The sequence below is a fragment of the Pongo pygmaeus genome, chromosome 18, assembly GCF_028885625.2.
Source record: "Pongo pygmaeus isolate AG05252 chromosome 18, NHGRI_mPonPyg2-v2.0_pri, whole genome shotgun sequence".
Taxonomy (NCBI): Eukaryota; Metazoa; Chordata; class Mammalia; order Primates; family Hominidae; genus Pongo; species Pongo pygmaeus.
In genome coordinates this window covers 54543486-54652863 of record NC_072391.2, presented here as the reverse complement: position 1 = coordinate 54652863, position 109378 = coordinate 54543486, and the positions used below count along the sequence as shown (strand labels likewise).

Here is a 109378-nt window from a genome sequence, read left to right as displayed (position 1 = left end):
TTAATTTCTACACCTTCTATAACTAGCAGATTTATGTTAAATATGATGGAAACAGTGATTAGAAACACGGTAGCAGGCTGGGCATGGTGGCTCATGCCTGTAATCCTAGCACTTTGGGAGGCTGAGGCAGGCGGATCACCTGAGGTCAGGAGTTCAAGACCAGCCTGGCCAACATGGTGAAACCGTATCCCTACTAGAAATACAAAAATTAGCCGGGCCTGGTGGCAGGCGCCTGTAATCCCAGCTACTTGGGAGGCTGAGGCAGAAGAATCGCTTGAACTCGGGAGGCAGAGTTTGCAGTGAACCGAAATTGCACCACTGCACTCCAGCCTGGGCGACAGAGCAAGACTCCATCTCAAAAAAAAAGAAAGAAAGAAAGAAACACGATAGCATACTCTTGATCTTTCACAGTCAAAGTGTCTTTCGGGGCATCTGCTCTTTTGATGGGACCCTTTAGGTAAATTCTCAGTACCCGGGCCTGCTTTCTGCAGAAGGAAGCATTGCCAGGATTATTCTAGCATAAAGAAGGTAGTGAGCTCCCTGTGTTTAGGGCTGTGCAAGGAGAGGCTAGGGCTCCAGCCTGGCACCAAAGAGCATTTAAATTCAGTTGACAAAGGGGCTGCCTGCTAGGGGTGGGAGAGCTGCGCTAAATGACTTTCTCTCTTGGTGTGGCCTAGTTAAGAGGGAGCCCTGAGGCCACAATGCTCAGAGCTGTCCCAGGGACACCAGGGACACCTGGTGCTGGGTCTCAGGGTCACCAGGAGCCCTGGGGATTGTGAAGAGGAGAGAAGCAGACCCAGGAGCCCAGCTGGGCGCTAATAAATACGGGCACTGAAAAGTTTTCTGTTGCCAGCACTAAGTTAATGATGTTAGCGAGGTGGGTTTGCTGCCATGGCAAAGCCCTTGGGCTCTGAGGGGGATGGAGAGGCTGAGTGAGACAACCATGGGGACTCCCGCTTTGTGGCCAGTGGAAAGTCAGCACTAGTGGAAAACAGGGCTTTAGGAAGAAGGTCATTTCCTGCCAGGGATCTGTCTGCTTTCTCTCCCAAATAAGAAGTTGGTCCCAGAAAAGGCTGAAAGTGCTGCCCTTTGACCCTGAAGAGCTAGGAGGCAGGAGCCAGGCCCTCACTGACACTAGCTCTAAGAGCCACCTCCAGCTGGACCTGCCAGACCTGCATTCCCAGACACAGAGCAGACCCCGTCTGGCGCAGCCAGGCTCCCCCAGACTCCCTGGCACCACCTGTGAGATAGCACTGAGCAGGGCCCTCATTACAGCCCCTATCTCCCAGGCAGACTGCTCCTAAGAATGTCAGTAAGGAGAGGGTCTGGCTTCCCACCTCCATGGTACACAAGAAAACAGGCCTCGGGAGGGGAGGGACGGTTGCAGATAGGGCTTGGAGATGGTCCCAGCCTGGAATGCGTGCTGCTTCTGCTCACAGCCCTTCTGTGGCTCCCCAGCTTACCTGCAGAGAAAGTCACCTAGTGGTCATGGCGGCCACTGCCAAAAGAAGCATTCGCTTTGCCGCACGTGATACTTTAAAAAAATATTTAATGCGTTGCTAACATTAGTAATGGGAGGTTTTCCCACAAAGGCGTGGGTTTCCCTCTCTTGAGAAGTTAGCGTCTCTGACCAGCCTGGACTCACTCCCACATGGCTACAGCTGCTGGGCTGAGAGGAGGCTGCTCCCGGGGGTGGGACACAGGCACCCTGGGCACTGCAGTCCCCATCACTCCCTGCAGCCTTCCCCTGCACCGCCCTCACTCATTTAAATTACTGCCCCACTCCTGGAGGCATTCGAAGATTTTTCCTCGGGCTTAGTCCAGTTTCTCTATGAGCAAGTGAGGAAACAGGGAGAGGGGAGGTGCTGAGCCCGCCAGCATGAGATGTAGTCGGGCCAAGGGCACATGTCACTCGTGGGCTCTGATCCCCTGCAGGCTCCTGGTCACTCCAGGGGTGACTGCCGAGAACAGCTAGAATGTGTTGAGCCCCCCTTCCACCCCCTGTGCCGATGATCACAGGCATCGTCTCACTGATCATTCCCAACAGCCACACGCAGTAGGTGTCACCATCATCATCCTATTTTATGCTGAGGATCCAGGGGCTCAGAGAGATGGAGTGATTGTTGCCAGGCCACACAGCTGATTAGACATGAAACTGGGATCCCAGGCCAGAGCCCACACTCCTTTATTGTTTTTATTTATTATTATTATTTTTTGAGACAATGTCTGTCTGTGTCGCCCAGGCTGGAGTGCAGTGGCACAATCTCGGCTCACTGCAGCCTCTGTCTCCCAGGTTCAAGAGATTCTCCTGCCTCAGCCTTCCATGTAGCTGGGATTACAAACATATGCCACCACGCCCAGCTGTTTGTTGTTGTTGTTGTTGTTGTTGTTTGTTTGTTTTTAGTAGAGATGGGGTTTCACCATGTTGGCCAGGCTGGTCTCAAACTCCTGACCTCAAGTGATCCACCTGCCTTGGCCTCTCAAAGTGCTGGGATTACAGACATGAGCTACCGCACCTGGCCCACACTCCTGATCATGGGTCGCCACCCCACCCTCCAAAGCAAGGCCCCATGTGGCCCCTGCCCTCTGCCGCAGCACCACACTCTACTCTGCAGACGCTGCAGCTCCAGCCATGCCGACCTCCTTACTGCCCCGAGTACTGCCCTGCACTCATCAAAGTCCCACCAGGCCTTCAGAACTCGGTCTACTGGGTTCATTCTTAGCGTGTTAGAGGGGCTGTTTATGTGTCTGCTGCTTCTGCCTCCCTGGCTGCTCCTGGAGGGCAGAGAATCCTCTAGCAACCAGCACATGCCTTGGGCCTAGTGGGCATCTTTAAGTGTTAGAGGGGAGGCAGGAGGGAAAGCGTGATGGATGCATGGAAGGGTGGATGGAGGAAGGACGGATGGGTGGGATGGTAGAAGCTGAAACCAGAACCCCACCCCACCCCCAGCTCCACTGCAATAACTGCCAGGCCAGTTCTAGGAGGGTCTTGCTGCTGCCCAGCTAAGTCTTCCTCCTAGAGGGGGGCGTGGAAGTCCCCCAAGCCCAGGTACCGAAAGCCACAGCAGCCCAGGGGCAGCAGTGCCAGGGACTCTCCTCACAGGCCAGAGTGCCCAGACGGGCTGGAGAACCGGCTAAGCCAGACACTACCCCACCACCCGGCCCCTCCTCTCCCGTAGTGGGAGGGCTGGGGGCCCTGGGCCTGTCCTTCCTCTCCAGCCAAGGCCATTTCATCCAGCCTGACTCTATCAGGCAGCCCCTAGGGGTTCCTGCCTAGAAATCCATGTCCAGCAGTGAGCCCTCTGCACTCCAGCCCTGCAGACAAACCTGGCTTCTGGCCCCGGCCTGCTCTCTGATTGGCTGTGTCTTCCGGTGAGCTCCTGCCTCTCTCCCAGCTTTGGTTTCCCTATCTGTCAAATGGGGACAGGAATAAATGGGCTATCCAAACCTGCCTTCACTGACATGACTGTGCCGTTCTATTCCCTCTCTGACTCTCTCTGCTGCCCTGTATTTCCTCCCAAGCCCACACTGCCTTGTCTTCCTGGGGCCCTCCAGGCACTCCAGGCAGCCTTTCTGGGCCAGTGGAGGGGGGCTGGAGGCAGCGGCAGCATCCAGAAGCCAGCTGCAGCTCTCAGCCGGCCACCTCCCACCCCCACCACCACTGGCTCCCCTGCCTATTTTACTAATTGCGGGGTTGCAAGATGCCATCTGCCTCCCAGGCCCCAGGCAGGCGCCTCCCAATGGAGCAGGGCCCCCCTGGAAAGCCTCCCAGTCTTCCTCAAGCCCCACAGACCCAGCTGCACTGGGGGTAGTCTCCAGAGTGCTCAGACTCCCTCCCCATCCCAGGGAGGGGGCCTGAAAAGGTGGAAGCGTGAAGCCTTCCTCCGAGGCTTTCCCATTCCCAGGCTTCCCCTACGTCAGAGAGGAGCAGCCTGGCCTTCCCCTCCCCTGCTGAAGGCCTAGCAGGGCTGGCCACATCCTGGCTCCTGGGGTGCCCCATACTCTCACCCTTGAGCACATTCTCCAAGTGGGCTCAGCTCCCTGTTGCTCTAGGAAAAAGTCCAGATGGGCCCCTTGCTGCGGCCTCTGCTCCTCACCAACTGCCTTCCCCAGCAATGCCACTGCACCTGCCTTGCAACCTGAGCACCAATGACCTGGTCTCATTGCATGCCAGAGAACACAGGGATTTGGGACCACACTCCATCAGCCCACCCCTGGACCCTGAGCTCCAAGCTCTGAGGGCAGGAATCCTGCCTGCAGGAATCTGAGTGTGTCCCCAGGAAAGGAAGGAGAGTGTCATTCGGGGCTCATGTTCCTTCTCTATTTTGCTGTTTAATTTTTACCTTCATAACCCCCTGGGAGGTGAAAAATGGCAAATGAGAAAACTGAGGCCCAGAGAGGGAAGGACCTAGCCAGGAAGTGGCAGGATCAGGATTCGAACCAAGGTAGCTCCAAAGGCTGGGCATTTGCAGCTACAGCACTGAGCCAGTGATGAGCTGACAGCTGTCACCAAGCCGTCTCCCTTCAGATCATTCTGCAAAGCCCTTTCTCACCCAGAGTCTCACCTGATCCCCTAACTTAGAAGGGTTGCAGTTGGGAATCTCATTACCTAGATGAGTAAACTGAGGTCCCGAGAGCAAAGTGGCTTGTCCCAGCGTACCCAGCATCTGTGTCCTGAGAATCCCCAGATCATCTTAATTGGGTCATAATCCATCACTCCTTTATTCCCCACCCATTCTTTTTTTTTTTTCGTAGTTAAGGAAATAATGACCCCTTCATTATCATAAATTCAGAGAGTGTAACCAGACAGATGTGGATTTGCCTCCACCCCTAACCACACAAGCCACACAAGCCACACAACCTCTCAGAGCCTCAGTTTCCACCTGTGTAACACGAGATGTGCTGTGGGGCTTAGAAAGGACCTTTGTCATGCCCCTTGCAGAGGGTCCAGCACCAGCAGTATTGTTGTGTGCCCACCTTTGTCCCAGGGCACTTGTCAGGTCTGTGTGGGAGACCAGTTGTTCAGGCAAAAAAAGCACACTTGTCTACACTGGGGCAGGATCCTTGTCCAGGATCTGCCTCTGCCTGCACGGCCTGCCCCACCCAGCCACACGTGGCTCCCCCTGCTCTCAGTCCCCTCTCAGAAACCTCCACCCAATCACTCACCTAGGTATCTTTTTTTTTTTTTTTTTTTTGAGATGGAGTCTCGCTCTGTCACCCAGGCTGGAGTGCAATGGTGTGATCTCGGTTTACTGCAACCTCCGCCTCCCAGATTCAAGCAATTCTCCTGCCTCAGCCTCCCAAGTAGCTGGGACTACAGGCGTGCACCACCACACCCAGCTAATTTTTGTATTTTAGTAGAGACAGGGTTTCACCATGTTGGCCAGGCTGGTCTTGAACTCCTGACCTCGTGATCCACCCGCTGTGGCCTCCCAAAGTGCTGGGATTACAGGCGTGAGCAACCGCTACTGGCCCGCCTAGGTATCTTAATGCCGAGCTGTCTCAATTCCGGGATAGGATGGGATTGGGAAGTGGTGATGCTTGGAGAGCAGTGACACCTTTGTCTGTGCCTGGACCACCACCCTGTCCCCACCACCCCTGCCCTGATGGCTGATAAACTGGACTCAGGTGTAGAACAAAATCCTGTAGGAATCAGTCTGGTAGAAATCCTTTATCAGATGAAGCTTATCTGGTCCCCCAATCCCTGAAGTGTAAACTGAAGAAGCTGCCAATCTAAGAAAGGTAGGGGAAGAGAGAAACCCCACAATTATCCCCTGTAAGGGGATAATAATTAATTATCTTACAGGTGAGAAAACCGAGGTTGAGATCTTCAGCAGCTTCCCAGGGTCTCAGAGCAACTAAGAGGCAGGGCTCGAACCAGGGCTGGTAACCCCACTGCATCTGCTGCCCATGGCACACTCTAAATATAACACACAGCTCTTCCCGGGCCTCCCGGGGCCCTGAGGTCTGGATGGTGTCTCTTTTCACAGCTTCATCTCCCCACAGCGCCCCCTCCCTGACTATATTCCAGTCCACTGGCCTGTTTTCCACTCCTCCAACACCCCAATCCCACTCCTGCCTCGGGGCCTCCAGCTGTGCTGTTCCTCCTGCCTAGAACCACTTTTCCCTCCTTCACATCCTTCCAGTCTCATTTTAAAGGTCACTTCCAGGCTGAGTGCAGTGACTCACACCTGTAATCCCAGCACTTTGGGAGGCTGAGGCGGTGGATCACTTGAGGTCTGGAGTTCGAGACCAGCCTGGACAACATGGCAAAACCCCATCTCTACTAAAAATACAAAAATTAGCCAAGCATGGTGGTGCATGCCTGTAAACCTAGCTACTTGGCAGGAGAATCACTTGATCTGGGAGGTGGAGGCTGCAGTGAGCAGAGATCGTGCCACCACATTCCAGCCTGGGTGCAGAGTGAGACTCTGTCTCAAAAAAAAAAAAAAAAAAAAAAGTTAAAGGTCATTTCCCAAGGGCAAGGAAGTGGTAAGGGCTTCCCTGACTCCTCTAGCTAAAAGGATACACCCTCTCCTGTGCCCCTATTAACCTTCATTTCAGTCCCTTGACATTGATTTTTCCAGATGGCTTCACTTTCCTCATTGCCAATGTTTTCATCTGGCTGGTGCTGCCCTCTCGTGCCCTTGCCAGCCAGCGAGTTCCTCCTTTTTGCTCACCTTGGTGCCCCCACCACCTATGCCTGCCACATAGCGGGAGCTCATTAAGCGTTGGATGGATGGATGGATGGATGGATGGTTGGTTGGATAACCTCCCATGCTCCCTCTCAGGCCCCTGTTCTGGGCACTCGAAGGCAGCAAGAGCTGGAGAGAGAAACCAAGTCAGGCAAATGCACTGTGCAAAGTTTTTTGAGAGGAAACTCAAAGATGCAGTGCTATTAAAAATTGATATTTCAATGAGATAATCCCTCTCCTAGGCTTTTAATTGATTGTCTAAAAAGCCTTCCTCTGTTGTTGTGCTTCTTTATTTGCAGGGACCATTAATTTTTTTATGGACGATCAAACCCGGATAGGGTGGAGAGGCTACCGCACGGCTGATTCAAAAACAGCAACAGAGGCGCCAGGGAGGAACATCTGGGGTCCGGCCACGGAGCTAGCCTTGGCCGTGGGTCCTGGCAGCGGGGGGGCTGACTCCCTTGAGGAAGGAGGGGAAGCTCCTATGCATCCAGGACACACACACACACACACACACACACACACCCCTCTGCCCTCAGTCCCAAAGGACAGGCTTCGTAAAGGGAGGAGAAGGTGGAGGCTCAACAAGGGACTGGAGCAACAGGCCCCCCAACATCGAGGCAAAGCCCCATTCTGGGAGGTAGGACTCCTGGGTTTCTCCCTTGCCACTGGTGGCCAGTTCCCCATCCACTCCAGGCGTTGGTCCCTTGCAGGACAGGGCTGGAGGTGGACAAGGAAGAATAGAGAAGGGGACTCAGGATTTCTAGACGCTGCCACTTCTCCCCTCTGGGCCTCTTTCCTCTTCTATTCAGTGGGGGTAACAGTGGCTCCAGTCTCAAGGGATGGCTCTTCAGGCCAAGCACAGCACCTGGCACCCATGAGTGTGCAGGAAGAGCTTCTGTTGCTCTCACTGTTGTTAATCTCAGCTTTCTTCTCCCGCTCTGCAGGCAGCCCTCAAATCCTTGCCACGCCACTCCCTCCCGCATGCTGGGCTTGCACGGCTTTGTGGCTGCAGAGGTGTTACGCGAGCACCTGTCTGCCAGGTCACCGGCCCCATCTGCTTCTACCGCATCTATCCACTCCGTCAGCCTGACAGGCAGCCTCAAGGAGGCCCCAGAGGCTCTCCAGCTACCCGGCAGTGAGCCAGGGCTGGGCTGGGCTGCTCCCCGAGCTGGCCTCCCACGCTTACCTCCTCTCTGCTGCTCCACGCCTGTAAGACCTCTTTTCTGGGAGGAAGAGACTTGCCAAGAAGGCCAGCTTCATGGTCGTGTGGGCATCCTGTGCTATCACTTGGGGCCCTACACTTCCGAGGGCCCAGGGCTTGGTTTAATGCTCTATTGTCACCCCTCGGCAATTTATTAATAATTTGTCGGCGGGGCACATATTCTTTTTGTACTGGGCCCCGAAAATGATGTGGCCGGTCTTGCTGCCAAGGGACAGTGCTGCTTCAGGAAATGACCACAGGGTGCATCCCCAGGGCAATGCCCATACCTTTAGGCCATGGACTGTCCCTGCGGAGGGTTGACCTAATCCCCACACCTTCCCTCTTCACCTTACTCGGGTCCTCCCAGCTGCTCCCTGCAGAGGCCCTTCAGGGGATGCGCAAGTTTGTGGGGAATGACTTCTCCACGCATCACTAAGTCTCAGACCCTGGGGAAGGGACTTAAGGGTATGGCAAGGGGGGTCCCCAAACCCATATGTTCACCAAGTCTCATCTGTGGACTGAGCAAATAATGTTTCACCCAAACAGGTATGACTCTTGTCAAGTGGAAGTTCGGAGTCCACATAGCAGAGGAGGAACAAATTAATTTAAATCATCTGGGGAATTCCTAATAGCCTTTGGTCAACATATTGGTCTTAGAAGGGTTTTTTGTTTTTTTTTTCAGGTACTGAATATTAAAGGTAAGACAGCTTTGACCTTATGGGCATCAGATGGTTTCCTCCATCGATGCCCGCCCTCAGATGGGAACAGGGCAGGCTGGCAAAATGCAGCAGAAACAGTTCACTTTGAGAAATCTCTCCTAAGGAAGTCTGTAAGCACACAACATCTATAAGTGCAGGCGCAAATATTTAGCCACACGAGTGCTCATTGTGGCATTGTTTACAAAAGCAAAAATAGAGACAGCTAAATGGCCGCAGTCAGGGGCTGGTTAAATAAATGACAGTGTGTTTCTCCAGGGGCATGTCGGAGACTTGGTAAAATTCACCTTGTCCTGCGAAACAAGAGGGAGTGAGTGAAAAATCAGTTTTGGAAAAAAGCGTCCAACGTGGGCTTGGTTTTCTGTCTATATCTGTGGAGGCACTGAGACCATAATGTTCGTCTCAGGGTCATTGTTTTTCTTCCTTCTTATCCTTGAGTGTCCTGGCTTCCAGTAGCCAATCACCAAGGAGTCAGGGACACTTGTCATTCTGAAGATCTCTCAGACCTCTTCAGAGCCACCAGCCCTCTCACTACTCACCACCTCTCTCCTTCGAGACTTGCTCTTGCTTCCTGTCTTGCTCCCCCAGTTCCACTCGGCCCCCTCCATATGCTCTCTAAGGACAGCCAGAGGGATTCTTTCTCAAAATATAAACTGGGGCCAGGTGCGGTGGCTCATGCCTGCAATCCCAGCACTTTGGGAGGCCGAGGCAGGTGGATCACTTGAGGTCAGGAGCTCAAGACCACCCTGGCCAACATGGTGAAACCCCATCTCTACTAAAAAAAAAAATTACAAATTAGCCAGGCATGGTGGCATGCGCCTATAATCCCAGCTACTCAGGAGGCTGAGGCAGAATTGCTTGAACCCGGGAGGCAGAGGTTGCAGTGACCCAAGGTCGTGCCACAGCACTCCAGCCTGGGCGACAGAGTGATACTCCATTAAAAAAAATAAAAAGTCAATTGGATCTTATCTCCTGCTTCGTGTAAAACCCTTGACTGGCTCCCTGTTGCTCTTAAGATAGAGATGGAATCCTGGGACTGTCCTTCAAGACCCTGTGTCTGGCCTCTCCAAGCACCATGCTTCCCCTCCTCACTGCACTCAGTCGCCCTGGCCTCCTCCCAAGCCCATCTCCAGGCCAGGTTCTCTTCTGCCAAGGGGCCTTTACACGTGCAGTTCCCTCTACCCAGAACACTCTCCCTCTCTTCTTCACCACGTTAACTAATCCTTTCGCTTTCACCTTAAGGGTCACTTCCTTAGGAAGCCTTCCCAGACAAATCAGGTCTCCCTGTATCTCTGTCTTTTGTTTTTTGTTTTTAGAGATAGGGTTTCCCTCTGTTGCCCAGGGTGGAGTGCAGTAGTATGATCTTGACTCACTGCAGCCTTGACTTCCTGGGCTCAGGTGATTTTCCTGCCTCAGCCTACCAAGTAGCTGGGGCTACAAGCACCTGCCACCAAGCCCGGTTAGTTTTTTTATATTTCCTTGTACAGACAGGGTCTCACTATGTTGCCCAGGCTGGTCTCAAACTCACGGCCTCAAGTGATCTTCCCACCTTGGCCTCCCAAAATGTTGGCATGAACCACTGTGCCTGGCCCCTGTATCTCTTCTAGCACCCTATAGCTGTTTCCACTCCCTCTGCCCTTCTCACAGTTGTACTTGCTGGTCACTTGCACTAGACCGTGAATTCCTCAAGGCCATGGGCTCTTCCTGTGGAACACTGTGCCCCCAGTGCCCAGTGCCTGGCACAGAGTAGGTGCTCAGGTGTTTGCTGAGTGAATCAATGAATCAGGGAGGGAGAGGAGGCTGGCCCAAGCACTTGGCCTTCCTTCACTGCTGCCTGTCGAGGGAGCAGCTTGTCAGACCTGCTATTAGCATCTCATGCGCACGTGCTCAGGAAGGCAGTCCAGGGAGAACCCTGTGCGGGGAGGTGGGGCTGGAATGTTGTCCCAAGCCTCCTTCCTGTGAGCTGCTCTCTGAGCCCATCAGAAATCGCCCTTCGCCCAGCCTCCTCAGGAGGAAGCTAAAGGAGCTAGGGGGCCCCTGTCTCCTTCCTCTCCATGCCCCTCCTGGTCAGTCCACTTTGATGTGAAGGTTCCTGGGGAGGCTGGTTTGTGTCACTGTCGAGTCGGGGAGGGAGACAGGAAGAGGTTTCATCTCTTCTTTTTTTTTTTTTTTTTTTTGAGATAAGGTCTCGTTCTGTCACCCAGGCTGAAATGCAGTGACATAGTCATGGCTCACTGCAGCCTCGACCTCCCGGGCTCAAGTGATCCTCCCACCACAGCCTCCTGAGTAGCTGGTACCACAGGCGTGCACCACCGCGCCTGGCTAATTTTTATTATTATTATTTTTTGTAGAGACAGGGTTTCACTTTGTTGTCTAGGCTGGTCTTGAAGTCCTGGGCTCAAGCAATTCTCCCACCTCAATCTCCCAAAGTGCTGGGATTACAGGCATGAGCCGCCGCACCCGGCCAAGGCCTCATCTTAACTGGCCAGCGGGGCCAGCTGTCAGTGCTCCTGTGTAGCTCTCGAAGACACCAGCCTCTCACCAATGTCATTTGAAAAGAATTCATGGCCAGGCGTGGTGGCTCACGCCTGCAATCTCAACACTTTGGGAGGCCAATGCGGGCAGATCACATGAGGTCAAGAGTTTGAGACCAGCTTGCCCAACGTAGTGAAACCCCATCTCTACTAAAAATACAAAAACTAGCCAGGCATGGTGGTGGGCGCCTGTAGTCCCAGATACTCTGGAGGCTGAGGCAAGAGAATCATTTGAACCCAAGAGGCAGAGGTTGCAGTGAGCCGAGATCACGCCACTGCACTCCAGCCTGGGCAACAGGGTAAGACTCCGTCTTAAAAAAAAAAAAAAAAAAAAAAAGAGAATTCACCAGTCTGATGCCTGCGGTGACATTGCCCAGGATTCAGGGGACTCCGGGTGTCTTCCTCTTCCCTGGGCCTGGCACCTGGCTCTGTGGAGCTTACCCTTTTCCCCAAGAGTAGACCTGGGGGTTGTGGGGGGAGCAAGGACCTTGCGAGAGGCCCCATAGAAGGCTGACATGAACAAGGACCCCCATCCTTCTAGGTTATGCCAAGGCCCCAAGCAACAGAGTCTCCAGAGTCACCAGTTCAAGTCCTGGCATGACTGCATCTTGGACAGATTCTTCTACTTCCTGGGCCTCAGTTTCTCTACCTGTGAAATGAGGATTGCTGCCATGAGGTTCAATAGGCTAGTAAGGTGTCTCCCCAGGTGTGGAGCACACCATGGTGATAAATACAGTGATGTGAGCCACACTCCACAAAATGGCCTTAACCAACACTGGGCTGAACTATGAGAAAGCAATTCCCTATTCGTTTTTCTTTTCCTTCTCTGACTATTGTCAAGGGGAAAGCCTCAGACAGGTGGTGGCATGGGTTTGGCCTCTCTCCGACATGTGCTGAACTCCTTTTAACAAAAGCCTTAGAGCTTTCCAGGCAGGCATTGTTTGCCAGCCCCGGTTGAATGTGTTTGTCTTATTTTCAAGGTATTTTATTTATACAGTTTGTTCTTGAGGCAAATAGAAAAATGTGAGGTGATTTAAAGGAAGGTCTTGAGCAAATAATAGTAGAGGAGATGCTTGAATCTGGCAAAAATCACAGAGTAGCTAGAAAGGCCGGGCTTGGGAAATGCTTTTATAGCGTGGGCAAAAATTCCCTGAAAACTTTCATGTGCGGTATAAACATGGTTTGAGGTCGAGGGCGTGGAAAGTCACGCCACAGAAGGGCTTTGCCTTTCCTGGGTGAAAACTTCAGGCTCGCGGGGCTAAGGTCCAGAGAAGATGATTAAAACAGTGGTTGGCTGGGCGTAGTGGTTCACACCTGTAATCCTAGCACTTTGGGAGGCTAAGGCTGGAGGACTCCTTGAGGCCAGCCTGGGCAACATAGAACCCTGTTTCTACAAAAAATATGAAAATTAGCCAAGCAGGCATGGTGGCGCACATCTGTAGTCCCAGCTACTCAGAAGGCTGAGGCACGAGGATCGCTGGAGCCCAAGAATTCGAGGTTGCAGTGAGCCATGATCGCACCACTGCAATCAAGCCTGGGCAACACAGTGAGACCTTATCTCAAAAAACAAAACCATACAGAAATTAGCTGGGTGTGGTGGTGTGCGCCTGTAGTCCCAGCTACTCGGGAGGCTGAGGCAGGAGAATTGCTTGAACCCGGGAGGCGGAGGTTGCAGTGAGCCAAGATCGCACCACTGCACTCCAGCCTGGCGACAGAGCAAGACTCCGTCTCAAAACAAAAACAAAAACAAAAAGCAAAAGCAAAAACAAAACCCTTCAGTACTTGCGACGACAGGCCTCCCTCCATTCCATGAACCAGGTGGATGCTTCCACAGGTCTTATTTCACTGAACTCTTAGTGTTCTCATTTCCAGAGGAGGAAATTGAGGCTTTTAATTGTGAAAGGACACAAGGTGGAGCTGGGATTGGCCCCAGATCCTTCCCTGCCTCCATTCTCAGTGTAGATTTCCAAGTGCCAGGGATGCCGCCTCCTTCCCATCCTCTCCCAGTGGATGCCTGGGTTAGGCCCTGAGGCGTGGGCTGCCATCTGTGCCCAGGAGGTAATCAGAGTCCAGTATGTAACGCCTCACAGAACACTGTCCACACACCACCTCCAAAACAGCCCATGGTGGGTGGGTAGAGGAGGTGCAATGACATCCCCACATGCCGGAGCCTGTTCCAACAGCTTTATATCTATTTCCTCACGATTCTAGAAGGAGAGACACTCTTATTATCACCCTCATCAACCCCACATTACAGACAGCAAAGCTGAGGCACAGAGAGGCAAGGTGAGTTGCCCAAGTGTGGAACCAGGGCTCGGACAGCGTGGTTTGGCTCTAGAACCTATGTACTTTAGCACCACCCTTCTCTGCCTGGAATCTTCTCATCCTTTGCAGCACAGCCTCTTGGGCAGGCCATGTGAGGTTCACCCACCCCCATTTCCAGGGGGAAACAGAAGTGCAGAACTGAGTCCACCTCATTCACTGTCCCTTACTCAATTGCCTCAGTTTCCCTAAGCATCACATTCTGACTGGAGGTCATGATTACCAGGGCCTTGGTGTTCCTTCCCGGCCGAGGAGTCGAGGGAAGCCCCAGGTCTGGGCGCCAACCTGGGGCTGCCATCACAACCCCAGGCTTCACCAGATACCGCCCAGGAGAGCATCCAGCTTGGTCCTGCCATCTCTCCTTCTCTCTCCTTCGTGGCTGCTCAAGCCCATTTCCTCCCAGACAAATTGGGGCAAAAGCCAGCACCCAGAGCCACCAAAAGCCCCAGTAATGCTCAGGTGAGGAGTAAAGCCAGTCTTCCCACCTGGAAAGAGTGTTGGCCGAGGAATGAAAATGTAAGACGATAAAATCCATCTGCCGAGTGGGGCTAAGGGGCCCTGGTGAAGGTCATTTGGGGCTGAATGGACTGCCAACCTCCCACAACAGTGACGGCAGCCTTTTGGCTCTGTAGGCTCGGCCCCAAAGGATCTAATAAGGCAAACACAGCTGGGACCAGCGTGCTGACCCCAGCCCCTCCTGGCCTCAGGCCCAGCATCAATGCTGGACTGAAACAGGCTGAGGCCCCTGGCCGTGAGCTAGAGGGGTGTGCCCAGTCATACCATCCTCATTTAACCTCTCCTAGGCAGTGCTGGGTGGTGAAGCGGAGACTGTCATCTATAAATTTCAGTGCAGCCCTGGGTCCTACCTAGGATTTTATTTAATTTATTTTTTGAGACAGGGTCTTGCTCTGTCACCCAGACGGAGTGCAGTGTCGCTATCATAGCTCACTGCAGCCCCCAACTCCTGGGCTCAAGTGATCCTCCTGCCTCAGCCTCTTGAGTAGCTAGGACTATAGGCATGCACACCTGGCTAATATTTAACAGTTTTTTTTAGAGATGAGGATCTCGTTATGTTGCCCAGGCTGTTCTCAAACTCCTGGCCTCAAGTGATCCTCCAGCCTCAGCCTCCCAAAGTACTGGGATTACAGGTGTGAGCCACCACACCCAGCCCCACTCATGACTGGGGGCCCTGAGGTTCCAGGAAGGAGAAGAACTTGCCAATGGCCTCACAACCAGAGGACATCAGGCCGCAGCTGAGACATACCCTTCAGTCTCCCCTCAATCAATTCTTGGTCATCCACAGTGCCCACAACCCCTGGCCCCGCCCACACCCAAGGGCGGCATGAATACCTACAGGGTGCAACTTCTAAGGTCAGATTTGGAAACTGGACCTTGGGAAGATTTTTCATAGTAATAGATTGCAAATACTCGATTCCAAGTAACACGTGAATGAGACAGTTTCAGATTTTGATATGTGATGGATGTATATATTGTATATGCTGTATTGTGATACATATCATATGCGTTGTGTGTATGCATATGTGTGCGTGTGCACACGCGTGTGTGTATGGAATCATACAGAATGTACTTGTCTGGCTTCCTTCACTCTTACTCAGCGTAATTATTTTTAGATTCATCTATGTTGTTGCAGTAGTAGCTCTTTCCTCTTATTGCTGAGCCGTATTCCAATGTATGTATATGTCTATTAAATTATTTTAAAATGCAAGCTGGCCAGGTGCAATGGCTCACATCTGTAAACCCAGCACTTTGGGAGGCTGAGGCAGGAGGGTGGTTTGAGCCCAGGAGTTCGAGACCAGCCTGGGTAACATAGTGAGACACTGTCTCTACAAAAAAAATTTTTTTTTATTAGCCAGGTGTGGTGGCACGTGCCAATAATCTGAGCTACTTGGGAGGCTGAGGCAGGAGGACTGCTTGAGCCCAGAAAGTTGAGGCTGCAGTGATCACGCCACTGCATTCCAGCCTGGGTGACAGAATGAGACCCTATATCTAATAAATAAATAAATAAATAAATAAATAAACATGTAAGCTAATAGATAGTGATTGAAGGTAAATCAATGGATGCCTGGGGACTGACAGGGGCAGGGAAATGATGAAGAAGGAATGTAAGGAAGAAAAAAACTATAAAATGATAGATATACGCACTAACTTAATTGTGCTGTTAGTTTCCTGTGTGTATATAACTATGTCAAAATTCATCAGATTGTACATTTTAAATACGTGAAGTTTACTGCATGTCATATACTTCAACAAAACTATTTATACATATGCATACACACACACGCACACACACACAAACTAGCACCATCGGACCTGTGATTTAATGGATATTATTGCTTATTGCCTAGTTCAAGGGCAGAGCAGAGCTGGTGCTTATTTCTTTATTTTTTTAAGTGAGTTGGTTCTTCTGCTTCTGGGATGATGGAGTAGGCCTACTTTTTCCTATTCTTCCCAGTAAGTACAACTAAAAACCCTGGAAGTTATATCCAAAACAAACACAAGAAGACTCTGAAAGATGGAGGGAATGCAGACAGACTAGGGAACGTGGGACTCAAGCAAAAACACAGTGGTGATTTTCCTGCGTTTTCCTTTTGCCTCATACATGGCACACTTGGAGCTGAAAAGGCCAGCAACCTAGAAATGTCAGTGGGCACAGAGCAAGAAACACCACCAAATGAGAAAAGCCTGCTCTCTCCAGCCAAAGGACCAAGAAAGGGACATCCTGGCTAGACATAAAATGTTTAGACAGTAAGCACTCAGCTCCAGCCCAAAATCACAAAAACAAAACAAAACAAAACAAAACAAAAACTGGTCTCACTTCCACCCATACCAGCAAAGCCTTAGTGGAGACTCTAGATTTCTTTTGAGACAGGGTCTCGCTCTGTCACCCAGGCTGGAGTGCAATGGCGTGATCTCAGCTCACTGCAGCCTCGACCTTCCTGGGCTCAGGTGATCCTCCTGCCTCAGCCTCCCGAATAGCTGGGAATACAGTCTTACACCACTACACCTGGCTACTTTTTTTCTTTTTTTGTAGAGATGGGGTTTTGCTATGTTGGCCAGGCTGGTCTCAAACTCCTGGGCTCAAGCAATCCTCCCACCTCAGCCTCCTAAAGTGTTGGGATTACAGGTGTGAGCCGCTGCGCCCAGTCCAGGACTCTAGATTTCTGCCCTCGTCAGTCTATAACAAGGCACCTTAACTTTCCCACCAGCCAAAATTGAGACTCTTCTGCTGCCGTGTCAGTGTAGGCCACATGGGAAGCCTGGACCTGCACCTGACCTGGTAGTAATGAAGTGTCCCTCTCCCTCCCTTCTGGAGTGGTGTCAGAGGTGAAGAGTCAAGTCTTTCACTACTGCCCAGTAGTAATGAAGCCACCTCCACAGTGTTATCAGTGGAAAACATGAGGATGCCGGAACTTCCATCCCTGCCCAATAGTAATGAGCGGGCAGCCTCCTGTAAGATATAAACAGAGGCCAAGTGGAGAATGTGGACTTCTATCTCCACCTAACTGTAACTAGGTGGTGTTCCCCTTCCCCTGCTGGAGCAGTAATCAGAGAAAGCCAGATAAAACAGGAGGCTTAAACAAACTCCAAAGTCTTATAACATAATATGAAAATATCCAGGTTTCCAAAAAGCACTCATCCCAAGAATCAGAAAAATCTCATACTGAATGAAAAAAAGGCAATCAATAGACTTCAACACTGAGATGACAGAGATGTTAGAATTATCTGACAAAGATTTTAAAGTGGCCATTATAAAATGCTTCAAGGACCAACTGTGAACATGCTTGAAACAAGTAAAAAATAAAACATAGAAAGTCTCAGCAAAGAAACAGAAGGTATAAAGAGATCCAGTGGGAATTTTCAAACTGAAAAACACAATAACTGAAATAAAAACCTCAGTGGGTGGGCTGAATAGCAGAATCGGGGAACAGGAAAGAATCAGTGCACTGGAAGAGAGAGCAATAGAAATTGCCCAGTTTGAACAACAGAGAGAAAATACACTGAAAAATACAGGACCTGTAGGACTATAACAAAAGATTTAATATTTGTGCCATCAGAGTCCCTGAAAGAGAGAAGAAGGAAGACAGGGCTAAAAAAAAGTACTCAAAGAAATAATGGCTGAGGCCAGGCACAGTTGTTCATGCCTATAATCCCAGCACTTTGGGAGGCCGAGGCGGGCAGATCACCTGAGGCCAGGATTCAAGACCAGCCTGGCCAACATGGTGAAACCCTGTCTCTACTAAAATTATAAAAATTAGCCAGGCTTGGTGGCACACGCCTGTAATTTCAGTTACCCAGAGGCTGAGGTGGGAGAATCGCTTGAACCCAGAGGCGGAGGTTGCAATGAGCCGAGATCACGCCACTGCACTCCAGCCTGGGCAACAGAGCGAGACTCCATCTAAAAAGAAAAGAAAAGAGGCCGAGCGCGGTGGCTCACGCCTGTAATCCCAGCACTTTGGGAGGCCAAGGCAGGCGGATCATGAGGTCAGGAGATCGAGACCATCCTGGCTAACACGGTGAAACCCCGTCTCTACTAAAAATACAAAAAATAAAATAAAATAAAATAAAAAATTAGCCGGGTGTGGTGGCGGGCGCCTGCAGTCCCAGCTACTCGGGAGGCTGAGGCGGGAGAATGGCGTGAACCTGGGAGGCGGAGCTTGCAGTGACCCGAGATCGCGCCACTGCACTCCAGCCTGGGAGACAGAGACTCTGTCTCAAAAAAAAATAAATTAACAAAAAATAAAAATAAAAAGAAGAAAGAAAGAAAATAAAATAAAAAAGAAATAATGCTTTTCCACCTATCTTGGTATCCCTTAACACAAAATTAACCATCACAGTAGACTCTAGAGCAAAGAAAACTACCAGAGACAGAGAGGGATGGTATATAATAGTAAAAGTGTCAATTTATCAAGAAGATATAGAAATCCTTAATACAGGGCCGGGCATGGTGGCTCACGCCTGTAATCCCAGCACTTTGGAAGTTCCAGGCAGGCAGATCACAAGGTCAGGACTTCGAGACTGGCCTGGCCAATATGGTGAAACCCCATCTCTACAAAAAATACAAAAATTAGCCAGTTGTGGTGGCGCACCCCTGTAGTACCAGCTACTCGGGAGGTTGAGGCAGAAGAATCGCTTGAACCCAGGAAGCGGAGATTGCAGTGAGCCGAGATCGCACCACTGCACTCCAGCCTAGGCGACAGAGCGAGATTCCATATCAAAAAAAAAAAAAAGAAGAAGAAGAAAAGAAAAGAAATCCTTAATACACATGCACCAAGGAAGAGAACTACAAAATATGCAAAACAAAAACTGATAGAAGTGAAAGGAGAAATGGACAAATCCACACTTATAGTTGGAGATAGCAACACCTCTCTCCAGTTATTGATAGTAAAACTAGATATAAAATCAGAAAAGATGCAGAACTTAACCACAGCATCAGCCAACAGGATCTAACTGATATTTTTAGAACACTCTACCTCAGAACAGCAGAACATACCGTGTTTTCTTTGTTTTCTTTTTTGAGACAGAGTCTTGCTCTGTTGCCCATGCTGGAGTGCAGTGGCACAATCTTGGCTCACTGAAACCTCCGCCTCCTGGGTTCAAGCAAGCGCATCTGGCTAATTTTTGTATTTTTAGTAGAGACGGAGTTTCACCGTACTGTCCAGGCTGGTCTCAAACTCCTGGCCTCAAGTGATCCACCCACCTCAGCCTCCCAAAGCACTGGAATTACAGGCGTGAGCCACCACGCCGGGCCCACACCTTGTTTTCAAGTGCCCATGAACATACACCAAGATAGACCATGTCCTGGCCATAAAACAAACTTTAACAAGTTTAAAATAATTGAAATCTTACAGAGTGTTTTTTCTGGCTACAATGGAATCAAACTAGAAATCAGTAACACAAAGAGAACAGGAAATTATCCAAATACTTAGAAATTAAACAGTACACTTCTGAATGATCCATGGATAAAGAGAAAGTTTCAAGAGAATTTTTTAAAAGATACATTGAACTGAATGACAGTGAAAGTAAAACATATCAAAATTTGTGGAATACACCTAAAGCAGCACTAATATGGAAATTTATTTCACATTAGAAAAGAGGAAAAGTCTTAAATCTGACATCTGAAATCTATATCATCTAAACTTGATAGATTGACACCTTAAAGACCTAGAAAAAAACAGCAAAATAAATTCAAAACCAGCAGAAGTAAGGGAATAATAAAGATAAGGGCAGAAATCAATGAAATCTAAAACGAGAGAGCGAGAAAGAGAGAGAGAGGGAGAGAGAGAGAGAGAATTAGTGGAACAAAGATTTGGTTTTTTGAACAGATCAATAAAATTGACAAACCTCTAGCAAGACTGACAGAGTAAAAAATGTCAGAGTAGACACAAATACTTACATCAGGAGTGAAATAAGGAATATTGCTATAAAACCTGAAGACATCAATAATAATAATAAGGTAATGTTTATTATTATTGTAAAGTTGACAACTTAGATGAAATAACTACTTCCCCCAAAGACACAAACTGTTACAATTCATTTAACATGAAATAGTTCATTTGAGTAGTCTTGTAACAATTAAGGAAATTAGATTTTAAATTTTAAAACTCCCAAAAAAGAAATCTCTTTGGGAAGCCAAGGCAGGAGGATCACTCAAACCTAGGAGTTTGAGATCAGCCTGGGCAACATTGCGAGAGCCCCCATTTCATTTTATTTAAAAAAATTATTATTATTATTATTTTAAAACTCCAGACTCAGATGTTTTTGTTGAAGAATTCTACCAAACATTTAAAAAAGTAATACTAATTCTACAAAATTGTTTTCAGAAAATAGGAGTGAATTCTGTTCAATTCATTCTATAAAATCAGTACCCTGATACTAAAACCAGATAAAGGTAGTACAAAAAGAAAGACAAGAAAACTGGCCGGGTGCAGCACAGTGGCTCACACCTGTAATCCCAGCATTTTGGGAGGCCGAGGCGGGTGGATCACCTGAGGTCAGGAGTTCAAGACCAGCCTGGCTAACATGGTGAAACCCTGTCTCTACTAAAAATACAAAAATTATCCAGGTGTGGTGGCAGGAACCTGTAATCCCAGCTACTTGGGAGGCTGAGGCAGGAGAATGGCTTGAACCCAGGAGGCAGAGGTTGCAGTGAGCCGAGATGGTGCCATTGCACTCCAGCCTGGGCAAGAGAGCAAGACTCTGTCACAAGGAAAAAAACAAACAAACAAACAAACAAACAAAAAACAAAAAAAAAAAACAGGCTAAAGATGAAAAATCATATATTATATTATATCAGTCAGTATAGAAAAGCATTTGACTAAATTAAACATTCATTAATAGTAAAAGCTCTCAAAAAATAAGAGAGGAGAACTTCCACAATTTGATAAAGAGCATCTACAAAAAACCTACAGCTAACGTTGGTCCTTAATGATGAAAAATTGAATGCTCTCTCTGAAGATCAGCAACAGGGCAAGGATGTCAGCTCATACTACAACATAGTGCTGAACATTTTAGCCAATGTGATAAACCACTAACAAATAGGTAGAGAAGGAGAAAAAAAACCTTTTCTACATGCAGATGACATGATTATCTATGTAGAAAATCTCAAAGAATCTACCAAAAAAAAAAAAAAAAGAAAAAAACCAGCAAGGTTGCAAAATATAATTATACAAAAATTATTTCCATATACCAGCAATGAACTCATTCATGGGTAGCAAAATTAAAAATGCAATACCATTTAAAATCACCAAAAATAAGTAAATAAAATAATTAGGTGGAAAGCTAACAAAATGTGTATAGAACCTGTATGCTGAGAACTCCATAATGCTGATGAAAGACATTAAAAATAAATAAATAAATGGAGAGACATACTGTGTTCTTGAATTGGAAGACTCAGCATAGTAAAAATGTCAATGCTCCCCAATTGATATACAGGTTTAATGTAATTTCTATCAGAATCCCAGCAAGATATTCTGTAGATACAGACAACATTATTCTAAAATTTACACAGAAAGATAGAGAATATTACTAGAACAGCTGAAACAATTTTGAAAAAGAGTAGGTTGGGGCTGGGCGCAGTGGCTCATCCCTGTAATCCCAACACTTGGGAGGCCAAGCTGGTAGGATCACTTAAGGCCAGGAGATTGAGACCAGCCTGGGCAACATAGCAAGAACTCCATCTCTACACAATAATTTTAAACATTAGCTGGGCATGGTGGTCTCAGCTACTCAGGAGGTTGAAGGTGGAAGATTCCTTGAGCCCAGGTGCTCAAGGCTGCAGTGAGCTATGATCATGCCACTGCACACCAGCTTGGGGGACAAAGTGAAACCTTGTGGTAAACAAACAAACAAACCAATAACTTGGGAGGAATTAATAACAATCTACCTCAGAGGTCCCCAACCCCTGGGCCACAGACCGGTACTGGTTGTGGTCTGTTAGGAACCTGGCTGCACACCAGGAGGTGAGCAGCTATGAATGAAGCCTCATCTGTATTTACAGCCGCTCCCCGTTGCTCACATTACCACCTGAGCTCCGCCTCTTGTCATACCAGCAGCGGCATTAGATTCTCATAGGAACAAAACCCTATTGTGAACTGTGCATGTGAGGGATCTAGGTTGTGTTCTCTTTATGAGAATCTAATGCCTGATGATCTGTCACTGTCTCCCATCACCCCCAGATGGGACTGTCTAGTTGCAGGAAAACAAGCTCAGGGCTCCTGCTGATTCTACATTATGGTGAGTTGTATAATTATTTCATTATATATTACAATATAATCATAATAAAAATAAAGTGCACAATAAAGGTATTGTGCTTGAATCATCCTGAAAACACCCCCACAACATCCATGGAAAAATTGTCTTCCATGAAACTGTCTGCGGTGCCAAAAAGTTGGGGACCACTGGTCTGCCTGATTTTAATACTTTTTTTTTTTTGAGACAGAGTTTTGCTCTTGTTGCCCAGGCTGGAGTGCAATGGCATGATCTTGGCTCACTGCAACCTCTGCCTCCCAGGTTCAAGCGATTCTCCTGCCTCAGCCTCCCGAATAGCTGGGATTACAGGCACACACCACTACACCCAGCTAATTTTGTATTTTTAGTAGAGACGGGGTTTCACCATGTTGGCCAGGCTGGTCTTGAACTCCTGACCTCCAGTAATCCACCCACCTCGGCCTCCCAAAGTGCTGGGTTTATAGGCATGAGTCACTGCTCCTGGCCTTAAGACTTACTATATAGGTATAGTAATCAAGACTGTTATTAGCAGAGAGATAGACATGCAGATCAATGAAATGGAACAGAGAATCCAGAAATATGTCCAACTGATTTTTTACAAAGTTGCGAAAGCAATTCAATGAGAGTCTTTTCAGCAAATAGAGCTAGAACAATCAGACATCCACAGGCCAAAAAAAAAATCAAATCTAAACCAAAAAAAGACATCAAAACCTCTATCAAATCTCACACCTCCTATAAAATTCAACTCAAAATGGATCACAGACTTTAATGTAAAATAAAATTATGGAACTTTCAGAATAAAACATAGGAGAAAATTCAGAGTTTTTAGACTGGGCAACAAAAGTGTGATCCATAAAAGGAAAAATGGATAATTCAGACTTTATTGAAATTTAAAACTTTGGTTTTGTGAAAGACTCTGTTAAGTGGATGAAAAGACAAGCTACAGACTGGGAGAAAATATTTGCAAACCACATATTCAACAAAGGACTAGTAGGTAGAATATACAACTCTCGAAATTCAACAGTAAAAAAGCAAATCATCACATGGGGTACAGTGGCTCATGCCTGTAATCGCAGCACCTTGGGAGGCCGAGGCAAGTGGATTGCTTGAGCTCAGGAGTTTGCCACCAGCCTGGGCAGCATGGTGAAACCCTGTCTCTACAAAAAAATCCAAAAAATTAGCTAGGCGTGGTGGTGCACGCCTGTAGACCCAGCTACTGAGGAGGCTGAGCAGGGAGGATCACTTAAGCCCTGAGGCAGAGGTTGCAGTGAGCTGAGATCACGCCACTGCACTCCAGCCTCAGTGACAAAAAAAGATGGCTTTTTATTGTGAAAATTCATTTGTGTTGTTGTTGTTGGCCAAAGCTCCCCTAGAGGTTTCTGGTATTGAAAAACAGTTTGCTATGATGAATCAAGTGCTGGGAGCTTTATGGGCTGTGGTTTGAAGCAAAGCAGGTGAGGTCAAGTTTGAAAGACGCATAGGGAGGTCAGGAGGTCGAGGCCCAGCTAGCTTGGCCATGGGCCTGGGGCTGGTTAGCTCAGGCTGATCACAGACACCACAATGACCATCAGGGAAATTTTCAGACATCCAGAGGCAGCCTCCTTTTAAGCTCCCTGGGCAAGGCTGAGGCCCAGGTGTCTCTGGGGCAGGGGCATGCATTCCATGGGTGGGTGTTGGGATCCTTGGTCCCTCACTGCTTTAGGCCTATTCCTCTGAGACACCTGGACAGTAGCTGGTTGTGGAGGTATTTTCATTTCTCAGGATTTTGGCTGTTCAGGTGGCCTATTGTTTTGTTTTGTATATATAGTCTAAAGCTGTGGTTCTCACACATTAGTGTGCATCAGAATCACCTAGCCTGTTAAAACACACATTTCTGCTGGAAACCCCCAGAAATTCTGATTTCATAGGTCTGAGGCAGGGCAGGGAATTTGCATTTCTAACAAGTTTCAAGATGATGGGAATCTTCTGGTCCAGGGACTACACTTTGAGAAGCCCTGGTGTAAAAAGGTACAGACGTGAAAACCAGAGGGGGGATAGCTCCTCCCCAGAGGAGGCACTGGGCAACTTATCTTGTCCTTGCCTGGCACAGCTGAGGCCTGTGATTGGGGATTCCGACAGATCAGTGACTCAAGCGCCGCACAGGCCCGAAGGGCATAGGTGAGGGGGTTGGGGGCTAGGTGGGGGGAGCAATGAAGGGGAATGAAGTTTGGGCTTGAGGGCAAAGTCTCAGGGGGACCTAGAATGGGAGAACTGGATGTTTTGAGGGTGGAGAGGAGACCAGGGAAGACAGAGGTGCTGGTGCGGCTACTTGAGGAGGGGTAGCAGAGGAGGTCACTGTGGGGCTGGGAGAGCTGGGCTGTGAGGGCCCAGAGAGTCATGATGGGGTTAGGGGAGCAATGGGTGTGTATGTGATTCCTGAAGAAGTGAAGGAATTGAGATGTGGGTGCTGGGAGCTGATGTGGAGTTCAGCTTTCAGGGGCTGAGAGGCGATGTGGGCTTTGGGGCCCAGGGAGGGGCGGTGGGAATGAGCCGGGGGTACCGGGGGCGACCTGAAGCGGGTGCCGGGGTGCCAGGGCGCCAGGGCAGAATCGCGTGTCCCGCGGATCGAAGGAATACGGCGGGGGCCGGCCGCCAGGGCGGGGCAGGGGGCGGGGCGCAGCGGCGAGACCAGGCGGAGTAGGGAGCGGAGCGGAGTCCCAGCCGCAGCCCCAGCCGGATCCCAATCCGGAGCCCAGCGGCCGCGCCTCCCTCGTCGTCCCCGCCTGGAGCCCGGCGCCGCCGCCGCCCTGCCGCCCCCGCCAGCCGCGCCGTGACGCGGGCATGAGCCTGCTCGGCGGCGCCGCTGAGCAGGCGCTCCTGGCCCGGGCCTCGGCGCCCAGGTAAATTGGGGGGCGTGAGGCAGGGAGGGGGACATAGGCCGCCCAGAGCCTGCGAGAGTCTCGGCGACTCCCACCCCTGAGGACCCTCAGTCACTTCCCGAACCTGAGGACGCTCCGTCCCATGGGACCTTCCTACTCTCGGGTGGGGGGCTTAGAGACCCGCCCCCCAAAAGCCAGTGCCTGGGCCCTGAAACTCCCTGCGCTCTCTCCACCCGCAGCTTTCCTCTCCGGGGGAGCCCAGGTCGCGAGCTGACCTCACCCGCACCCACACAAACCTCATCCGAGCAACCCATGCCCTGGGCTCCCGGGCCTGCCAGCCGGAAGGGGCATAACCCAGCCCCTGGCAGCTCCCAACCTTCTCTCTGCCTTCCTGCTCCTCCCCGGGGCCTCCTGTTCTCTCAACTCCTCCAAATTCCAAGAGATGATTTTCTGTACCCCAGCTGGCCCCCACTGCCGACCCCCTCCTGCCTATGGGGTTTCTCCCCACAGCCCAAACTCATGGCCGGCTGCCTCCTGTCCTTGAACCTTTCTCCGTTGGCCCCCAAGGTCCTGTCCACCTTCTCCCCCATGGCCCGCAAGGCCCTAGATCCAGTTACATGCTTTCTATTACTGAAAAGGGGCATGAGCCGAGGCTGGGCACCTGGGTGATGTGGCAGAGCAGGGGCTCTGTGCAGCCTGCCTGCCCCAAGCCATGGGGACACGTCAGTTGCTGGGGCGCTTCCGCTTGGATGGAGGGTGTGGGTTGGAGGGGTCTGATGGCCAGGGCAGCGAGGGGCCTGGCAGTATCTCTAGGAGACTCCACTTGGGCAGTGTGGGGTGGGCTTGCTTAGGGCAGGTTCTTTCCTGGACCCTTTCAGAGGGATGTGGCGCTGGTACAGGCTCTTCCTGCCCCCGCCCCCAACTCTGATCCCAGGAGCTGTGCCTCCTCTCCCCAGTTGCTTGCCTTGCTGTGCTGGTACTGGTTACTCCCAGCACTTCCCTCCTAGGCAGGGCAGCAGGGCTGGGCATGACCTCACCCCACAACCCTGGCCAAGGTGGGGCCGCCCAGCTAGGCCTGGCCTCCGTGTCAGCAGCACGCTCTTCCCTGAGGCAGTGCTGAACCAAACTGTGGGTCTTGGGCGCAGCTGGTTCTCCAGTAACAACAGCCTGCTGGCCATGCCAGTCAGCGCTGAGACCCAGGAGCTGGGAGCCCACTGTGGCTCACGCACCTCTGGAAGCTGAGCCAGGTCCAGCCAGATGGAGGCTGGTGGTGGTGGAAGAAAGGATGGGGAGGAGGACAAGTCCTGGAGAGAATTACGCGTTCAGCCCCCAAATATTGAGCATCTCCTCCCCACCGGGCACCATTCTGGGAGCTGGGATAGAGCTGTTAACTAGACAGACGAGGCCAAGCCACCAGGGAGCTGACATTCCAGATGTCTTTCTGTGGCCAGAAACAAATGGACAGATGTAAGAACAAGAAAATCCCATGGTGGTGTGCGATGAAGACAGCCGCACCTGATGTTGTGAGAGAGGCTGACTAGCGGGGGTCCTTTGGTGAGAGTAGTCAGGGAAGGCCTCCTGGAAGAGGTGGATGAAGCAGTGGAATGAACCCTGAGCATGTGAGGGAACAATGTTGTAGGTGGGAAACAGCTAGTGCAGTGGTCCCTCGAGGGAGGGGGTTTGACATGTTGAGGGGTGGGCAGGGGACCCAGGAGAACCAGAGTGGTACAGGGCCACAGCGTTACTCTCCCGGCTTAAGGGTCTGGGGGACCATGGCTATTCACATGTCCCCTCCTCCTGCCGTCCCTGTCTGCCTAGGTGGGTATTTGGTCTGTCTTTGCCATCCACCTTGATGGGACTCACCATGTTTCGGCTGGTGGCCCCTATGGGGATCTGTTGGGAGCACTCCCAGCCGGCCTCTGATAACAATCTAGGGGTGGGTGGGGTGGGGGCAGAGCAGCAGGTGATGGGAAATGGCCCTGGTGCTGGAGAGAATCCCACAGATCCGATCTTCGTCGTCAGGTGGAGACAGCCAGAGGACACTGAGATGGTGTCCAGGTAGGGCTGTTCCTGCAGCCCTGATAAGATCCGATCTGTCAGGGGTGGGGAGGCCCAGCCAGGCAGCCGCCCGCTCAGTCATTGGTTGCCAGCCTCAGCGAGTAGCGTTTGTTCTGGAGCCAAAGCCTCCAGGCAGAATCCAGGTGCCAGTGCTCAGCATGGCTGCCCCGTGGGACAGGTGGGCAGTGAGGGGCCTGGGAGTCTCCCTGCTCCCCGCCACCCCAGGACACCTGCCCTTCCTGGGGAGAGGAGCATTTTGGAGCTGGCTCTCCCTTCACGGAAGCCTGTGGTGGACTGGCACCAGGCAGGTACTGTCCCTGGGTAAGCAGCAGTGTTGGTACCAGGCTGGGAGGCGGGATGCGGGGGACCCTTGCTCCCCTCCTCCCTCACTGGAACCCTGAGAGGGGCTGCTGGACACCCTGCTTAGGTGGGAGCTTGGAGCTCACAGTGTTGGGGAAGGACCCAAGACCTCAGGTCCTCTCAAAGTAGCAAGCATTCTTCCTGCTGCAGGCCTGTGAGGCAGGTGGTGGCTCAGGAGTGATGGGGACAAGGGCCTGAGGGACAAACAGGGCAGGGGCTACTTCAACCCAATTCCTGGCCTGCCTAGCCTCAGCTGCCCTCCACTTTTTATATTTTTTTAATTGATTTTTTTGAAATTTTTTAGAAACAGAGTCTCACTGTATCACCCAGGCTGGAGTGCAATGGCTTGATCATAGCTCACTGCTACCTGGAATTCCTGAGCTCAAGTGATCCTCCCACCTCAGCCTCCCCAGTAGCTGTGACTACAGGCACATGCCACATGCCCAGCTTATTTTTTCATTTTTTGTAGAGACGGGGTCTCTCTGTATTGCCAGGGCTTTGGCCTCCCAAAGTGTTGGGATTACAGGTGTGAGCCACTGTGCCCGGCCTGCCTTCCACTTCTTGCTGTCCTATTGGACCTTCACAGGCTCAGCTTGGGGGCCGCCTTGCTTGCTTAACACAGTGCATTCCTTCTGGAGGATGGTGGGTTGGTTCTGGGGCCCCTCACCACTTGACCCCACTGCCTGTCAAATTTGTGGATCCACCTATTGGCCCTGACCTTTCCCTCCTCCCCTTCCCAACCCCTCTTTGCCACACCATTTTGGGTCCTAGGTTAGGTCTTGCTCTTGCAAACATCATTAGGGACTAAGTGTGGCCAGGGGTCCCTGTGACTCAGGGCCGGAGTGAGCTGGCAGGACTTTGGCACCCAGCCTTCCCTGTGAAGGTCACTCTTCCCGCTGGGGACCTGGGGTATGGGACAGGGTGGGGCCTAAGGACAGACGCAGCAGGAGCACTCCTGAGAGCTTGGGGCCACAGTCCCTGGTGGGGCAACACTGGGAAGGAGCAGGCTGGCTTCTGGTGGTTTCACCACCCTGTCTGGGCAGCAACTCTTGAAGAAAACTATATATATATATACACACACACAGCCCTTGGAGTTTTCAAGGCAGAAGCTCTGGCCAGGCGCAGTTGCTCACACCTGTAATCTCAGCACTTAGGGAGGCCAAGTCTTGTGGATCACTTGACCCCAGGAGTTCAAGACCAGCCTGGGCAACATGGTGAAAACCCATCTCTAGGGGCCGGGCGCAGTGGCTCACGCCTGTAATCCCAGCACTTTGGGAGGCCGAAGCGGGTGGATCACAAGGTCAGGAGATCGAGACCATCCTGGCTAACACGGTGAAATCCCATCTCTACTAAAAATATAAAACAATTAGCCGGGTATGGTGGCCGGCGCCTGTAGTCCCAGCTACTCGGGAGACTGAGGGAGGAGAATGGTGTGAACCCGGGAGGCGGAGCTTGCAGTGAGCCGAGATCTGGCCACTGCACTCCAGCCTGGGCAACAGAGCGAGACTCCATCTCAAAAAAACAAAACACACACACACACACACAAACAAAAAAACAAACAAAAACCCCATCTCTACAAACAAGTTTTTAAAAATTAGCTGGGCATGGTGGTATGTACCTGCGGTCCCAGCTATTCAGGAGGCTGAGGTGGGTGGATCACTTGAGCCTGGGTGGTTGAGGCTGCAGTAAGCCGTGATGGCACCCCTGCACTCCAGCCTGGGTGACAGAGCAGGACCCTGTCTCAAAAGAAGAAAAATAAGGCCGGGCACGGTGGCTCACGCCTGTAATCCCAGCACTTTGGGAGGCCGAGGCGGGCGGATCATGAGGTCAGGAGATCGAGACCATCCTGGCTAACACCGTGAAACCCCGTCTCTACTAACAATACAGAAAATTAGCCGGGCGTGGTGGTGGGAGCCTGTAGTCCCAGCTACTCAGGAAGCTGAGGCAAGAGAATGGCGTGAACCCAGGAGGCGGAGGTTGCAGTGAGCCGAGATCACACCACTGCACTGCACTCCAGCCTGGGCGACACAGGGAGACTCCGTCTCAAAAAAAAAAAAAAAAAAGAAAAGAAAAAGAAAAAGGGTAGAAGCTCTGTGTCCCAAGTGGGCAAGCAGGTGCCTCATGGATTCATTTCCTCATTTAAAGTAGGTAGATTTATTCTCATTTTTTTCCAATGGGGAAATTGAGGCGCAGGGTCTTAAGCAGCTTGCCCAGGACCACACAGCCAGCTGGATTCACACTCCGGGCTGTGCTATGTCTGGGCTATGTTGGATGAACTTGGGGGTCCAGTGGCTTCCTGTAGGCGTGTTCTGACTGGGGGCTTCCACACTGTGGACCCACAGCCATTGGTCAGCCTGCTAATCATCTTGGAGGGGAACTCCTGAGCTGGTCCTTGCTCTCGGGAGAAGGCAGCCCCAGAGGCAGGCGGTGAAGACAGAGCTGAGAAAATTGACCCATCTCTGGCTGCCAGAGCCCAGGTGTGGCAGAGCTGTTGGGGATCAATTGCCAGTGAGGGGACCCCAGACCAGACCTTATAGGAGGAAAGTAGACCGCCTAACTGTGGGAGGGTCTTGGACCCCAGGGAGCTGGAATAGAGGCAGTGAATGGGCAGGAGTGGAATTGAGGGGCTATCAGGGTGCAAGTGGGATAGGGGCGCATTACCCTCTCTGCCCCTCCCTTGTTTGCGTGTGCCCACTGGGGTAGTCCCATCTGTTCCTTGTTAGGCACTCAACAGACAGGCCTCCAGGACATTAATTAATGCCAAGCTGCTGGCACAACCAGCAGCATGCCTGTCCCAGGGCCCCATTCTGGCAGCACAGATACCCAGCTGACCCCAGAAATGCTGCTCCGTTCCCACCCGGTGATCCTGAAGACACAGGGGCCACATTGCTGGCATAACCCTGCCCCCGAGGCTGGATGGCAGGGAAGGCTTAGGTGGTGGCAGGCAGCCAGAGATGGCAGCAGGATGTTCCCCCCACAGACTGGTCTCCATCACCACCCTGGACCTTCTCCTTCATCCCTGGCTGTGCCCCAGGCCTGCTGTGTGACCTTAGTCCTGTAGCTTACCCTCTCTGGGCAACTTTTCTTTCTCCACCTATAAAATGAAGGGGTTAGACTGGGTCATCACTGGGTCTCCCTCTGAGTCTGAGTCTTTATTGTCTGTAGATCTGCCTGATTTGGGGTGGCTCTGCTGGTACCCCCATTTCCTGCTCCATATTTACCTCCCCTTGGTGTCCCACATGGTCTCCTGCATGTCTTGTTGCCCCAGGCCCTAGCTGGTTCTCCTATAATTAACTCCTGCCCATGCTCAGGATACGGAGGCCCTGCTTGGCTTGGCCAGACCCAGTGGCCTGTTGGGGCCCGGGCCCCACCCTCACAGACTGGCCAGCATTCCCAACCCCAGGGCCAGGGCAAGGCGTCTGCTCCCACAGTGGCTTCCTCCAGCAGGCCCAGCACATTCCTCAGGCTTATCTGGGGGCCCGCCCCACTGGACTCTGCCCTCCCACCCAGGAAGCAGCACCCAGAGCTGCGTGCGGAACAGGCCCTGCGTGAGCTCTGGGAACAGGCCCTGCATGAGCTCAAGGTAGTGATTCTTAGCCTGGGGCTGGAGAGAAACAGGTAGAGGACCAGGTGGGGCAGGAGGGCAGAGGGGTTTGTGGGGGCTGCTGAGCTGAACAGGCAAATTGTCTTTAACATTGCAGAGCATAGGGTTCACTCAGACACCCAGGGGTCATCTCCTGGGACCCTCCTCCTCCATCTCTGGGAAGCGCTTCCCTGCTACCCCTGGGAGCTCTTGTACCCAGGAAGGGGCTTTTGCTCTTGGCAAGTTGCCCTAAATTTGCACCAGAGTTATCACAGTTGATGGGGCCACGATCCCAAAATGCTGAGGGACAGCAGCTCCCTGCCACTTCCCTTCCTGGGTCCCCACCTCCACAGTAGGAGCCGGAGCCAGTCCTCCCAGGAAGGGGTTAACTGCCAGCCCCAGCCGTGAGGGAGGGGACTGGGCTGGACCATTTTCCTCACTGCTGCCTCCACCTCGGTTTTCCTGAATGGTTCTGTCGTCCTGGGGTGGGGAGGGAAGGGAAGGAAGAAGGGCGGGAGGAAGGAGGGAGGGAGGAGGGAGGGAGGAGGAGTGTGGGAAGAGGAAGGAAAAAAGAGAGCGAGACAGCGAGAGGAAGAGAAAGATGTCACTGTCTCTAATCTCCCTGTCATTTTTATTTCCAGCAGGCGCGGGGCGAAGGAGCTGCTAGAACAATGCTGAGGCGGGTGAGGTGAGGAGCAGCCCCTCGCGGCAGCCCCGACAGAGTGTCTGGAACAGGTGATTGGAGGAGCCGGAGACCCAGGCACCTGGGCATCCTTCCCCTCGCCTCTGCCAGGCCCCGCGCCCCTAAAAGGTGGGAAAACCATGGCGACCAATTTCAGTGACATCGTCAAGCAAGGCTACGTGAAGATGAAGAGCAGGAAGCTCGGGGTGAGTGACCCTGAGCTGCGGAGGGGCCCTGCCAAGGGATGGGGGCCCGAGGACTCGGTCCCAGGCTTGGAGGCATGGCGTGTGGGGCACGCGGCTGCCCTCCGGCTGCCGGGCATCGTGCATCTGTGGTCTCGGGCTCCTCGCCAGCGTGCTGCCTGGCATGTGCCTGGGCTGGGTTCTGCCTGCTGCAGCCCCCGCCCCAGAGAGCTGGCTGGCATCCCAACAGCTGGGCCAGCGGTGGTGGTGGTGGCAGCAATGGTGGCCACCAATGGGCAGGCGGCTCCCCTGCTATTGTTGAAGTTGTCACCACAGCAGCAGCAGGAGCGGCTGGCAAGGCCGGGCTGTGTCTGAGCTGAGAAGCAGTGTCTCACTTCCCCTGGCTTCCTCTCCCTTCCATTTGCCCCCCACCCCCGGCCTCCCCTCACCTCTCCTGGCCTCTTTTCTTTTAGGTCATCCTCTCCCCTTGCTTCTGACTGCTTTCCGTGAGCAGATATTTAGTAAATTTTTGGTTGTCGAGTTTAATGTTAAAGAAGTGTTTGGAAAGGGGAGTGGTTGGCTGGGGGAGATGGGGTGGTGTGAGGCACTGAAGCTGATATTTATGTGGTTTCCAAATGAGAACTTTGGGCAGAATGGTCCAGTGCTCTGGGACAGGCTGCTTCCCTCCAAGTTGTTGGCGGGTGACTCTGTGCTTGCTTGGTGCTTGGCCCTGAACTGGGGGCTTGGAGGGGCTACAGAGAAGAGGTCTTACTGGGCATGCATCCTGTCCTACCCCCTGTAGACCCCCAACTGGTGAAGACCCCCCGAAGACAGGAGCAGAGGGGATCAACTTCATGATCTCGGCAAGGCTGTCTGAGAGCTGCCTCTATTCCTCTGGCAGGCCCCCCTGCCAAAGACAGGTCTGGCAGTTGCCCCTTCCCCTGTAGGAAGGACAGCCCTGCTGACTGAGGTCACCCAAGTCTTGTGTTTGACCCAGGACTCCTGTCCCTCTCTCCTTTCTCTCTCCCATTGCCTTGAAGGGGGCGGGTCGGCTCAGGCTGCTCAAGGATCCCTGGCTCAGCCTGAGTGGGGTGCGGGGCATGCGGAATGGGAGAGGGATCTGCCACCCGGCTTCCCTACCTGGGTACCAGACAGAGCAGGGCTGGCCTTGGAGAAGGTGGTTCTGGCCCCACTTCCCCTCCTGTGCCTCCCTGCCCTGGGGCTCAACCTAGTTGAGACTGGGCCCTGGCAGCCATCGGCTACTTTGCTCTTCCTCTGAAAGGGGGATCAGCCCACTGACTTGGAACACAGAACAAAGAGAGAAGCTGAGGCTGAGGTAGGGAGGCCAAGGAAGCAGAGGCTTCGCTTCTAACGTCACCCCTCATTCCTATGGCCCCAGACTTAGCAGGTCCCCAGGGGCCAGCTGGGCTGAGGCCTTGCCCAGGGCAGAGCGTGCCAGGAAGGCACCAGCCACGAGGGCAGCCACTTGGGCTCAGTATCAAACCTGTTCCAGAGGGAGACTGAGCGGCTGACAGGTGGGCACAGTCCGGATGGGGAGGTGGGGTGTAGCCAGGCCCAATCCATGCAGGGAATTCTCTTCCCTCAAGCCAGGAGCCTCACTTTCCCTGGTGTGAGAGGCTGCGGTCCCTCCCCAGCAGCCATTCTCATCTCAGCCCACAGAGGTGAGTGGGGGAGGGGCTGAAAGAGATCAGGAGCCGGCTCTCCTACCTGCCAGGGCCTTTCTCCCGTGGCAGAGCTGTGGCAGAGTGTTTCTCAAGCACTGATCAAAGCCCTGTGCCAAGTGGGAAGGAGGGCTCTTGAGCGCGTGGCTCCCTGGGGCTGTGAATGTGTATCCTGTAACCAGGCAACCGACATGCTCAGGCCCCCAGGCCTTCTGCCCCTGATGCTGCGGGCTGCATGGAGCCCACCCTGGCAGGGTGTATCTGGGTCGGCAGCATCCATCCATTCATCCATCTGTTTATTCACGGTTCCTTCATGTGGTCATTCACTTGTTTAGCATGGCTGTTAATGAGGCTACCAGGATATGAGTGAGGATTCGGTGGATAAAATTCAGTGTCTGTCTTAAAGGAGCGCTGCAGCTGAGAGCTGAGGGCTGCTGTGGTTTAGGTGGGTAGAACAGGGGCCAAGCCAGGGTCAGGGGTGCAGGAGCAGATATGCCTCCTAGGGTCCCAGATAGGAGCCAGAAATGGCCTGGCTCTGAGTGGTATCTTGAAATGGGAGCTGCCTAGGGCCACTGCACTCTGGGACCCTGCCTGCCAAGGACCTAGTGTATGCATGGCACAGTAGGGCTGAGGAGGGGGTGGGGCCCAGAGGTCCCCTGGCCTCCTCTGCTGTGCTCTCAGCCACCACTCAGTCTCCCTACTGTTTCCAGTAAGAGGTACACCAGAGATGCCTGGGGAACAGGCTCTGTCCGGCTTTTGGAGTGCCCGCTGGAAGGAGTAGGTAAACCCCAGCCACAGACTTTGGGCAGAAAAAAGCCTAGGCAGGAGGGAGGGGTCATGCAAGGGCAGCTCTGGCTGGTGGCTGGGGCCAACCCCCTCTCCACCCCCCATGAATGATAGGCCGGTCTGTCCCTTCAATCCCAGAGTGGTCTCTCCCCTCCCCTCCCCACTCCCTTGGGGGAGTCCCTGAAGCTACAGAGAATGTAGGTGGTTTAAGGTACAGGGGCCTCAGCAGTGGCCAGGACCAGGAGGGAAGGCACCATGCGGTGGGAGGAGCCTCAGATTCCTAGCTCCGCCCCTTTACCTCAAACAGCTTTTGGTTCCCAGCTGGAACAGGGCCCCTTACACTTCAGGGCTGGTAAGAGAATGAAAAGAGAGGGTGAGTGAAAGCCCCAGGAGACAAGAGTGGGGGTTACCTACGTAAAGACCCTCACCTGACTCAGAGAACTAGGGGCACGGGGATGTACAGGTGGGCAGGGGGCAAGGGTCTAATCCCTATCCCCAGGAGACCCCTCTGTTGTGGCTGGCACTGCCCGAGCCCTGGCCAGATCTGCAGTGGGCTGTGAGGGTCTGCCCTGGATCTAGACAGCCTGCTGCAAATACCAGCATCACCATTCCTTAGTGTTTTGATGCCTCCCTTTCCCCATCTATAAAATGGGGATGATAACAGAACTGATCTCACGAGTGGCCCTGAGACTGTGCACAGTGCTAATAACAGGTGTGAGCAGGAAGCACTCAGGAACGTTGGCTACTCATACTAAACTCAGCGGTGCACACAGTACATGGTAGGTCAGGAGAGCACCTTTTGTGGAACAGCGTTTTGGAGCCAGCCAAGAAGTCAATGACTTTTCAATTTGGGGAGGAGGCTTCTCTCCCAGGGAGGTGACACTGCTGGTGACTCCCACCCCCGGTGTCCCCAGGCTGGGGCTCCAGGGAAGGCTGTGTGGCACCGCCCCCTGTGGCAGGCAGGGGTGGCTGCAGGGCCGTGCTGGTGGGGTGGGAGTGGTCCAGGGAGGCCTGAGCCCTGTCATCTCGCTCCACAGATCTACCGGAGGTGCTGGCTGGTGTTCCGGAAATCCTCCAGCAAGGGGCCCCAGCGGCTGGAGAAGTATCCAGATGAGAAGTCAGTGTGCCTCCGGGGCTGCCCCAAGGTTAGGAGGCCTGGGCCCTAGCTCCCCCAAGTGGCAGGGCTGTGGGGGATGGAGAGAGAGAGGGAGAGAGAGGGAGAGAGGGGAGAAAGGGGGAGAGAGGGAAAGAGGGGAGAAGGGGGGAGAGAGGGAGAGAGAGAGAGGGAGGGTGGGGAGAGAGAGAGAGAGAGAGAGATGCACTGGCCCAGCTAAGTCCCTTGTGGATGCTGTCCCAGGTGACCGAGATCAGCAACGTCAAGTGTGTCACGCGGCTCCCCAAGGAGACCAAGCGGCAGGCGGTGGCCATCATATTCACTGACGACTCGGCACGTACCTTCACCTGCGACTCAGGTGAGGCGCCTCCATCTGCCTCCCCTGGGGTGGTTGTGGTCAGAGATCCAGCTAGGAGCGGGCAGAGCAGGGCTAACCCTGGGTGGAGATGGTGGTGTGGTGTGTGTGGGGTTGGGGGTGCTTTCAGGGAGCAGGCCCTCAGGGTTGAAGCAGGACAGGCAGGCAGAACCCACTGTCCTTACCCTCCCTGCTGTGCATGGTGGCATAAGTCAGGCTGGGCAGATGGGGTGGGCTACCGGGCTCTGGAGCCGCATGATGAAGTAGCATTTTCTTCAGAGCTGGAGGCAGAGGAGTGGTACAAGACACTATCTGTGGAGTGTCTGGGGTCCCGCCTCAACGACATCAGTCTGGGAGAACCTGACCTCCTGGCCCCAGGGGTGCAGTGTGAACAGACAGGTGAGGCCGGGCCCTGGCCCTGGGGGTGGGGAGGGGGAGGAGGAAGAGGAGAGGAAGGGAGGGAGGAAGTCCCCATCTGGGGCAACTCTGGGCCCACCTGTCCACCCTCCCCCACTCCAGATCGTTTCAATGTCTTCCTGCTGCCCTGCCCCAACCTGGACGTGTATGGCGAGTGCAAGCTGCAGATCACCCACGAGAACATCTACCTCTGGGACATCCACAACCCCCGTGTGAAGCTCGTCTCGTGGCCCCTCTGCTCACTACGCCGCTATGGCCGGGATGCCACACGCTTTACCTTCGAGGCTGGCCGGTAGGACCCTCTCGCCTCCCAGCCCTGTCCCACCATGGTGTGATGGTGGCTGCCACTCACTCTGTGTTGGGCACTGTGCTAGGAGTTTGGTTTACTTATTGGCTTAGCAATCCCAAGGGGGAATGTAATGTTGCCATTTTACAGACGAAGAAATGAGATGGAGGCTCAGAGGAGTAACTTGCCCACAGCATGCAGGTCAAGTGAAGCTATTTACCAAAAGTCATATACGACTTTGGCTTAAGTCAAATGCGGGTTCAGGCACTTACTACTTCTGTGACTGTGGATCTGAGTCTGGGTTTTGGGGATAATAAAGTACCTAACCTCCTAGAATTATAGTGAAGACTGGGTATCCCCTCGCTTGAACTCTGGAGTCAGTCTGCCTAGACTGAAATTCCATATAATCCTCTGCAGAACCTTAGTTGAGTTACTTAGCTTCTGTATGCCTGAGTTTCCTCATCTATAAAATGGTTTGGGAAAATGCATTACGATGAGGAAACCATTAATGGTACAAAGACCAGAGGGAGGTGGTAGAGAAAACTGAATGGGTTAATTCTTATAATGCATTTCAAGCACCAGCTGGTATAGAATATGCTCAGCACATTTGCACCGTGTGGTCGGACCCCCAGACCACAGCCCTGCCTGTCCTCCCGGCCTGGAATGCAGCCACAGCTTGCAGTTGCAGGAGAGCCTAACTAATCACATGCATGTCTGTGGTGGGTCCCCACCATCTTGCCCTCTGTGTGCCCAGGATGTGTGATGCTGGAGAAGGACTCTATACCTTCCAGACACAAGAGGGGGAGCAGATTTACCAGCGCGTCCACAGTGCCACCCTGGCCATCGCAGAGCAGCACAAGCGGGTCCTGCTGGAAATGGAGAAGAACGTGAGGGTGAGGCAGTGGGCATCAGTCCAGGGTATGGGGGCAGGGGGTGGCAGGTGGGCAGGCAGGGCCAAGTGCCTGGGGTACACAGTGGAGGCAGGTAGGGTCTTGGGGTGACTGCTCAGGGATACTGTAAGCCACTAATGGAGTGACCCCTTCCTTTGCCCCACAGCTGCTGAACAAAGGCACAGAACATTACTCGTATCCCTGCACACCCACGACCATGCTACCGCGCAGTGCCTACTGGCACCACATCACGGGTTCCCAGAACATCGCCGAAGCCTCCAGCTATGCTGGTGAGTCGCTTCCATGCCCCACACCCACCTGCCAGGAGGCTCTGTGGAGGATGAGGCCTATTGGGCAGGGGTCTTTTGACCTAGCTCTGAGTTCTGACCCTGCTTCTGTGCCCACAGGTGAGGGGTACGGGGCAGCCCAGGCCAGCTCGGAAACAGACCTCCTCAACAGATTCATCCTGCTAAAGCCAAAGCCCAGCCAGGGGGACAGCAGCGAGGCCAAGACCCCATCCCAGTGACCACAGTGCTGGCGAGCACCGATGACTGCTGGGGGCTGCCTGCTGCGGGGCTGGCTGCAGTGTACTGTGGACAGCCTCAGGGGGCTGTCGGCCAAAAGCCTGGAGAAAGGGAGCAAGCTGCCCCCTCCTTGCCCCCAAGGATGAGGCTGGACTGAGGCAAAGGGCTGGCCACACCACCTGAGCATGTGTGAGGGGTTGGAGCTACCGTGGGACTATATACTGTTAATGATTTTAATATATATGGCTTATGACATACTCTGTATCAATGAGATCCCCTCACCCTCATCCCATCCTTCCCCACCAATACACACACATTTTTTAATCCCATGACCAGGCCACGGTCAAGGCTGTTTTTGAGTATGAGGGCAGTCGTGTCCATCCTCCATGGCACAGCCCTCCTGCTGCCAGGACTTGCTGGAACTACCAGGGCCAGAGGAGGGGGATAATCAGAGCTTGAGGCTGGCACTCTGACTGCTGGCTTTTCCCAAACAGCCCAAGGGCCGGAACAGCAGGTGGCTTCTCAGTTCCTCTGGGCCTGGAGTGACACAGGAAGGATCTGCGCTTCCACTGTGCTGCTTGCCAGCCTTGCAGTTGGAGTTTTAAGCAGAGGTGACATCTGGTTGACGCCTCAGGTGAAAATCTGGTTTTAAAATGTAACTTCTGCACAGGCTCCTTCCTGCTTTGTAGGCTGGGAAGATGCCCTCGGGGTATGGGTGCTGATTACCTCAGCCATGTGGAGGAAGGCTGGAGCTTGTTCCTGCCCCAGGGCCAGGCCAGGAGGGAAGGCCGCAGCAGGACTGCCGTGGGGAGCACCCCTGCTGCCTGCCTCTCACTGACCAGGGGTGGACAAGGCCCAAGCAGAGGGAGCCCCCTGGCCCTGTTTGGCCACCCTCTGGCCAGCCAAAAGCACTCTGAAGCCAAGACCTTCCCATTTCCTCCTCCCCACATGGTGCTGAGGCTCCCTGCTGTAACGCAATTACAGCAATTGATTTTCTAGTGCTGGTATTTGCTGACTACCATGCAGAAGGGCTATCTTTCTATTCACGTCAAACCTTTGGTTGTGTGGGGTTTTTTGTTGTTTTTGGGGTTTTGTTTTTTAATACTTTAGGGTCCTGATTTGTGGGAACAGACCTTCTTGTAAATAACCACTATTTGAGTTGTGGCAGGAGGATGATAAAGCACGCGGCCCCTCCCAAAGGAGCCCTTGAGCTAGGGAGGTGGGGCAGTCAGCCTCGCTCTCAACGTGACCCGGGGGGAATGACCACCCAGAGGGATGAGCTAGCCTGTAGAGGGGAACTGGGGTCCAAAGGTCTTTGGGGAGGGAGGCAGAGCTGGCTGGCTCAGCTAAGTGGCACGATGACGCATGAAGGAGATTATGTTGTGCTCTTTATTGCCAAAAATAAACACTTTTAAAAAGACAACTTCTGTTAATCAATAAATATCCTTTCCTTTCTGTACTGGATCTCTGGTTTTCTCCAGGCTGCCTAATTAACTGCTTTGTGCATGTTCCTATCTGGAGACAGTGCTGAGGGGTTAGGGCCAGAGCCTTCATTAAGGAGAAATGAAATACTCCTCCTGTGTATGTGGGAGGGGCCCTTGCTCCTGCGGCTGCTTCCACCCCCACCCCCACCACCACCAAACTAAATGATCAGGCCATTGGAGGTGAAGGGGTTCATAACTGCTGGACAGAGAATGAAATATCATGTTTATTTGGTGGGGAGGGGACAGCCAGGGTCTAATGCTATTCCAAAAGTTTACTTCTCAAATTAGGGACACCTGGGAATTTGAAGTGCTAGCAGGCCAGCCCTGGGGCAAGGACTGGAAGGGTTTATAGGCCCCTTGAATAAAGGCTATGGCACTTGATCCTAACACCAGACATCTAAGGTACAACTGAAAATGACTCATTTTGGACAGAAAGCGTTTAGAGTAAAGAGCTGGACTAACCAGGAGAGAAGTCTAGTTGGTTCCCTACAGGTGCGCTGGAAACAGTCCAGCAGGGACCTTCTGGGATCTGGGGAGCACTGCTGCCAATTATTAACAGCAGTCAGGGCCAGTAAAGACCTATCCTGCCTAAACACCACTGCATCCCTGGTAATCTGTCTATGACCCGCTTCTAGCTGGTACTGATGTCCTGCCAAGAAGCTCAACCAACAGTAGACTAGATTCTCAGAAACTAGAAGAGTCTGAAGAGAGACCCTCATATCCAGCTGCTGGCCTGAATCTCCGTTTTTGCTGAAGCAGGGAAGCTGCAGTTAATTTATGGTTAGCACATCACTCTGGATCTCGTGGCTTAATTGAGTTTGTAAATCACTCAGTTTCTTCTTCAATCCAGAGAGGGCTGACAGGACAATGGTTTCAGGACGCAGAGAGCCACAGGACTCCACGTTGTAATAAAACCTAGGAGGCAAGAGTCCAGTGAGCGCACTGCGAAGCAGGCTGGCCGACCCGAGCTCTGGCCATGGACAACCCTTCCTCCTTCTGGGTCTTGGCTCTGTTCCCACATGGAACTTGACCTTGGGCCAGGGCTAACTTCCTTTCATCTAAAACCTCTTACACAGGGTAGTTTCAACACACTTTGCACAATCTCAAGGAGGCTACAACTACCTCATAAAGTACCTGTGAAAATCCTAAAGTTCTGTATGTATGCATGCCCCCTGAGGAGAGAGTGGAAAACCAAGTGAGCAGTGACCAGTGACAGACCTTTCACAGTCACCCTGTGGAACTTGGGTCCAAATCTCTGCCTCTAGTGTTGACCTGAAGAATCTCTTCTTTGGGGGCTGAAAATCAGAATAGGAACCACCTGGATAACTGGAGGGTCCTCTTTGTCATAGTGACCAAAAGGGGGCTGACGACCTGCCCCTGGGATGTGCATATACCACAGGTCTAGTTTAGCAGTCAGCAGCCCCTCCTCAGCTTATGAGAACTGCAAGGTGGGGGAGAGGGACTGCCTAACTCACGGCCTGAACCAAAACCATCCCTTCCTACACACTTCACCTTCCCATGTCCGACCAGGCTCTTACCTTTCTGGCTTGCCGTTGGGGTCATAGGGAGCCTGCGACTCATCCTCATCCAGCTCCGAGTACTCGCTCTTTGGCCTGAGGTCAAACACAGGTCAGCACAAGGTTGCCACTGCTCCTTTTGGGGCACCCAAGTTCCTAGAGAGCCTGCCACATCTCAGTCAACAACACCCATTTCTATGCCACACCCACCCCAAATGCCTGCCATCACTCCTAAGGGGAACATACCATTCCTCGGGCTTGGGGTACACTGTGTGCCTCAGGGCATTGTCTGGATCGTATTCAAAAGCCACCCCTGCAGTAGGGTTCCACTTGGCATGCTCCTTGCCAAAGCCCTTTTTGGCATAGGCTCGAAGTCTCAGCTCCTGGCCCTTTCTCAACTTGACGATGAGGATGTCTGCAGGGAGAGGCACAAGTCAGTCAAGGGCCAGGAGAGACATGGTTCTCCAAATTCTGACTTGGAGTGCCAATGCAAGACCACACACATCTGGAAAAATGGTCTAAAGCCAATCTTCGAGGAGACCAGGCAGCACGAGAGGCTGTGTCTGGTCCCTCCTTCCCGCTGGCCCACACGGTGACAGGTCAGGAAGACTTACCATCCTGCTCCACGTAGTCATTGGGGTCATTATCTCGGTTCCGGGACGTCACCTGTAGGGAGTCCACCAGGCATTCATTAGCTGCTCACCTCCCCAGTCACCTCCTCTGGCATCCATATCCCAGCACCTCTAGACTGCAATCTGTCAACCAGGGAACGAACACCTGACGAGGTGGTGGCACAGATGCCCCCAGGACTCCAACCCCCACTTCAGGGTGTGGTGATAGCCTCAGGCAAAACAATTCCATGGCCTTTAAAAGAGTCCCTGGGTGACAGAGGGTGCACAGCACCAATGATGCTAACGATGCCCAAGAAGAATCCAGAATTAGCACTTCTAGGGATCAGATTAAGGCAGAGGGTAACAGGGAAAGCCAACATTTTCTAAGGATCAACCCCAGTCTGGCCCACTTGGAGCCAGCAAGAGAAGAGAAAAGATCCCAGGGAAAAGAGGATGCTCTCCCGCACTGACCGGAATGACCCGGGGGCTGTTGGAGATGAGGTCTCGAGATGTGACATGTCGCGTCTGGTCTTCATTGCACCGCACGTCGAGGGTGAACTCCACCGAGCACTCGGGGCAGAACTCCTCACATGTGCAGTCCTAAGACAGGAATGGAAGCAGGAATGAGTTAACAGGGAGATGGCAACTCCTGCCTTGGCTCCTTGTCTTGGCTTCCTGCATCTAATGCCCAGTTCCTTAAGTTTCTTCACTTGTAAAAAGGGGTTCATCAGTATCCAGGTTCTTGTGGACTGTGACAATCTGGTATACCATTCTCATGGACTGCCCAAGTTTAGAGACAACTTATACATACACTGGCACCCACATTTCCTTCCCACTCCCACCAGCTGCCAGGCCACCTCTGGGGACACACTGCTAACATCTCCCTCTGGCCCTTGAACTACTCTTCCTCAGAGAACCAAGGCTATGAGGCAGAGGAGGATGCTTTCACACTCTATAGTTCAGCTTCCCAAGAACTAAGAGGACCAGCTTGGGAATGTAACCATCATTTAAAATAAAACCACCAAGGAACAGGAGAAAGTGCCTTTCAAGTTCTAGACTACTCACCTTTTCTAAAGAATCCTTTCTATTATGGAAAATTTCATACATATACACAAATAGAGAAGCATGTAAGAAACTGCCATCCCATAACCATCAACCACCTTCCATAATTATTAACATTTTGCCATTCTTAAAACAACTGACTCATTCCCATGTTAGGGACTATTAATTGCAGTTTCACTTCAGGCAAGAAAACAGTTACTAGGATGCAATCAAGCAAGCTGTTCTCTCCCTCACACCAGTGAGGAAAACCCAACACTCTTTTGATGTTTGCATGATGAGGAAGCAGCAGCAGCTAGAGGTCCCACTGGGTCGTCTGCAGTCACACACAGGTGAGGTAGGAAGGCAACCCAGACCCTTGAGACAGAATCACTTTTAGAAATATGAAATGGGGCTGGGCACAGTGGCTCATGCCTGTAATCCCAGCACTTCGGGAGGCTGAGGTGGGAGGATCGCTTGAGCCCAAGAGTTCGAGACCAGCCTGGGCAATATGGCAAGACCCTGTCTCTACAAAAAGTACAAGAAAACTGTATTTTTTGGGTGTGGTGGTGCACAGCACCTGTAGTCCCAGCCACTTGGGAGGCTGAAACAGGAGAATCATTTGAGCCCAGAGGCTGAGGTCGCAGTGAGCCAAGATCATGCCACTGCACTCTAGCCTGGGTGACAGAGCGAGACCTGTCTGAAAAAATAGAAAAATAAAGAAATATGAAATGGGAGAATCAAAATGTAATGGAAGATAAAAATATGAAAAGGTATTTAACCTAAAAAAAATGTACTGAAAGGAGAGGAGTGTTTGAGATGAAAAGAGACTAAAGTGCTATGAGGACCAAATGAATCTTCACTGGATCAAGACTGACCCACAAACAAACAGAAAAACAATAAAGGATATTTGGGGAAAAACTAGGAAAATCTGAATATTGATATTTCAGATTAATGCTAACTTTCTTAGGCACAATAAAAGTGTGGTTATGTAGGAAACTATTCTTATTACGAAATGCATGCTGAAGTACTTGGAAGTGTTAGGATGTCTGCAGCTTTCACACAGTTCAGCAAAAATAACAACATGCATATGAAAAATAAAGCAAATGTAAAATATTAATTGGTAACTATAGGTGAAAAGTAAAAGGGTATTATTTTAGTTTTTCAACTTTTCTACAGATTTTCAGAAAAAGCCAGAGAGAGAGAGACCATGCCATCTTTGTGCAATAAATACTAGAAAAAATTTTAATGAAAGGAACTGCTCATGCGTATCTTTATGTAAGATATTGCCAAATTGCTCTTAATTGGTTGTACAACTGTCCCCACCAATATCTATGTTTCATTTATTAAAAAACAAAAATCTGGAGATCTGAAACAAACAGGGCAAAATGTTAAAATGTGACAATGTAGTATTAGGTGGAAGCATGAGTATTTATTACACTAGCTCCATGCTTTTCTGTGCTTGAATATTTCTTTTTTTTCTTTTCTTTTTTTTTTTTTTTTTTTGAGACGGAGTCTCGCTTTGTCGCCCAGACTGGAGTGCAGTGGCGCAATCTCAGCTCACTGCAAGCTCCACCTCCCGGGTTCATGCCATTCTCCTGCCTCAGCCTCCCAAGTAGCTGGGACTACTTGGGAACGGGACCACGCTCGGTTAATATTTTGAATTTTTAGTAGAGACAGGGTTTCACCGTGTTAGCCAGGATGGTCTCGATCTCCTGACCTCGTGATAAACCCGCCTCGGCCTCCCACAGTGCTGGTATTACAGGCGTGAGCCACCGCACCCAGCTGAATATTTCTTTTTTAAAAATACACACATATTTAAAAGATATATCAAATTAGCCATCACAAAAATGACATGGCCCTTGAGAATATTAGAAAATGGACTGATTCTGGATCACCCAAAGCCATCAAGAGGGAGTAGCCTTAAGCTGCTGTGTAATGCAGCCTAGTGAAAGGATGAAGGTAACCTACTCCTATCCCACTCTCTCCAAACTCTGAAGGCCTGTTAGCATGCCATCAGGGAGCAAACATGACCAGGAGGAAGGGGGTGAGACACTAAGAGTGTGGCCATGTTTAAGCAGCATCACCTGCGAAGGAGGGGACGGCATGAATCTGCAGACACCAGGACTAGTCCCCCAGCAGCTGCTCTTGTGAGACAGCTCCCATTCCCTCTGCTCCTTGCCTACCCCAACCTTCTGTTGACTCTTGTAGCATCCTAAGACCCCTGCTACTGGGAAGAGATGCTTTGGAAAGAAGAACCTCCACTCTAAGTATAAATGGGCATTGTGGTGGAGCTGCCTAACAACACTCCCTGATGTTCTGCGTGCTAATCAATCTGAAGCCCCATCAGAACCAAGGACCAAGGCCTGTCCAGGCTCTAGACAACATCTCCACATTGTTGTTCCAGAACTACAATACTATTCAAGCTGGATGCCAAATGTCAGGAAAAATCCCTTTGAGAACCAAAGCCTCCCCACCAAACTTCACATTCCACCCAATCACACAACATACCCGAGAGTACTGCAGCTTGTCCACAATGTCATCACTAATGAGGGGAATTAATCCTGTAAAAAACAGAAAAGCACTTTAAAGAAAACCAAACAGCCAAGCCAAAATGAGAACCCAGAAGCCTTCTGGGGGTGAGGCTGGAAGGAGGCTCCCTCCTGACACTAGGCACAATACCCTCCCTTTAACCTTCTAATAAAAGGAGTACTCACCAAGCCTGTGAGCGATGAATTCATCATGAAGGACTGAGGAATTGGCATCAATCTGAACCCAGTCAATGGCTAAAAAATGAAAGAAGCAGACGTGGAGTTTAGCCATCAAATTTACCTACAGACTTAATGCAGTGGTTCTCAAGATTTAGGAATCACCTGACACTAAACTGCAGATCGCTGGGCTGATTCCACAGCATTAGAGTGGGGCGCAGGAACTTGCATTTTAATAAGACCCACACACACCACACCTCACCTCCCTGCCCAGGTGAATTTAATGCAGGGGGCTCCCTGCTTCACAGAAAACACTGACTTATAGAATATCATAGGAGTGGAAACATGTTTATTTGAGCTGAGTATTTCCATGAAAAGCACTTAAATCTGCTACCTGTGCCACCACTAAATCCAAGAACATGAACTATTTGAGCACTTCAAAGTCAGGGAAAACCTCACAGAAGTAACACAGACTTATGGGCCATACCTCATTTTAGGATATAATGACTGGACTGCCCAACTTAGCACTTTTTAAACACTCAGCCAACAAATGTTTACTGAATTCTTTTAATGCGCAAAGTATACTAAATATAGAACCCAATCCCTAGCAGCAATGAGCTGGCAGGAGGGTAAAGACTGTATTATCGGTCACACATGCTTGACTTAAACACACATTTATTCATTCATAAACATTTGCATGGAACCAACTAAATCCAGGAATCAAATGGCACTGGAGCCTAACTGCCGAATGAGGGACACAGACACTAGGAACAGCGGTCGGAAGAGGACCTCCACCTGCTCTGTCCTGCTATGCTTCCCATTGCTTCCCCAGCCCAAGCCAACTGAGAGAACCCTGACCCAAGCTTTTCTGCCTCTTTAATCCCCCGGCCCTTCCCTCCAGCACACCCTTCCCCTCCTTGCTGTACAGGTTAAGATCCTCTGTGCCTCCTGAAAACTAAGCCTTGCCTGCCCTCTATGCTACAGGTGTGACACTCCCTCCCTTTCAACTCTTCTCTCACAAAACTCTGTTCAGACTTCCTTGAAGACACTTGTCATAGTGTGCCTTGTGTCATATTTGTGTATGTTATGACTATACCTCAAGCTTCAGAAATTCCTTCACGCAGGTCCTGGGATGTCTTTGTATTCCTAGCATGGGTGCTCAATATTATTTGTAGAACTGAATGTGTCGGGAAAGAGGCATTTAGACTCAGAATGGCAGGGCTGCATCACTAAGTACAACTCCCTCACCTGACTCCTGATGAAACTGAGGTCCAGAGGCATGAAGTGCTTAGGCAGGGGGAGGTCCAGCACTCCAAACTGAACTGAAGTGACTGTGGGGGGGTGGTGGGGTGGTGGTAGTGGATAAATTACCATGTTCTCTCGCCTGATCATTTGGCCTGCTTATCTCCTTAAAAGTCTAAATATTTGATAACACAGCTATGACTTATATTTATTTTGCCTAACCCAAACTCTCTGAGCTGACTCTCAGAAATGCTTGAAGTATTTCATACAAGTATAATCAATGCATTAAGCACCTGGAGCAGAGTGGCTGGAACCAGAACAGAAATTGATCTTCCCTCCTCTAACAGCCAACTGCACCATAGCTATGCTTCTCCTGAACTACTGACCAAAGTCTACCTTGCTTTAGTGTTGTCTGTGGATTCGTCTCTCCCCTGCAACCTCACTGTGGACTCCATGAGGGCAAAAACCCTGTTCTCTACAGCTTTGCATTCCCAGAGCTTACCACCATGCCTGCCACTTACATGTTCCATAAATGCTGTTGAAGGAATAGATTAATAAAAAAGCCATCTACCAGCACTGAGCACTCACTAAACACAAAGCACTTATATGGATTACCTCACTTAATCCTTAACATTACCCTGATAAGGATCATTAGTGGCCGAATGTTACAGAAGAGGAAACTGCAGCACACAGAAGTTTAATAACTTGCCCAAGTTCCACAAAAATAGTAAGTGATGCAGCCATAAGAATGAACGAAATCATGTCCTCTGCAGCAACATGGATGTGGCTGGAAGCCACTATCCTCTTTTTTATTTTCTTTTGTTTGAGAAGGAGTCTCACTCTATTGCCCAGGCTAGAGTGCAGAGGCATGATCTCGGCTCACTGCAACCTCCACCTTCTGGGTTCAATCAATTCTGCCTCAGGCTCCCCAGTAGCTGGCATTACAGGTGGGAGCCACCACACCCGGCTAATTTTTGTATTTTTAGTAGAGGCGGGATTTCCCCATGTTGGCCAGGCTGGTCTCAAACTCCTGGCCTCAGGTGTTCCTCAGTCTTGGCCTCCCAAAGTGCTGGGATTACAGGCCTGAGCCCGGCCTGGAAGCCCTTATCCTAAGAGAATTAACACAGGAACAGAAAACCAAACACCGCATGGGAGCTAAAACTGGGTACGCATGGGCATAAAGATGACAATAAACACACTGGTGACTACTAGAGCTGGGAGGGAGGCAGTGGGGCTAGGGGTGAAAAACTACCTATTGGGTACTATGCTCACTACCTGGGTGAAAGGATCATTTATACCCCAAACCTCAGCATCACGCACTATACCCAGGCAACAAACCTGCACCAATGTACCCCGACTCCAAAACAAAAGTTGAAAACATTTAAAAAACTTTTGTAACAATAGTAGTGAAAACAGTATTTGAACCCAAGTCTGCATACTGCTAAACCCATGCTTCTCAGCAATGCATACACAGGACAAGGATGGACCTAAGTGGCCCGTGGGCGCCAGGGAGTCGGCCACTGAGCCAAGGGCACAGGGTATGGTCAAGTCTCCAGCAATGCACTTTTCTCAGCACTACCACCCTCAGCCCGAACCAAGGACTGGAAGGAGCCCCAAGGAGTGTGGGTGGAGAGCGGGGCAGGAACCCGTGGGCCCGGGAACGAGGAAAGGGAATCGCTTACCTATTATGGGCACCTCAGCGATGAAGACCCTCCGAATCGAATTGGCCACCCTGAAAGATGAAAAGCCAAGGGGCGTGCGCTGCAGCCTCGACAGGCTGGGCCCGCGCCGCAGGCTCCCAAAGCTAAAGCCCTGGTGCAGGGGGGCAGCTCTGGAAGGACATCGCCCCCACCCCACCCCACTACACCCCCGCCCCCTGCCCCCGGGGCCCCGGCTTGGGCCTCCCGGCGCCCCAGAGCCGCCAGCCTCTTTCCTCGGCAGCCTTACGCCAGGTCGGTGTTCTCGATGATGAACTTGACATTCTCGTCAGTGAGCTCCGTGATCCGCACGGTAGGCTGGTTGGCGTACGGCATCGCTCCCAGCGCCCACCAGCCTCCGCGTCAGCTCCGCGATGACTGCGCGGCGCCACCGCCAACACCGGAAGTCAGTCAGCGAGGCCTCCGCGGCTTCCGCAGACGACGCACAGCGCCACCTGCTGCTCGGAGGCCAGAACCGCCGAGCGTCTTCTACCGCTTCCTGCTTTAAAATGTACCAGATTCAGCTATCTCGGAGGGTAGTTTGGCAAAACACGCATACGTCCTTGACTCAACAGTAACACTTCTAAGAATTCATACTGCAGAAACACTTGCAGTTGTAAACAAAGATACGAGTGCAGGGACGTTCGTGGTAGTACTGTTTGTACTGTACATTGATAAGAGACCTGGTGAAGTATACACACATGGAATACTATGAAGCCCTTAAAAAGAACTTGTACATCTATAGAAAAACAAAAGTATATTTTAATATGAATGTATATTTTAGCAAAGTATACCTGAATTATAAGTAAATACCCTTTCCCTTGCAGTCTCAAGTCTCAAGACCGTGCACTTCTGAAAACTTCAGGAAAAGATACAATGTTCTTTAACCTAATGCTTCCTCTACAGTCTGTGTAGCTGTGGTGGGTGAGTGGGAGCTCTTTGTCTCTGCATCCCCAGTGTCTGGCAGTGGGCACCATGTGGGGTGCATGCTCAACAAAGAACTACTTAAGTCCCCTAAACAGACTGGAGAGAGGTTTAAATGGGCCTCAAAAAAAGTGGCTGCTGCTCCAACAGAGAAAAGCTCTAAAATAGAACTTGGCAGGAGCTACATTTAAGAGTTGGGAGAAGAGTAATCAGATAAAGAGGAGTTTGCCTTTGCAAAGAGTGACACGTCTTCCTGAAACAGAGGGTGGGCACTGACGGAACCCTGCTCCATAACCTGTGTCATCTTGGTAAATTAAGAATTATGGTTGTCTGCTGAGTGTGAGATGAATGCTATGAAGGAAAAAGGAGAATGCAATGAAAACTGGAACAGCTACTGCAAAAACTTCACAGGATGTCAAGAGATACAAGGAATTGAGAGGTGCAAAAAAGATCCAGTGGAAGACCCACAAGAGATCTGAAATTCAATTAGTTGCTGACTTCCCCCATTAATATTCAGCTGACAGGCAGAAGAGAGCAAAGCAGAAAACAGAGCTAACCAGACGTGCAAAGGGAACCCAGCCAGTGTAGAGGCTGAGAAAATTACTGGGGCTAAAGAATGTACCACTAAAATCATCAGACAAGGGCAGCCAAGGGAGCTAATGGTCTGTGGGAAGGCTTCTGTTACCTGTATTTTACTGATGGGAAGACTTGAGCCCAGAGACACAGAGGTACCATAATCACCACTATGTATTAGGTAGTGGCAGCGCCAGAACACAGGTCTCCTGGCTGCCATAACTTAACCTGTCTCCCTCTGGGGTCCTGGATACCTATCATGATTGATAAGGAAACTAACTACACAATGGGAAACTACTTCAAACATATTTATTATTTTTACAGACTCAAAATACACTAATAATCCTGCAATGCATGCTGGTGTCATGTGACACCAGGCCTGGAATCACACCTCTGTCCAGCAGGCACTTGTCTCCGGTGAGGCAGTTTTCTGAGGGGGCTCCCAGGAGCAGCATCTCAGGACACCTGAGAGGGAGGGGGCTGCAAGGAACACCTCTGTGTGCACATGCCTGTGCTGTGCTGGAGATGAGCTGTCACCTTGAGGTGGCGTCAGACCTTGACTCTGGCTTGGGAGCCCCAAGGTTAAGGGGAGGTTAAGACATGATCAAGGTGCCCATGAGATTGTGACAGGGACATGCTAGGTTTCTGTGGCTTGACTGCTTGGATGAACATCTCATTTTTCAATCACACAGTTGCAGTGCAGAAAGGCATCAGGAGGCTTGGTCTGGTATTAGGAACTGAAGAAGCAGCCCAATCCCTGACCAGAACGGTAGCATCAAATGCCTTGTGGTTTCCAGGTGGCTGTGGTAGTGACTCAGGAGTCCTTTAGTGTGTTCTCATGAACACCAGGTTACATGGATGGCACCTTATACTTTTCAAAGCTCCTTCAATCTGTCCGCTCATTCTCTTCTAGGCATTGTAGCTTACACCCCTTCCTCTCACCGACGCTGGTTTAGACCTGTCAAGTTCTTGAGCTGACATGGGAATGGAAACAAAGAGAATAGTGAGGGCTTACCCTGCCTCTAGACTCTAATAGAAAAGACCTAGCTTTTCTTTTTCTTTCTTTTTTTTCTTTTTTGCATAGAGACAGGGTTTTGCTATGTTGCCCAGACTGTCCTCAAACTCCTGGGCTCAAGCGATCTTCCCAAATCACTGAGATGATATGCATGAGCCACTGCACCTGGCCAAGATCCAGGTTTGCAAGGTGGCAGGTGTGGCTATGATACAGAGACTTGATATACCAGGGTCCCAGGAGTCAGTGATATCTCCTGATGACAGGAAAAAATAAAGAAGTGGGGTTTTTGGAATCAAGACACTAGGGCTGAACCACCGTCAGCCTTATTATTATTGTTTCCAGGTTAGGGCTACAAAATGATGTGAAGTCAGTAACACATGTATCACAGGGCCGGAGTGGGAGAGAGGAGGGGCAGGGATGTACTGGGCAGTACTCACCGTCACTGCTGCACCCATGAGTCCTTGCACCAGTGCCTCTCCTGTGGACTTTACCTAGAAGGAGTCAGTGTCAGGTTCCCTTAGGCCACCAACACAAAGTTAAAGTTGAGACAGGCAGGACAAATCAGGAGGCCTATGAGCCTCAAAAGGTGGAGACAAAGGGGCCACGTTACTGGAAGGAGAGCTTTGGACAACACAATCACAAATGGGCAAAATGTGCCTCTTAGGGAAGGGCTGGCCTGAGGAAGAACCAGCCAGGCCCCCTGGGAAGGCCCTCAGGACTGTCAGCTGAGGCCAAAAGGAAGCAAGACCAGCTGTGACCTGAGGAGAATAGGTATGCCTTCTAAAGAGGGTTCCCCAATGGTTAGTCCCCAGCTACCTGCTTGGCAGTGTGGCCCATGTTCATTGCATCATTAACCCGGTTTTCCAGGAAGCGCCAAGTGTCCTCAAAGTCTGGAGAGGAGTCCTGCATCATCACCAGCTCTGTCGTGTTGTAGATGGCAGCCAGCATGGCTCGGCGGGTGTACCAGTTAAACTGCAAAGAAACCCACACTACCGCTGTGGGCTGGTGCAAGTCTGAGGCAGTTCCTACCCAAGGCCATGGGAACTCCTGGGTTCCCTCTTGACTACTTCTTTCTCTCACAGATACATCTGGCCCTCTGGACAACACTACCATCTCAAACTTGACTGAGCATCAGAATTACCTACTTGATTAAGAATGCAAGCTCCTGGGCCCAACCTCTTAAGAGCAGAGTTAATGGATCTAAATAAAGTGCCAGGAATCAGGAAACTTACTAAGTATCCCAGATGATTTGGCTACATCCAATCCATTTTGGAACTGCTAGTAGAAAGCCTACATCTTAGGACATCTGAGTCCCAGAAGACGCTGTAATCAGCCAGCTATGACCAAACCTTGGTGTGTTCATCAATAAAGTGAGGGCTGAGACAGGCTCATGGACAGATTACAATACCTGGGCAAAGCTGAGAGTTCAAGTCCCTCAGCAACTTCTGATTGTTCTGGCAAACTACTCTTCAGAGGACCAGCTCAGCTGCTTGGTGTTTTATTCCTTTAATTTCTTTGCTTTCTAATTTCATTTTCCTACCGTCTCTGTTGGCGTTATATTCCCACATGGAGGAAGTTTATTAAAACACTTTGTTATAACTATGGTGGGAGTATTTCTGTGCCTCCTCATCCACGATTCCACAAAGTATCATCACATTTTCTTTTATGAAGGTGTATTTTTTAAAATTTCCTACCAGAAATATGATAGCATTAACAAGTCAGATTCTTTCCTGGTGCTGTTTAAAGAGCCTTATTGATCTCTTAGCAAAGCAGGCCAAGATGGGCTGGGGAAGGGAATTTCTTTTTAAAGCAATGGGTGCCTCCATGGCATTTCTTTTTTTCAAAAGAAGAATTTTGCTGCAGAATCTACATCTTAGGAGAGAGGGAAATGATAATAAAATGGCAGCCCAATTAGCTTTTGCCAATGCTAAAGGCTCTCTGACACCTGGTGTCACCACAAGCTGGAAGAAATAATAACTGGTTTGTGGCTAGAATGCTGGTCCCTGAATGAAGATGACCTAGATCCCACTTTGGCTTCTTGATGGACCTTCCTCATACCTTAGATGGGAATGACACTGCAGCCCCCCTGCAGGGGCTTGTGATCAAAGAAATTTCACAAGCTTCTTGAAGAAATACTTAACACAAGCCTTTCCCAGCCTCCTGTGGGCCTGCAGAAAGCACTCACATCAGTGGACTGGTCCCCAGCGTAATGCCACATGTCATCCACCATGCTGGTGAGCAGGCTCAGGCTGGACGGGATGTTGTGAGGGAGCATGAGAACGCTGAGGGCCTAGGGAGAGAATGGCAGAGGAGTAAGCTCTGCTCACAGGTAATGGTGCATAGTTGACCAGCATCTACCTCTCCAAGAGGTGTATGAGGGGGCCTGCCAAGCTCTGGTTCTCTGAGACCAGCATCTTCACCCACTGGTGTGAGTTCTGGGCAGCTAGCAATGCTGACTACAGCTGAGGAGAGCCAGGGGCATAGCCCTGTCTTATGCAAGCCCAAGCACATTCTCCATCCCTAGCATTTGGAACTGGGAATGCAGAGGGCCAGAGGGTCTCGACTGGTCTAAGCAAGGATGGGCAAAGATGCCCCAGTCTGTCACACAAAGGAAGAAGCAGAGATAGGAGTCCATTCACACACATCAGCTCCTACTGACAAACAGAACAAGGTCCTGCCACTTTACCAATGCTACATCCACTGGGGAGGTGGTCAGAGAGGTCCTGGATTGGCTGTAAGGTTTTCTCTCAGTGAGGTAGCCCAGAAGAAAACACTATGCTGAATCAGGAGGCAGCTGAGGGCCTCATACATGCACTTCCACTGCTTTAACTGCAAGGTGGAGTGAGTCACACTTGGCCTGGGGTTAGGCACCACCATAAGACATTCAGTTCAAATGTCTATCAACTGAATGACTGAAACTACGTGCTTAGTAGTCTTCCAGTTGAGCAAAGGACACAAGATGTCTGAGTCCCTCTCACTTCGGGTGTACTTTCACTCTGTACTTTCTTCACTCAGAGAATGGCCCATACTGTGACATGCTTTAAAACAAAGGAAAAAGGAAGCTTCAAAAAAGGTGAAAAAACCCCTTGCAACGAATATGCCAGTCCCCAAGCATCACATTGACAACTGACAAATCCCAGTCCTTGAGATCTAAAATACCACAGGGCTGTTATTCAAGTGAAGACAGCCAATAAAATCTTGACTCTTCTAACCTCCTGCATGGATTCCTCCTCCCTGCAGAGCTGGTAGCACACTCAGGCCACTAGGAGAACCCCACCCAGGATGGGATCCAGTACCCGGACCACTCACATTTCCAAGAACTGAGACACAGATGGCTCAGAGTCACTCTCTTTGGTATACCCAAGTTTGAAACCCAGTTTCAAACTTCTACCAAGTGTACTAAGTATTCTCGGGTTTATAGAGATTGAGGAACTAAGTTCTGAACAGTGTACAAAGTCATCTGAGTGAAGGTGCTGAGAATGATAAATATTAGGATTATTGTTGCTCTGGGGCCTGGATATGGACTCAGTACCCGGGGCCAGTGCTCAATGTACGGGATCAGCATTCTCAGTCTGGTTTCCACTGCATCCCTCAGGAACTGGTCTGTCTTCCTCTTCCTGGAAGAGGGAAAAGAAAACAGTGTGTCTCTGAGTGAAAGGCAGGGGCTCAGTGCTCCACGGTTTACTCAGCCCTAGGGAGGAGGGTCCCACCAGCACCTGACGCTGGCCTGACTAAAGCTGTCAGAGACAGGCTGCCAGGTTTCAGTCCCATCACAGCAGCAGGGCTGCCCAATGCTGCTCTCTTTGGGTTCTGCTTGGATTGGCCTCCTGGGGATAGCTGGTAGGGCCCAAGTTCCCTGATCCTTAGCTGCCACCCTGAGTAGTAATGCCATGGGACTTACTCCGCCTGGCCCAACTGTACCAGCTTCTGCTCCTCTTCTAGCACATGTGTGAGCCGGGTATTGCACTGGGTCACAAAATGCAGTATTAGCTCACTGCCATCCTTCCCAAACATGCTGGCTGCTGCACTGGAGAGACCCAGAGACTACAAAAGGGGAGACAGAAAACAGAAAAGCGGTGCCCAAGTGTAGGGTACATTTGTTGCCTGTTCATCACTAGAGCCTCTTCCTAGTGACAGCAGCTTGATTTCTTCACTCTGGGTCCATGTGATTTTGGTGAAACTGACCACCACCGGTCCCTCCACCCCGCAAAGCCCCTTGGTGTGTGTGCAAGAGTGGGATCTAGGCTTGAATAACAAGTTCACAGAGACTAGCTCAAGGATGAACATATCAACAGGTCTTCTTTCTTTTTTAGAAACTAAGCCTGCAGCTGCTTTCTCCAACTTTGCACCTAACACATCTAAGGCCAGTCCTTCCATCTGTTGTCCAGATCCCACAATTCTTGCCTTCAAGGAACCTCATCCTCTTGATTTTGACTATTTTCTCTTGTAAATTCACCCTCACTCTTGTTTCTTTCCTTTTTCTTTTTCTTTTTTTTTTTTTTGAGACAGTGTCTTGCTCTGTCACTCAAGCAGTGGCATGACTGCAGCCTTGACCTCCTGGGCTCAAGCAATCATCCCATCTCAGCCTGGGACCACAGGCATGCGCCACCACATCTGGCTAATTTTTAAATGTTTTTGTAGAGATGGGGTCTCTCCATATTGCCCAGGTTGGCCTCAAACTCCTAGTGTTAAGCAATCCTCCCGCCTCAGCCTCCCCAAGTGCTGGGATTACACATATAAGCCTGGTCCACTCTTGTTTCTGTACTCCTCCCATTTGTGTTCAATCATGTGCAAACTTCCATCTGTTTCTGCTGCTTGGTGCACCCTAGTTCTCTTCTACCCCTCGCAGCCAAACGCCTTGCCACTTCCCCGCCTTCTATGCACACCTCGATCCACTCCAGTTGATTTCTGATCCAGTTCTCCACCCAAACAGTTGTTGCTCCAGTAACCAATGTCTAGCTGCTTAATCCACACTCTCCTGCTTTGCCTCCAACATCAGGATGCTCTGACTTAGACTTGATGGCCCACCCTATTCTACTCTCCCCTTAAATGTCCGCGTTCCTTGAGAGTCTGGACTCCCCTCTCATATGACATTATATTCTTGCCCTGGACAATCTCACTGACTTCCATAATTATTTTTTATATGTATATATATATATATATATATACAGTATATATATGCATGCTGATAATGCCCAAATGTGTATCTCTAGTCCAGCTGTTTCCTCCGGTTCCCGACCTGTATGCTTGATGCCTCCACTGGTTGACTCAAAAACTCCTCATACTCAACAAGGATCAAGACTGTACCCTTCCCCAAAGCTGGTCCTCTTCCAATGGCCTTCACCTTAGAAAACACCACCATTGGGTACCCACACATGCAAACTTGCAACTCTGGTGCCATCCTGTCACTCCCTCCCATGTCCAAGCTATTCTTGAACTTACCCACTGCCATTACTCTAAGCCAGACCACCTCATCTCTCCTGTATGTCTGGCAGCAGCCCCCAATGAGTCTCTCTCTGCCTCCAATCCACTTTTCATCCGGCAGCCAAAATGAGCATTTTGAAATGCCAAATTTAATCCAGTATCTTCAATTGTTCTTAGAAGAAAAGCCTGACTCCTCATCATGACCTTTAGGACCTTGCCTGATTTGACCTCAACTGACCTTTCCAGCCTTGTTCATCTCAAGTCTCTCTTCCTGCACTCTCTGCATGGTGGTTCTCTGTGGTTCTTCTAACGTACCATCCTTCTTTTTCTTTCCACCTTGCCTGTGCAGTTTCTGTATTTGGACTTGTCCATCTCCTACCCACAAAGTCAGGTAAAGCCTATTCATTCTTCAATTCTCAGCTCAAAAACCTTTCCTGACCACCCTGTTACCCACCCCATATATGGTGTGAGACAAGGTCTCACTCTGTTGCCCAGGCTGGAGTGCAATGGCATCATTATGGCTCACTGCAGCCTCGACCTACCAGGCTCAAGAGATCCTCCCACCCCAGCCTCCCAGGTAGCTGGGACCACAGGCAAGCACCACCATGCCTGGCTAATTTTTATATTTTTTGTAGAGATGGGGTCTCTCCCTAGGTTGCCCAGGCTGATCCCAAACTGCTGGGCTCAAGCAATCCCTCTGCCTTGGCCTCCCAAAGTGCTGGGATTATAGGCATGCGCGACTGTGCCCAGCCCTCCAACCCTTTAATAGGACAAATTAAACTATTTGTCATAGTTTAATAGGCAATATGTTTTCTTTTTTTACTGATACACTTAAAAATGGTGCTTCTTACAACCAATGGCATCTTAGAGTCAATGAAATATGGTAGTTTTGATCACAGACAATTCTTGCCAATAGGTTGCCTTTAGAACACAACTCTCAAGAACCAATTCCACGGTTCATTACTTTTATATCTACAAAATAAAGCCACTTCCACCCTATTGAGGGAAAAAAAACAGTCAATCTTGCAGCTGTGACCTGATCTAATGATCGGGTCCCTCCATTATACAGCCCAACAGCACCTTTCCTTGATAGCACTTACCACATCTTCTAAGTAAACATTTGTATATATTTTATTAATGTTGCTAGACTGGAAGCTCAACAAGGGCAAGAAGCAGGTCCATCTTGACCACCTTGACCCCTGTCATGTCCCTTGGACTAGCACACTGCCTAGGGCACATTATATGCTCAATAAACATTTAAAGAATGAATCATATAAAGGGTTTTAATTTGAAAGATCTAGGCATAAATGTTGATAGTATGATCTTTGGTGTGATTATAGGTGTTTTCTACATTCTTTTTTATATTTGTTTGTATTGTTCAGTTTTCACAATGAGCCTACAGTGGAGTCAGAGCACCTGCATTTCACTAATGAGACTTCTGTTACCAAATGTGCATTTGGGAGTTAGAGAAGACAAGGAAATAACAGTTAAATTTCAGTAAAGCAGCAACCTTGCCCATTGTCCATGGGTAGATGCCCTGCAGCAAGCCTGGGATGGAAGATGCAACTCTGTCATCCCCTCAGTCTCTTGGAGGATGGTATCTTGCTATGCTGGAGGATTCTCTACAGCACGGCCTGAACATGAGCCTACTGCCTAATCTAAAGCAGCAGTCTATACTAATGCAGGAAATGCTATTAGAGTTTCTGGGAAAATAAGATGTGTTGGTCTCCAAAGTGGTGCCTTCTTGGGGGTTTTCAAACACCATATGTCATTAATTCTAAGATGCAGATATATTTTTCATTTTAAAAAATCAGTGTGAATCATAGAAGTGCTCTGTCATAGTTCGAAGGGCAGTATGTTTTCTTTTTTACTGATGCATTTAAAAATGGTGCTTCTTACAACCAATGGCGTCTTAGAGTCAATGAAACATGGTAGTTTTGATCACAGACAATTCTTGCCTAATAGATTGTCTTTAGAACACAACTCCCAAGAACCAACTCCATGGTATGTTCTTTATAACTACAAAATAAAGCCAGTTCCACCCTATTGGGGGAAAAAACCCAGTCAATCTTGCAGCTGTGAGGGGCCCTGAGCTAGACTGGAAGAAGGTATGAGGCCCTCCGCTCTGCCTGGTGTGACTCCATCCTGGCTCATCTTAGTCAGGTGGCCCCACCCTCGCCTATACACACCTGGGCTCCTTCTGCAATTGCCTCTGCTGTCCACCCGTGGGCGGGCACAAACTCTAGGGCTGCCGTCAGGATGCGGTGCTGCAGCTGCTCCTCGCTTTCATAGTCCTCCTCCTCCTCGCCGCCCTGGTCTGTATACCTAAGACAAGAGGACACAGCCCAGCATACTTCATCTCCTGGCATGTACAATGGGCATGACCAGAAACTAGGGGCTCTGGATCTCCTCTAAGCACATGCTGGGAAGACATTTACTCTTGTGTCACTATCAATGTGGTTTTTTTGTTTGTTTTTTGTTTTTGAGACAGAGTCTCCCTCTGTCACCCAGGCTGGAGTGCAGTGGCGTGATCTCAGCTCACTACAACCTCCACCTCCTGGGTTCAAGCGAGTCTCCTGCCTCAGCCTCCTGAGTAGATGAGACTACAGGCGTGTGCCACCATGCCTGGCTAATTTTTGTATTTTTAGTAGAGACAGGGTTTCACCATGTTGGCCAAGCTGGTCTTGAACTCCTGACCTCAACTGATCCGCCTGTCTCGGCCTCCCAAAGCTCTGGGATTACAGGCGTGAGCCACCGCGCCCAGCCAGTATCAATGTTTTAATGCCAACAGAGTAAAAACTAGATCATCCTTCCCCTCCCCATAGGCACGGAGAGGAATCCAGCAAATGAGGCCATGTGGTATGAAGGCATTGCTTCACCCTGGAGTTCCCGGTCTTCAGCCCTTAGCACACTGTGCTCCGAGGGTTTCTTCATCTAAACTTACACCAGACTACCTCCCTTAGGGCAGGAGTAATGCTATATTACTCACAGGGCCTGGCATGATAGTAGGGCCTCAAAAAATATTTCTTGAATTGAAATGAAAAGTACTTTAGTTAGGAAATCAGAAAAATGAAAAGGAACACGCTAATTTCAGATACAGAGAAACTTTTCAATGGCAGGATTAGGAAAAAAAACACTAATGGAAATGTAAATTAGTGTTACCTTTCTGGAGGGCAACTGGCCCACATAAGTAACAAATCTTTAAATGTACATATCCTTTGACTCAGTGCTCCCACTTCTAAGGAGAGATTCACACACTTTATCACATTATTTCTTATACTAGTGAAGGAAATCTAAATATCCATCAATAAAAGACAGGTTAAATAAATTTCGGCACAGCTATTTGCTGGAATGTTATACAACTATTAAGCTATGAAAAGAAATTACAAATGTACTGTTGAGTGAAAAAACAGGTTCTAGAACAGCATGTAGAGTTTATACACATTATATCTATTCTATACAAAAATTTACATATGAAATAAGCTTAGAGAAACATCTAAAAGGATATTCACAAAAATGTTAGCAGGGTTATCTCTGTAATTTTGGATAAAACTGCTTTATTTTTGTGAACTTCTCTATACTGTTTAGGTGTTTTAGAACAAACAGGCACCAATTTTATAAAAACAATAGGTTCTTTCCTAAGACAGCCTTGGGGCTGGGTGCAGTGGCTCACACCTGTAATCCCAACACTTTGGGAGGTCTAGGCGGAGGACAGCTTGAAACCTAGGAGTTTGAGACCAGTCTGGGCAACGTAGCGACAAGCCATCACTATAAAAAATAAAAAATTCTAAAAAACAAAGATGGCCTTGGAAATTAAGGAAGGTACAAAAGGGGATGGAGAGGAGAGAGGAAGTGAAGGAGGAACAGACATACTGAAGCATGTGAAGTGGCCAGAAACAGGTGGATTGGTGCCTACCTGGGGGGTGAATGAGAAGACTCTGGATCAGGTTTTTCTGCCCCCCGTGTCTCAGAATGCTGCTGAGAAAATGAGTTGGGAGGCTGCTGCTTCTGCTCATCTGAAGACCTTAGCCCCACAGCTGAAGCATGGAAGGCACGTGGCACCAGGGCTTGTCGGCAACGGGCCACTGAAACAGAAACTGGTCAGTCAGGGACATTCAACAGAGAAGACCCGTTCAGACCCAGAGTGGTAACACAGATAAGGAGGAGGAAAAGCAGGCCAGAGACTCCTGTAGAACCACTTATCCAAGTGTTGGGTCCCACACAAAAATATTGGGTAAGTCGGGAACTTTGGGACATGAAGTGGTAGCAAAAGTGGTAAGCCAGGAAAAAAGATCTACTTAGCATCTTGACCTGTTTCTACCACTTGTTACCTGGCTGGTAACTGGCAAACAATTTCACCCCAATGTGCAGATTTTTAAATCTGCAAATTTAGAGTAATAATCTCTACTTGCTCAATGAGAGCACTGTGTGGCCCAAACAAAAAGTAAAAGTGGCTTGCAAATGTTACAGATTTATATATATTATGGCAAGAGCTCTGGAATAGTAATTTAATGTCTCAGTCCTACTCCCCCAGTGTTTATATGGTATCTTTGGACAAGTCACTAACCTCTATCTGCTTTCTCATCTGCAATATCTGCAACATCTCCATTTACTTTAAGAAAGATGAGAAGTATATTTCCTAAGCATAAACTCATAGTACTTTTTTATTTCCCAACATTTTTTATTCTAAAAATTTTGTTGTTTTTTTTTTTGTCAGAGTCTCACTCTGTCGGCGCAGCTGGAGTGCAGTGAGATTATCTCGGCTCACTGCAACCTCTGCCTCCCAGGCTCAAGTGATTCTCGTGCCTCAGTCTCCCGAATAGCTGGGATCACAGGCACCCGCCACCACTCTCAGGCTCATTTTTGTATTTTTAGTAGAGACGGGGTTTCGCCATGTTGGCCAGGCTGGTCTCAAACTCCTGACCTCAAGTGATCGCCCGTCTTCGCCTCCCAAAGTGCTAGGATTACAGGCGTGAGCCATCATGCCCAGCCTATTATAAAAATTTTCAAACATACAAATTGAAAGAATTATGGAAGGAACACCTGTATATCTGCCACTACGTTCAACACATCTGTCATCTTCTTCATTCATCCATCTTGATTTTCAGTGCATTTGTTGCAGATATCAGTATTATTCATCTCTAAACACTTTAGCATGGAAGACTTCTATGTTCACTGTTTTGTTTTTCAGATACCATTTACACACAATGAAATGCATTAATCTTAAGTGTACCATTCTATGAGTTTTGACAAATGTATACACTTGCACAACCTAAACCCAATCTAAACAGAGAACATTACTGTCACCCCAGAAAGTTCCCTTATGCCTTTTCAGTCATTCCCCATTCATACTGTTCTGAATTTTTCACTCTAGGTTAGTTTTTGCTTGTCTTAGTTTTGCCTAAGATTTCATCTACATGTACATGTTTCAGTAAAGTTTCTTTCACTTAGGACTATATACGTGTGTGTGTGTATATATATATTTATTTATTTTAAGTTTAAATAGAGACAGAGTCTTGCTATGTTGCCCAAGATGGTCTTGAACTCCCCGGCTCAAGCAACCCTCCCACCTCAGCCTCCCAAAGTGCTGGGATTACAGGTGTGAGCCACCACACCTGGCCCACTTAGTATATTTTTGAGATTGATCCATATTTTTATGCCTATCAGTAGATCTGGCAAAGATTCTCTCCTTGATCAGGCTCTAACCAGGCTCCTCTGAGCCCTCTTCTTATCTAGGCCTCAACCTTGGCCTATAAAGACTTGAACACACCCTAACATAAGCATCACTCAGGGCCACATCCCTTAAGATAACCCTACCCCCCTTTAAAGTGCCTGCCTGAGAAAACTCAAGGCTGTCAAAAAAAATTTTACTGTTTGTTCTGGCTAACACTTAAGAAGGATAGGGCTTGTCTCCCTGTGGGAAAACAGAATCCTAACTTTGTTAACTGCCAGCTAGCAGACCAATCTTATTTATAATTATTCACTTTCCTGACTCTACTGAGTCCCCACCTGCCTTCCTCCCTCCTCCCTCATTTTTTCTTTGAAACACCCAGTTACTTCTGCATGCACTAAACTCAAGGTTGGGCTGCGTTCACGCTAGACTCTTTTCCCTATTGCAATAGTTATTACTGATTAAAAAAGGTCCTTATCACTTTAGTGTCCAGCTTTCTCTTTGACTGATTTTTAGTTTTTATTGCAGAATAGTATTCCATAAAAAATACTATTCTGTTGCTAGACAACTGGACTGTTTCTGTGTTTGGCTACTATGAATAAAATTGCTATGAATATACTTGTACTAACTTTTTTGTAGACACATACCTTCATTTCTCTTGGTGGATTTGCGGGGTCACAGGCATTACTTTTACTACACATCTTTAGTTTGGAATTTTGTATAAATACAACAAAAGAGGGCTAGGCGGTGGCTCATACCTGTAATCCCAACACTTTGGGAGGCGGAGGCTGGTGGATAACTGGAGGTCAGGAGTTTTGGACTAGCCTGGCCAACATGGTGAAACCCCGTCTACTAAAAATAAAAAATTAGCTGGGCATGGTGGCACAACCCCAGCTACTAGGAAGGCTGAGGCAGGAGAATCACTTGAACCCAGGAGGTAGAGGTTGCAGTGAGCCGAGATTGTGCCACTGCACTCCAGCCTGGGTGACAGAGTGAGACTGTCTCAACAACAAAATTAGCCAAGTAGGGTGGCATGCACCTGTAGTCCCAGCTCCTTGGGAGGCTGAGGAGCCAGACCCTGTCTCAGAAAAAAAAAAAAAAAAAGAAAAAGAAAAAAAAGAAACAGAATAGTATGTAAAAATATCAATATTTTAATACATGTACTGAAAGATACGGCACAAATATCCATAAAGCTTTGAAAAGGAAGGATCAGATGCAAAGTATGACTGTAGTACCACTGAGTGTCATGAGAAGATTTTAGGTGAAATACAGGTGAACGTTTCATCAGTTACGTATGTATGCTAAAGTGTTAATGCATACTTTCTAGTTAAGGAAGGCGATATTAGTTTTCCATTTATGACAGTGATATAAAGTTTCCTCTTTAAGAACTCCAATTTAAAAATAAAAATACTGAGTACACAGTGGCAAAGGTGGTAAGAGAGTATCACAGAATTCGTGAAGTGGTGAGGAAACGACTGGCTTTCGGGAAACAACGGACTCTCTGTGGCCGTGTCCACCTGTCCTTCCAGTGGACCTGGCAATGGAGTTGAGAATGGGTCTGCGACTGCCAGTTCTGTAACCAACAGGCTCAGGCTGAGTGACCTTTGTACCCCCAGCCCTCTCTGAGGCTCTGCTAACTCCATGAAATGGGGGTGACAGGCCCTGCCCCGCTGCACCTGCCCCTCACAGGCAGCGGAGCAGGGCCGAAGCTAGCCAGGCCGCTCGCCCGAGCCCGCGCCGATGCCCTTCACCTCACCTTGCTCGCAGGCCGCCCCAACGGCCTCTTCCCCCCACCGTCGAACCCAGCTGAAGCCGGCCTCGCGCCCCCTCCGCGCTCCCCGCCTCTCCCCGGCTTGGCAGCCCTCTCACCGGGCAGGCATCGCAGCTGCAGGAGCCTCCAGCCCGCCCGGCCAAGCGCACCAGACACCGCTGCCGCCGCCATTTTGGAAGCGGGCACGTCGCCCACGGCGACGCGACAAGCAGCGTCGGGACCACGGCGCTAAGGAGGGCGGAAGTAGTCGCGCCGTGGAGCCTCCTCCTCTCGCGAGAGGCGCGAGGCGTGGAGTCGTCGGCTGGGGAGAAGCCGGGAGCGAGTCCAGGCGGCAGGTGAGAGTGGTGGGGGCCAGCTGAGCGCCAGAGCTCCCTCAAGTGTCCCCTCCCGGCCCACCCTCGTCCCCACATTCTCTCATTTCCTCTTCCCACCCCGTTCCTCGATGGGAACGCAGCCACGGCCGCCCCGCTGAAAGCCCCGGCTGGTTTATTCCTGAGAAGTCGGTGTGAGGGGCCAGGGCCGGCCCTAACCGCTCCGGGGTCCTGACCGGGAATTTCTGCCGTTCCCCGGCTGCCTTGTCCTTTGCGCAGCCGGCCCTACTCTGAGGCCCCGGGGACACCACGCTGAGGAGAAAGGGCTCCGAGCTCTGGGGTCCGGGAGACCTGGTTCTGAGACCCGGTCCTACCAGTAGCCAATGGTTGTGACCTTGGGCCTCAGTCCCCGTGACGTTTCGGTCCCTGGGGGTTCCTGGCAGCAAAACACGAAAGCCTTGGAGTCGGGGGGTTCCTGGCAATAAAGCACGAAAGCCTTGGAGTCGGGGGGTACCTGAGCTCACGATTGCAATTTCGAACCTGCAACTTGTCCGAACCCCCAGCGTGTTGAGTTGATATAATTAAGTATCCAGATCGGAAGGATGCTTGTTACTAGAACAGACAGCTAGGCCTTTGTCCAGAAGGATTGATTGAGTGGGTCTGGGTGTGGTCCAGGAATCTCATTTTAACCACTCCCTCGGGTGATTTGTAGGATCTGCAAGTTCGGGAAAGGCTGGTGCCCTTCATTCTGACATTACTGAGTGCCAAGCTCTGGATGGCTCAAGGAGGTCACGGTCCAGCCACTAACAGAGCACGTCACTGGGGTGTCATCAGAGAAGGCTTAGTAGGAAGAAGTAAATGGTTTTTGGGCTAAGAGTAACTGACGACAAGAGCATGTGATTCTGTCGATTTTGTGTTTGCAGTCAGACCCCATCTTTGTATCTGTTAAAGTTGTGCTTTGCACACCCCTTGTCAAATCTAGTCTTTTCAGAATATCTGGCTCCCCCCTGCACGGGTGTGGGGAAGATCTCCTAAGCCAAAACTTACCCCAAAGGTTAAAATTTTAGATCCATATTTCTGATTTTAGGTAAAACACTCCTCTCCATGAGGATTTGTTTCTGAGTTCTATCCATCCATCTTTGAATGAGCCTTTCCTGTGGAAACTAACATTTGGGTATCCTTTCTGAAACCCTAATTCCTGACACACGCCAAATGCCTGGAGACATTCCTGTTTCATTGTTGATTCTCACTTTTTAAAAAAAATTCTGGACCAGGCTCATGCCTGTAATCCCAGCACTTTGGGAGGCTGCGGCGGTTGCATCACTTGAGCTCAGGAGTTCGAGACCAACCTGGGCAACATGGCGAAACCGCATCTCTACAAAGAATACAAAAATTAGCTGGGTGTGGTGGTGGGTGCCTGTAATCCCAGCTACTTGGGAGGCTGAGGCAGGAGAATCGCTTGAACCCCGGCGTCGGAGGTTGCAGTGAGCCAAGATCGTGCCACTGCACTCTAGCCTCGGCAACAGAGCAAGACTCTGCCAAAAAAACAAACAAACAAAAACCTCTAAGGTCTTAGTCTAAGTGTCTAGACAGAGCGTTCTCTTGAGGGCAGGGAACAAGTGTCTTCTTGTCTGTCTCCCGTGTAGGGACAGGCACATAGTAGGTTTCTTAGGTCTCATTTGCAGGTTGTAATTGTGCCTTCCTACCATTCTGCTACAGCTGGTAGGGAAACTGAGGCCCAGAGAGGGGCAATGGCTGACTTGGATTGCACAGCAGGCTGGTTAGGCCCACTTGGTACTGGTCACCCAGAGGCCAGGCAGTGACATGTATATGCACAAGAGCTTCAGTTAGTTAATTTTATTCTTTTAATTTAATTTTTTTTTATTTTGAGATGGAGTCTCACTCTGTCTCCCTGGCTGGAGTGCAGTGGCAAGATCTTGGTCCACTACAACATCCGCCTCCTGAGTTCAAGCAATTCTCCCTACCTCAGCCTACCAAGTAGCTGGGATTACAGGTGCACGCCACCATGCCCAGCTAATCTTTGTATTTTTAGTAGAGATGGGGTTTCTCCATGTTGGCCAGGCTGGTCTTGAACTCCTGACCTCAGGTGATCCACCCGCTTCAGCCTCCCAAAGTGTAGGATTACAGGTGTGAGTCACTGCACCCAGCCCAGTTAGTTAATTTTAATTAGGATTTTCCTTTCTGATAACTGTCAGTATTCTTGGAACTCTTTTATGCACCCGAGTTAAAGAATTTTTTGAACTGAAGCCCAAACTTCAGTGTTATTTTTCACTTTTGTCCCCTTTCACCAGAAGCGAGACCAAATGCCTCAAGATTTGATGCTTACTGGGCACCTAAAAAACAGTCTGTTCTCAGACATCCACTTTTACTGCCTGCCAGTAACATTTTAGAAGGGCCATGCACATGTGTGTGCCTCAGTCAGAGTTGGAGAGGTCCCTAACAAGCTCAGTGACGTGACAATGATGCTACCTCTTATTATGAAACTGGGTCCTCACAGCTTCTAAGCATGTTGTCTTAGATACTGGACACTTTTTCCTTACGGGTTTTTTTTGTTTTAAAAGACAAATTCACAACAGCAACATAAAACTCTGATGATGAAAAGTATCACACTTTGGCTTTAGATATTTAAAAGAATATTATCTCCTATTTTATTTGAAAAATGCTGACTGAAAGTAGTGGCTATGCCTGTTTTTTGAGGGTTGATGTTTAATGAATGTAGTTCATAAGCTCCTCTTGCCATAAGATTAGTTTTGGGAGATACGGAACGCAAAGCATTTTACATTCTTCTAATTTACTGACACAGTCCCACTGGAGTACTGTCCAAAGATCATAAAGTGCAGCTCTTACACTAATTCTAACAATGAAAAAGCAGCTTCCCATCACCCCCTGGGGTGTCCTCCTATCAGGCATGGCTAAGGAGAAGCAGGGTTTTATAGGACTGTTTGAAGCAAAGGCAGGTAAACTAGCCACAGAGAAGTGGAAGCCCAGAGTTCTAGAACATTACTTTACAGAGCTCTGTGTGCCAGAGCCTGCCGAGTGCCTTGCATATTTTTATCTTCTCATTTGCTTCTTACAGCAGCCTCGCAAAATATGAGATTATTATCCCTACTTTACTGATGAGAAAACAAATTCAAAGAGTCTAGTAACTTATCCATGGTCATGTGCCCATAAGATCCAGTGGTAGATAGAACCCTAGGTCATCTGCACTCAAAACCTGTGCCCTATAAAAGCCTCTGTAAACGTTGCTGAAAAGGTCTAGACATTTGGCTTTTTGTTTTTCTCTAGCTAATAAGTAAGCTTTTGCCCCTCATTTCCTTTATGAGGGTTTTTCTGTAAGTACAGTGCAAAGTTGTAGTAGTCTAGTAGGTGGGGTCGTTTTCATCCTTTTCTATTGTCCCAAGGACCCTATTCCAACATCATTCTAGAAACAGGTCATTTTTTTTTCTTATAACTTAATGCCCAGCAATCCATACTCACATCTTGCCTGGCTGGTTCTTAAATGTGAGATTGATCCATATTGCACACCTTGAAGTTTGCAAGGGTTCTTCCTCGACGTCATGTGCCAGTTAAAAGTTTCAGTTCTTGATTGTGTGCTGTTTAGGGATTTAAAAACCAAAATTGGCCAGGCACGGTGACTCATGTCTTTAATCCCAGCACTTTGGGAGGCCAAGGTGGGCGGATCACTTGAGGTCAGGAGTTTGAGAATAGCCTGGCCAACAACTCTGTCGCTACTAAAAATACAAAAATTAGCCAGGTGTGGTGGTATCCACCTGTAATTCCAGCTACTTGGGAGGCTGAGGCATGAGAATTGCTTGAACACTGAAGGCGGAGGTTGCACTGAGTGGAGATTGTGCCACTGCATTCCAGCCTGGGTGACGGAGTGAGACTCTGTCTCAAAAAACAGAACAAACAAAAGCACCACAGAATTAGCTGGATGCCGTGGCTCACACCTGTAATCTCATCATTTTGGGAGGCTGAGGCGGGTGGATCACCTGAGGCTGAGAGTTCAAGACCAGCCTGACCAACATGGAGAAACCCCGTCTACTAAAAAAATACAAAAGTAGACGGGCATGGTGGTGCACGCCTGTAATCCCAGCTACTCGGGAGGCTGAGGCGTGAGAATCGCTTGAACCCGGGAGGCAGAGGTTGTGGTGAGCTAAGATTGCACTCCAGCCTGGACAACAAGAGTGAAGCTCCCTCCTCCCCACCCCACCCCCCCCCACAAAAAAAAAACAGAATTATTCTCTTTTTAATTCTTTTTTTCTTTTTTTCTTTTTTTCCATTTTTACTTGCCCTCCGTCGTTAACAAAAACAGAGTTAAATGACTAAAGAATCCTACTTGTCTGATAACACTTAGCATCCTTTTAGGGGTGCTTGCAGTTGGATCATATGGAAGGAGCTAGATAAAAGGCATGATGAAGGGAAAATGCAAGGGTTTTCATGGAATAAGGAGGGATCACTTTGGAGTGGTGGGAGATACAGGTAGAGCCAGATTATGGAGGCCGTGGATCCAGAAGGCTAATTGACATCACTCTAGCAAATAAAACCTTTAGTAACTCCTTTAGAAAAAGAGTGACAAATCAAAGTGCTACAGTATTTAATGCTTGAGTGTTAAATATTTAACATCCTGAGTATGTTTTGTAGGCAGAGGAGAGTTACTTGAAGTGAACTTTGGTTTTTTTGAGACAGGGTCTGGAATGTAGTGGCACAATCTTGGCTCACTGCAGCCTCAACCTCCTGGGCTCAAGCAGTCCTACCACCTCAGGCCCTCTCCTCCACCCCAGTAGCTGGGACCACATAAGACTACTATAGATTCTGCCACCACACCCAGCTAATTTTTGTATTTTTAGTAGAGATGGGGTTTTACCACATCGCCCAGGCTGGTCTTGAACTCCTGGACTCAAGGGATCCACCTGCCTCGCCTTCCCAAGGTGCTGGGATAATAGGCATGAGCCACCACGCCCAGCTATAATTTTTTATTTTTTATTTATTTATTTTTTTTGAGACGGAGTCTTGCTCTGTCACTGGGCTGGAGTGCAGCAGCATGATCTTGGCTCACACAACCTCCGCCTCCCAGGTTCAAGCGATTCTCCTGCCTCAGCCTCATGAGTAGCTGGGATTACAGGCATGCACCACCACGCCCAACTAATTTTTGTATTTTTAGTAGAGATGGGGTTTCACCATGTTGGCCAGGCTGGTCTCAAACTCCTGGGCTCAGGCAATTCGCCTGGCTCAGCTTCCTAAAGTGCTGAAATTACAGGTGTGAGCCACTGTGCCCAGCCGAAGTCAACATTTTAAAAGAAACAAGAGTGTAGCGACTTGGCTTGAATTCAGTCTATATCTGTGGTGGCATGATTGCCACTGAGTTGGCCACCTCTGCAGAAGTCTGAAGTGTTCAACATAAAACTAATCCATTTTGACCCCTCTACCACAAATTGTTTGTTTCATTTATTTGAGCTATTTTAAATTGGAAACTGGTGTCATTAATGTTTAAGAAAGAAAGGAGGAACTGAGTAGAGTACTATCAGTTGACCTAATTTCTTTGTGAGCATATTATATACTCACCTGAGTATCAAGTGGAAGAGAAAGTTGATCCATGGAGGGAAATTTCCATAGGTTAAAAGCATGGGATTTACAGTCAGATGAATTTGGGTTCAAATCCCAGCTCTCACTTTATCCATGTAGCACTCACTAGCTGTGTGACTTGGGCAATGTAAATTGCCTGAGTTTCCAGACTGTAAAATGGTAATGATAATATAGTTTAAGGGTGTTCTGAGATTCAGTTGAGATAATGTTTAGAAGATGCTTTGAACAGTCTGGCTAATATTAAATGGTACAGACATAGTAAGTATTCTTGATCACTGCAGATTCAGTGGAATTAAATTTTCATATTTTGATGAAAGGGAAAATACCAGTATTCAGTTTGCAAATTTTAAATGTGTTGTTTCTTTTTAAAAACATTGAATCTGTGGTTGGGTTATTTCTGTCAATTTATTTGCCTTCCTTGCTGAGTCACACTTTGCCTAATTGATGTCCTGTGTGTTTTCCATTCCGTTCATGCTGAATTATCTTAGGTCAAAGAGGAAATCGTCTTTCTGCCTCCAACCTTCTTACTTGCCTCTAATCCCCTTTCTTGACTCTTCCAAGTCAGGATTCTCACCAAGGAAGCTATCTGCCTTCTTTGGGAATGTTGGGATTATGAAGACTTGAGATAATGGGGTTCATGTATTCAGACTCTTTAGAATATACAGTAGGGTTTCTGATGTTGTCAGCATTCCCTAGTGGGCAGTTACAAGTTAGGTTGGGATTCTAATCATTTTTTATGATATCTCATGGATTAAATTGCACTTTGTCTCTGCCCAGTCTTGATTCTCTTTTGGCCAGCAGTTTTTAGGTCCGTCAGTACTGCACCGCAAGAATGGCAGATTTTGGGATCTCTGCTGGCCAGTTTGTGGCAGTGGTCTGGGATAAGTCATCCCCAGTGGAGGCTCTGAAAGGTCTGGTGGATAAGCTTCAAGTGTTAACTGGCAATGAGGGCCGCGTGTCTGTGGAAAACATCAACCAGCTGTTGCAATGTAAGTACCCACCCATGTTGTCTTTATGAGGCTTTCCGTGGGAGTGTTGCATTTCTGTGGTTCCTTGATATCTGAGTTTTCGTTTAGGGTGGCTTGTGATAGTGGTGGCTGGTCACCCTGTTGTTTTTCAGTTGAGATATATCGGAGGAACCACCCCCAGTAATTCAACATAGGTTCTTTTCTATTTTCCCTAAGTGTTGGCTGGTCTGAGAAATAAAGGGAAAGAGTACAAAAGAGAGAAATTTTAAAGTTGGGTGTCCAGGGGAGACATCACATGTCGGCGGGTTCCGTGATGCCCCCCAAGCCGCAAAACCAGCAAGTTTTTATTAGTGATTTTCAAAGGGGAGGGAGTGTACGAATAGGGTGTGGGTCACAGAGATCACGTGCTTCACAAGGCAATAAAATAAGGCAGATGGGGGCAGAGCAAGATCACAGGACTGGGGCGAAATTAAAATTGCTAATAAAGTTTCAGGCACGCATTGTCATTGATAACATCTTATCAGGAGACAGGGTTTGAGAGCAGACAGCTGGTCTGACTAAAATTTACTGGGTGGGAATTTCCTCGTTCTAATAGGCCTGGGGGTGCTACGGGAGACCAGGGCTTATTTCATCCCTTATCTGCAACCATATAAAACAGACATTCCCAGAGTGGCCATTTTAGAGACCTCCCGCTAGGAACACATTCTCTTTCTCAGGGCTGTTCCTTGCTGAGAAAAAGAATTCAGTGATCTTTCTCCTATTCGCTTTTGTAAGAAGAGAAATATGGCTCTGTTCCGCCCAGCTCTCAGGCAGTCAGACCTGATGGTTATCTCCCTTGTTCCCTGAACATTGCTGTTATCCTGTTCTTTTTTCAAGGTGCCCAGATGTCGTATTGTTTAAACACACATGCTTTACAAATAATTTGTGCAGTTAACACAATCATCACAGGGTCCTGAGTCAACATACATCCTCAGCTTATGAAGATGATGGGATTAAGAGATTAAAGTAAAGACAGGCATAGGAAATCACAAGAGTATTGATGGGGGAGGGGTAAATGTCCATGAAATCTTCACAATTTATATTCAGAGATTGCAGTAAAGACAGGCGTAAGAAATTATAAAAGTATTAATTTGGGGAACTAATAAATATTCACGAAATCTTCACAATTTATATACTTCTGCCATGGCTTCAGCCGGTCCCTCTGTTTGGGGTCCCTGACTTCCTGCAGCAGAGATACACTGAGCTTAGGAGTGTAGTTGATGATTTCCATAAGTATGTTCTTCTTTCTTGGTAGCTATTCCATGTTTTTTTAAAACACTTACTATTCATCCAGCTTCTTGGATGGATATCAAGTGGTGTCCATTGTCTCAGGGTGAGGTCTGTAGCTTTTGTTGGGGGTTGGAAGGGACCAGGAGATTGTCCCAGGCTCAGGAGATTGCTAATTAGAGTCCTCTTCTTTTCAGCTGCCCACAAAGAATCCAGCTTTGACATTATTTTGTCGGGTTTAGTCCCGGGAAGCACCACTCTGCACAGTGCTGAGATTTTGGCTGAAATCGCCCGGATCCTTCGGCCTGGTGGATGTCTTTTTCTGAAAGAGCCAGTAGAGACAGCTGTAGGTAAGGAGATCTTCACTTGAAAAACATGTTTGACAGGGTTGAGTCTTTGAGTATGTGTGCTGCATCTTCGTGAGCAGGAGGTAGCATTGGGAGATCAGTATTCCTGTAGCAAAACCTTTTCCTTGAGGATAAATTATTGTTAAAATCTGAAGCAACATATCTGAAGAAATTGTAATCTTTGGCTGACTCATTATGTAATAAAATAGAAGGAAACTGCCATCTAAAAATGGGTCCTTTTGCAGGTGAATAAACTTTGATATGTTCATAATATGGAAAGTGATGCAACAATAAAAAGGAACAAGCTAACTATGTGTACATCAGCTTGGATGGATATCAAGGGAAGTAGCTGAGTGAAAAAAGCCAATCTCAAAAGGCTCTGTGCTGTACAAATCCATTCATATTATTGAAATAACAAAATTATGGCAGTGGAGATCAGAGTTTGCCAGAGGTTAGAAGTGGGAGGAAAGGGATGTGTGGAGCTATAAAGGGGTAGTATGAGGGTTCCTGTGGTGATAGAACAATTCTATGTTCGGAATGTGGTGGTGGTTACACAAATCTACACATGTAATAAAATTACATAGAACTGTATAGCCGCCCTCTGCCAAACGAGTACATATAAAAGAAATGAAATCTGAAAAAGCTGTGTGGACCATCAATATCAATTTCCTGGTCTTCATATCATGCTATAATTTGGTAAGATGTTAACTGTGGGGAGAGACGAAGTGAAGACCTCCATAATATACAGAACTTTTTTTTTTTCTTTTTTCCAACTTACTGTGAATCTATAGTTATTTCAAAATAAAAAGTTTAAAAATAATGGCTGAACCCTGGGAATGATGTGGTAATTATTGATTCACGTGAAACTAATGACAGTGTTCATGAAGTAAAAACTTTTTTGATTGGTAGTATAGCTGTCAGAGTGATTCAAGTCTGGATTTTTAATATTTTTCACTAGACTTTCAGTCAAAACATAACAATTTCATCAAATAAAATAATAGAAATGAAAGTATTTTGAAATGTATAAAGGTGTTCATTGTTTATTTGGAAATAGAACTTTGTTTTATGTGTCGTATAAATCAGCATTCTTTGCTGGGAATTTAAACCTTACATGACTAAATGTAGTGTCTTAGTCAGAACTATACAGAGAGAAAAAAAGAACTATTCAGAAAGAATATTTGTATTTCTGTGCACTTTGCAGTTCATAAGCCTTTTTTCATAGTCATTATCTCACAACCTCTGGAAGGGGTTTCAAGAAGCAAAGAGTGATAAAAAACAATAATAATGGAATTGTAACATTTAAAAGCTTAGGTAAAAACACTTCGAACAACAAAAAGGATTTGTCAAATTAGAATAGTATCACTATGGCCAGGCACAGTGGCTCACACCTGTAATCCCAGCAGTTTGAGAGGCAGGGGCAGGCGGGTTGCTTGAGTCCAGGAGTTCGAAACCAGCCTGGGCAACATGGCAAAACCCTGTCTCTACAAAAAATACAAAAATTAGCCTGGTGTGGTGGTGCACACCTATAACCCCAGCTACTTGGTTGGGGCTGAGGCAGGAGGATTGCTTGAACCTGGGAGGTCGAGGCTGCAATGAGCCGAGATCATGCCACTGCACTCCAGCCTGGGTGACAAAGTGAGACCCTGTCTCAAAAATAGTATCACTAAAATATATATACAGATGTCCTCATCTTACAATGGAGTTATGTCCTGATAAATACTATTAAGATGAAAATGCATGTAATTCATCTAACCTACTAAACATAATTGCTTAGGTTAGCCTAGCCTACCTTAAACATGCTTAGGACACTTGCATTAGCCTACAGTTGGGCAGAATCATCTAACACAAATCCTATTTATAATAAAGTGCTTAGTATCTCATGTAATTTACTGAAAACTGAAGTGTACAGTTTCTACTGAATGAGTATTACTTTCACACCATCATAAAAGTTGAAAAATTGTAAGTAGAACCATCATTAAGTCAGGGACCATCTGTACGTTAAACAGAATAGGTTATTATTTTATTTTTGTTTTTTCTTTGAGATCAAGTCTCACTCTGTTGTGCAGGCCAGAGTGCAGTGGTGCAATCTCGGCTCACTGCAACCTCCGCCTCCCGGGTTCAAGCGATTCTCGTGCCTCAGCTTCCCAAGTAGGTGGGATTACAGGCATGTGCCACCACGCCTGGCTATTTTTGTGTGTGTATTTTTAGTAGAGATGGGATTTTGCTATGTTGGCCAGATTGGTCTTGAACTCCTGGCCTCAAGTGATCTGTCCACCTCAGCCTACCAAAGTGCTGGGATTACAGACATGAGCCACCACACCTGCCTGGTTATTATTGTTTGAATGCCTGCTAACCCATATAGGATTGAGCCTTCATTATTTTTCCTACTTTGACCTATAAAGCTATTAATTGGGATTTTCCTTTTGGCAGATAACAATAGCAAAGTGAAGACAGCATCTAAGCTGTGTTCAGGCCTGACTCTTTCTGGTCTTGTGGAAGTGAAAGAGGTATGTCTGTAGACAACTTTCTTTGCTGCCCTGCAGGTGAGGTAATCAGTATTGCTTAGAACTAGGAAACAAGAAATGCTGTGCATGTAAGATACATGATGCTTCAAAGGACAAAACTTGGGAGAATCGGCCGGGCGTGGTGGCTCACGTCTGTAATCCCAGCACTTTGGGAGGCCGAGGCGGGTAGATCACGAGGTCAGGAGATCGAGACCATCCTGGCTAACACAGTGAAACCCCGTCTCTACTAAAAATACAAAAAAATTAGCCGGGCCTGGTGGCAGGCGCCTGTAGTCCCAGCTACTCGGGAGGCTGAGGCAGGAGAATGGCGTCAACCTGAGAGGCGGAGCTTGCAGTGAGCCGAGATCACACCACTGCCCTCCAGCCTGGGCGACAGAGCGAGACTCTGTCTCAAAAAACAAACAAACAAACAAAAACTTGTGAGAATAATCAACTTCAAAGAGACTCAGCTTGGCCCATGTGGGCTGGGGTTTGTTCTTGTCTCCTTGGTACTAGTTTAGTGGTGGTGACAGCTGAGGGGCATGAGCAGCAGCTCTGCTGCTTCCAACACCCACCTCTCAGTACACCCGAATCCTAGGCCTGGGTGAACACTGCCACCTAGTTCAGCCTCACATTTTTGGTGGGAGGCTGGAATAGGTTAGGGGGCAAAGTTCCTTTTCTGACAATTCAGTGGAAATGTTTAAGCAGAAGTATTTATATTTCTACACTCTTTGATGTTAAAATTTTCTTGGACGTGGGAGAGGTAAATGTTACAGCGTGATAGCTGTTGTGCCTGTTATTTCTTACATGATGTAGGGCCTTAAATTCTTTTTTTTTTTTTAATTTTTTTCTTCTTTTTGGAGACAGTCTCGCTCTGTTGCCCAGGCTGGAGTGCAGTGACACGATGTCTGCTCACTGCATCATCCGCCTCCTGGGTTCAAGCAACTCTCCTGCCTCAGCCTCCCGAGTAGCTGGGATTACAGGCATGCGCCACCACACCTGGCTAATTTTTTGTATTTTTAGTACAGATGGGGTTTCGCTGTGTTGACCAGGCTGTTCTCGAACTCCTGACCTCAGGTGATCTACCCGCCTCGGCCTTCCAAAGTGCTGGTATTACAGGCGTGAGCCACTGTGTCCTGCCAGGCCTTAGATTCTTTATGCCAACCCTTTCTTATTTTTCCTTTTAGCTTAAGGTTTTGTGTGCTTGATTTTAAAATAAGGAATGTGTATTAGGCCATTCTTCTGTTCCTGTAAAGGAATACCTAAGACTGAATAATTTATAAAGACTAGAGGTTTAATTGGCTCGCTGTTCTGCAGACTGTACAGGAAGCACGGGCCTGCAACTGCTTGGCTTCTAGGGAGGCCTCAAGGAACTTTTTACTTGTGGCAGAAGGTGAAGCAGGAGCAGGCACATCACATGGCAAAGGCAGGATCAAGAAAGAGGGGAAGAGTCGGGGTGGGGAAGGTGCCACACTTTACAACAACCACATCTCATGAGAATTCAGATGGTGCTAAACCATTCATGAGAAATCTGCCCCCATGATCCAGTCACCTCTCACCAGGCCCCACCTCCAACATTGAGGATTAAAGTTCAACGTGAGATTTAGAGGGGACACATATCCAAACTACATCAGACTCCTCATAAAAATTCACTTTACACCAAAGCATACAGAATACAAAGTGACATCCCACTTCTTGCTCACACTTCCCTCCCCAGAGGAAGCCACCAATGCCTTTTCGTATGTCCATTCAGACCTTTTCCCATGTATTTACAAGAATCTACATGCACATACTTTTTTTAAAATTTAAATAAGATCATATGTATACATTGTTCAATCACCAGCTTTTTTCCCACCCTTAGATATCATAGACACTTACCTACTTCAGTGTATTTCCCTTCATTCGTATTAATGATGTAATAGTATTCCATTGCAATAGATGGACTATGATTTATGTAACCAGTCTATAATTATTGGACATAGAGGTGGCAACCTGACCCTTTTTTTCTACCTTTACTCTCTGCTACTTTATCCCAAGGAACATGGAAAGGATTTTCCTCCCCCTTTTTCTTTTGGGATATAAATTTCTGCTGTCTTCATTGTGGGCGTTCTTTCCTGTTACACAGTAGGACCACATCTGGTTCATTTTCATAATTATATTACATCCCAAATAACTAGCATATGCCTCATCCCTAATATTTTTTAAGTACTTTTACATTTTCCAAGGGGTAGGCTCCAAGTAAACATGCAGACAAAGGTTATACTCTAGGGTTCTGATCAGTGAGAAACTGAATGTGAGGCATAAAGTGATATCTGTTACCATCCACTGTTACATCCTTAATACAGAGAAATGAGTCTTTAACTCCTGTGTAGGTAGACATAGTAAACCATTTTATAGAGGAGGGTGGACTAATCCGTTTGATGTCTTGAATTCTAGCTGCAGCGGGAGCCCCTAACCCCTGAGGAAGTACGGTCTGTTCGAGAACACCTTGGTCATGAAAGTGACAACCTACTGTTTGTTCAGATCACAGGCAAAAAACCAAACTTTGAAGTGGGTTCTTCTAGGCAGCTTAAGCTTTCCATCACCAAGAAGTCTTCTCCTTCAGGTAAGGCTGGCCTAGGGACATTCTTCTGTTTGAATGGGCTTAGAGGGACATGTTAGAAATTGAGCCAGCAATAAATGAGATGGTGATATTTTTAGAGGATTAGTCCTTTGATTTCTCCCATTTCCACATAGAAGAATACTTAATGTACTATTATCATGGGCATATTAGGATCCAAAACTGAAATAATACATAGGTATTATCTAGTTTAGCTCCTTCTTCTGCACCAGAAGATACCGAGGCCTCCTAATTCTACAGGACTGAGTCACACAGTTTAATTAATGAGGTCCTTCCAGGTCCCAGAGTTAACATTTATCCTCAGAAGACCTCACAGTGTAGTGGTAGTGGTGGATGAGAGTGCCCTGTTCCTGTTCTCATGTGCTTTTTTCCCCATGCCAGGAAAATCAGCTGTTCTTACTTTGAGGATGCTAAGACACTTATAAAACTATGTTTCTTCTGTCTAGAAAATTGTGTACAAGCACACGCGCGCACGCACACACACACACATACACTGCCCCATCCTAATCCTTCCTATCACTATTTTTAAATGCCTGAATTGACCCAGCTGTGAGATATGCAGACATTTACAGATATTTACTGGTACATCCCCACTTGTACGGTTTTGACTGTCTAACCTAAATCTTCAAGAAATCCTTTGGAATCTAACCTTTTGATTCATGGTTCCAGAATGGGTAGGAATAGCTTAGAACAGTTGGCCCTGTGGAAGGTATGAGCATCCAGCTGTGACAATGATCACTAGAGAGTACTCTTACCCCAAGGGCCTGCGAGGATTTGCCCACACTGCATCCGAGCCTTAGCTCTCTGGCTCTTCCTTGCATTCTTCTGACTAGACAGAGAACCAGGAGGTGTGAGGTTTGTCTGCCACTGATGGTGTTACCTTGCCACCAGCAGCTCTAGAGCCTATTTTCTTGTATGTAGCAGGTTTACATGAGGCTAAACCTCTGCTATTTTTGAAGGTTTTGACACGTTTCTCATTTAATCCTCAAAACACCTGCAGTAACATAGGAAGTACGATTTAGCTTCATGTTATAGAATGGAAACTAAGGTATCGAGGAGGAAGCAATATGGAATGGAGGTTAAAAGCATCAGACAGGCTTTGCAGCCTGTGGAACCAGCCTAAGTGTCTAAACCTGTTTCCTCAGCGGTAAAACTAGGATGACAGATAGTTACCTCATAAGGTTGTCAGCAGAATTAAGTTAGATAATGTATATAAGTGCTTAATATGGTGCCTGGTACAAAGCAAGAGCTTAGCAAATGGTGACTTCTGTAACTATCAGAAAGTGGTTGGCCCAAGGTCAGACCTCTCAGAGGGGTAGAGCTGGACTTTGAACCCACATCTTCTGCCTCCCAGGCCAGTGTGTTGTCTTCTACACAGCAGAAAGGATTTACGTATGTTTGTAATTAATAGTTTCTGACTGTGTTTATGGAGTTTTTTCTTTTATTGCTTGGACTCAGTGAAGCCTGCTGTGGACCCTGCTGCTGCCAAGCTGTGGACCCTTTCAGCCAACGATATGGAGGATGACAGCATGGTGAGCTGGCAGCATTGTCACTTGATTGCTTTCTTTCAGGCCCCAGTTTGGGTGTGAACAGCTATAGTGACCTTTCTGGACTTGTAGGTGTGAACGTATTTAAAGCCCAAATTTGTGACTGTGCCTGTCACATCTTTGATTTAGAAGGAAACTCCATGTTGGTGGCTTTTTTTTTGGAGACAGTCTCGCTCTCTTGCCCAGGCTGGAGTGCAATGGCACGATCTCGGCTTACTGCAATCTCTGCTCCTGGGTTCAAGCGATTCTCGTGCTTCAGCCTCCCAAGTAGCTATGATTACAGGCATGTGCCACCACACCTGGCCAATTTTTGTGTTTTTAGTAGAGACGGGGTTTCACCGTGTTAGCCAGGATGGTCTCGATCTCCTGACCTCGTGATCCGCCCTCCTCGGCCTCCCAAAGTGCTGGGATTACAGGTGTGAGCCACTGCACTCGGCCATGTTGGTGGCATTTTAAATTTTTTAGCATCTCTTTTTCCCCACATAATTTCTTGTTCTCACTTCATATGATATGTTGAAAACTCTTGTGGGCATGTGTAAACCTGAAAAGATTTTGTCAGCTTAAATAGTTTTATTGGCACCTTTGGGCAAGTTGCTGACTGTTCTATGCTTTAAAAAGCACTATTTTCCATCTTTGATGGGCCGTGTCTGTAATAAAGTTCTTCGTTTCTACACCTCTACTATTGAAGTTAGAGTAGTGAGCAAAATAAGTGAAGTTCATGCTCTCATAGGGTTTACAGACTAAGTGTCTACACATTTGCAAAGAATTACATAAAGGTATATATAATTATTTGATTTTTATCTGGGATTATGTAAAAGATATTTTATTCCCTTTTTCGCATGACTCTTCATAAACACTTCTCTCTCTCTCTGTTCTGCCTGTTCCCTCCCTTCTCCCCACTCCTGCCCCCAACCCCCAACATGTGTATATTCTCTACACATTGCTGACCAGTCATACAGCTTTTTCTCATGTAAATTTGTTTCTAATTCCTTCGCATCCTAGTGCATCTTCTGTGGATGTAGTTTAACTCACCGTTGGCCTCTTGAGCATGTGGTCAGGTTGAATGTGATGATCAACCAAAAGGAGGACAGGGTGGACACCTTCTTTACCCTGGACTCTAAGTTTCCTCTGGAAGCCTGTGGTCACTTAACTTTTCATTAGCAGAGACCACGACTGTATCACTCATTGCTTTGAACACTCTCCAGGATCTCATTGACTCAGATGAGCTGCTGGATCCAGAAGATTTGAAGAAGCCAGATCCGGCTTCCCTGCGTGCTGCTTCTTGTGGGGAAGGGAAAAAGAGGAAGGCCTGTAAGAACTGGTGAGTGCTGGGGTGACTGAAGCCTGCCATGCTGCCTCCAGTGGCTTCATGCTCAAGTCATCGCGGTGCTGTATTATTTTTAAAATATACATTTTCCAGCCTGGGCAACACAGGGAGACCATCTCTGCAAATAATTTTAAAAAAAAAGAAAAATTAGCCAGGCATGGTGGTATGTGCCTGTGGTCCCAGCTACTTGGGAGGCAAAGGCAGGAGGATCACTTGAGCCTGGGAGGTCGAGGCTGCAGTGAGCCGTAATTGTGCCATGTATCTAATTTCACTCTCCCTCAAAACCGTACCAGTAAGCCACGATTGTGCCACTGCACTCCAGCCTGGGCATCAGAGCGAGACCTTGGTGTCTTCACATTTGTTTTTATAAATGGATGGGAAGGATTGTAGAAAGTTAATCAATGGTGTTCGTCATCAGTGTTAATCATCAGTGTTTTTTAAATGTAAAAGCTGCCAGCATTTACAAATCAAGAAATTTCAAGTGAAAAACACAGATTTTTTTCCCTTCTGTTCTTGAATTTGGAAAATATGGCAAACTGGGTCCACTTTCCCCAGCATGATAACTGGCTGAAGCTGAGTAGTGGCTGCCCTCTGTAGACAGAGCACACACGGTACTTCCCTCATCCTCCTCCCACTTCTGTCTCCCTCAGCAGCCTCTCACATTGCTGCTGTCTGCCTGGCCCATAGGCTTCTGAGTTACGACACTGGTGTGAAGAGAAAAGGCTTAAAGCACATTTTGGCACTGTTAGGATTTGGGATTTCTGGGTAGTGACAATTCTCGTTCATTAGTTAACTGATTTTCCCACAGCACCTGTGGCCTTGCTGAAGAACTGGAAAAACAGAAGTCAAGGGAACAGATGAGCTCCCAACCCAAGTCAGCTTGTGGAAACGTAAATATCAGGATCATTCCTCAGCATTCACAAACCCCCAGGGGGATTAGACCTCCTTCTAAACTAAACACAGACAAGCTCCACCTCAAATATTTTAGTAACAGACGAATGCGTGAGCACATGAACATAGGTAGTAATGGGGAGAGAGGCTGTTTCCTGAGAGTGAGAGTGGGTTAGCGTGCTTGTGCTGGTCGGGGAGGGTCTTGTTGCTCTTTATTTTTGGCCCATTTCTTTGTACTTTAGAGTGGGACCTGATGGTTAGACATTTAGCTAAAGTTGGTTGTGTTTTGAACTGCATAGAATATAGAACTATGGCCGGGCGCAGTGGCTCACGCCTGTAATTCCAGCTATTCCGGAGGCTGAGGCGGGAGAATCACTTGAACCTGGGAGGTGGAGTGAGCTGAGATCGCACCACTACACTCCAGCCTGGGTGACAGAGGGAGACTCCATCTCAAAAAAAAAAAAAAAAAGGCCGGGTGCAGTGGCTCACGCCTGTAATCCCAGCACTTTGGGAGGCCGAGGAGGGCGGATCACAAGGTCAGGAGATCGAGACCATCCTGGCTAACACGGTGAAACCCTGTCTCTACTAAAAATACAAAAAAATTAGCCGGGCATGGTGGTGGGCACCTGTAGTCCCAGCTACTCGGGAGGCTGAGGCAGGAGAATGGCGGGAACCCAGGAGGCGAAGCTTGCAGAGATCGCGCCACTGCACTCCAGCCTGGGTGACAGAGGGAGACTCCATCTCAAAAACAAAAAAAAAAGAACTATGGCCTCCTAGGGAACTTTTCATGACTATAGTTTTTCACGAAACCAGAAATCTTGAAAACTTAGTATTTTGTTCTCAATTGGACCTGCAAACACACTCAGCCGTTTCCTTCAGGCCACTGTGGCCACATTATGAAATTAGGCGTTTCTTTCTTCTGGCTGGTATGCCTGGGATAAGCTGACCCTTGGCTTCCCCATTCTCTCTCTCCAGTGCTACCTGGGCGATGCCTTCCGCTGTGCCAGCTGCCCCTACCTTGGGATGCCAGCCTTCAAACCTGGGGAAAAGGTGCTTCTGAGCGATAGCAATCTTCATGATGCCTAGGAGTTTCCTGACATGGGACCCATCTGCTCCTCCAGCCAACTCCTGTCCCTCACATCGCACCACGGTGGCTCCTCCCACCTCCTCTGGATTTGTTCACTCTGAGATCTATTTGCAGAGTGGGTGCTTAGCAGACAGAGTGAAGCTGGCTGGGGGGCGCAGTGGTGTGTAGTGCTGCTGTGTATCAAAAGACCAAGGTATTATGAGGCCCGGTTACTCAGAATGGGATGGGTTTCTTCACCTCATGTTAAGAGAAGGGAGCGTGTCCTGAAGAAGCCCTTCTTCTGATGTTAAAATGCTGACCAGAACGCTCTTGAGCCCAGGCATCCTTGAGCATTAACACTCTGTGACAGAGCTGCAGACCCCTGCCTCAAGTCTCATCTCAGCAATGCTGCCACCTGCCTGTCTTTCAGAGTTGTTAGTTTACTCCATTCTTTGTGACACGAGTCAAGTGTCTCACAACCTCCTCGGCACCAGAGGGCTCACTCACTGGTTGCTGTAATGATATCCAGTGTCCCTCTGCCTCCTTCCATCCCCAACCACATTTTACTGTAGCATTGCATCTGTGTCCTGTTGTCATTTATGTTAACCTTCAGGTATTAAACTTGCTGCATATCTTGACATATCTTGAGATTCTGCATGTCTTGTAAAGAGAGGGGATGTGCATTTGTGTGTGATGTTGGATAGTCATCCATGCTCAGTTTGGACCATTGGAGGAACTTAGTATCACACACAAATGGGGCTATTCCTACGCTTAGAATAGGGCCTGTCTGCCCACTTTAGAAGAGCCCAGGTTGGTGAGCATTTAGAGGGAAGCAGGGCAGAACTCTGAACGACAATACGTCTCTCTGAGCAGAGACCCCTTTGTTCTTGTTACCCACCCGTACGGACTTGGAATCAATCTTGCCCAATATTTGGAGAGATTGTGTGGATTTAAGAGACCTGGATTTTTATATTTTACCAGTAAATAAAAGTGTTCATTGGTATCTGTCCTTGAAACTTGATTTGATTCTCCCAAGTTTGCTTTGCTTATCCTAGTCCCTGCTGGTGGATTTTGGTTGTTTGTGTGGCTAATTGAAGTTTGGCTCCGAAGCGCCTTTAATACACAGGTCTAAGATGACCCTAGTGACTCATGCCCTTGTATAATAACCTCCCCTTGAGTTTCAGCAGGACCTGTGAATGTGATGGGATAATCCCTACTGCGATTAGGTTACATTCTGTGGCAAAAGTGAAGGGATTTTGCAGATGTAATTAAAGTCCCTAATGGACTTGAAGTTAATTAAAAGGGAGATTGTCCTGAGTAGGCTTGACCCAATCAGTTGATCCTTTAAAAGAACTAGAGAAGAATTTCTCTTGCTAGCCATGAAGAAGTAAGTGCTGTATTAGTCTGTTTTCATACTACTATAAAGAACTGCCCGAGACTGGGTAATTTTTAAAGGGAAGAGGTTTAATTGACTCACAGTTCTGCATGGCTGGGGAGGCCTCCGAAAACTTACAATCATGGCAGAAGGCAAAGGGGAAGCAAGACACCTTCTTCACAAGGCAGCAGGGAGGAGGCATGCCGAGCAAAGGAGGAAGAGCCCCTTATAAAACCATCAGATCTTGTGAGAACTCACTATCATCAGATCTTGTGAGGGGGAAACCGCCCTCATGATTCAGTTACCTCCACCCCTCTCGCTTGACACGTGGGGATTATGGGGATTACAATTCAAGATGAGATTTGGGTGGGGACACAAAGCCTAACCATATCAGTTGCCAAGTAGGGAGAGGACCATGGGCAAGGAACTGTGAGTGCAGGCTCCTCACATGCTAGCAGACAGTCGAGCAAAAGGGGACCTTAGTCCACAGCTGCAAGGAACCGTATTCTGCCAACAACCAGGTTAGCTTGGAGAGGACCCCAAGTTCCAGATGAGAATGCAGCCTAGCCTGCACCTTGTAAGATCCTGAGTAGAGGCCCCGGTCTTCTGTGCCAGGACTCCTGGCCCACAGAACTTGTGATAAGAAATGGATGTTTTAAGCAGCTAAATGTGAGGTCGTTGGTTACACAGCAGTAGGAAACTAATTCAGCCCCAGAATGGTTTGACAGTAAGAAAATTATTATTTTTTATTATTATTATTATTTTGAGATGGAGTCTCGCTCTGTCGCCCAGGCTGGAGTGCAGTGGCGTGATCTTGGTTCACTGCAAGCTCTGCCTCCCAGGTTCAAGCGATTCTCCTGCCTCAGCCTCCCGAGTAGCTGGGACTACAGGCAGGCACCGCCATGCCCAGCTAATTTTTTGTATTTTTAATAGAGACGGGGTTTTACCGTGTTAGCCAGGCTGGTCTCAAACTCCTGACCTTGTGATTCGCCTGCCTCGGCCTCCCAAAGTGCTGGGATTATAGGTGTGAGCCACCACGCCTGGCCCGATAGTAACATAATTATTAAGCTGCAGAGCCACTGTTGGTTGCTTCTGCTGCACTTGCCCAGATGAAGGACAAAAATCTCAACCTCCAGGTTGAGGACAAGAGATCCTGAGCCAGAGCTTCCTGGACGGGCCTAGCAAATGCCACAAGCCCTCGCCGATTCTTGTTCTGAGTCCCAGCTGCTGCTGGCAAAAAGGATGCTGCCACCTCCTGTCTGCTGCAGTTGGCATAGTTAATGATTTTACGCCAGCAATTGCTGTGTCACTCCACAGGGTCCAGGGCAAGCCAGCCAGCTCGGAGTCTGGGGCCCAGAGTGAGGGAAGAGTCCTTGCCAATCAGCAGCACACACCTGGGCCAGGGGCTCAGCCACACCTGCACCTACACCTGCACCCAGTGAGGCAACAACCAGACAGGCTAGAGGTTTCAGCGTTCAGCAAGCTCACAGTATTGGAGCCAACAGGGGCTCTTATAATCACTGAATGCAACCTCATCTTACATCTGAGGAAAGGGTGAGACCGGGAGGGTAACCTGCTGCCATCATTCACCTGAGCACCTCTTAAAAGTACTGAGGCCTGGCCGGGTGCGGTGGCTCACGCCTGTAATCCCAGCACTTTGGGAGAATGAGGTGGGCGGATCATGAGTTCAGGAGATTGAGACCATCCTGGCTAACACAGTGAAACCCCATCTCTACTAAAAAATACAAAAAATTAGCCGGGCGTGGTGGTGGGTGCCTGTAGTCCCAGCCACTCGGGAGGCTGAGGCAGGAGAATCGCTTGGACCCGGGAGGCGGAGCTGGCAGTGAGCTGAGATCACACCACTGCACTCCAGCCTGGGAGACACAGCGAGAATCTGTCTCAAAAAAATAAATAAATAAAAGTACTGAGGCCTGGCCCGGCACAGTGGCTCACACCTGTAATCCTAGCACTCTGGGAGGCTGAGGCAGGTGGATCACTTGAAGTCAGGAGTTCGAGACCAGCCTGGCCAACATGGTGAAACCCTGCCTCTACTAAAAATACAAAAATTAGCTAGGTGTGGTGGTGCATGCCTGTAATCCCAGCTACTTTGGAGGCTGAGGCAGTTGAATCGCTTGAACCCGGGAGGCAGAGGTTGCAGTAAGGCAAGATGGTGCCATTGCACTCCAGCCTGGGTGACAAGAGTGAAACTCCATCTCAAAAAAAAAAGTACTGAAGCCTGATGTCCTTGGACGTTCTGAGTCAGCCCAATGTGGACCGAGGTGGGGATGGGGGTATAATATGTCTTCTTAAGTTTTCTAAAGTGTCTAGCTTAAAACTTGGCAGTGTACATTTGGGACTTCCCCCTTCTGAAATCACTCAAAAGCAGTAAATAGAGGGGACAGCAGAGACAAACCACACCTTCCTTGGGGTTAGGAGGCAGCCAAAACAGAACCACAAAATACTTGGAAGGAGATGAGAGCAGAGGCTTTGGAGCCAGAGTTTGGACAGGAGAGAAGGGAGAGCAGATGAGGGTGCAAACCTGCTCCAGACGAAGATACCCGTGAGCTGCAGAATGGGCCCCCGTTTGTAACAATGGGGTCCAAGTGCATAGGCAGGTAGTGGGGCTGAAGGGAGAACCCCACAGCGGAGCCTGGCATGCTGGAAGCACTCTGGTCTCTGCACTGGAGAAGAGAGACTGTGAACAGCCCAGCTGCCTGTCCTCGTGGCAGGGAGAAGGCTAAACAGAAACCTTACCAAGTATTGGTGAAAATGTGGCCAGGTGAGAACTCACTGTTGGTAGGGATACTTTGGGCAATGTCACCCTCATGTCACTTTGAACACTGGCTGCATATTAGGATCACCTGGATAGCTTCCAAAAATAAACCAAACCAAAACAAAACAAAAGCCTGTTCCTGGGTTTCCTCTCCAAAACCCAATTCAGTCAGAATCCCTTGGAGTAGGACCCAGGTCATCAGCATTTTTGCAAAGCTCTCCCAGGTCATTGTAGAGTGCAACCAGGATTGAGAACCACTGCCCTAGAGAAATTCCTTGGCCCATGCACCAGGAGACAAGTATTCAAAGCAGCAGTACTTCTAAGAGACAATCCAAATGGCCATTAACAAGAGTGTGAATGAATGAGCTGTGTGTCCAAGCAGTGGAACACTGCACAGCAGTGATGAGCTATAGCTGTGCACTTCAACATGGAAGAATCACGAAGCAACAGAAACCACAAAAGCAAGTCACAGAAGTGTGTGTGTGTGTGTGTGTGTGTGAAATATTTCATTCACATAAAGTTCAAAAACATGCCAGATCCATCAGCCTGTCATTAAGGATATACACACACATATGTGCGTATACATGATGTATACGCACATGTATGTGTGTGACAAAACTAATACAGAAGCTCAAGGGGAATGATATAATTCAGGACCACAGTTGGCTCCAAAGGGAGACGGGAGAAAGAGGCAGGACTTCATCAGCAGGAAAGTTCTATTTCTTAGGCTGGACGGTGGGTATACAAGTGTTTATTTTTATTGGTTTGTATACCTGCCATATACATGATGGATTTGTATTTCTTCTTCTTTTTTTTTTTTTGAGACAGCGTCTCACTCTGTCACCCAGGCTGGAGTGCAGTGGTGTAATCTTGGCTCACAGGAACCTCCGCCTCCCAGGTTCAAGCGATTCTCCTGCCTCAGCCTCCCAAGTAGCTGGGATTACAGGCATGTGCCACCATGCTCAGCTAATTTTTGTGTTTTTAGTAGAGACAGGGTTTCACCATGTTAGCCGGGCTGGTCTCGAACTCCTGACCTCAGGTGATCCACTCACCTCAGCCTCCCAAAGTGCTGGGATTAACAGGTGTGAGCCACCACGCCCGACCGATGGATTTGTATTTCTAAGAAACTTCATTGAAAAAACCTGAAAACCTCTCACATAAAACCCTGGGTCTTAAGGAGAATACTGCTAGCCCAGGACAAAGTCCTGCATCTCCCCAACACGAACCTCCGTGGAACACTTGACCGCGTTATCATCTCATGCAAAATTTTTAAAGTGGAACTAGTATGGCATCTATATAAAGCTGCCTCAGAATAATAGTAACAGAGGGAGAAGGTTGTCACAGAGCAGGTGAATACTGTTTGTGACCAAAATTTTTGCTACAAATTACACAAATGTAAAAAATAGCTTTGTGCTGAGTAGGGGTGGGGATGGGGCAGCTCTTGGGTGGCTCTTACTTCACCCCTCTCAGGGAAAGCAGGGATAGAAGCCCCCACTCAGCCCTTAGTGACTTCGGTTCTCACCTTCAGTGGTCACTCCTGGTGGTCAAGCTGGTGGTCTGGTCATTGGTTACCTGTGGCCCACCATCCAGCATGAGGCTTTCACCTCTGCAAACCTCTGCTGATCTGGAGACTGCATTCAGACTCAGCTGGGTTAGAATGCTCCCTCCTTTCCTTCCTTCTTTCCTCCGTTCCTGCTTTCTTCCTTCCTCCCTTCCTTTCCCTCCCTCCCTCCTTCCTTCCCTTCCTTCCTTCCCCTCCTTCCCTCCCTCCCTCCCTCCTTCATTCCTTCCCCTCCCTCCCTTCCCTCCCACCATCCATCCCTCCTTCCTTCCTTCCTTCCCCTCTTCCCCTTCCTTCCTTCTCCTTTCTTCGTTTTCCTTCCTTCCTTCCCTTCCTTCCTTCCTCCCTCCATCCCTTCCCCTCCCTCCCTTCCCTCCTTCCTCCCTCCCTCCCTTCCTTCCTTCCTTCCTTTCTTTTTGATTTTCTATAATTACTTAAACATTTTTTCTCTTAAATCATGAAATATTTCAAATATGGAGAATTTCCAATAGATAACTAGCTTTGCTGTGTGTGATTCTGATCACTCCTTTTTATGTACACAAGTGTTACAGCAGTGGCAAAATCCCTTCGCTGCCCTCCCAGAGGACTCCTTTGTCCTGAACTGATATATGTCTCATCCAAGCCTGCTACTCTACAGAAAAGTGAATATTGAATATGTCTTTTTTATGAAATTCACATAACATAAAATGAACGATTTAAAATAAACAATTCAGCAGCATTTGGTACATTCACAGTGTGGTGCAACCACCAACTCTATCTAGTTCCAAAATGTTTTCATTACCCTAAAAGGAAACCCCATCCCCAGTAAGCAGTCCCTTCCCGTCTTCCTCTCCCACCATCTCTGGTCACCACCAGTGGGCGTTCTGACTCCATGGAGTTACTTCCGACGTTTCATATGAATGAAATTATACACTGTGTGACCTTCTGCGGTTGGCTTCTTTAGCTTAACAGAGTGTTTCGAGCTTCACCCATATCATAGGGCATATCCATGCAGAAAAATCTTCCTTGTATGGTTAGACCACTTTTGTTTATCCATTCATCTGTTGATAGGCCTTGGGCTGTTTCCAGCTTTGTGCTGTAGTAAATATCCCACCATGAACATGTATGTGCAAGGACTAAACAAGTCCTTTGAAAGCTGATTTTTGACTGTGACAGTTTCTCAGACTTTCCTTGTTTTGGATGAGCTTGATCATTTTGAGGAGTACTGGTCAGGGTTGGTTTGTTTGTTTTGAGACAGAGTCTCACTCTGTTGCCCAAGCTGGAGTGCAGTGGACTGATCTGGGCTCACTGCAACCTCTACCTCCCAGGTTCAAGCAATCCCCCTGCCTTGGCCTCCCAAGTAGCTGGGATTACAGGCATGCACCACCATGCCCAGCTAATTTTTTTTTTTTTAGTTCTGTCGGAGTTTCACCCTGTCGGCCAGGCTGGTCTCCAACTCCTGACCTCAAGTGATCCGCCTGCCTCGGCCTCCCAAAGTGCTGGGATTACAGGTGTGAGCCACCATGCTTGGCCGAAGGCTGACTTCTTAAAGCCCTGATCCCCTTGCTCGTCTGAGTATTTCACCCCTGTGGTTGCCATGCTGGCTTTGGGGAGGGGTACAGGGAATATCCAGGTGATGGCAGGTCAATTATGAGGAAATGGCAGGTTTTCTTTTTTTTCTTTTCTTTTCTTTTTTTGTTTTTTGAGACAGAGTCTCACTCTCACTCTCTCACCCAGGCTGGAGTGCAATGGCGTGATCTCGGCTCACTGCAACCTCTGCCTCCCGAGTTCAAGTGATTCTCCTGCCTCAGCCTCCTGAGTAGCTGGGATTACAGGCACGTGACACCACACCTGGCTAATTTTTGTATTTTTAGTAGAGACGGGGTTTCACCATGTTGGTCAGGCTGGTCTCAATCTCTTGACCTCATGATCGTGAGCCACTGCGCCCGACCAGAAATGGCAGGTTTTCTAAGACTGTGGTCCGCTAAGGGCAATGTGAGAGGTAGAGGAGTAGCCATATTGGCCCATCCCCAAACAGGTGAGAGAAAGTCCAGTTCCATTGCTTCATGGAGAAATAGGCTCAGGCAGGTGAGGCTCAGGCAGGTGAGGCGCATGTGTGCAGGTCCAACGGCCAGTCAGTGGCAAAGCAGAGACTCCAAACAGGTCCCTGACCCTTTGTGTTAAAATGTACTTTCGAAGATAAACTTTTTTTAGCTCCCACATATGAGTGAGAACATGAGATATTTGTCTTTCTGTGCCTGGCTTATTTCGCTTAACATGACTGTCCATCCATTTTGCTGCAAATGACAGGATTTCCTTCTTTTTTTTATGGTTGAATTGTACTCCGTTGTGTACATGTACCAAATTTCTTTATTCCTCCATTGATGGACATGGGTTGATTTCATATTTTGGCTATTGTGAATAGTGCTGCAATAAACATGGGGGTGCAGGTATCCCTTTGATATATTGATTTCCTTTCCTTTGGATAAATACCCAGTGGTAGGATTGCTGGATCATATGGTAGTTCTATTTAGGGGAGAGGGGGTGATGGGGAGAGATTGGTTAATGGGTACAAACAAACAGCTGGATAGAAGGAATAATTTCCAGTGTTTGATTGCACAGTAGAGTGACTACAGTAAACAATTCATTGTGTATTTCTTTTTTATTTATTTATTTATTTTTTTGAGACGGAGTTTCGCTCTTATTGCCCAGGCTGGAGTGCAATGGCGCAATCTTGGCTCACTGCAACCTCTCCCGGGTTCAAGCGATTCTCCTGCCTCAGCCACCTGAGTAGCTAGGATTACAGGTGCCCGCCACCACATCCAGCTAATTTTTTTGTATTTTTAGTAGAGATGGGGTTTCATCATGTTGGCCAAGCTGGTCTAGAACTCCTGACCTCAGGTGATCTACCCGCTTTGGCCTCCCAAAGTGCTAGGATTACAGGCGTGAGCCACCATGCCCAGCCTTTTTTTTCTTTTTGAGACAGGGTCTCCCTCTGTCATCCCGGCTGGAGTGCAGTGGTGCCATCACAGTTCACTGCAGCCTCGATGTGCTGTGCTCAAGTGATCCTCCCACCTCAGCCTCCTGAGTAGCTGGCAGCACAGGTGCATGCTACCATGCCTGGCTAATTTTTGCATTTCGTAAAGACTGAGTCTCACTATGTTGCCCAGACTGGTCTCAGACTCCTGGGCTCAAGTGATCCTCCCACCTTGGCCTCCCAGAGTGCTGGGATTACAGGTGTGAGCCACTGTGCCCGGCCTATTGTATATTTCAAAATAGCTAGAAGAGAAGATTTGAAACGTTCCCAACACAGTGAAATAATAAATGTTTGAGGTGATGGATATCCTGATTACCTTGATCTGATCACTATGCATCGTATGCTTGTGTCACAGTATCATATGTATCCCATAAATATGTACAATTACTATGCATCAATTTAAAAAATTTAAAATGTACCCACAGGATTTGAATTGATGGAGGTGACTGAGTGACAACAGAGCAACCAAGGCCACTGAAAGAAGAATTTATCACTTGCATCTCCCAGGAGAACAGGGCATGGCACACATGCAGGACCACCCACGGGGGCCACAGGGGGAGCACCAAGTTTGGTCAGGAGGCTGAAAGGAAGGATCAGAACAGCACAGGCCACAGCCTTTTGTGGGGTTTCCACCTGAAGGGCAAGGCAGGCCAGGGGAAGCAGCCCAGGTCTGGCTAGTTGGAATAATTCCAGAGGGCCTTGGGCTTAGGGGCCGTCCCTAGTTGTCTCTACCCGGCTCTGGGTGATTTAGGGCAGGGGAAATACTGGCTTGGTGTGAGAGTTAAATAGAGATGGTTGGGGGGTCTGTGATTGGGATTGGTTGGAGGGTTTGTAACTATTATTACTTTCAAACACTTGCAAAAACCAGCTCGCAGGGGAGGTATAAATGCTTTTGGCCCTGTGATTTGGCCCTGTGATAAATGGATGCCAAATAGACCAAATACAGTCGCTAAGAAAACACAGTGAAACACCCCGGCCCACAGCTCTTGGCACAACCCAGGTTGCGTCTGGAGTTAGTGACCCTGCTAGTCCCAGCAGCGTTTCTTCTTCCTCTTCATCCAGCAAACCCCAGACAGTGTAATTGGCGGTTTCTTTGCTTCTGTTCCCACAAGAGGAGAGCTGGCCAGCTACAGACACCTCTGCCCCAAGGCCTAGTGCAGCTACAACCAGATGTGGCTGATCCCAGCCCCTGGGGACAGCGATGGGGCTGGAGTCCGGCTGGTGGGGTCAGGGCCTCTGGCGCATCCGCATCAGAAACTTCCTCCTAAGAGCAGAGTGCCCTCTGGTGGGCAATTGGAAAACAACCCAATTCTAATTTCCACGTTTGGAGATGCAATATGCTTCAAGCCCGGTTATCAGGGCTCCCCAGGAAATTTCTCTTTCCCCACTAGTGCACCTTGTGGAATTCACCTGAGCAGCACTGATGAAAATGTGTAAATCAAATATACACTATGCACAAAGCTTTTTTCCCTCCTCATAAATGAGTCTGGTACTGTTTCCTGACCCAAATACCTGCTCAGTAAGTTTATTGGGTAAATCACCCAAGCAGCTCCAATTACAAGGGTTAGAGTGTGGTCAGGATTAGACTGAGGTGAGCGTTGGGTGCAGGTGGAGGATACACAGCTGAGGTTCAGTAGGCTGGCTGCGGCGGAGGCAGCACTGAGTTGAGCGTTGAAGAGAAACTGGATTTCAGAATAGTGGCTCACGCCTGTAATCCCAGCACTTTGGGAGGCCAAAGTGGGTGGATCACTTGAGCTCAGGAGTTTGAGACCAGCCTGGCCAACATGGTAAAACCCCGTCTCTTTTAAAAATACAAAAATCAGCCAGGTGTGGTGGCGCACACCTATAATCCCAGCTACTCAGGAAGCTGAGGCATGAGAATCGCTTGAACCCAGGAGACAGAGGTTGCAGTGAGCCAGATCACACCACTGCACTCCAGCCTGGGTCACAGAGCCAGACTCCATCTGAAAAAAAAAAAAAAAGCAGGGGTGGGGTGGGGGAGGAGGGGAGGCACCTACCTGGTGAAAGAAACAACGTAAGTCTGGCGCTCCTCCTCACTTTTCACCCCGAACCTGCCCATTCCTCTTTTTCCCTCCCAGCAGTCTTTCCAATCACAGCAGTCTCCAGGTCACACCTCCTTAAAATGCCCTAAGGTCACATGGCAGTTGTCCTATCTCTTGCATCTCACCATCCCCCAACTTGCACCGGATGCTGCTCATGAATACTTGGATTCTGAATCCTGCATTTTGTTGCCAGTCCTGGATCCATCTCTTCCCTGCCTTTATGCAACGCCCCCACCCTATCTCACTTTCAGGGACCCTCTGGCAACTCCCCACCTCCTCACAGGCCTCCACGGCAGCTCTACTTATCTAAGCTTACAATATGGGCTTCTGAGTAGGATTTCAGTAGGGAAAAAACAGAAAAGGTCTTGCTTTTTTAAACGAAGTTTGCTTGAGGCCAGGCGCGGTGGCTCATGCCTGTAATCTCAGCACTTTGGGAGGCCAAGGCGAGTGGATCACATAAGGCCAAGAGTTCAAGACCAGCCTGACCGACATGGTGAAACCCCATCTCTACTAAAAATACAAAAAAATTAGCCGGGTGTGGTGGCAGGCACCCGTAATCCCAGCTACTTAGGAGTCTGAGGCAGGAGAATCGCTTGAACCTGGGAGGCGGAGGTTGCAGTGAGCTGAGATGGAGCCATTGCACTCTGAGAGTCCTTCCAGCTCTCGCCTGCAGGGTGCAGGGGTCCAGACCCCGGCTGTCTCTGGCCTTTGCTGTCTTAGGAGCTTCTCCTTGCCTCCCTCCCTTTTTAGATCATCGTTCCTCCACCCGGTGGGTTCAGAGGACAGTTTTCCATGAAGAACTCAGACTGGGCCACCCCGAGGACTCTGGGTCTTAGGCAGTTGTTCAAGGGATCCTCCTCGGCATCAGGACAGGAGATGAGCCCACTTGCGACTGAAGAGACCCTAGAGTCACAGGCAAGCCAGTTCACTGGTTTTATCAACCTCGTTACCCCTGTGCCCCTACTGGAAAGTAAACTTGCGTTCTATCATCTGCCCTGCAATGAGCTGACTGGCCACAAGGGAGCAGCAGGAGGCAACAGCCGGGCCTGGAAATTGCCCTTCTAACCGCAGCCACACCAAACAATGCAACGCCACAAGGTCCTCGGAAGAGAAGGACCCGCGCCCCTGCCGCCAAACTGTGTTGAGAGAGAAGCCACGGCCCCATTGCTGGTTGGGAGAGTGAGAGAGAACTAGAAGGCGAAGGCCCCGACTCCTCTGTGCTCAGCCCTCAGCTGGGCATGGGCAGAGGGGTCTGGGGGTGGGGTATCCTCAGCCTCTAGTCCCCATCTTTTTGAGCACAGGGGCGCGGGGTCCCCGGAGTGGCTCACGGAGCTCTCAACCTAATGGAGGAGCTGGGACTGCCACACACACACACACACACACACACACACACACCCCCACACCAATGAGAGAACCACGCGGAGCAGGGGTCGGCTTCAGGGCAGTCCCTAAGAGCTGGGGGAGCGAGTCGGTGGGCGGTTGTGCTGGGCTGGCTTCCGGCAGGCTGGGCGCAGCTGAGCTAGCGGGGAGGTCAGCCCTGGCCGGGTGGGGATCACACTTCAGTCAGGAGGAACCACAGGGCCGCGTGGCGCCCGCCTGCCTGGGCCTGGAGGGGGCTAGGAAGGCAGCTGCAGGCAGAGGACCCAAGGTCCCCGTCAGGACCCAGGACCCACAGAGCCCCCTTGCCCTGGAGCTGGTCTGGAGTTTGAGCGGGGAGAGGGAGCCAGGGCCAGGAGGAGCCGGGCCAGCGGGACTGCAGTGAGTGCAGGGGGAAGCAAGGACAGGGCTGCAAGGTTCCCCACCCTCGGCCAGGGGGCTCCCCAGCACTGGGCAGAGCTGTGGCCTGCGTCAGGGTCCTGGCCAGTCTGTGAAATTGACTCCAGCACCTCGGGGAAGCTTGTCCTCAGCTCCACGTGGGGCAAGAACAGGAGCTGGGCTGGGGGAAACCGGAAGACCTTGGGGTGGGTAGGGAGAGAATCCAGCCGCTGCCTCCCAGAGCCCTGCCAACCCCGCCCCTGCCCGGGCCTCTCATCAGGGCCTCCCCTCACTGGTGCGTGGTCTGCGGAAGCCACGTGCCCTTCTCAGCCTCAGTTTTCCTTTCCGACCTGCACAGGGCAGGACCAGATGTTCTCTGAGGACCCTCCCAGAGTGACAGGCCGGAGTGGAAGCGCATCTTGCGCTGTGGGGACAGACACGCTGACACGGACTGAGGAGAAAGACTTTAATCTGGGCCCTTTGTGCCCATGGTCCAGTTAGACAAGGGGATGGGATCTCCCTCACTGTAGCTCTTCTTCGTCCTTGGAAGGCCTCTCCTGGACCCAGGCGCTCAGGGTGGGGGCGGTGAACACCGACAGTGGAGGTCTCAGGTGGTCCCGGGAGACAGTCAGGAGTCTGGGGTGAGGAGGCTTCAAGACCTCTCAAGCCTTTGCAGGTATTTAACTGCATTCTTCACTCTCTTGTTGTTGGGGTCCGAACAGATGACCCTGTCCTGGACAGTTACAAAACTACACAGAAGGAGGATGTTACCAGGAGTGGCAGAGGGGGAAGGGCCCCCAGAGTCCTTGGGACGGGCCCCGCCCTGTGCTGACCAGGATTCCAAGGCTCCAAGAGGGGCAGGAAGTTGCTGCCGTCACACAGGGCATTGGTGGCAGATCTGAGACTTCAGGCTCTGTCCCGAGTAATCTTGACCCTCCCAGGGAGCCAGGGCTGCAGGACCTTGTGCCCACCCCTCAGCCTGCCCATGCCCCCAGACAGCCTAGAGCCTGGGACATGGAGACTGCGGGCAGGGCTCAGGCCCAGGCCGGGGGAGGTGACCACATTGCCCCTGACCAGCTGTGTGACCTGGGAGTGTTCATCGCTCCTGGGGCCTCGATTTCACCACAAATCAAGGAATAGGTTAGACCTCATGGCCTGCGGCCCTTTTGGGTCCCACAGCGTGGGGAACATGAACTGCCCCAAGGAGCCTGCAGGGGTTGGGGAGGAAGGCCCCGCTGTCTCTTCCCTGCTTCCCAGTGGCCATCCTGGGAGCTCCAGGGTGCACTTGTCCCCATGCTTGGCCCTGAGGAGCAGGGGTGGAGCCTGGGGCACTTACACGATGGCATCCCTGGAGCAGTCCTCAGATGTCTGGTACCACGTCTTCAGCTTTCTAAGGGGAATGGCTCCCTTGAAGTACTCCAGGCAGCACTCCCGGCCCACATTGGTCCCTCGAGCTGCAGGGAGAGGAGCGGGGCAGGGGTGTCTGTGAGTGTCTGCGTGTGTGTTGCGGGGACCTCTGGGGGATGTTCGTGGAAGATCTGCATGTGCGTGTCCATGTGTGCATCTGTGTGTGATGACTGCCTGTGTATCACTGCCTATGTGTATGTGTGTGTGTCTGTGTGTTACCGTACACAGGTGTGTGTGAGGCTTCTGTGTATGTTGTGGGGTCCCGTGTGTTTGTGGGTGTGCATGTTTGTGTGTGTCTGTGGGGGATCCTGTGTGTCCTGTGAGTGCCTACGTGTGTGTCTCTGTGCGTCTGTGTGCATCCCTGTATGTCTATACCTGGCAACCTTATTTCATCTTTCCTTTCCCAACCTAATATAAGAATCTCTTTTTCAGTCTGGGCGCCGTGGCTCATGCCTGTAATCCCAGCACTTTGGGAGGCCGAGGTGGGTGGATGGCCTGAGGTCAGGAGTTCGAGATCAGCCTGACCAACATGGTGAAAACCCGTTGGTGGCGTGGTGGCCGGGCACCTATATTCCCAGCTACTCGGGAGGCTGAGGCAGGAGAATCGCTTGAACCCGGGAGGCAGAGGTTGCAGTGAGCCGAGATCGCATCATTGCACTCCAGCCTGGGCGACAAAGTGAACCTCCATCTCAAAAAAAAAAAAAAAAAAGGAATCCTTTTTTACATGTTCTTGGGAACAGTTCTTCTATCTTTATGCTGATTCCCTCATTGTGCATAAAACCTGTTAATAAAACAGAAGCTAATAAATAATTTTGAGAATTGTTCACTTTCCATTGCACAACTACAGCCACAGCCCCCACCTCACAGCCATTGCAGCCCAAGATGTGCTCGCCTTGGTCCTCACCAAGCCCACCTGCAAAAGCTGGGGCATCGTCATCATCAACATTTTTCTCTGCTTGTTTCCCTCAAAATCCTAGTGCTGTGGGCTTCTCATGTCTTTTGTGGGAGTAGGTGGGGTGTAAATAATACACAAATGTGTGTGTTGCTACGGTGGTCTTCATGCCTCCAACTCCTGTCCTCCCAGTGCCTGCCCCTGGCCACCTGTCCCCTGCTCTCACCTGCATGGATGTGCTGCAGAGAAGCCCCCAGGAGGAGGGTGACCAGGGCCAGCATCTTCAGTGGGGCCATGGTGCCAGGAGCCCAGGAGGGAGTCTCTGTGTGCGGGTCCCTCTGCTTAGGAGACACCCTGCTGAGAGTCGAGGGTGGCAGTGACCTATTTAACCTCTTTAGGGGTCTTGCCCCGCCTTCTGTCACCTCCTCACATCCTTCCCTAGACCAGTGAAGTTCAAAGAATTTGAGATGATTCAGGAGAAGTCCAGCTCTTGGAATGTTTGTGGATTTCCAGAGAATGGGCACTCAACTGGAGACAGAGGTGGGGTACATGTGTCTGGAGCCCATGGCAGTGACACACTTCTCCTTTCAAAGGGGACATTTCTTGGTTCCTCTATTAGAATTGAAAAGCCTCCATGCACAGCTGGGTTCATCTCTCTGTGGCTGGAGAGCATCCTTCATGCATGGTGGCTTGAATGGGGGGCAGACGGAAGTGTTGGGGAGTCAACCAGGCAGAAACCAAGCAGATCTCTTCTCCTGGACCATGAGTGAGCTTCAGGGTGGTGCCAGGGCCACCCTGGCTGCCGGGCATAGGCACATGGGCATCACTCTGCAGGGAGGTCCATGCTTTATCTGCCTCCGAGGCCCAGCCGGGGCACAGAGCAGCTTTGATTGGTGTCCCATCCCAGGTGAGGCCCTGACTGCAGGAGGCAAGAGCCCAATGGCACTTCGATCACCATTCAGTCCAAATAGCTCAGGAAACCACGTTCCCCTAAATGGGATGCCTTACACTAAGATACAGAACAGAACAAAGGGGTCAGTGGGAGACGCTGCTTCTCACTTCTAGCAGAGCTGTGGCCCGGAGTCAGTACTGGATGCCTGGTCATGGTCCAGCCTGAGCCAGGCCCTGAGCTGACTTTCCAGGCACCCCAGCTCATGGCAGGGCAGATGACAGAACGTAAGTCCACTTTCCAGTGGGGGCAGGAATAAAACAAGAATTGCAATAATAAGGAGGTTGATAAAGTTGGTGAACTGGCTTCTCTGTGACTCTAGCATCTCAGCCCCAGGCCATAGCATCACTGCATGCGGGTCAGGCCCTTGGCCACCCGAGGAAATTGCCGGTCGCCTTGTTGGGGCTCCCAGGAGCCAGAGCACGGGCATCCCTACAGTAGGATGGGAGTCCCATGGCCTTCAGGTGGGCGGCACCAGGGAAGGGCGGCTCCAGGCAGGGAAGCACCTGGACTCTGATTGTGACATGGGGGACCTTGGCCTGGCTTCATCCTGTCCTTGCATGACCAGGGCCAACTCAAAATGACAGCAGTGCCCCTCCAAAACATGGTGCAGGTGCCTTCCACCCTCTCACAGTCCACCCTGTGTTAATCACTGAATCGTTACTAAGTTTTTCACTAACTGTCATGATAACTGCAAACAGCCACTATTTGTCATGAGGTTTTTGTTTCTTGTTTTTAGATTCTGGGGATACCTGTGGAAACCCCACACTACCGGAGCATCGCTCAGAGCTAACCTCATCAGTCCTTAGGTAGAAGGGCAGGGATCCTATGAGAGGAAACCAGACAAAGACCCTCCACCTTGGAGGAGCCTCAGGCGCTCCTCTCCCCACCCCTCAGCAAGGGCGGCCTGGGAGCCTGTGGCTGCTTCTGCGCCTGGGAGCGGGGCTTCCCTGCCCATGGCAGAATGTTTCTGTGGGCAGCATCCTTTATGTGACCTCGGGCGGCTCACAGACCCTCTCTGGACCTCAATCTCATCACCTGTAGAGGGAAGTTTGGTCTGTCCCACAGAGCCCTGCCAAAACGGTAGATCTCAGGATGATGGGTTCCCCCTTGGTGGGCCTCGCACCAACATTTCTCTGCTTCTCTGGGGATCGCATCAGCTGCCAGAGACCCTGCCCCTGCCCCCTCGTCAAGCCACAGTCCAGATGGGTTCTTTGCCCCCAGCCACCCTTCCTGTGCCCAGGGCTGGCTTCCATTTGCATGTGCAGAGGAGGGGGAGGGGAGGCTGCTCTTCCTGCCTGGGCACCTCCTTGGTGCCAACATCCCAGAGAAAGGGAGGGGCAGCCTCAGAGTAGCTCCCCGCAGAGTCCCCCTGCAAAGGAGGCCGCGCTGGGCAGGAGAAGATGTGCAGGCACAGGGTAGCCCTGACCCGGAGACAGAGCCTGAGCCCAGAGGTGCAGGGCCGGGCCTGGGTCCTGGGAAGAGGCAGGAAGGGGCGCCTCTGCCGACCACCCCTCCCGCCCTCGCTGCCCTCCATGCGCTCTGCCCTGTGGCTTCTGCCTGCCCTCTTGTGGGGGCTCCACCTGCCGCAGAGGCCACCACATGCTCTTCTGTGCTACACAACTGCAAGGGACAGCTGTGACCCAGTAAGCAGCCTGATTAATGATGAAGCAGCTGCAGTCCCTGCCGCTGGGGAAACTCCCCGGTGGGTTCTGAGTCCTCTTTGCTTTCCCGCAGACTCAGAGCTTTCTCCAGAAGGACCTAAATTCCCCTGTTTGTTCTGGGGAACAAATCATGAAAGTAGCAGTGGAAGGTTCTGGACTAGGAAGGTTCTGGTTCAGCTCAAGGCTGGTGCAGGCTGCCTGGCTGGCAGGGGCAGCTGAGCCTCTCGGGGCTGTGCCCAGGGCTACAGGGTGGACAGAGGCCAGACCCTGCTGTTGTGGGGTTTCACAGTGGGTAAGGGCAGGGGAACAGGGCCTGACCCCTCATAGGGACATGCAGGCGAGATTAAAGGGCTTCGGGGCACAGACTGGGGAGAGGCTGCCTCTGGCCAGAATTCGTGGAAGGCTGCCTGAAAGAGGTGGCTGTAGGGCGTAGGGCTAGGTTTTGTAGATAAGATTCATACTGAGATTGGAAGAAAGGACATTGCACAGGGGGCACTGTTTAGGCAAAGGTGCAGAGAGGGTAATGTGCAGAGATAAATTAGGGCAACAGCACGAAACCCCGGCATGGGGCACTGCCTAAATGCAAGGCTGAGAGCCAGTCACACGAGGACAGGCTGTGTCTACCTTGCCCCACGCCGTGGGCATCCCCAGCACCAAGCATGGTGCCTGGCATGCAGTGAACCTTCAGTGTCACCTGACCGAGTAAACACAGGACTGCAGGAAGGGAAGGCGAGATGGACGCAAAGGGCCCAATGTGCCTCAGTCTTCTTTGGGAGGCGGCGGGGACCAGGGACATTTTTTAGGTGGTTTTCTCTCCAGGGATTAACCGAGTTTATTCCTCCTCATTTCTCCCAAGCTATGAGATGGATGCCAAGGGACCTTCCAGACAAAATATCCTGAAGTCTGGGCCTGTGAGAAGCATCTTGAGAGATCTTTAAGCATCTTGAGAGATCTTTATGCTGCTGTGAGGACTCTAGGACCTGGAGGTCTGTCAGGGCAATCAGGAATGCTCCCTTGAGGAGGTGGCAGTGAGGCAGAGCTTTGTGGAGGGGCAGCAGGGGAGAGAGTGCTGTGGCCAGAGGAAGGGAAAGGGCCATGGCAGGGAAGCAGGCCAGACACTGTTAGGCCTATTAGGAGAGTGTGAAGGGTAATTGGATCTGAGTGAGAGGAGCGGCCGTGGTAACTCCTTGTCTCAACGCCTCTGACTAAAGTGACCAGGCACACCACCCAGGCACCTGCCGCCTTTGCCCCACAGGCTGCTGCAACACCCAACTCGGCTTTGGCCAGAGCGCACTGGGCCAGGCAGATATGGGGTCCTTCTCCCTGAAAGACAGGGAAGGAAGGTTCCTGCCCCGACCCCAGGCTCTGCCCAGGCTCGTGGAGAAGCCTGTCCCCGAGGCAGTGGGCGGAACCAGGATGCTCTCAGTCACAGAGCAGCCAAGCGGCTGGGGCGGCAGCTCTTCATCATCGTCAGTTGCATTTGACAGCTGTGGCTGACCAGGAGGGGGCAGCTAGGCAGAACTGTCATCCCGGTCACACCAGTGTCACCTGAGGTTCATCAGTGCAGTGACTTGCTCGGGGTCTCCCGGAGCAGCTCAGTAAGGATTGAGCATTTGTTTACTCATCTCCATCGCTGACAGCTGAAACTGGATTCGTCCTGCCCTGCCTAGGGGGCCGGGAATCAGGAATTGGGGCCAGCTCAGCTGAGATGTGAGGGTCCCAAATGGTATTTCCACCCCTGACCCCAAAATAGGCCCCAATCCCCTGTCCCAAAGACTTGACGTGCCCATTGATGTGTCTGTCGTTCCTGACAGGGTGTCCTCTTGGTTCCTCAGGTCAGAAACCCAAGGGTCATCTCTGTCCCTGGGCTCTCCCTCACTGCCCACATCCAGTCCATCAGCAAAGTGTGTTAGTTGGCTACCTGCATGCGTCCTGAATCTGTCTCCTCCTCCTCCTCCATCTCTCTGCTGGACCACAGCCGTGAACTCATGCCCCAGCTTCCAAGCCTTCCTGGTCCAGTCCATCTTCCTCTCAAAAGCCCAGTGATCTCCAAAACACAAGTCTGAGCAAGGCTCTCCCCTCTTGAAATCTTTCAATGCCTCCCCATTACTCTCAGGACGAAGCCCACATTTCTGTCTACTTCTCCAGGCTCAACTTTTTCCTCCAGCTCCATCATCCACCACATCACTTTGTCCCAGCCACGTGGACCTTCTTTCAGTTCCTTGAAAATGCCGGGCCTTTACTGATACCCAAGCCTTCGTACACGCTGTTCTTCCTGTCTGGAACATTCTTTCCTGTTCCCCCGTCTCACTTCCTTTCACTCCTACTCTCATTTTAGAGCGCAGCTAGAACCCTTACTCCCTTCCTTCCTCTATGTCCCCAGAGTTCATTGACTTCCCTCGTCTTGGCTGTCTTCATATTGTATTGTGATTGCTAGTTTATTTGTTGGGACTCACACAAAAGACTGTAAAATCCTTGAAGGATCTCTTTTGTGTTCCAACTTATCCCTCCAGGACTTAGCACATTAGTGGGTGCTAAATAAAATATGTTTATTAGGCCAGTGTGGTGGTTCACACCTATAATTCCAATACTTTGGGAGGCAGAGGCAGTGGATCACTTGAGCCCAGGAGTTCAAGACAAGCCTGGGCAACATGGTGAAACCCTGTCTCTACAAAAAATGCAAAAAAATGACCGGGTGCAGTGGCTCACACCAGTAATCCCAGCACTTTGGGAGGCCAAGGCAGGAGGATCACAAGGTCAGGAGATCGAGACCTTCCTGGCCAACATGGTGAAACCCCCTCTCTACTAAAAAGACAAAAAAAAATTAGCTGGGTGTGGTGGCGTGTGCCTGTAATCCCAGCTACTCGGGAGGCTGAGGCAGGAGAATCGCTTGAACCCGGGAGGCAGAGATTGCAGTGAGTCAAGATCACACCACTGCACTCCATCCTGGGCAACAGAGTGAGACTCCATCTCAAAAAAAAAAAAAAATAGCCAGGTGTTACTGTGTGCACCTGTCCCAGCTACTCTGGAGGCTGAGAAGGGAGGATCACCTACATCAGGAAGGTTGAGGCTGCAGTGAGCCGTGATTGTACCACTGCACTCCAGCCTGGGTGACAGAGTGAGACCCTGTCTCAAAAAATATATGTATGTTTACTGAATGTATAAATAGGTGAGTGGTTGTGTGGATGGGTGAATGAATGAATGGGTGAATGGATATGGATGGGTAAATGAGTGAATGGATGGATGGTGGATGGATGATGGATGGACATGTGGATGAGTGATGGATGGATGAGTGGCTGGAAGATGGATGAAAGAATGGATGGATGGATGGCAGATAAATGGTTGGGTGGATGTGTGTATGGATGATGGATAGATGGATTGGTGGATGGATGGTGAAAGAATAAATAGATGGATGGGTAGATGAATGGATGGATAGATGGATGGAAGAATGGATGGATAGATGGATGGGTAGATGAATGGATAAATGGATGGGTAGATGGATGGTAGATGGATGTGTGGATGAATGGTAAAAGAATAAATGGATGGATGGATGGATGGATGGATGGAAGAATGGATAGACGGATGGATGGTAGATGGATGTGTGGATGGATGGTGAAAGAATAAATAGATGGATGGGTAGATGAATGGATGCACAGATGAGTAGATGGATGTGTAGATGGATGGTAAAAGAATAAATGGATGGATGGGTAGATGAATGAATGAATGGATGGACAGATGGATGGATGAATGGATGGATACATGAATGGATGAATGAATGGGTGGATGGATGGATGGATGGATGACAGATGGATGGACGGATGGATGAATGGGTTGATGATAGATGGATGGATGCATGAAACTGGATGGGTGAGCAGATAGATGGGCTGATGGATGGGTGGTTGTATGTGTAGATGTATGACTAGATAGATGGATGTGTGGTTGGATGGATGACTAGAAGGATGGGTGCATGGCTTGATAGATGATGAATGGATATATACATGCATGAATGCATGGATAGATGGACGGTCACTTAGAGATTCTGAACTACAACATGGGCCCAACTTACATTCTATCCCAGGGCCTCCTTCATCCAAATTGTTTTTAAACCAGTGTGTACCATCATTTCACGAGACACACCCGAATCCTTCTGTCATGGATAAAGCAGAGGAATCCAACCAAGGACACCCTGACTCCTCCCCCATCTAGTTTACAACTTCCTTGTGGTTGTGGCCATTTTTGGCCAAACCTAAATTGCTTCAACTGTGGCTTGGATCTCAACCTTTATTCATCCCAAAGGGGCCTCCTTCCTTCAGTTGCACTGCCATCTTCTAGCTCTTTACTGTCTCCAATCCCATGAGCCCCTTTCCCTCTGCTGACAACATGATCCTGTCTCTCCACTTCCGTAAAGACCTCCCCTTGACCTCAACACCCTCACATGCTGCCCTCCCATTTCTCCTTTCATTCATGACCAAACTGCTCCGATGTGTGGTCTGTACTTCCCTCTACCATTTCCTCTCTGCCCACTTGTGATTCAATTAATCCTCAGCAATGCGGCTTCCAGCTCTGATGCTCTAGGAAAGGTGCTCTCACTGAGCCTCTTGATCCCCTCCAGCCACTCCCTGAACCTCCCATTGCCTTACATTGGGCAGTGTGGGGCAGTGATTACCAGCAGAGGCTCTGGAATCATTACCTACAGCCCTGAGTCCCAGTCACTCTTCTACTTCTTCCTGGTTGTGTGACCAACAGCAATTTTATGAACTTCACTTTTTTCATCTGTGAAATGGGTGTGATGATAGACACTCCCTCATGGTATGGCCTGGAAAACTGACTGAGATGAAGTCTGTAAAGTTCCTGGTCTCCAGCTGGCTCAGGGAATCGCCTTGTCATCACTGGGAACCCACCTCCCTTCTTGATGCTCCTCCCACTGGGATTTGGGACATGGTTCCCTGAGCTCCCTGTGAGCTCCCCTTCTCAGAAATGTCCCTGAGCTCTCACTATAGGCTGGGATGGGTGTTGGGGCAGGGGAGTCTCAGCAGTTAAGTCTATTAGTTTACTTTGTCCTCACAACAAATTCAGGGAGTAAGAACTATTAGTTTCTACAGATGAGAAAATTAGGAACTGACCAGAGTAGGTTAAACAACTGGTCCACTGTAATCCCAGCACTTTGGGAGGCTGAGGTGGGAAGATCACTTGAGCCCAGGAGTCTGAGACCAGCCTGGGCAACATAGTGAGACTCTGTCTCTACAAAAAAAATAAAATGAAAATTAGCCCATCATGGTGGTGCACGACCGAGCCATGACTGTGGCACTGTGCTCCAGCCTGGGCAAAAGAGCAAGATTCCTTAAAAAAAAAAAAAATCTACTTCATGGGCACAGAGCTAGCTGGTGGCAGGAGCAAGCCTGGGCCTCTGTCCTAGACTTTGTTTTTGCCTCAAGCAACCTTCTCGTCCTCCCTGACATCATCTACCCCAGATCTTTTACCTCTGGATAAATACTTCTTTTTTTTTTTTTTTTTTTTTTTTGAGACGGAGTCTTGCTCTTTCGCCCAGGCCGGACTGCAGTGGCGCTATCTTGGCTTACTGCAAGCTCCACCTCCCGGGTTCACGCCATTCTCCTGCCTCAGCCTCCCAAGTAGCTGGGACTACAGGTGCCCGCCATCGTGCCCTGCTAATTTTTTTTTTTTTTTTGTATTTTTAGTAGAGACGGGGTTTCACCGTGTTAGCCAGGATGGTCTCGATCTCCTGACCTCGTGATCTGCCCACCTCGGCCTCCCAAAGTGCTGGGATTACAGGCCTGAGCCACCGTGCCCGGCCTGATAAATACTTCTTAAATCTCTGTCTCTAGCCCTGACCAGTAACTAATCAGACGCGCCCACCTGGACACTCCTCCTTCCGGCCCATCTTTCTGTGGCACCCCTCAGCCCTCTCTGCCTTGCAGCCTGGCCAGCTCTGTGCAGTTCTGTCCTCCACATTAACCTGTGAGCTGCTGGGAAGCAGAAGTCTGTCTTGCTATGGTTTACTCAGCCCCAAGTACCAGAAGGGCAAAACCGAGTTCCCTCTCACACCAGCCTCCTTTTTCTGTTCAAGCCAGCATTGTTTCCCATCTCCCCATCTGCCCCCCAGTCTGAAACTTTGCCCTTGACTCATTCCTCGCCTCCATCCCCCACATTACATCAGGCAGAGACTGCTCAGCACTGTCTTCAGTGGGAGCTTGGCTTCCTCGCTTCCTTCTCATCTCCACTGGCTCAGCCCTCATCCTTCACACCCAGAGAGTCTCAACAACTTCTGGGCCTGTTTCCTCCTCTGTGGTCTCTCCTGACACCTCCCTCATCAGCTGCATGCCCACATGTGATGGATCTTTCACAAGGGCTGCCCTGACCATGTAATGCCTCCTTCCTCCAAAACCATCAATGGCTCCCTGCTTCCTTCCCCATCCAGTCAAAACTTTTCAGGCCAATCTTGAAGCTGTACCTTCCATCTAGCCCCTCCTTCCTATTCGGTCTCATCTCCCTGCTCCCCAACATTCAGCTTCCTTGAAGGTCAGTGCATCCCCTCACTTTGTGACTTGGTTTGCTGCTTCCAAACTCCTGTCTCCTTCTTGTATGGATTATCTTCCTTTGATCCAAAGTCCATCCACCTCTCATCTAAGACATGCCATGAAAGATCCAGCGAGGGGGTCACCTCACAGTGGAGGGGTCACCTCACAGTGGAGGGGTTAGGAGCAAAGACTCTAGGTCAGTTCACCTGGTTTTGAATTCAGCTCTCCCATCAGCAGGTGGTGACACTGTGAGCTCAAAGTCATTTCTCTCTGAGCCTCAATTTCTACAGCTGCAAAATGAAAATAATAACAATTACATTAGAAGGCTTTGGTTTGCATCAACTGCCTTACTGCATATATCTGGCAAATAGTACACGTTTCTGACTTTAAATATCATCTATATGCCAACCACTCTCAAGTTTCTCTCACAAACTCCAGCCTCCTTCTACGTCCAGCTGCCTACTCGCCATGCCAAATAGGCAGCTCCAACCCCCCAAGTCCGAAGCTGAATTCCTGATTCCCACCCACCCCTACACCTGCTCTCTCCTCCTTCTTTGCCAGCCCCTTCCTTCCGGTTACTAGGGCCAGAAACCTGGGCGCTATCCCTGACGCCTCTTCCTCTCGCCCCCAACTTCCCATCTGTTGGGTGAGCTCATGTCTCTGCTTTCCAAATACACCCAGAAACCAGCATCAATCCCTGGCTTCCTACAACTGCCTTCTGGGTGCTCTCCTTGTCTCCATCCTTGCCCCCTACAGTGTATTCTCAGCACAGCAGCAGAGGGACCATGAATCTCCTGTGTTCAGAACGTCCCCGTGGCTCTCCACCTCACGCAGAGGACAAGTCCAAGACCCTCCGGCAGCCACGAGGCCCTGCAAGCTCTGTGCCCTGCCCTCTGTCCACCTGTATCTCCTGGTTGCCTGGTTCACTCTGCCCCAGCCACAATGGCCTCCTCCCTATGCCTCAAACCAACCAGACAGACATGCTCCTTCCTGAGGAGGTTTGCACGGACTGTTCTTTCAGCCTGGAATATTCTGTCCCCAGATATCTGCCGGACTCACTCCTTCACCTTTTTCAAATCTTTGTTTAGGCCAGGCATGGTGGCTCAAGCCTGTAATCCCAGCACTTTGGGAGGCCAAGGCTGGTGGATCACTTGAAGTCAGGGGTTTGAGACCAGCCTGGCCAACATGGTGAAATCCCATCTCTACTAAAAATACAAAAATTAGCTGAGCGTGGTTGCAGGTGCCTGTAGTCCCAGGTACTTGGGAGGCTGAGGAAGGAGAATTGCTTGAGCCCAGGAGGCAGAGGTTGCAGAGAGTCGAGATCACGCCCCTACACTCCAGCCTGGGCAACAGAGCAAGAATCTGTCTCAAAAAAAAAAAAAAAATATATATATATATATATATATATATATTTGTTTAGATTACATCTTTCAGTGAAGTCAAATTGCATGCCATCCCCATCTTTTCCTCTGCTCTTTTTTTTTCTTTTTTGCTGAAATGCTTATATCCTCTGACATGCTAGACCATTCGCTTACTTATGTCTGCTGTTTACTCTCTGTCTCCCACCTGTACCCCCACCCCCATCCTACTGGGATGTAAATTGCATGGGACAGAGGCTTCTGTTTCTTTTCTTTAATGGAATATATCTCGGCACATGGTAGGCCCTCGATACATAGTTTTTGAATTAAGTGAGTGAATGGATAAATGGCTGGTGTTGTTCCTGAAGCAGAATGCAGAAACCCTTCTTGTTACTCTCACTCTTACCAATGGACTTGTCTCAATGTCTCTCTGACGCCTGGGCTCCAGGACTTCTGAGCTTCCACTTAAGCCTTGTAAATGAGTGCCTTTTATTCATTGCTAGAGTCTGACTGTCTTTCCAAGGAACATCTGTCCCTGTTTCTAAGCTACTTCAAAGGCAGGTCTATGGTCCCTTGATGACATTGGGAAAATTCGAGGTTCACCCCTCAGGGTGTAGTGACAGAAGTCACTGAGAACTCAGAAGTCCTCTGCTCCTAGTCTGGCAGCCTGCCTGCAGTGGGGGTGGAGGGATTGTCCTTCCAAACTCGACCCTCTGGGCACCCGCGGAAGATCTGTTCAACACCAGGGTCAGTGACAAGCACCCAGCATCCTGGGAAGAAGGCTTGCACCCTTTCCAAGGAGCCTGGTGGATCTGGCCTCTTTGAAAGGCCTTGGGAATCTCAACCACTGCAAAAGCCAGCAGGGAACGGGGTCATGACTCAATAGCATTTGGGGATTTGACACGTCGCACAGTGCCACCTGGGTCATGGCTCTCCCCAGGGGAGGCTGAGGGTATCAGGAAGGGATGTGGCCACTTCTGAGCAAGCCCCAGACCTGAGAAGCAGGAGTCCCTAGAGAGCCCTTTGCAGGGAGGAACCAGCACCTCAACTGCCCTCTGAGCTGTGGCTGTCCCTCTGCACTGTGGGGCTTTCGCCTGAACCACACTTGGCTAACAATACGGTCCCCCTCCTTTCTGCCTTGCCTGGGCTCTGCTCTCTCAGCTTATGGGTGACTGGGCTCTCTCCACTGTCTCAGGTTGAGTTCATTAAGGATGTGCTCCCTGGGGAAGTGGCGGGAAAGTGGGGGAGTGAAGACAGAGAAGGAGTGGAAGTCCAGCAAGGGTGTGACCTCAGGTGACGTCCCTGGGGGGCAGCTTCAGCCAGAAGCTCGGAGGGGCCCGGGAGAGTGATTGAAAGTAAAATCAACCAAAAGGAGTGGGGCCTGGGTAAGGCATCAGCGTTGCTAACCACAGTACTGTACCCACCATCAGGTTAACAGATGTATTACCACGTCACTGAGCCCCGCTTTCCTCCCCTAATCACAGCCTCTATGCACTAGAGGAACAGAATTTGGCAGCCATTAGTCCCACGCATTTCTTCACTTCTCACTAACTCATGTGTGTATGTCCTTAAGCAATATATAGCATTGTTCATGCACATTTCTTTCTTTCTTTCTTTTTTTTTTTCCAGACAGAGTCTTGCTCTGTTTCCCAAGCTGGACTGCAGTGGTGTGATCTTGTCTCACTGCAACATCTACCTCCAGGGTTCAAGTGACTCTCCCACCTCAGCCTCCTGAGTAGCTGGGATTATAGTGGCGCACTGCCATGCCCAGCTAATTTTTGTATTTTTAGTAGAGACGGGGTTCCACCATCTTGGCCAGGCTGGTCTCAAACTCCTGACCTCAGATGATCCTCCTGCCTTGGCCTCCCAAAGTGCTGGGATTACAGGCGTGAGCCACCACACTG

The 109378-nt window shown here is 49.5% G+C and overlaps 5 protein-coding genes across 17 annotated transcripts; 2 read left to right on the top strand and 3 right to left on the bottom strand.

The window, feature by feature from the left end:
• Window positions 1–24149: 24149 nt before the first annotated feature.
• Window positions 24150–39414, top strand: DOK4 (docking protein 4). Of its 12 annotated transcripts, none has more exons than XM_054455021.2 (9): window positions 24150–24376; window positions 31723–31966; window positions 35448–35555; window positions 35768–35882; window positions 36159–36278; window positions 36399–36588; window positions 37337–37475; window positions 37639–37762; window positions 37880–39414. In XM_054455021.2, exons 2-9 carry the CDS (start codon window positions 31901–31903, stop codon window positions 37996–37998), a joined length of 981 nt encoding a protein of 326 aa, XP_054310996.1. In that variant the 5' UTR covers window positions 24150–24376; window positions 31723–31900; the 3' UTR covers window positions 37999–39414. The 12 variants fall into 12 exon arrangements, with proteins under 12 accessions (XP_054310996.1, XP_054310994.1, XP_054310989.1 ...); XM_054455019.2 differs by having other exon boundaries at window positions 31720–31966; XM_054455018.2 differs by lacking the exon at window positions 24150–24376 and adding an exon at window positions 24880–25098 and having other exon boundaries at window positions 31720–31966.
• POLR2C (RNA polymerase II subunit C) lies at window positions 39368–48790 on the bottom strand. The gene is made up of 9 exons (XM_054455022.2): window positions 48544–48790; window positions 48279–48328; window positions 45364–45432; window positions 45158–45210; window positions 42080–42208; window positions 41612–41663; window positions 41244–41412; window positions 41019–41093; window positions 39368–40395 (listed from the first exon to the last, which is right to left on the bottom strand). Exons 1-9 carry the CDS (start codon window positions 48627–48629, stop codon window positions 40251–40253), a joined length of 828 nt encoding a protein of 275 aa, XP_054310997.1. The 5' UTR covers window positions 48630–48790; the 3' UTR covers window positions 39368–40250.
• Window positions 48791–50082: 1292 nt separating this feature from the next.
• On the bottom strand, window positions 50083–63916 carry COQ9 (coenzyme Q9). The gene is made up of 9 exons (XM_054455003.2): window positions 63770–63916; window positions 60146–60314; window positions 58419–58554; window positions 54707–54849; window positions 54338–54422; window positions 52991–53095; window positions 51622–51777; window positions 51243–51296; window positions 50083–50764 (listed from the first exon to the last, which is right to left on the bottom strand). The coding sequence occupies exons 1-9, from the start codon at window positions 63840–63842 to the stop codon at window positions 50729–50731; spliced, it is 957 nt and encodes a 318-aa protein (XP_054310978.1). The 5' UTR covers window positions 63843–63916; the 3' UTR covers window positions 50083–50728.
• Window positions 63886–83128, top strand: CIAPIN1 (cytokine induced apoptosis inhibitor 1). 2 transcript variants are annotated; one of them, XM_054455005.2, is made up of 9 exons: window positions 63886–64006; window positions 70367–70578; window positions 72021–72173; window positions 74601–74677; window positions 77111–77279; window positions 78753–78826; window positions 80047–80162; window positions 80977–81058; window positions 82035–83128. In XM_054455005.2, the coding sequence occupies exons 2-9, from the start codon at window positions 70422–70424 to the stop codon at window positions 82143–82145; spliced, it is 939 nt and encodes a 312-aa protein (XP_054310980.1). In that variant the 5' UTR covers window positions 63886–64006; window positions 70367–70421; the 3' UTR covers window positions 82146–83128. The 2 variants fall into 2 exon arrangements, with proteins under 2 accessions (XP_054310980.1, XP_054310982.1); XM_054455007.2 differs by having other exon boundaries at window positions 63895–64006; window positions 70391–70578.
• Window positions 83129–95120: 11992 nt separating this feature from the next.
• CCL17 (C-C motif chemokine ligand 17) lies at window positions 95121–97324 on the bottom strand. The gene is made up of 3 exons (XM_054455002.1): window positions 97194–97324; window positions 96005–96122; window positions 95121–95417 (listed from the first exon to the last, which is right to left on the bottom strand). The coding sequence occupies exons 1-3, from the start codon at window positions 97261–97263 to the stop codon at window positions 95321–95323; spliced, it is 285 nt and encodes a 94-aa protein (XP_054310977.1). The 5' UTR covers window positions 97264–97324; the 3' UTR covers window positions 95121–95320.
• Between the last annotated feature and the right edge of the window lie 12054 nt (window positions 97325–109378).

Bases quoted from the DNA above. Each gene is read 5' to 3' on its own strand.
- DOK4 (XM_054455014.2), top strand. From the start codon at position 31,901: ATGGCGACCAATTTCAGTGACATCGTCAAGCAAGGCTACGTGAAGATG. The intron at 35,556-35,767 runs GTTAGGAGGCCT...ATGCTGTCCCAG, and splicing joins GCCTCCGGGGCTGCCCCAAG to GTGACCGAGATCAGCAACGT. The intron at 35,883-36,158 runs GTGAGGCGCCTC...CATTTTCTTCAG, and splicing joins TACCTTCACCTGCGACTCAG to AGCTGGAGGCAGAGGAGTGG.
- POLR2C (XM_054455022.2), bottom strand. From the start codon at position 48,629: ATGCCGTACGCCAACCAGCCTACCGTGCGGATCACGGAGCTCACTGAC. The intron at 45,433-48,278 runs GTAAGCGATTCC...TTCATTTTTTAG, and splicing joins CGCTGAGGTGCCCATAATAG to CCATTGACTGGGTTCAGATT. The intron at 40,396-41,018 runs GTAAGAGCCTGG...CTTGCCTCCTAG, and splicing joins CCCAACGGCAAGCCAGAAAG to GTTTTATTACAACGTGGAGT.
- COQ9 (XM_054455003.2), bottom strand. From the start codon at position 63,842: ATGGCGGCGGCAGCGGTGTCTGGTGCGCTTGGCCGGGCGGGCTGGAGG. The intron at 60,315-63,769 runs GTGAGAGGGCTG...TTTCTGTTTCAG, and splicing joins GCAGCTGCGATGCCTGCCCG to TGGCCCGTTGCCGACAAGCC. The intron at 51,778-52,990 runs GTGAGTGCTTTC...GTTTCTTTGCAG, and splicing joins CTGGGGACCAGTCCACTGAT to TTTAACTGGTACACCCGCCG.
- CIAPIN1 (XM_054455005.2), top strand. From the start codon at position 70,422: ATGGCAGATTTTGGGATCTCTGCTGGCCAGTTTGTGGCAGTGGTCTGG. The intron at 74,678-77,110 runs GTATGTCTGTAG...CTTGAATTCTAG, and splicing joins GTCTTGTGGAAGTGAAAGAG to CTGCAGCGGGAGCCCCTAAC. The intron at 77,280-78,752 runs GTAAGGCTGGCC...GCTTGGACTCAG, and splicing joins CAAGAAGTCTTCTCCTTCAG to TGAAGCCTGCTGTGGACCCT.
- CCL17 (XM_054455002.1), bottom strand. From the start codon at position 97,263: ATGGCCCCACTGAAGATGCTGGCCCTGGTCACCCTCCTCCTGGGGGCT. The intron at 96,123-97,193 runs GTGAGAGCAGGG...CTCTCCCTGCAG, and splicing joins TCTGCAGCACATCCATGCAG to CTCGAGGGACCAATGTGGGC. The intron at 95,418-96,004 runs GTAAGTGCCCCA...CCTTCTGTGTAG, and splicing joins TGCTCCAGGGATGCCATCGT to TTTTGTAACTGTCCAGGACA.